This window comes from Ranitomeya imitator, chromosome 9 (assembly GCF_032444005.1).
Source record: "Ranitomeya imitator isolate aRanImi1 chromosome 9, aRanImi1.pri, whole genome shotgun sequence".
Lineage (NCBI taxonomy): Eukaryota > Metazoa > Chordata > Amphibia > Anura > Dendrobatidae > Ranitomeya > Ranitomeya imitator.
In genome coordinates, this window is record NC_091290.1 from 156,776,870 (window position 1) to 156,919,710 (window position 142,841).

A 142,841-nucleotide genomic window follows, 5' to 3' on the forward strand; every position below is an offset into this window, starting at 1 on the left:
GTCGATCTGTGAACATGTAGCACATGCTGCAGCTCACCATGTAGGTTGTCACAGACTAGGTGATTTTCTGGATTTGTTTTCTCATAGTTGAGGTCTACCTATGATGTCAATTACAGGCCTCTCTCATCTTTTTAAGTGCAAGAACTTGCACAATTGGTGGCTGACTAAATACTTTGTCCCCCCACTGTAGATATAAACCTGTGATCCGTCACTGCCAGGATCCCCCAATAACACCAGGACGGTATGCTGCCACCAGTTTCTCATTAGATATAAGCCTGGTCCGTTAACCAGCTTCTATCGGGTCAGAAACCAGACCCAGGCAGCATATAAGTACTAGCCGGACTCACGGATGTGGGAAATCGGGTTTTGAGATAACAGAGCGGCCCAAAATTAATTGATATTTTAATTGGTTTATGCAATGTGAAGACTTTCTGTCAGGAATGCCTGTGACCACTCTTCCTAGGTAAAAGTACAGCCTAAGAATCTTTCCTGCCTTGTAACAGAAGGCAAAGATTTAGGCTGCGTGCACACGTTCAGGATTTTTCGCTTTTTTTGGCAGTTGTCTGTGCGGATAAAACGCTAATCAAAAAAACATAAGCATCTCATCATTTAATGCATTCTGCCATTCTTGTGCACATGCTGCATTTTTTCCGCAAAAAAAGCATCTCGGTAAAAAACGCAGCATGTTAATTAATTTTGCGGATTTTTTGCATTTTTGCCGCTATTTATTGCATTGGGAAGCTACGGGAAAACACAAAAAATCCGCGAAAAAACGCATGTTGATTTCCTGCAGAAAAAGTGGGGTTTTGTTCACGAAAATTCCACACACTTTCCTGAACGTGTGCACATAGCCTTAAGGTCAGTGAAATTAGTTATGGCTTCATATGCTCTAGAAATCCCTTTAGAAGAGTCCCAATTAATAGAAATTAGTATTCATAATCAGATCTTAAGCGTTCTGACCCATTTTTCCTCATAGTTTGTAGCTTGCGAGCAGCAGGGTCCTCATTCCTGTTGGTATCTGTTTTGAACTGTATTTCTGTTATGCTGTAATGTCTATTGTCTGTACAAGTCCCCTCTATAATTTGTAAAGCGCTGCGGAATATGTTGGCGCTATATAAATAAAAATTATTATTATTATTATTCTTCATACAGTTAATAAAATGTCTAATATGAAGATATTTGAAAAAGTCTCTTAGTAATGCTCTATTTATCCCCCAGTGAAGAAAATGGAGACAGAGCATTAGTGTGCATCAAGTTTCGCAGTCGAGTTATTCCTCTATCAACCATCTAGCTTAACCCCTTTCTGCCATGATAGCACGTCATAGGGGAGCGCGGCCGAGTGTCAGCTGATTATCACAGCTGGCATCCGGCACATTAACCACCGGAACACCGAGATTAAACATTATCGCAGCGTTCTGGCGGCATAGGGAAGAATCGCGCAGGGAGGGGGCACCCTGTAGGCTTCCCTGAGACCCTCAGAACAACGCGATGTGATCGAGTTGCTCCGAGCGTCTCCTCCGTCCTCCTGCCTGCAGGCCCGAAACCAAAATTGCCACGGAGGTCCTGCAGGGAGGTGGCTACCAAGTGCCTGCTCAGAGCAGGCACCGGGAATCTTCCCTGAAGTGTCTGTGTGATCACTGATCTGACACAGTGCACTGCAAAGTGTCAGATCAGCGATCTGTCACTATAATGTGATGTCCCACCCTAGAACAAAGTAAAAAAAAATAAATACGTGTAAAAAAATCTAAGGAAAAATAAATATATTGTTCCAATAAATACATTTCTTTATGTAAATAAAACAAGAAAAGTACACATTTAGTATTGCCACATCCGTAACAACCCGACCTATAAAACGGTCTCACTAGTTAACCCCTTCAGTGACCACAGTAAAAAAACAAACAAAAAAAAAAAACGCTAAACCAATCATACCACCGAACAAAAAGTGGAATAACACGCGATCAAAAAGGATATAAATAACCATGGTACCGCTGAAAACGAGCCACCACAGCGTCAACAAAAAAAAAATAAAAAAGTTATAGTCCTCAGAATAAAGCGATGCAAAAAATAAAAAAAGATATAAATGAGGTATCGCTGTAATCGTACTGACCCGAAGAATAAAACTGCTTTATCCATTTTACCAAACGCGGTACGGTATAAACGCCTCCCCAAAAGAAATTCATGAATAGCTGGTTTTTGGTCATTCTGCCTCACAAAAATCAGAATAAAAAGCGATCAAAAAATGATACCATTTTCAGGCACGTGACAATAAAAACGTTAATGTTTGGGATAGGGGTGTGGTTAGGGTTGGGGTTAGGGCTATGGTTGTGATTAGGGTTAGAGGTGTGTTGGAGTTAGGGATGTAGTTGGGATTTGGGGCATGTTCGGGTTAGGGGTGTGTTGGGGTTACGGTTTCAGTTATAATTGGGGGGTTTCCACTGTTTAGACACATCAGGGGCTCTCCAAACGCGACATGGCGTCCGATCTCAATTCCAGCCAATTCTGCGTTGAAAAAGTAAAACAGTGCTCCTTCCCTTCCGAGCTCTCCCGTGCGCCCAAACAGTGGTTCCCCCCACATATGGGGTATCAGCGTACTCAGGACAAACTGGACAACATTTGGGGTCCAATTTCTCGTTACCCTTGGGAAAATAAAAATTTGGTGGCTAAAAAAATCATTTTTGTGGGAAATCATTTTAGTGAAACACTTGGGGGTGCAAAGTTCTCAACACATCTAGATAAGTTCCTTGGGAGGTCTAGTTTCCAATATGGGATCAATTGTGGGGGGTTTCTACTGTTTAGGTACATTAGGGGCTCTGCAAATGCAATGTGATGCCTGCAGACCATTCCATCTAAGTCTCCATTCCAAACAGCGCTCCTTCCCTTCCGAGCTCTGCAATGCGCCCAAACGGTAGTTTACCCCCACACATATGGGGTATCAGCGTACTCGGGACAAATTGTACAACAAGTTTCGGGGTCCAATTTCTCCTGTTACCGTTGGGAAAATAAACCAAATTGGATCTGATGTAAATTGTTGTGATAAAGAAATTCGTTTTTTGTTTTTTTTTTTAACATTCCAAAAATTCCTGTGAAACACCTTAACTGTTGTGAATTCTGTGGCTGAGTTCACTTCTGTGGTCACAAGTGGTATTGCAGTCTCTGGGCTTCCTCCCTCAGGTGTTTTGGTGAGCTCGTTGGCTGCCTTGCTATTTAGCTCCACCTGAGTCTGTCTTCCTTGCTCCTAGTCAATGTTCCAGTGTTGGATCTGAGCTACTGCATCTTTCCTTGGGCCTGCTGCTCTGCTAGATAAGTGCTTCTAGTTTGTTTTCTGTTTTTTCTGTCCAGCTTGTTATTATCTTTTGCTGGAAGCTCTGAGAAGCAAAGGGGTGCACCGCCGTGCTGTTAGTTCGGCACGGTGGGTCTTTTTGCCCCTTTTGCGTGGTTTTCGTTTTAGGGTTTTTTGTAGACTGCATAGTTCTCTTTGCTATCCTCGCTCTGTCTAGAATATCGGGCCTCACTTTGCTGAATCTATTTCATTCCTACGTTTGTCTTTTCATCTTGCTAACAGTCATTATATGTGGGGGCTGCCTATTCCTTTGGGGTATTTCTCTGAGGTAAGTCAGGCTTGTATTTCTATCTTCAGGCTAGTCAGCTCCTCAGGCAGTGCCGAGTTGCATAGGTAGTTGATAGGCGCAATCCACTGCTGCTTCCAGTTGTGTGAGGATAGTTCAGGTACTGCAGTCTACAGAGATTCCACGTCTCAGAGCTCGTCCTATTGTTTTGGGTTATTGCCAGATCTCTGTATGTGCGCTGATTACTGCACGCTGTGTTGCCTGATTGCCAGCCATAACAGTACAAGGAGCCATTCAATGATTTCCAATAGAGGGAAAAAAGAAATCCTGACATTTTTTTTTCTTAGCTTTGTCTTCAGTCTTTTTTTTCCCCTAGACATTAGAGTGCTTCAGGACACAGCTGTGGACATGGATATTCAGGCTCTGTGCTCCTCAATGGATAATCTCGTTGTAAATGTACAAAAGATTCAAGATACTATTGATCAGAAATCGATGCTAGAACCAAGAATTCCGATTCCTGATTTGTTTTTTGGTGACAGAACTAAGTTCCTGAGCTTCAGAAATAATTGTAAGCTATTTTTGGCCTTGAAACCTCATTCTTCTGGTAATCCTATTCAACAGGTTTTGATTATTATTTCTTTTTTGCGCGGCGACCCACAGGACTGGGCGTTTTCTCTTGCACCAGGAGATTCTGCATTGAGTAATGTTGATGCATTTTTCCAGGCGCTGGGATTGCTTTACGATGAGCCTAATTCAGTGGATCAAGCTGAGAAAAATCTGCTGGCTTTATGCCAGGGTCAGGATGATGTAGAAGTATATTGTCAGAAATTTAGAAAATGGTCAGTACTCACTCTGTGGAATGAATCTGCACTAGCGGCTTTGTTCAGAAAGGGTCTCTCTGAAGCTCTTAAGGATGTAATGGTGGGATTTCCTATGCCTGCTGGTTTGAATGAGTCTATGTCCTTGGCCATTCAGATCGGTCGTCGCTTGCGCGAGCGTAAATCTGTGCACCATCTGGCGGTATTGTCTGAGAGTAAGCCTGAGCCTATGCAGTGCGACAGGACTATGACTAAAGTAGAACGGCACGAACACAGACGTCTGAACAGACTGTGTTTCTATTGTGGTGATTCTACTCATGCTATTTCTAATTGTCCTAAACGTACTAGGCGGTTCGATAGCTCTGCCGTTATTGGTACTGTACAGTCCAAATTCCTTTTGTCCATTACCTTAATGTGCTCTTTGTCATCATATTCTGTCATGGCGTTTGTGGATTCAGGCGCTGCCCTGAATCTGATGGATTTGGATTATGCTAAACGTTGTGGATTTTTCTTGGAGCCTTTGCGGTGTCCTATTCCGTTGAGAGGAATTGATGCTACACCTCTGGCCAAGAATAAGCCTCAGTACTGGGCCCAGCTGACCATGTGCATGGCTCCTGCACATCAGGAAGTTATTCGCTTTTTGGTACTGCATAATTTGCATGATGTGGTCGTGTTGGGGTTGCCATGGCTACAAACCCATAATCCAGTATTGGATTGGAACTCTATGTCGGTAACCAGCTGGGGTTGTCAGGGAGTACATGGTGATGTTCCATTTTTGTCTATTTCGTCATCCATTCCTTCTGACATCCCAGAGTTCTTGTCGGACTTTCAGGATGTATTTGAAGAGTCCAAGTCTGATGCCCTTCCTCCGCATAGGAATTGTGATTGTGCTATCGATTTGATTCCTGGTAGTAAATTCCCTAAGGGTCGTTTATTTAATTTGTCCGTACCTGAACACACCGCTATGCGCAGTTATGTGAAGGAGTCCCTGGAGAAGGGACATATTCGCCCATCGTCGTCACCATTGGGAGCAGGGTTCTTTTTTGTAGCCAAGAAGGATGGTTCGCTAAGACCGTGTACTGATTACCGCCTTCTTAATAAGATCACTGTTAAGTTTCAGTATCCCTTGCCATTGATTTCTGACTTGTTTGCTCGGATTAAGGGGGCTAGTTGGTTTACTAAGATTGATCTTCGTGGTGCGTATAATCTGGTGAGAATCAGGCAGGGAGATGAATGGAAAACGGCATTTAATACGCCCGAGGGTCATTTTGAGTATCTGGTGATGCCGTTCGGACTTGCCAATGCTCCATCTGTTTTTCAGTCTTTTATGCATGACATTTTCCGTGAGTATCTGGATAAATTCTTGATTGTTTACTTGGATGACATTTTGATCTTCTCAGATGATTGGGAGTCTCATGTGAAGCAAGTCAGAATGGTTTTCCAGGTACTGCGTGCTAATTCCTTGTTCGTGAAGGGATCAAAGTGTCTCTTCGGTGTGCAGAAAGTTTCATTTTTGGGGTTCATCTTTTCCCCTTCTACTATCGAGATGGATCCGGTTAAGGTTCAGGCCATCCAGGATTGGACTCAGCCGACATCTCTAAAAAGTTTGCAGAAATTCCTGGGCTTTGCTAATTTTTATCGTCGCTTCATCTGTAATTTTTCTAGCATTGCCAGACCATTGACCGATTTGACCAAGAAGGGTGCTGATTTGGTTAATTGGTCTTCTGCTGCCGTGGAAGCTTTTCAGGAGTTGAAGCGTCGTTTTTGCTGTGCCCCTGTGTTGTGTCAACCTGATGTTTCTCTTCCGTTCCAGGTCGAGGTTGATGCTTCTGAGATTGGTGCAGGGGCGGTTTTGTCACAGAGAGGTTCTGGTTGCTCAGTGTTCAAACCATGTGCTTTCTTTTCCAGGAAATTTTCTGCTGCTGAGCGTAATTATGATGTGGGCAACCGAGAGTTGCTGGCCATGAAGTGGGCATTCGAGGAGTGGCGTCATTGGCTTGAGGGTGCTAAGCATCGCGTGGTGGTTTTGACTGATCATAAGAACCTTACTTATCTTGAGTCTGCCAAGCGCTTGAATCCTAGACAGGCCCGTTGGTCGTTATTTTTTGCTCGTTTTGATTTTGTGATTTCATACCTTCCGGGCTCTAAAAATGTGAAGGCGGATGCTCTGTCTAGGAGTTTTGTGCCCGACTCTCCGGGGTTATCTGAGCCGGCGAGTATCCTCAAGGAAGGAGTCATTGTGTCTGCCATCTCCCCTGATTTGCGGAGAGTGTTGCAGAAATTTCAGGCTAATAAACCTGATCGTTGTCCGGCCGAGAAACTGTTCGTCCCTGATAGGTGGACTAGTAAAGTTATCTCTGAACTTCATTGTTCGGTGCTGGCCGGTCATCCAGGAATCTTTGGTACCAGGGAGTTGGTTGCTAGATCCTTCTGGTGGCCATCTCTGTCACGGGATGTGCGTGCTTTTGTGCAGTCCTGTGGGATTTGTGCTAGGGCTAAGCCCTGCTGTTCACGTGCCAGTGGGTTGCTTTTGCCCTTGCGGGTCCCGAAGAGGCCTTGGACACATATTTCGATGGATTTCATTTCTGACCTTCCCGTTTCTCAAAAGATGTCTGTCATTTGGGTGGTCTGTGATCGCTTTTCTAAAATGGTCCATCTGGTGCCCTTGGTTAAATTGCCTTCCTCCTCTGATTTGGTGCCTTTGTTCTTCCAGCATGTGGTTCGTTTACATGGCATTCCTGAGAATATTGTTTCTGACAGAGGTTCCCAGTTTGTCTCGAGGTTCTGGCGAGCCTTTTGTGGTAGGATGGGCATTGACCTATCTTTTTCCTCGGCCTTCCATCCTCAGACTAATGGCCAGACCGAACGAACCAATCAGACCTTGGAAACATATCTGAGATGTTTTGTTTCCGCTGACCAGGATGATTGGGTGTCATTTTTGCCGTTGGCTGAGTTCGCCCTTAATAATCGGGCCAGCTCGGCTACCTTGGTCTCTCCATTTTTCTGCAATTCTGGGTTCCATCCTCGTTTCTCTTCAGGACAGGTTGAGTCTTCGGACTGTCCTGGTGTGGATTATGTGGTGGACAGGTTGCAGCAGATCTGGACTCAGGTAGTGGACAATTTGACCTTGTCCCAGGAGAAGGCTCAGCTTTTCGCTAATCGCAGACGCCGTGTGGGACCCCGACTTCGTGTTGGGGATCTGGTTTGGTTATCTTCTCGTCATATACCTATGAAGGTTTCCTCTCCTAAATTTAAACCTCGTTTTATTGGTCCGTATAGGATTTCTGAGATTCTCAATCCGGTGTCTTTTCGTCTGACCCTCCCAGACTCCTTTTCCATACATAATGTATTCCATAGGTCGTTGTTGAGGAGATACGTGGCACCTATGGTTCCATCTGTGGAGCCTCCTGCCCCTGTTTTGGTGGAGGGGGAATTGGAGTATATTGTGGAGAAGATTTTGGATTCTCGTGTCTCTAGACGGAAACTCCAGTATCTGGTCAAATGGAAGGGTTATGCTCAGGAAGATAATTCCTGGGTTTTTGCCTCTGATGTCCATGCCCCAGATCTTGTTCGTGCCTTTCATGTGGCTCATCCTGGTCGGCCTGGGGGTTCTGGTGAGGGTTCGGTGACCCCTCCTCAAGGGGGGGGTACTGTTGTGAATTCTGTGGCTGAGTTCACTTCTGTGGTCACAAGTGGTATTGCAGTCTCTGGGCTTCCTCCCTCAGGTGTTTTGGTGAGCTCGTTGGCTGCCTTGCTATTTAGCTCCACCTGAGTCTGTCTTCCTTGCTCCTTGTCAATGTTCCAGTGTTGGATCTGAGCTACTGCATCTTTCCTTGGGCCTGCTGCTCTGCTAGATAAGTGCTTCTAGTTTGTTTTCTGTTTTTTCTGTCCAGCTTGTTATTATCTTTTGCTGGAAGCTCTGAGAAGCAAAGGGGTGCACCGCCGTGCTGTTAGTTCGGCACGGTGGGTCTTTTTGCCCCTTTGCGTGGTTTTCGTTTTAGGGTTTTTTGTAGACTGCATAGTTCTCTTTGCTATCCTCGCTCTGTCTAGAATATCGGGCCTCACTTTGCTGAATCTATTTCATTCCTACGTTTGTCTTTTCATCTTGCTAACAGTCATTATATGTGGGGGCTGCCTATTCCTTTGGGGTATTTCTCTGAGGTAAGTCAGGCTTGTATTTCTATCTTCAGGCTAGTCAGCTCCTCAGGCAGTGCCGAGTTGCATAGGTAGTTGATAGGCGCAATCCACTGCTGCTTCCAGTTGTGTGAGGATAGTTCAGGTACTGCAGTCTACAGAGATTCCACGTCTCAGAGCTCGTCCTATTGTTTTGGGTTATTGCCAGATCTCTGTATGTGCGCTGATTACTGCACGCTGTGTTGCCTGATTGCCAGCCATAACACTTAACCTAATAAACTCCTTGAATGTGGTTTTGAGCTTTTTGAGATGTGCAGCTTCCATAATGGTGTGACACTTGGGTATTTTCTATCATATAGACTCCTCAAAGTGACTTCAAATGTGATGTGGTCCCTAAAAAAAATGGTGTTGTAAAAATGAGAAATTGCTGATCAAATTTTAACCCTTATAACTCCCTAACAAAACTTATGTCCAAAATTGTGCTGATGTAAAGTAGACATGTGGGAAATGTTACTTCAGTATTTTGTGTGACATATCTGTGAATAAAGGGCATAAATTAAAAGTTGGAAAATTGCAAAATTTTCGCCAAATTTCCATTTTTTTCACAAATGAACTCAAGTAATATTAAAGAAATTTTAACCACTAACATGAAGTACAATATGTCACGAGAAAATGTCACAATCAGTGGGATCCGTTGAAGCGTTCCAGAGTTATAACCTCATAAAGGGACAGTGGTCAGAATTGTAAAAATTGGCCCGGTCATTAACGTGCAAATCACCCTTGGGGGGGTAAAGGAGTGGGATGGCCTACTGCAGTGTTTCGAGCAGAACATTATCCAATCTAAAGGGGACCAGTTTATATCATAGATTTTTATTCCTCCAAACGTTTAATCCAGCTACAATTGTAGGGGAAGTATTGGGAGAGAAATTCCGAGATAATCTTAGGTGCCATAGGAAGTAGGACATTTTCTCATGTTCTACTATACTGGATTCTAGATCCACCCAAAGCTTAGAAATGTTGTCATTCCACCAGCACCCAAGTTGGTCTAATAAAAGCCTGGTAGTACCTTTGTGTATTTGGACATCCCAAACCTCCCTTATTTAGTGGCAAATATAGAATGTTTGCTGAAATTCTGACCTTTTGAGCGTTCCAGATAAATCTCAATATCAAACTCTGCAACAACTTCAACATATGTGCTGGAACCAATATAGGCACGTTCCGGAAATTATATAGCATCTTAGGAAGCTACATCATTTTTACCACCAAAATTCTTCCAATCCAGGATGTTGGAAGTTTCCTGTATTTCTTGATTTCCACAGCTATAGTATGTATTAATGCATGAAAGTTTTTTATCTAGATTTTTGATTGGGAAAGTGAGCGAAATACCCAGATATGGGATAGCCCCTTCTGCCCAAGTATAGGGAAATATCTGCTTTAAATGAGTTTTTGAGGCTAGGCTGAACACCCATATCCAAAATCGTCAATTTAGAAGCATTAAGTTTATAGTAGCTAGCGTTTCCAAAGTCCTTAATAATTTGAGTTATGCCTCTTCATGACGCCAGTGGGTTTGCTATACTTAAGATCACGTCATCCGCAAACAGCCCTATTCGATGACCTGTTCTCCCCATCCTTATAGCTGTAATATTAGGAGCAGAACGAATGGCCTGGACAAAAGGTTCCATTACTAGGGTGAACATGTTACCGTTTCTTATCACGTGTGGATGAAGGGAAACTCTCTTATCCACAGGCACCTTCTTAGCTTCTGGTCCGTCTCAACATGTGACATGTTGTGGCTTCCATGGCAGAACAAAGAGCCACTGAAAGTGTGTGGCTAGCTTATAACACTTCATGCGCCCCCTCCCATATTTGCTACCGTCCCTCTGGGTTGGGCTTAATTCTCCCTTGACCTCCCAGCTGAAATAATTCCCAATATCTAGGATGGGTCATAACTTCCTAGCAGGAGGTCAAACGGGACGACTGACGTCTCAACGGGTTCGTTGGGGCTGAACCGATACGGAGAGTCCAAACTTGGGTTGGCTAAGTGGTTCTGGAGGGACGGTCTCGATAGCTCATAATCTGTGACAGCTAGAGAAATATGAGACGCATGGGTGCTTGCAGGGGGATCCCAGGTTTATGGTGGCACATTGGACTTATCCCTGAGATGAACGATGCTCTCATAATTCACCTCGAGATGTTGGTGACGCTGGGTCTGAAATTTTTCCTTGATGTAAGCAGACTTTAACAAAAAACAGCAGGGGGTCCCAGCTCTGCTCCTCCAGCCTTCATTAACACGGGCCTCTAATTCTCAGGCCAAATGGTAAAGTTCAGAGCTTTTGGGAATTGTGTACTTTTCCCCAAAGGTAGGGGCCACAATTCAGGAGTGGAGGAAGATCTCTGGATAGTCTATGGGACCTGAATTCATAAATCCATAATGGAGTCTCCCTCGCCCCTCCCCCATACCGGTACACACAGCTGCCCCTATACCACTGTACAGAGTGGCCTTCCCCTATACCGTAACAGCGTCGCCCCTCCATCCATACCGGCGCCAAGAGTCGCCCCTCCATCCATACCAGCGTCCAGAGTCGCCCTTCCCCCCCATGCTGGTGCCCAGAGTTGCCCCTCCCCCAAACCAGCGCCCAGTCACCCCTCCCCTAATCCGGCACCCAGTCACCCCCTTCCATACCGGCACACAGTCGCCCCCCTCCCCATACCAGCACAGAATCGCCCCCCACCCCAATACCGGCACACAGAGTCACCCCCTTCCCCATACCAGTGCAGAGTTGCCCCACCCATACCGGCTTCTCTTGCGATCTCTTCCTCCAGTACAAGGGCTGCAATATGGTGCCACTTAACGAGGCCAGGGCAATTTAACACATGACACATCCAAGACTGACAACCATTATATATCATTTATTACAATCAACAGCAAAAAACATGGAAGTGTAGATTCCACACTGGGAGAGAAAATGCCAGATATACAGAGTCCGGGCCAGGGGAGAACGCCGGCTCGTCCAGAGTCCGGGCCAGGGGAGAACGCCGGCTCGTCCAGAGTCCGGGCCAGGGGAGAACGCCGGCTCGTCCAGAGTCCGGGCCAGGGGAGAACGCCGGCTCGTCCAGAGTCCGGGCCAGGGGAGAACGCCGGCTCGTCCAGAGTCCGGGCCAGGGGAGAACGCCGGCTCGTCCAGAGTCCGGGCCAGGGGAGAACGCCGGCTCGTCCAGAGTCCGGGCCAGGGGAGAACGCCGGCTCGTCCAGAGTCCGGGCCAGGGGAGAACGCCGGCTCGTCCAGAGTCCGGGCCAGGGGAGAACGCCGGCTCGTCCAGAGTCCGGGCCAGGGGAGAACGCCGGCTCGTCCAGAGTCCGGGCCAGGGGAGAACGCCGGCTCGTCCAGAGTCCGAGCCAGGGGAGAACGCCGGCTCGTCCAGAGTCCGAGCCAAGGGAGAACGCCGGCTCGTCCAGAGTCCGGGCCAGGGAAAAACGCCAGCTCGTCCAGAGTCCGGGCCAGGGAAAAACGCCAGCTCGTACAGAGCCCAGGCCAGGGAAGAACGCCAGCTCGTACAGAGCCCAGGCCAGGGAAGAACGCCAGCTCGTACAGAGCCCAGGCCAGGGTAGAACGCCAGCTCGTCCAGAGTCCAGGCCAGGGAAGAACGCCAGCTCATACAGAGCCCAGGCCAGGGGAGAACGCCAGCTCGTCCAGAGTCCGGGCCAGGGTAGAACGCGAGCTCGTCCAGAGTCCGGGCCAGGGTAGAACGCCAGCTCGTCCATAGCCCAGGCCAGGGGAGAACGCCAGCTCGTCCAGAGTCCGGGCCAGGGTAGAACGCGAGCTCGTCCAGAGTCCGGGCCAGGGTAGAACGCCAGCTCGTCCAGAGTCCGGGCCAGGGAAGAACGCCAGCTCGTCCAGAGTCCGGGCCAGGGAAGAACGCCAGCTCGTCCAGAGTCCGGGCCAGGGAAGAACGCTAGCTCGTAGAGCCCAGGCCAGGGTAGAACGCCAGCTCGTCCAGAGTCCAGGCCAGGGTAGAACGCCAGCTCGTCCAGAGTCCAGGCCAGGGAAGAACGCCAGCTCATACAGAGCCCAGGCCAGGGGAGAACGCCAGCTCGTCCAGAGTCCGGGCCAGGGTAGAACGCCAGCTCGTCCAGAGTCTGGGCCAGGGTAGAACGCCAGCTCGTCCAGAGTCCGGGCCAGGGAAGAACGCCAGCTCGTCCAGAGTCCGGGCCAGGGAAGAACGCCAGCTCGTAGAGCCCAGGCCAGGGTAGAACGCCAGCTCGTCCAGAGTCCAGGCCAGGGTAGAACGCCAGCTCGTCCAGAGTCCAGGCCAGGGTAGAACGCCAGCTCGTCCAGAGTCCAGGCCAGGGAAGAACGCCAGCTCGTCCATAGCCCAGGCCAGGGAAGAACGCCAGCTCGTCCAGAGTCCGGGCCAGGGAAGAACGCCAGCTCGTCCAGAGTCCGGGCCAGGGAAGAACGCCAGCTCGTCCATAGCCCAGGCCAGGGAAGAACGCCAGCTCATACAGAGCCCGGGCCAGGGGAGAACGCCAGCTCGTCCAGAGTCCGGGCCAGGGGAGAATGCCAGCTCATACAGAGCCCAGGCCAGGGGAGAACGCCAGCTCGTCCAGAGTCCAGGCCAGGGTAGAACGCCAGCTCGTCCAGAGTCCAGGCCAGGGTAGAACGCCAGCTCGTCCAGAGTCCAGGCCAGGGAAGAACGCCAGCTCGTCCATAGCCCAGGCCAGGGAAGAACGCCAGCTCGTCCAGAGTCCGGGCCAGGGAAGAACGCCAGCTCGTCCAGAGTCCGGGCCAGGGAAGAACGCCAGCTCGTCCATAGCCCAGGCCAGGGAAGAACGCCAGCTCATACAGAGCCCGGGCCAGGGGAGAACGCCAGCTCGTCCAGAGTCCGGGCCAGGGGAGAATGCCAGCTCATACAGAGCCCAGGCCAGGGGAGAACGCCAGCTCATACAGGGCCTGGCACACAGAACCAACATACATATGTATACAGAATATACTCCCTTCACCCCAGAACACAAAGTTTAGACACCAATACATATATTAATGTGCATAAAATACACTGCCACCAGTGCCACATCAGCGGGCACAGGGCTGGGCACGTGGGAGCTGCTCCTGACCACTTGTGGTCACGTTCACAGGACTTGTTTTCCAGGTTCCGATGTCCAAGAGTGCTTGGTTCAGGGCATCCATCCATAAGCGTCCATCTTCCTTGGTATCTGCAGACAGCCAGCTCCTGGGAAGAGAGAAAAGTGATCGGCACACTGAAGGGTTAACAGACACAGTGGTTATTACACAGCAGCAAAGAGCCACCAGCAGAGGACGCCATTTACACCAGAAGCTCAGAGGGCTCCTTTAGGATCTTCTTGCTGATCGATACACCAATTTAAAATCGCTCCTCTGTACTACTGCGGGGATATTGTAATCCTATACTGTGCCCAGGATCCATACACCACCTTATATCGCTCCTCTGTACTCCTGCGGGGATGCTGTAATCCTCTATACTGTGCCCAGGATCCATACACCCAGTTATATCGCTCCCCTGTACTCCTGCGGGGAGGTTGTAATCCTCTATACTGTGCCTAGGATTCATACACCACCTTATATCGCTCCTCTGTACTCCTGCGGGGATGCTGTAATCCTCTATACTGTGCCCAGGATCCATACACCCAGTTATATCGCTCCCCTGTACTCCTGCGGGGAGGTTGTAATCCTCTATACTGTGCCTAGGATTCATACACCACCTTATATCGCTCCTCTGTACTCCTGCGGGGATGCTGTAATCCTCTATACTGTGCCCAGGATCCATACACCCAGTTATATCGCTCCCCTGTACTCCTGCGGGGAGGTTGTAATCCTCTATACTGTGCCCAGGATCCATACACCACCTTATATCGCTCCCCTGTACTCCTGCGGGGATGCTGTAATCCTCTATACTGTGCCCAGGTTCCATACACCCCCTTATATCGCTCCCCTGTATTCCTGGAGGGAGGTTGTAATCCTCTATACTGTGCCCAGGATCCATACACCACCTTATATCGCTCCCCTGTACTCCTGCGGGGAGGTTGTAATCCTCTATACTGTGCCCAGGATCCATACACCACCTTATATCGCTCCTCTGTACTCCTGCGGGGATGCTGTAATCCTCTATACTGTGCCCAGGATCCATACACCACCTTATATCGCTCCCCTGTACTCCTGCGGGGATGCTGTAATCCTCTATACTGTGCCCAGGTTCCATACACCCCCTTATATCGCTCCCCTGTACTCCTGCGGGGATACTGTAACAGTCATGTACTCACTTGGTGAAGCAGAGCATGTTGCGGCACTGTATTACAAGGGTGTCCACATCATCTTCTCGCTGTGGTCTCATTGTGACGAGCTCCAGGGTGTGGGGCCGGGCGCAGCTCTCCCTTTTCGCGGGCTCTACCTTGGTGCTGGTACAGTTCATGAGATTTATCCTCCCCAGAGGCTCCTGAAAGAAAGCTGAGTGGTCAGGGCACACCACTATACAACCTACTATCACGTGGAAGCGGCAGCCTCACCTTACAGCTCTCCTGGTCAGGATATGCCCAAAACGAGAGGCTGTTCCCAGACAGCATGCACCAACGCCTGTGCCAAGCCGCTAAGCCACCGACGTCCTCAAACATGGTCTGTAACGAGGGGAAGAAAAGTGTCGGGAATCAGTAATCAAAGGTGGAAATACAAGGAGGAGCGTGTGACTACGTACCAAGAACCCACTGCGCTGTACATGGGAGTGACTCTGACACTGTAGCTTCAGATACAGACTTCCCTCCAGAGGGGACAGAAACGGGACCTAAGGATAAAAAAAAAAAAATGTAGTCGATAGTGTCAAGACCGCAACATGGCCGGTGGTGTGGATAAGGAAGGGGAGAATACAGAGTCAGGACAGCAACAAAGGAGGAAGGGGGAGGGCAAAATCAGGACAGCAACAAGGGAGAAGGCAGCATTAGGGCAGCAACAAGAACAAAGAAAAGCAAGGGCAGCAACAACCAAAAAAAAAAGAAAAAAAAGAAAAAGAGGGGGTAGGGCAACGTCAGGCCAGCATCAAGGAAGAAGAGGGGGTAGGGCAACGTCAGGCCAGCAACAAGGAAGAAGAGGGGGTAGGGCAACGTCAGGCCAGCAACAAGGAAGAAGAGGGGGTAGGGCAACGTCAGGCCAGCAACAAGGAAGAAGAGGGGGTAGGGCAACGTCAGGCCAGCAACAAGGAAGAAGAGGGGGTAGGGCAACGTCAGGCCAGCAACAAGGAAGAAGAGGGGGTAGGGCAACGTCAGGCCAGCAACAAGGAAGAAGAGGGGGTAGGGCAACGTCAGGCCAGCAACAAGGAAGAAGAGGGGGTAGGGCAACGTCAGGCCAGCAACAAGGAAGAAGAGGGGGTAGGGCAACGTCAGGCCAGCAACAAGGAAGAAGAGGGGGTAGGGCAACGTCAGGCCAGCAACAAGGAAGAAGAGGGGGTAGGGCAACGTCAGGCCAGCAACAAGGAAGAAGAGGGGGTAGGGCAACGTCAGGCCAGCAACAAGGAAGAAGAGGGGGTAGGGCAACGTCAGGCCAGCAACAAGGAAGAAGAGGGGGTAGGGCAACGTCAGGCCAGCATCAAGGAAGAAGAGGGGGTAGGGCAACATCAGGCCAGCATCAAGGAAGAAGAGGGGGTAGGGCAACGTCAGGCCAGCATCAAGGAAGAAGAGGGGGTAGGGCAACGTCAGGCCAGCATCAAGGAAGAAGAGGGGGTAGGGCAACGTCAGGCCAGCAACAAGGAAGAAGAGGGGGTAGGGCAACGTCAGGCCAGCAACAAGGAAGAAGAGGGGGTAGGGCAACGTCAGGCCAGCAACAAGGAAGAAGAGGGGGTAGGGCAACGTCAGGCCAGCAACAAGGAAGAAGAGGGGGTAGGGCAACGTCAGGCCAGCATCAAGGAAGGAGGAGGAGGTAGGGCAACGTCAGGACAGCAACAAGAAAGAAGATGGGTTAGGGCAACGTCAGGACAGCAACAAGGAATAAGAGGGAGAGGGCAACGTCAGGACAGCAACAAGGAAGAAGAGGGAGTAGGGCAACGTCAGGCCAGCATCAAGGAAGAAGAGGGGGTAGGGCAACGTCAGGCCAGCAACAAGGAAGAAGAGGGGGTAGGGCAACGTCAGGCCAGCAACAAGGAAGAAGAGGGAGTAGGGCAACGTCAGGCCAGCAACAAGGAAGAAGAGGGGGTAGGGCAACGTCAGGCCAGCAACAAGGAAGAAGAGGGGGTAGGGCAACGTCAGGCCAGCATCAAGGAAGAAGAGGGGGTAGGGCAACCTCAGGCCAGCATCAAGGAAGAAGAGGGGGTAGGGTAACATCAGGCCAGCAACAAGGTAGAGGACGTAGGGCAACATCAGGCCAGCAACAAGGAAAGAGGAGGAGGTAGGGCAACGTCAGGACAGCAACAAGAAAGAAGAGGGGTTAGGGAAACGTCAGGCCAGCAACAAGGAATAAGAGGGAGAGGGCAACGTCAGGACAGCAACAAGACGAAAGATGGGCGAGGGCAACGTCAGGACAAAAGACGGGAGAGGGCAGTGTCAGGACTGCAACAAAGAATAAGAGGGAGAGGGAAGTCAGGAAAGCAACAAGATGAAAGATGGGCGAGGGCAGCGTCAGGACAGCAACAAGGGAGAAGATAGAGGTCAGCAACAAGACGAAAGATGGGTGAGCGCAATGACTAAAGGAGAAGGGGGTCAGTGTCAGGACAGCAACAAGGAAGAATTGTAGCGAGGGAAGCAACAAAACGAAAGATGGGTGAGGGCAACGTAAGGACAACAAGGTGGAGAGGGCAGCGTAAGGACAACAAGGTGGAAAGGGCAGCGTAAGGACAACAAGGTGGAGAGGGCAGCGTAAGGACCACAAGGTGGAGTGGGCAGCGCAAGGACAACAAGGTGGAGAGGGCAGCGTAAGGACAACAAGAAGGGGGAGGAGTGGGGGGCAACATCAGGTTAGCAACATAGCAGAAGAGGGGGTAGCCATGTTAAGACCATGCAGGAGAGCGATGACACTGGCAGTCACAGCAGGACAGTGACAGGTATTATTGTGAGGTTGGAACAATACTCTGAATACACTGTTGCCAAAATTGAAAAAAAAAATGAACACAGTTGAACTTAACTAATTTTGTGGGGCTGAAAATGAATCGTATAATCTCCGATTGGGTCTAATTTTCTATATCCAGGCGGTTGTAATGACTTCTGGCATCTTTTGTGCGGCTTATAGAAACATTACTGCATTGTTGGTAGCTCTTCTGTTACATCGCCTAGTTTGTCTATTGAGCCTTCAGTATTCTATCATCTTAGGACGATCTAACGCCAACTCCGCTCCGACGACGTCATCCTAAATACAGCCACATCACCTACTTTCATACATGCTCTTTGTGTAAGGTATAATGTTTTAAGACTTCTTAGTTTAGTTTCTTAACATATTGACAGGTTTCTATAGTTTTTTCAGGTATGCTTTATTCTTCCATTAAAGAAGTTAGTTTTTACAATATATGCGGAGAAGTCACTTTTGCATCACAAAGGCTAAACTTGGCTACCATGATCAGGAAAGCCTACAACCTGTATTTTGGCTGCAGAATAGGATGAGAGTAGGACAAGAGTTGGGCTCCACACATAGGCTGCAATAGAGGAGCATCACATCTTACCCACTGGTTGCAGGGGAAGAGGCAATCTATGCATTTTGTGGGCTAAAGGATCTGGAGAGCCAACCGATCAAACAACCAATTGCTATTTCTGGTGGTTTGCTCCATTTGAAAAGGCATTGCAAGAAGGAAGAAGAGGACTTCACAGTACCCAAACTTTCCATCTGCAATATGTCCATTATCACATACAGAAGAACTGCAGACTCCAAAACCACTAGAAACATTTCCAGTCGAGCCAAGTGAGGAAGATGAAGCTTTGTCTACGAAGCACTTTCCTCTCTGACCCAGACTTTCTCTCAGCAATCCCAACTGAACCATCTTGTTAGAGATTTGGATCTACCCAAGAGTAAAGGTACCGTCACACTCAGCAACTTTAGAACGAGGACAACGATCCGTGACGTTGCAGCGTCCTGGATAGCGATCTCGTTGTGTTTGACACGCAGCAGCGATCTGGATCCCGCTGTGCCATCGTTGGTCGTAGCTAGAAGTCCAGAACTTTATTTCGTCGTCAGGTCGGCGTGATTCGTCATGTTTGACATCAGAAGCAACGATGTTAGCAATGTTTTTTCATGGAGCGAACAACCAGCGAGAACGATAAGTACGTCACTGGATCGCTCCTGCATCGTTCTGGAGTTTCTGTGTTTGACGTCTCTACAGCGACCTAAACAGCGACGCTCCAGCGATCGGCTCGTTGTCTATATCGCTGCAGCGTCACTGAGTGTGACGGTACCTTAAGGCAGAGCTCCTAGGGTTCCGGCTACAGCAGAGGAATCTCAAGGGCAACGCTCAGATTTGTTTGTTCCATAAGCATGATAAAGATCTTGTCCAACACTTCTTCATGGAGAGCGATCTTGTGGCATGCAACAATGTCAACAGTTTAATGGAAGCTCTGAAGATAAGTCATAATCCTGATGAATGGAGGCTCTTCATCCAAAACAAGCCTAAAAGCCATCATGCTGCATAATGGCAATGTGACTTCTTCAATTCTATTTGGTTATGTAGCTCACATGCAGTAAACCTAGGACAACATGATACAGCTGTTCAGGTGCCTGAACTCTGCAGCACGTGTGGCTCTTCTGTGGTCTCCCTTGGTCTCCAGGGCGGGTGCACAAAGTCCTGCTGCATTCTGCGTGAGTGAGGTCGTCATGCAAGAGCATTCCACTACAGTAGAGAAACTGGCCTCCGATATTGGCTTCAGCCAGGAAAGAGTAGAAGTGTCCTACATCCATCCCTTGTTCACACACAAGATTTGGTAACCATCATTGCACATCAAGTTGGGCTTAATGATGAAGAACTAAAGGAAATGGATAAAAATGCAAACGTATCACATGTCTCATTGATAAATGCCTAGGGTTGAGATTAGGCCAAGGAAATCACCATTTTGAGCCATCAGGCTAGGAACCTTTGGATGCTCTCTGGCTTCTGCTGGGACCATGAAAGAACATAAATGGAGGTAGACTTTCAAACCTTTTGGTGATTCCATATACCAAGGTCCGGAGTGTGGCACTCGCTTTTTGTATCCATTGTGGTTTCAGCTTTATTTTCTACATCTGGCACCTGAGTTACCGCATGACAGAAAGCCATGATTTTCTACCTTGCAATCCTGCCAAGCACAAAATTGTGTCGTGTCCTCCTAAAGGCGAGCTAACGAACATTACCATTAGCAAACATGAAAGTGGCCATTAGTTGCTTAGATGTTACCTTGGGTCCCTTGTGGACTATCACATGCAGAGATCTTGGAGTGATCTGTTGGTTGACAACTCCTGAAGAGCGGGAGATGGGGGGTAATGTTCTTGAATTGTCCCCATTTGTGCACATCTGACTGAGGTGATGTAGTAATAACTATGGATATGGCTTCACATCCTTCTCCTGCCTGATGAGCATCAATGCTTCTGAGATCATGAGAAATTTACATTCTTCATGCCATATTATACATCCATAAAAATGTTATGAAAAAATCAGACTGTTAGATCCCTGTTTAGATGAAGCCAGTTGCCCACTCGCACCCATGTGTCATTCCATAGATTAAAAACATCAGAATTTAACCTTTAAATCATCGACTAACCCTAAAGAGCCAAATAATTTCCCACTCACACATGTCATATTGGACTATTTTTCCCATGTAAAAAAAAAAAATTAATAAGTTTGTAGAAAGATACACCCGGTAGCACTTCTGCACCAAACTGATTCATGCTGTCGTGGTTTAAAGGAGCATGAATCAGCTGACATGTTCCCTTTAACTGAGAGTCCAGGCGAGGAGACAGATTTTAGTCTGCACAGATTCACTGTAGCAAATCTGTTGAGCAAGTGTGAGGCGGTCAGGACAGCTTGTCTAAAAAAGGTCGAAGATGGGACGTTTCCGCAGATATGGAGATCAAAAATCACAATAAAATGAGTCATTGTCCTGCGCTGGAAGCCATTCATTCCCCAGAGGAAGCAAGTCTACCCCCAAATCCATGCAGAGTAACCACCTGATCCTGGAAATGATCCCCAAGAAGACGACCGACCTTCCCTTCAAACTTCATCTAAATGGAGAGACTGGGATGAGGCTCGACTCGAGGGCAGAGAGGAGGCTCGGCTCGACTCGAGGGCAGAGAGGAGGCTCGGCTCGACTCGAGGGCAGAGAGGAGGCTCGGCTCGACTCGAGGGCAGAGAGGAGGCTCGGCTCGACTCGAGGGCAGAGAGGAGGCTCGGCTCGACTCGAGGGCAGAGAGGAGGCTCGGCTCGACTCGAGGGCAGAGAGGAGGCTCGGCTCGACTCGAGGGCAGAGAGGAGGCTCGGCTCGACTCGAGGGCAGAGAGGAGGCTCGGCTCGACTCGAGGGCAGAGAGGAGGCTCGGCTCGACTCGAGGGCAGAGAGGAGGCTCGGCTCGACTCGAGGGCAGAGAGGAGGCTCGGCTCGACTCGAGGGCAGAGAGGAGGCTCGGCTCGACTCGAGGGCAGAGAGGAGGCTCGGCTCGACTCGAGGGCAGAGAGGAGGCTCGGCTCGACTCGAGGGCAGAGAGGAGGCTCGGCTCGACTCGAGGGCAGAGAGGAGGCTCGGCTCGACTCGAGGGCAGAGAGGAGGCTCGGCTCGACTCGAGGGCAGAGAGGAGGCTCGGCTCGACTCGAGGGCAGAGAGGAGGCTCGGCTCGACTCGAGGGCAGAGAGGAGGCTCGGCTCGACTCGAGGGCAGAGAGGAGGCTCGGCTCGACTCGAGGGCAGAGAGGAGGCTCGGCTCGACTCGAGGGCAGAGAGGAGGCTCGGCTCGACTCGAGGGCAGAGAGGAGGCTCGGCTCGACTCGAGGGCAGAGAGGAGGCTCGGCTCGACTCGAGGGCAGAGAGGAGGCTCGGCTCGACTCGAGGGCAGAGAGGAGGCTCGGCTCGACTCGAGGGCAGAGAGGAGGCTCGGCTCGACTCGAGGGCAGAGAGGAGGCTCGGCTCGACTCGAGGGCAGAGAGGAGGCGAGGCTCGACTCGAGGGCAGAGAGGAGGCGAGGCTCGACTCGAGGGCAGAGAGGAGGCGAGGCTCGACTCGAGGGCAGAGAGGAGGCGAGGCTCGACTCGAGGGCAGAGAGGAGGCGAGGCTCGACTCGAGGGCAGAGAGGAGGCGAGGCTCGACTCGAGGGCAGAGAGGAGGCGAGGCTCGACTCGAGGGCAGAGAGGAGGCGAGGCTCGACTCGAGGGCAGAGAGGAGGCGAGGCTCGACTCGAGGGCAGAGAGGAGGCGAGGCTCGACTCGAGGGCAGAGAGGAGGCGAGGCTCGACTCGAGGGCAGAGAGGAGGCGAGGCTCGACTCGAGGGCAGAGAGGAGGCGAGGCTCGACTCGAGGGCAGAGAGGAGGCGAGGCTCGACTCGAGGGCAGAGAGGAGGCGAGGCTCGACTCGAGGGCAGAGAGGAGGCGAGGCTCGACTCGAGGGCAGAGAGGAGGCGAGGCTCGACTCGAGGGCAGAGAGGAGGCGAGGCTCGACTCGAGGGCAGAGAGGAGGCGAGGCTCGACTCGAGGGCAGAGAGGAGGCGAGGCTCGACTCGAGGGCAGAGAGGAGGCGAGGCTCGACTCGAGGGCAGAGAGGAGGCGAGGCTCGACTCGAGGGCAGAGAGGAGGCGAGGCTCGACTCGAGGGCAGAGAGGAGGCGAGGCTCGACTCGAGGGCAGAGAGGAGGCGAGGCTCGACTCGAGGGCAGAGAGGAGGCGAGGCTCGACTCGAGGGCAGAGAGGAGGCGAGGCTCGACTCGAGGGCAGAGAGGAGGCGAGGCTCGACTCGAGGGCAGAGAGGAGGCGAGGCTCGACTCGAGGGCAGAGAGGAGGCGAGGCTCGACTCGAGGGCAGAGAGGAGGCGAGGCTCGACTCGAGGGCAGAGAGGAGGCGAGGCTCGACTCGAGGGCAGAGAGGAGGCGAGGCTCGACTCGAGGGCAGAGAGGAGGCGAGGCTCGACTCGAGGGCAGAGAGGAGGCGAGGCTCGACTCGAGGGCAGAGAGGAGGCGAGGCTCGACTCGAGGGCAGAGAGGAGGCGAGGCTCGACTCGAGGGCAGAGAGGAGGCGAGGCTCGACTCGAGGGCAGAGAGGAGGCGAGGCTCGACTCGAGGGCAGAGAGGAGGCGAGGCTCGACTCGAGGGCAGAGAGGAGGCGAGGCTCGACTCGAGGGCAGAGAGGCGAGGCTCGACTCGAGGGCAGAGAGGCGAGGCTCGACTCGAGGGCAGAGAGGAGGCGAGGCGAGACTCGAGGGCAGAGAGGAGGCGAGGCTCGACTCGAGGGCAGAGAGGAGGCGAGGCTCGACTCGAGGGCAGAGAGGAGGCGAGGCTCGACTCGAGGGCAGAGAGGAGGCGAGGCTCGACTCGAGGGCAGAGAGGAGGCGAGGCTCGACTCGAGGGCAGAGAGGAGGCGAGGCTCGACTCGAGGGCAGAGAGGAGGCGAGGCTCGACTCGAGGGCAGAGAGGAGGCGAGGCTCGACTCGAGGGCAGAGAGGCGAGGCTCGACTCGAGGGCAGAGAGGCGAGGCTCGACTCGAGGGCAGAGAGGAGGCGAGGCTCGACTCGAGGGCAGAGAGGAGGCGAGGCTCGAGGGCAGAGAGGAGGCGAGGCGAGACTCGAGGGCAGAGAGGAGGCGAGGCGAGACTCGAGGGCAGAGAGGAGGCGAGGCGAGACTCGAGGGCAGAGAGGAGGCGAGGCGAGACTCGAGGGCAGAGAGGAGGCGAGGCGAGACTCGAGGGCAGAGAGGAGGCGAGGCGAGACTCGAGGGCAGAGAGGAGGCGAGACTCGAGGGCAGAGAGGAGGCGAGGCGAGACTCGAGGGCAGAGAGGAGGCGAGGCGAGACTCGAGGGCAGAGAGGAGGCGAGGCGAGACTCGAGGGCAGAGAGGAGGCGAGGCGAGACTCGAGGGCAGAGAGGAGGCGAGGCGAGACTCGAGGGCAGAGAGGAGGCGAGGCGAGACTCGAGGGCAGAGAGGAGGCGAGGCGAGACTCGAGGGCAGAGAGGAGGCGAGGCGAGACTCGAGGGCAGAGAGGAGGCGAGGCGAGACTCGAGGGCAGAGAGGAGGCGAGGCGAGACTCGAGGGCAGAGAGGAGGCGAGGCGAGACTCGAGGGCAGAGAGGAGGCGAGGCGAGACTCGAGGGCAGAGAGGAGGCGAGGCGAGACTCGAGGGCAGAGAGGAGGCGAGGCGAGACTCGAGGGCAGAGAGGAGGCGAGGCGAGACTCGAGGGCAGAGAGGAGGCGAGGCGAGACTCGAGGGCAGAGAGGAGGCGAGGCGAGACTCGAGGGCAGAGAGGAGGCGAGGCGAGACTCGAGGGCAGAGAGGAGGCGAGGCGAGACTCGAGGGCAGAGAGGAGGCGAGGCGAGACTCGAGGGCAGAGAGGAGGCGAGGCGAGACTCGAGGGCAGAGAGGAGGCGAGGCGAGACTCGAGGGCAGAGAGGAGGCGAGGCGAGACTCGAGGGCAGAGAGGAGGCGAGGCGAGACTCGAGGGCAGAGAGGAGGCGAGGCGAGACTCGAGGGCAGAGAGGAGGCGAGGCGAGACTCGAGGGCAGAGAGGAGGCGAGGCGAGACTCGAGGGCAGAGAGGAGGCGAGGCGAGACTCGAGGGCAGAGAGGAGGCGAGGCGAGACTCGAGGGCAGAGAGGAGGCGAGGCGAGACTCGAGGGCAGAGAGGAGGCGAGGCGAGACTCGAGGGCAGAGAGGAGGCGAGGCGAGACTCGAGGGCAGAGAGGAGGCGAGGCGAGACTCGAGGGCAGAGAGGAGGCGAGGCGAGACTCGAGGGCAGAGAGGAGGCGAGGCGAGACTCGAGGGCAGAGAGGAGGCGAGGCGAGACTCGAGGGCAGAGAGGAGGCGAGGCGAGACTCGAGGGCAGAGAGGAGGCGAGGCGAGACTCGAGGGCAGAGAGGAGGCGAGGCGAGACTCGAGGGCAGAGAGGAGGCGAGGCGAGACTCGAGGGCAGAGAGGAGGCGAGGCGAGACTCGAGGGCAGAGAGGAGGCGAGGCGAGACTCGAGGGCAGAGAGGAGGCGAGGCGAGACTCGAGGGCAGAGAGGAGGCGAGGCGAGACTCGAGGGCAGAGAGGAGGCGAGGCGAGACTCGAGGGCAGAGAGGAGGCGAGGCGAGACTCGAGGGCAGAGAGGAGGCGAGGCGAGACTCGAGGGCAGAGAGGAGGCGAGGCGAGACTCGAGGGCAGAGAGGAGGCGAGGCGAGACTCGAGGGCAGAGAGGAGGCGAGGCGAGACTCGAGGGCAGAGAGGAGGCGAGGCGAGACTCGAGGGCAGAGAGGAGGCGAGGCGAGATTCGAGGGCAGAGAGGAGGCGAGGCGAGACTCGAGGGCAGAGATGAGACGAGACTCGAGGGCAGAGAGGAGACGAGACTCGAGGGCAGAGGAGGCGAGGCGAGACTCGAGGGCAGAGAGGAGGCGAGGCGAGACTCGAGGGCAGAGAGGAGGCGAGGCGAGACTCGAGGGCAGAGAGGAGGCGAGACGAGACTCGAGGGCAGAGAGGAGGCGAGACGAGACTCGAGGGCAGAGAGGAGGCGAGACGAGACTCGAGGGCAGAGAGGAGGCGAGGCGAGACTCGAGGGCAGAGAGGAGGCGAGACTCGAGGGCAGAGAGGAGGCGAGGCGAGACTCGAGGGCAGAGAGGAGGCGAGGCGAGACTCGAGGGCAGAGAGGAGGCGAGACGAGACTCGAGGGCAGAGAGGAGGCGAGACGAGACTCGAGGGCAGACAGGAGGCGAGACGAGACTCGAGGGCAGAGAGGAGGCGAGGCGAGACTCGAGGGCAGAGAGGAGGCGAGGCGAGACTCGAGGGCAGAGAGGAGACGAGACTCGAGGGCAGAGAGGAGGCGAGGCGAGACTCGAGGGCAGAGAGGAGGCGAGGCGAGACTCGAGGGCAGAGAGGAGGCGAGGCGAGACTCGAGGGCAGAGAGGAGACGAGACTCGAGGGCAGAGAGGAGACGAGACTCGAGGGCAGAGAGGAGACGAGACTCGAGGGCAGAGAGGAGACGAGACTCGAGGGCAGAGAGGAGACGAGACTCGAGGGCAGAGAGGAGACGAGACTCGAGGGCAGAGAGGAGACGAGACTCGAGGGCAGAGAGGAGACGAGACTCGAGGGCAGAGAGGAGACGAGACTCGAGGGCAGAGAGGAGACGAGACTCGAGGGCAGAGAGGAGACGAGACTCGAGGGCAGAGAGGAGACGAGACTCGAGGGCAGAGAGGAGGCGAGACTCGAGGGCAGAGAGGAGGCGAGACGAGACTCGAGGGCAGAGAGGAGGCGAGACTTGGGGCGTTATAAGACTACATGGCCGTGCTCGTACCTTATGTTCCAGTCTCTGAGGCTCTTAGACATGTGCGGATTGCCTGTTTTTTTACACCGTCCCCACGTGTTGGGGATGTCTAGCAGCCACGAATCCTGCAGCTGCTCGAACATAATTGTTGAGCATGGCCAGATACTCGGATAACACCAGAGCATGCTCTGACAAGACGTTATCACGGTCGCTCATCACTAGTCCTAACACATCAAACCAAAGAATTCAGAGATTGTGTACTCCGTTTTTATGAGGGTAAAAAGAATGATGTGATATATAGTATATACAGTACGTCACTGTGACAGATAGCCGCTGAGTAGAGGTCCAGTCCGTTAAGTATATAAAGAGCTCAGCACTGAAGGGTATACAGTGAAATAGTGAAAATTTAAAGGGGAATTCCCGTGACCAAGGCCCTATGCAAATATGTAGGTGTAATAAGATTAGCAAATACGGCCAATTAGAAATGTAGTTTTGTTTTTCAGATTTGCTATGTGTCCTTCCTCGTGTGCAGGCATTGCAGGACCTTATGTATCCATGGTTACAACCACTAGCAACTAGATAACTCACTATATCACTGGTCATAACCATGGATACCCAAGGACCTGCAATGCCTACACATGAGCAAAGGGACATGACAAATCAGAAGAACTATAAGACATTTCTAATTGGAGGTATCTGCTATTATTGCACCTACTACATACTTGGATAGAACCTTGGATAGAACCTTGGAGTCCTATGTTCTGGACCTTCAGCAGAGTAACAGGTCGCTCTGCGTGGAGCAGTTTAGGAAGACTAGCACAATGGTAAAGACCATAGTTGTGCGTGCAGAGGCCCTGTGACTACCCTAACTACTCCACTCACAGAGACCTGTTACTCTGATGAAGGCCTGGAACACAGGGCTGAAACGTTAGCATATGCCGTTGGTGGAATGCTACATGAAAGGTCACTATATCGCCTTAGTGCCGAGCTCTTCTCTGTGCACAGAGTGAGGACATCATCCAGGGAGGACATAATCCAGGGAGGATGCACACGTATATAAGAGGTCAGTGACGTCACATAGGAGAAATGGCCACTTACCTTTTCCAGAGGAAACTTGTACTTGCTGAAAGATTCCAGCGTGACAGTGAGTGATCCGACGAGAAGGAAACTACTGGATCGGAGCGGCGCATTCACTGCCGGACTGCAAGCTACAGGCAGAAGAGATCATGAGTGGCGCTCGCAGCAATAGAAGAGACCGGCCACCATGGGATAAGGAGGAAGTGAGCAGACATCACCCATCAGCTCGTCTAGTGACTACAGATTGAGCACTGAGAACAGACCCCAAACCCAAAGACCCCAGAGAAGCCGCGCAGCCAACAGGTGAGCTCTTACCTGGAGAGTTCACGGAGGTTTTCTGCAGAAGAAACAGGAGATAGGACGCTTACCTTAATGAAACCACGGAGGGGAAAAAACCAAGCATCAGACCTGGCAACACTTACCCGCGAGGACAGGAGCTTCTTGGGTGTGATCTGAGGAGGACAGGATTTATGAACGACGCATGGTGAGAACACAGTGATGGCGTGACTAACTAGTTCACAGTACCTTGGGCCTCAGAGATGTCCGCTTATCCAGGACATATCCAGATTGTGCCTGGAAAACAATGTAGGCCATCTTTCAGCGTCCCAGGCCCACGTCCCCTCGCCCAGCCCAGGTCTCCTCACATATGACCGTCAGACACATCCATAGACCGCAGCAGTCCACGTCGCCCCCCGCTGAACACTACTCACCAGGCTGTACACTTCAAACTCCACTCTGAAGTCTGCCGAGGTGTCTTTCCTGTGCAGGAGAGAGGAGACATAATGACTGCTGGGGCCCAGAGTGCAGATCCTGGCAGACCAGAGCGTCACTTACAGGGTAATGCTTGTAGGGAAGGTGATGGTGTCCCCTGTGTGTGCATCAGTAGTGCTGGCCAGAGGCGTAGCCACCACGTCGTAGGCCCCGTAACGGATCAGGAGGAGGAAGTAATGGCCAGCAGGCCCTGAGGAGATAAAGCCAGAGAGATGATGACACCATAAGGTGGGTACACCACCGTCAGTAGGTAAGGGGCAACCAGAATGGACCCAGGGGGAGGAAACAAGGAGCAGCAAGCAGTGTCCCCACTGCACTTGGCACGTCATCACAAGGGGCCCAAACATACAATTTGTCTGTAATATTATTGCAGGGAGGGGGAGGCAGCATGATCAGCTCCTAGAAGGGGAGAGCAAACATGGCCACGTGGTGCCTGCCGCCCTATGGTTTGCCACACCAAGACCTGGAAAGGCAGATGTGCTGCCAGAGGCAACGGCTGCTCTCTAAGTGGCCCCTAGGTGGAGAATTCTGGTTGGACCTGCAGGCTTACATAACTACACTGGTAAAGATGGAAGGCAAAGGAAAGACGAAGGAATCCCAGGTATGCGGACATCCATATATAATGGCAGATTCCAGCCGGAGGAGGTTTATTGATCGTAATCAGTCACGGAGGAGACGACCGAACAGGGGGAAGTTGCGGAGGAAAGGGAGGCGATCAGCGGACAAGGTGAGGGGAGGATCACGGAGGAAATGATCAAACAGGGTGGAGGTGCATCCAGGAGGAATAGAAGGAGACAACCACGGATTCCAGAGGAAGAGGAAGTGATGACCTAAAAGAGAGGGCAATCAATGGGGAAAAGGAGGCAACGACAGCCAAGAGAATATCCTGGAGGAAGAGGAGGAGGTGATGACGAAAATAGAGAGGGGAGGGGTATCTTGAACGAAAAAGGAGGCAACAACAGCCAATAAGAGGGTATCTCTAAGGAAGAGGAGACAGTGAACAAAGAGGGTGTAGTGAAGGAGAGGGGAGCCCTGCAGGAAGAGGAGGCGATGACACAACAGGGGATCCCGGGAGGAGGAGACAACTGGGCATCTGGAGGAAGGCGAGTTAGTGACCTATGACCAAACAAGGCGAGATGACTGAACAAGTTGGGGGAGGAGACAACCGAACAGGTGGGAGTGTATACAGGAAAGAGGAGGAGACAATCAGGGATTCTGGAGGAAGAGGAGGCGATAAAGAGGAGAATCCCTGAGGAAACAGTGGCAACAAAGGCCAATAAGAGGGTATCCCTACCAGAAGGGGAGGCGATGACAGACAAAGGAACCCTGGAGAAAGAGGCGGCGACGACCAAAACAAAGGGGTGGGGGGGGGGGGGGGGGGGAGTCCCAGAGGAAAATGAGGCAACAAAAAACTAGGGGATCCCGGGAGGAGGCGGCTGTCTTCATCAGAGGATGTAGCCTCCAACTTGCTCACACTGGTGACCGGTCTATAAGAAATGCAGAGAATTCCCAGAACTGTACATTTCCTGGCAGGGGAGGTTGTGACGGCTGCCTTTACCAACATTATACTTTTTTAAACAAGAATATCCAGGAATTCTGACTCCGTGTTGTTTTTCAGTCAGACCGTCTGCCATGACAGGTTGGCGTTATCCTATGGGTCGGTACAATTACAGCTTTACAAACAGATAGAGCCTTCATTATGGGCAGAGCGTTGGCTGGTGCGGTTATTCAGTATAATCTCCAGACTAGCAGCATCAGGGGATGAATATTGGGGCCGCTGGTGCCAGGTGTTGTCCTATTCTGCCAGTATCTATCAGCACCCAGGCGCTATACACTAGATAAATTAGAGACAGATCAGGGACAGAACCTTTTATATCCTTTGTATAGTCTTTATTTTAATAGAAATAAGTTTTATTTTCTGGTCTCCTCCTGAGGGATTATTTGGGGTTCTCCCCAATTAGGAATAAATATATAAATCTCCCTCCGCAGACCGTCATGGTTCCTCTACTAGTTTTGGTTATATAGTGTGTATTACAGCTCGTTATGGCGGTGATTATTATTAACAGTAGTTTGCATTTTTCTTAGTCTGCAAAAATTCTTATCAAAAGTATTCTAACGTCTATTACCGAGTGTCAGGCCTGCGAGTGGCCCCCGGAGGGGCTTTATTACAATGTCCGGCACTGCTATTGATTGCAGCATTTAAAGGGTAACACGGGATTAAAGTCATCTCAGATCCATGGCGTTACCACCGTAGGTCTACAGAGACAGTCTACAGTCATGGCCAAAATTTTTGAGAATGACACCAAAATGATATTTTCACATGATCTGCTGCCCTCTGGTTTTTATTAGTGTTTGTCTGATGTTTATATCACATACAGAAATATAATTGCAATCATATTATGAGTACCAATAGGTTATATTGGCAGTTAGAATGAGTTAATGCAGCAAGTCAATATTTGCAGTGTTGACCCTTCTTCAACACCTCTGAAGTTGCTCTTGGAGGACATTCTGGTACCATTCTTTATTCATGGCTGTGTTTTTAGGCCGATTCCCTTGGCTGAGAAGCAACCCCACACATGAATGGTTTCAGGATGCTTTACCGTTGGCATGAGACAAGACTGGTGGTAGCGCTCACCTTCTCTTCTCCGAATAAGCTGTTTTCCAGATATCCCAAACAATCGAAAAGGGGATTCATCAGAGAAAATGACTTTGCCCCAGTCCTCAGCAGTCCACTCCCTGTACCTTTTGCAGAATATCAGTCGGTCCCTGATGTTTTTTCTGGAGAGAAGTGGCTTCTTTGCTGCCCTCCTTGAAACCAGGCCTTGGTCAGAGAGTCTCCGCCTCACAGTGCGTGCAGAAGCACTCACACCAGCCTGCTGCCATTCCTGAGCAAGCTCGGCACTGCTGGTAGTCCGATCCCGCAGCTGAAGCAGTTTGAAGATACGGTCCTGGCGCTTGCTGGTCTTTCTTGGGCGCCCTGGAGCCTTTTTGATAACAATGGAAGCTCTCTCCTTGAAGTTCTTGATGATGCGATAGATTGTTGACTGAGGTGCAATCTTTGTAGCTGCGATACTCCTCCCTGTTAGGCCATTTTTGTGCAGTGCAATGATGGCTGCACGAGTTTCTTTAGAGATAACCATGGTTAATTGAAGAGAAACAATGATACCAAGCACCAGCCTCCTTTTAAAGTGTCCAGTGATGTCATTCTTACTTAATCATGACTGATTGATCGCCAGCCCTGTCCTCATCAACACCCACACCTGTGTTACTGGATCAATCACTAAAACAATGTTAGCTGCTCCTTTTAAGGCAGGACTGCAATGATGTTGAAACGTGTTTTGGGGGTTAAAGTTCATTTTCTGGGCAAATATTGACTTTGCAAGTACAGTAATTGCTGTTAAGCTGATCACTCTGACATTCAGGAGTATATGCAAATTGCCATAAGAAAAAATGAAGCAGTAGAATTTGGAAAAATTAATATTTGTCTCATTCTCAAAACTTTTGGCCATGACTGTACATCAGCCCGGGATGGATCATGTCACCTGCCCATTGGACACATGTGGTCAGAGTCTAGACTAAGTGCCAGGAGGAGATACCGGTTTCCAGGATGGTGGAGCAGACATAATCCACTTTAAGAGGCAGCCGGATGTCAGATATGGTAACGGAGCCACTGCACGGTGTCAGGTCACATTCAGGACTTGATGGCGGCTCTTCTGATCTCCCATCACGGAGCCGATCCAGCTCCTTCAGAAGAGCGGCCTTCTTCTCACCTAGCCAGGAGAATGGATTAGTGAACAGTGAACGGTAGATTTCTGCACACGGCCTTACTGAAGCGTGGACTCACAGGACAGCAGCAGCAGACGCTCGGCTTCAGCCTCCTGCCGCGTGCCCTTCCCGTGCTCTGCATCCACGCAGTAGCTCAGGGCGCAGCAGGACTGCTCGATGATGCGCTGCAGAGACGACACCTCCTTACTCAGGATCTATCACAGAAGAATACACTCCCGTTAGGGCCTAGCCTGTCTCTGGGAAGAGCCCCAACCAGCCACACCCTCTCACCTTGATCTTCTCCTTCACATCCACGGGTGCACGGTCCACACGCTGCCTCTTGGGTGCAGGCTTCTGGATGGCTGGCGCTTCATGAACGTTCCTCCGTAGAGTGCGGTAAGCGTCAACGCTGTAATGAGAGCAGGAGAGGCAACACTGGACTCAGACCCCGGCATCACAGGACTCGGCATACATCAATCTTAGCTCTGTCATACCTGTAGGGAAGGTGGTCCTCACAGCCCGACACCTCTGGTGACACCTCTGGTGTCTCCTCTAGCAGCTCTGGCAGACTGGAGACAACTGAAAAGGCAGTCGGGGCTGGACTCACTAGGGGGCCGAGAGCAGCCTGAAGATCCAATGACTTTGTAAGAGGAGAGAGTACAGATATTGGAAGGAGCTCCTCATCTGGTGCCTCCAAGTCTTCGGCAGCTGCACTTCCATTCAGCACCCCCTCAAATATTCGGTCAATGAGCTCTGAGCTGTTCAGCGTCACATGGTGCCCATCAGCCATGACTCCTGCAGGGAGGACAAATGGACAACATGACTACAATGATGTGCATCCAATAACTCGTGTCACAGTGATTAAACACTGATGAGCGGAGACGCTTCACATTTCTATCCACGTGCCCCCGGAGTCCCTACTGACCATATATTTCAGAGGGAACTTTTCTTTCATTTGTGACAATACTTAGTAGCTTGTATGAGCTAATAAAGCAGAAATCCTGAGTGCACCATACAAGGCTGTGCTGTATGGATGTCCGGAGCACTCAGAAATCTTACTAATGTGGCATTAAAAAGGCACAGAAGAGTGGCCATGGTTCCCAAATAACTGGTGCCAGATACACATTACACCAGCCGTATGCCAAGTGAGGATGAACCCTCCAGAAAGCGTAACGCTGCAGCGTACCAACAACCGTACTCTTACATTCTTGCTTTACTCCTACTCCACACGGGGAGTAATTTTGCACTAAATTGTCTGTTCCAAGAACTGGCGACACCTCTGCCTTTGTGAGTGATGGGAGGAGTATACGAGGGCGAAATGTAGTGGTACTCATGTGAAGGGTTAAACCAAGATCAAAACTAAAGGGCTTCATTTGGGGCTTGTGACTCCATCTTGTTGTTTACGAGATACATTCTGTTACTAGGTAAAGTTCAGAGTTATTATGAAAGCCAGATTGTTCTAGTCTGAATAAGATAGGAGACTGAGGGTGTATTGTTGTGCAGAGACCTTCACGTACAAGCCGTTTTTCCTACGCCATGTAGACACGGCCATATATGTAGTTTCCGGTTTCTCTGCAGTCTTACAGGTTAAGAACTGTGAGCGTGTTTTTATACTATTGGTTGAAGTATAACTTGCTAAGATTATGAAAAGTGAGACACAATAAATGGGATTAGGGATTTTCTTTTGATCCTCCCAGAGACACACGTCTCCGTCTGGTCATTCTCAGTTGCCGGCAACGCCCTAGGGATCAATTTGAAAATCACTGAGACAACGGTGAAGGGTCACTTCAGATCCTCCCCAAACACTCCTACTTGGAGGATTGCTACTGTGAAGGTGACCTATTGGGTTGTTGAAAAGGATCAACTCAACAAGAAGTCTAGTAGTCAGTTCACTCGTTTTATGTAGGATTTTATCGTCGCAGGCAGTCACCAAGGCACGGTGCAGGATTTTAGGCGTCTTGGTGACGGACTACTTACAAAAGAAATGTGGCAGCACTGATGCAAACTTTAAGGGTGCTTTACCTTAGGGAGGAGAAGGAAAGCTCCCCATAGTACACAAAGGAAGCAAAGCGTTCAGATAAGGTGACCGGAAGGGAGGCCGTAACAGATGGTAATCGGGACTGTGAAAGGCTGGATTTCCCTCGAGGTGGGAGTTGCATGAACGTTTCCACAAGGGACTGGATGGAGAGCAGCAGACACAGATGCTGACTATATGTAGTGTACAAAATCGGAGGTGGAGACATCGTTGTTTAAGATGTGGGGCACCCAGACCTAATCCCGGGGTCCAGAATGCTCTAATAATCCATAGAGTACCAGGACAAGACCTCACCTCCCCCATATCGGTCACCATGGAGTGGGGAAGGAGGGATGGACACAAGACACTAGTTGGGGTCCGAGAGCACCTCCAACTGACTGAAGGGGCCATAAACTAGTCCTCGTCAGACCCGAGTGACTGCCCCTGCTAAAAGCCTGGCTGAGCACTAAATAGTCTGTTACCTACGCTCAACCAGCGGCAAGCCCTGACGAGAAGCCATTGCTCCATCACACCCCCAATGAGCGCAGGTCAGGTGTCACTGTACAGATACAGCACCGGGAGGAACCGGTAAAGAAAGACGTGACTGCACAATAGCCATAACTGTCTGATTAGTAGTGTTTGCAGAGGTGGACTCCGCTGAGACCACTGAAGTCCTGCAGCATTGGGGTCTGAAAGCAGGGGGCTCGATCCATAAACCTTATTTGACATGCCTCTATGGCGGATCTGAACGGAAACTCGCGCTGTGAACGGCTTGTGTGTGAAATAAAGGAGCTACATAGGGAGAAACTTGTCCTAGATACGGAAAGACTTAAAAGTCCTTCTGCAATCAACTAAAGGGGAGAAGAGAACATGGCAGCCGCCATTACTCACAACACAGCTGGGAATGACTTGTCCTCGCCTTACGACATTCGCTAACTATTTTGTGCCATAGTTTAATTCTACGGGTCCTACCCCAATGCCTAAATTACTGGAGTACTAAAGTACTAGAGCAGCCAAGTCTTGTGTATGCAATAAACCGTTTATATAGACAGTGGTACCACAAGGTGCCCAAGAGTCACCGACAAGGTCTACTGCTGCCATAGCCTCAATTGTGCACAAATGGACTCCTCCATATGCGGAGGTTACAGGATGTGGATGCTTTATGGCTTGCTGAACTGATCAAATCTCAGGAGTCATCCATCATCCTTTTGGCTTTCTTAGCAGTACATGGATATACGGCCTCAGCAGGGTGTAGTCTTCTCAGGAGACTCCACAAGGCCCCAACCAAAGTCCTAGAATGATAATGTTGGAAGGGACCGCCATGGCCCTCGTGCCCAACCCCCTGTGCTCAATGCAGGAGTCACCAAATCATCCCAGATGTCTGACCAGCCTCTGAAGACTTCCATTGAAGGCGAACTCACCACTTCTCGTGGCCGCCTGTTCTCCTCTGATCACCCGCACTGTCAAAAAGTTTCAGAGGGCAAAAGTCACAATACAGCAGCTCAAGATGAGACCAGTGGCTTATTATTCAGCCAGCCTGACCCCATTTTCTGGGGTGCACCTATGTGGCAGACATTTATGCCGCTCAAGTTTGAAACGGCCACAGAAGAAGTAGTTTATTACAAAAGGTCACAATGACTGAGAACGCCATGGAGATCGTACAGGAACAATCTAGAAACATTTCATTGTGTCCTTCTCGCTCCACAAAATATATAAAAATCAAAAAGCCGTCACCTGGACTCACAAGACTAGCAGATAAATATAAATAAAAAATATATACATATAGTATATATTATAAAAAGCCACAAAACAAAATGGGTCTAATATAAAATAAGCCTTTATTATATCAATATGGCAACAGCGGCACAACAGTGCACGTACTTGGGGAATATATACGCGGATAGACAGGATAAAATACGATATAGGCAAAAAAACAAAGGACAATCCCACAATCTTATAGCAAAAAAACAGTCTGACGAAGGAATCACCAAAACGCGCGTCGGGGTGCTCTGTACTTGGGTACGCAGGACCGACAGGTATCTATACGATCTTATTGTGTAATTCCCATACATCTTTTAAATCATTAGTGTGCATATGCAATATTGCGGTGCATGAGAGGACACATTTGTGCACTGGAGTTCTCCCTCCCTTATTGTTTTTTGCGTAGTTTTGCACATATTACTTGGCACTTTATTTGTATATTGTTAAGTAGTACACGCATATACACTTTAGTTATTTCCAATTTAATATTTGCACTTTTCCTACTCACTAGTTGTATAACCTTTTTTATGCACACCATTATATATGTTTTTTGCTATAAGATTGTGGGATTGTCCATTTTTTTGCCTATATCGTATTTTATCCTGTCTATCCACGTATATATTCCCCAAGTACGTGCACTGTTGTGCCGCTGTTGCCATATTGATATAATAAAGGCTTATTTTATATTAGACCCATTTCGTTTTGTGGCTTTTTATAATATATATATATATATTTATTATTTATCTGCTAGTCTTGTGAGTCCAGGTGACGGCTTTTTGATTTTTGTACAAGTTCCGAGTGGTCTGCCACTTTTTCCTTTCTCCTTTTAGCAACGGGATTTCGGTCTATTTATAATATTCAGCTTTTATATTGGTCTTTTATAGAATATCGCTATCTCTACATCAAACTGTTGCCATTACGTTCTTTTTCGCTCCACAAAATGTAGAAGTCAAGAAATGCACAAGGGCTTAAGTCCAGCTTCTGACACAGGACTCAAGGGTGAAAGGCGCAGAACGTGACCCATTAGTCTCATAGAGGGGGACACCACAGACCTAGTGACCTGACCCTCAGGCTCCATACCTCACCAACCACTGCTGCTTCTGACGTCAGACCACCATCATCTCAGAGGGGGGACACCACAGACCTAGTGACCTGACCCTCAGGCTCCATACCTCACCAACCACTGCTGCTTCTGACATCAGACCACCACCATCTTATAGAGGGGGACACCACAGACCTAGTGACCTGACCCTCAGGCTCCATACCTCACCAACCACTGCTGCTTCTGACATCAGACCACCACCATCTTATAGAGGGGGACACCACAGACCTAGTGACCTGACCCTCAGGCTCCATACCTCACCAACCACTGCTGCTTCTGACGTCAGACCACCATCATCTCAGAGGGGGGACACCACAGACCTAGTGACCTGACCCTCAGGCTCCATACCTCACCAACCACTGCTGCTTCTGACATCAGACCACCATCATCTCATAGAGGGGGACACCACAGACCTAGTGACCTGACCCTCAGGCTCCATACCTCACCATCCACTGCTGCTTCTGACATCAGACCACCACCATCTCATAGAGGAGGACACCACAGACCTAGTGACCTGACCCTCAGGCTCCATACCTCACCAACCACTGCTGCTTCTGACGTCAGACCACCATCATCTCAGAGGGGGGACACCACAGACCTAGTGACCTGACCCTCAGGCTCCATACCTCACCAACCACTGCTGCTTCTGACGTCAGACCACCATCATCTCAGAGGGGGGACACCACAGACCTAGTGACCTGACCCTCAGGCTCCATACCTCACCAACCACTGCTGCTTCTGACATCAGACCACCACCATCTTATAGAGGGGGACACCACAGACCTAGTGACCTGACCCTCAGGCTCCATACCTCACCAACCACTGCTGCTTCTGACATCAGACCACCACCATCTTATAGAGGGGGACACCACAGACCTAGTGACCTGACCCTCAGGCTCCATACCTCACCAACCACTGCTGCTTCTGACGTCAGACCACCATCATCTCAGAGGGGGGACACCACAGACCTAGTGACCTGACCCTCAGGCTCCATACCTCACCAACCACTGCTGCTTCTGACATCAGACCACCATCATCTCATAGAGGGGGACACCACAGACCTAGTGACCTGACCCTCAGGCTCCATACCTCACCATCCACTGCTGCTTCTGACATCAGACCACCACCATCTCATAGAGGAGGACACCACAGACCTAGTGACCTGACCCTCAGGCTCCATACCTCACCAACCACTGCTGCTTCTGACGTCAGACCACCATCATCTCAGAGGGGGGACACCACAGACCTAGTGACCTGACCCTCAGGCTCCATACCTCACCAACCACTGCTGCTTCTGACGTCAGACCACCATCATCTCAGAGGGGGGACACCACAGACCTAGTGACCTGACCCTCAGGCTCCATACCTCACCAACCACTGCTGCTTCTGACATCAGACCACCACCATCTTATAGAGGGGGACACCACAGACCTAGTGACCTGACCCTCAGGCTCCATACCTCACCAACCACTGCTGCTTCTGACATCAGACCACCACCATCTTATAGAGGGGGACACCACAGACCTAGTGACCTGACCCTCAGGCTCCATATCTCACCATCCACTGCTGCTTCTGACATCAGACCACCACCATCTCATAGAGGGGGACACCACAGACCTAGTGACCTGACCCTCAGGCTCCATATCTCACCAACCACTGCTGCTTCTGACATCAGACCACCACCATCTCATAGAGGGGGACACCACAGACCTAGTGACCTGACCCTCAGGCTCCATACCTCACCATCCACTGCTGCTTCTGACATCAGACCACCACCATCTCATAGAGGGGGACACCACAGACCTAGTGACCTGACCCTCTGGCTCCATACCTCACCATCCACTGCTGCTTCTGACATCAGACCACCACCATCTCATAGAGGGGGACACCACAGACCTAGTGACCGGACCCTCAGGCTCCATATCTCACCATCCACTGCTGCTTCTGACATCAGACCACCACCATCTCATAGAGGGGGACACCACAGACCTAGTGACCTGACCCTCAGGCTCCATATCTCACCAACCACTGCTGCTTCTGACATCAGACCACCACCATCTCATAGAGGAGGACACCACAGACCTAGTGACCGGACCCTCAGGCTCCATACCTCACTAACCACTGCTGCTTCTGACATCAGACCACCATCATCTCATAGAGGAGGACACCACAGACCTAGTGACCTGACCCTCAGGCTCCATATCTCACCAACTACTGCTGCTTCTGACATCAGACCACCACCATCTCAGAGGAGGACACCACAGACCTAGTGACCTGACCCTCAGGCTCCATATCTCACCATCCACTGCTGCTTCTGACTTCAGACCACCACCATCTTATAGAGGAGGACACCACAGACCTAGTGACCTGACCCTCAGGCTCCATACCTCACCATCCACTGCTGCTTCTGACATCAGACCACCACCATCTCATAGAGGGGGACACCACAGACCTAGTGACCTGACCATCAGGCTCCATACCTCACCAACCACTGCTGCTTCTGACATCAGACCACCACCATCTTATAGAGGGGGACACCACAGACCTAGTGACCTGACCCTCAGGCTCCATACCTCACCATCCACTGCTGCTTCTGACATCAGACCACCACCATCTCATAGAGGGGGACACCACAGACCTAGTGACCTGACCCTCAGGCTCCATATCTCACCATCCACTGCTGCTTCTGACGTCAGACCACCACCATCTCATAGAGGGGGACACCACAGACCTAGTGACCTGACCCTCAGGCTCCATACCTCACTAACCACTGCTGCTTCTGACATCAGACCACCATCATCTCATAGAGGGGGACACCACAGACCTAGTGACCTGACCCTCAGGCTCCATATCTCACCATCCACTGCTGCTTCTGACGTCAGACCACCACCATCTCATAGAGGGGGACACCACAGACCTAGTGACCTGACCCTCAGGCTCCATACCTCACCAACCACTGCTGCTTCTGACATCAGACCACCATCATCTTATAGAGGGGGACACCACAGACCTAGTGACCTGACCCTCAGGCTCCATATCTCACCAACCACTGCTGCTTCTGACGTCAGACCACCATCATCTCAGAGGGGGGACACCACAGACCTAGTGACCTGACCCTCAGGCTCCATACCTCACTAACCACTGCTGCTTCTGACATCAGACCACCACCATCTCATAGAGGAGGACACCACAGACCTAGTGACCTGACCCTCAGGCTCCATACCTCACCAACCACTGCTGCTTCTGACATCAGACCACCATCATCTTATAGAGGGGGACACCACAGACCTAGTGACCTGACCCTCAGGCTCCATACCTCACCATCCACTGCTGCTTCTGACGTCAGACCACCACCATCTCATAGAGGGGGACACCACAGACCTAGTGACCTGACCCTCAGGCTCCATACCTCACCAACCACTGCTGCTTCTGACGTCAGACCACCATCATCTCAGAGGAGGACACCACAGACCTAGTGACCTGACCCTCAGGCTCCATACCACACCATCCACTGCTGCTTCTGACGTCAGACCACCACCATCTCATAGAGGGGGACACCACAGACCTAGTGACCTGACCCTCAGGCTCCATACCTCACCATCCACTGCTGCTTCTGACATCAGACCACCACCATCTCATAGAGGGGGACACCACAGACCTAGTGACCTGACCCTCAGGCTCCATACCTCACCAACCACTGCTGCTTCTGACATCAGACCACCACCATCTCATAGAGGAGGACACCACAGACCTAGTGACCTGACCCTCAGGCTCCATACCTCACCATCCACAGCTGCTTCTGACATCAGACCACCACCATCTCATAGAGGGGGACACCACAGACCTAGTGACCTGACCCTCAGGCTCCATACCTCACCAACCACTGCTGCTTCTGACATCAGACCACCACCATCTCATAGAGGGGGACACCACAGACCTAGTGACCTGACCCTCTGGCTCCATACCTCACCATCCACTGCTGCTTCTGACGTCAGACCACCACCATCTCATAGAGGGGGACACCACAGACCTAGTGACCTGACCCTCAGGCTCCATACCTCACCATCCACTGCTGCTTCTGACATCAGACCACCACCATCTCATAGAGGGGGACACCACAGACCTAGTGACCTGACCCTCAGGCTCCATACCTCACCAACCACTGCTGCTTCTGACGTCAGACCACCACCATCTCATAGAGGGGGACACCACAGACCTAGTGACCTGACCCTCAGGCTCCATACCTCACCAACCACTGCTGCTTCTGACGTCAGACCACCATCATCTCATAGAGGGGGACACCACAGACCTAGTGACCTGACCCTCAGGCTCCATATCTCACCAACTACTGCTGCTTCTGACATCAGACCACCACCATCTCAGAGGGGGGACACCACAGACCTAGTGACCTGACCCTCAGGCTCCATACCTCACCATCCACTGCTGCTTCTGACATCAGACCACCACCATCTCATAGAGGGGGACACCACAGACCTAGTGACCTGACCCTCAGGCTCCATATCTCACCATCCACTGCTGCTTCTGACGTCAGACCACCACCATCTCAGAGGAGGACACCACAGACCTAGTGACCGGACCCTCAGGCTCCATATCTCACCATCCACTGCCGCTTCTGATGTCAGACCACCATCATCTCATAGAGGGGGACACCACAGACCTAGTGACCTGACCCTCAGGCTCCATACCTCACCAACCACTGCTGCTTCTGACATCAGACCACCATCATCTTATAGAGGAGGACACCACAGACCTAGTGACCTGACCCTCAGGCTCCATATCTCACCAACCACTGCTGCTTCTGACATCAGACCACCATCATCTCATAGAGGGGGACACCACAGACCTAGTGACCTGACCCTCAGGCTCCATACCTCACAATCCACTGCTGCTTCTGACGTCAGACCACCACCATCTCATAGAGGGGGACACCACAGACCTAGTGACCTGACCCTCAGGCTCCATACCTCACCAACCACTGCTGCATCTGACATCAGACCACCACCATCTCATAGAGGGGGACACCACAGACCTAGTGACCTGACCCTCAGGCTCCATATCTCACCATCCACTGCTGCTTCTGACATCAGACCACCATCATCTTATAGAGGGGGACACCACAGACCTAGTGACCTGACCCTCAGGCTCCATACCTCACCAACCACTGCTGCTTCTGACATCAGACCACCATCATCTCATAGAGGGGGACACCACAGACCTAGTGACCTGACCCTCAGGCTCCATACCTCACCAACCACTGCTGCTTCTGACGTCAGACCACCATTATCTTATAGAGGAGGACACCACAGACCTAGTGACCTGACCCTCAGGCTCCATACCTCACCAACCACTGCTGCTTCTGACATCAGACCACCATCATCTTATAGAGGGGGACACCACAGACCTAGTGACCTGACCCTCAGGCTCCATACCTCACCATCCACTGCTGCTTCTGACGTCAGACCACAATCATCTTATAGAGGAGGACACCACAGACCTAGTGACCTGACCCTCAGGCTCCATACCTCACCAACCACTGCTGCTTCTGACATCAGACCACCACCATCTCATAGAGGGGGACACCACAGACCTAGTGACCTGACCCTCAGGCTCCATACCTCACCATCCACAGCTCTCTGGCACCCCCTTTACCCTCAGGTCAGTCAGGGTACTGCACCTAGGGTAATTAAGTTGCCTGAAAGACTACCTTACTTTGTACTGGCTAAGGGGCACACTGCAGCGAGGGCGAGATAAGTACTACCACTCAGGTGGGAACAATAATTATCAACGCTGCTGTCGTTCCCAAACGCACAGAACAAATCTGCTGCCACCACCTTCGATTTCCTACGTAGTAACAGGTCCGGAGCCCACCCAAATTAGTAGCGCAATTCACTTCAGAGGACGTGACAGTTCGTTATAGAGCAAGGAGAGAGACAAGCTAGTAATTTTATTTCCAGGACGTCCCTTTTAACACCACATCAGGAGGTTGTCCTTCATATCCTTGATAGGGACAGGAAACACTAAAGGGGTTAAATAGCCCCTCCCCACTTCAGTGTTTTTCCTGTCCCTATCAGGAACAGACTCCGGAGAGGAGCACGAATGTGCGAAGATCAATTACCTGACTTGAAGCTCCATTCCTCCATTGGGGGCTCTGGTGCAGTGGTCGATGAAATAAGCCCACAATACCGCGAGAGATCCCTCAGAGGTCGGTTGAGCTGGGCGCTCCCGACGTCGGCCGCATTCCCTGGAGGTGCGTTATGACCGTGTGGTAGAGGCCATGACACCGCAAGTTGCACGGGTGACGACATCCGGTGGCGGCGCAGGGAAATGCAGGCCGTTCTGCGCTCCAGGAAGGGGCGTGGCTTCTACAAGACAGCAGGTCTGGCCAGCGTGCGTTCCATGGGGTGCATGCAATGTCTGAAGGGACGCATGCAAGTTTGTGATGGGCAGCAGCTGAGATCAGAAGAAGGAGGACGAATCAGATGTCTTGAAGCCGGGTAAGACGGACTACTTAAGACAGACAGCTGACAGCACACACACTGACTTAGTAAGATGGAGAGTGCTAGCCGTCCTGAAGTCCAGTCCTTAGAATCATCCCTGGATCTCGTGAGTGGGCTATAATAAGGCCTTCCTAGCCAGGCTACATACAGATAGCTATAGGACCTTCATATCCGTATTGCCCCTAGGACAAGGAGACGAATACGCAATCCACGACAGTAGTCAAGAGGAAATCTAATAAATGTCCGTTATGCGCCACAAGATTTCCCGAGGCATACAACAAGAAATTGTGCGAGACATGGATCGCCAAACTGCTCAAACAGGAACAAACGTCCTTATTGGCCAATATACGGACCATGATCAGAGAGGAGGTCCAGGCTAGTGTCGCTACTGATGAACCGCCCCAATCCCTCCCCTCTAAAAGACCCAGAGGGAACCTGGACCTAAGCTCCGAGGAATGGGAAGTCTCGGGCTACTCTGACCCAGACTCAGGGGAAGGAGAGACCTCCTCAATATTTCTTTCTGGAGATCGGAAAAGATACTTATTTTCTTCCGAGGACACAGACACCCTGCTACAAGCAGTCCGGAACACCATGAAAGTTGAGGAATCTACGGAGTCATTGACAGTCCAAGATGAGATGTTTGGCGGCCTGAGAGCCTGTAGAATAGGGTAGTTACTATGAATAACCACATAACGGCGATGATACTAGAAGAATGGGAAGACGTGGGAAAGAAGCTCGTTGTCTTAAAGGACTTCAAATACCGCCTTCCCTTTAATCCAGAGGATACTAAGACGTGGGAATCAGCTCCGAAAATTGATATACCGGTAGCCAGAGTATCAAGAAAATTAGCCATTCCATTCGAAGATTCTTCAGGCCTTAAGGACCCGATTGACAAGAGCAGAGGACCTCCTAAAAAAAGGTGGGAAGCATCAGCAGCAATTATGAAAGCTAACGTAGCTGCGACTTCAGTAGCCAGATCAATGAGTATCTGGGTAGAGGCGCTGGAAGCTCAGATCAAAAACAGAACCCCCAGAGAAGAGATTGTAAAATCCTTACCATTATTGAAGATGGCAACTGACTTCATGGCGGATGCCTCAGCGGAGTCAGTCCGTTTTGCAGCCAGAAGCAACGCATTATCTAATGCAGCCAGGCGTGCAGAGTGGCCAAGAACGTGGTCAGGGGATACTTAATCTAAAATATAAACTTTGTTTAATTCCATTCTCTGGCCTCCATGTATTCGCTCCAGTGTTAGACGATTTACTGGTCAAGAAAAAGGGCTTCCCAGAACAAAAACAAAAGGAAAAAGCCATCCTTTCAGAGGCCCGATTTCATCCAAGACAGGATTATAGTGGCAAAGGTAAAGCCGGAAGGTGAAGCTTCCCTAAAGAGGGGGCAGGGGTAGTGGATCCTTTCGTGACCAAGGGACAGGGTCAGGCAGACAATGACGCCAAGCACATTGGGGGAAGACTTCAACGCTTCTCAAAAGGACGGCGAAACATCACCCAGAACCATTGGATACTCCCAACACTTGCTTACGGTTACAGATTAGAGTTTACTCAGATGCCCCCCAGAAGATACTGCCTGACCCGCAGCCAGTCTCCAGCGGTCCATCAGAGATTCCTAGAGGACATACAGGAGCTCATACAAGCAGAAGCCATAATCCCGGTACCTTTTTTCGGACACTTCCACGCCCACTACTCAAGTCTCTTCCATAAAAAAGCCAGGAGAGTACCAGACCATAAAACTTAAAACCACTGAACCAGTGGGTAATTTACAGGTGTGCCAAGATGAAGACCATCAAATCCATCATACCGTTAATAAGGAAAGATTCAGTAATGTGTACAATAGATCTCAAAAGCGCATATTACTATGTGCCCATCCATCCATCACATCAGAAGTACCTCAGGTTCGCAATAAAAGACCGAGGGAAGACACCATTTCCAATTTCTACCATACAGGCTTTCTTCCAGACCAAGAATCTTCACAAAGCTCATGGCAGAAGCGATGGTCTTCCTACGGATAAAGGACGTTCTCATAGTTCCGTACTTGGATGACCGGTTGCTGGTGGCAGATTCACGACAGCAGATGGAACAGTGTCTAAGAGACTGTCGCTTCTAGAGAGCCTGGGATGGGTGATCAATAGTGATGAGCGAATATACTCCTTACTTGAGATTTCCCGAGCACTACCGGGGGTCCTCAGAGTATTTTTCAGTGCTCGGAGTTTTAGCTTTTAGTGCTGCAGCTGAATGATTTACATCTGTTAGCCAGCATAAGCACATGTGGGGGTTGCTAGGGAATCCCCACATGTACTCAGCCTGGGTAGTAGCTGTAAGTCATTCAGCAGCAGCACTAAAACTCCGAGAACTAAAAAAAAATACTCGGAGGACCCCCGAGCGTGCTCGGGAAATCTCAAGTATCTAGTATAATCACATCACTTAAGATAAACCTAAAAGAGTCAAGTCTCGAGCCAAATTAGAGAAAAACCTTCTTGGGGGTCCTTCCAGACTCAGGGAAAGAATATTCATTCCTTCCATCCCACAAACTACTGGCAGTCAGACAAAAAGCTCAGATGTTGGGAAAAGAGTACACCACTATCAGAGAAGCCATGAGAGTGCTACGCCTGATCACCTCCTGCATCTCAAGCGTTCAGTGGAGCCAATTTCACTCGATGGTGTTACAGTGAGATCCTTTCCAAATGGTACGGAAGAGAAGAGTCATAATTTGGACAACAAAATCACTAACCAGAGAAGTATAACGTCCCCTGTCTTGGTGGATCAACATCTATCTACAGCAGGGCAAACCCTGGAGAATGTCGCCATGCATAAACATAACTACGGACGCAAGCCTCAGTGGTTGGGGAGCTCACAGACGGTCGTTACCTTCAGGGAACATGGTCCTCATGGGTGCGCAACAACTCAAACTTCAGAGAACTCAGCAGATAGGGAAGCGCTGAGCAGAACTCCGCAGCAGCTCATCAACCTTCATGTCAGAATATTCTCCGACAATTCAACTACACTACCCTTCCTACTACATCAGGGGGGTCCGAGGCACCGTCCTCTACAAGACCTAACAAACAATATTCTCCTGGGCAGAACTCAACCTAAGATCCGTAACGGAGGTACATCTGAGAGGCGAAAAGAACCAAGTGGAAGATATTCTCAGCAGGAAGAAAATACAACCCGCAGAGTGGGCCTTAAATCAAGAGGTATTCACACATCTTACAGACATCTGGGGTTTCCCAGAGATAGACTTGATCGCTTCAGGAATAAACTCAAAAACAAAACACTTCTCGTTGAACCCAGGAGACAACCCGACGGCAGTAGATGCCTTAGCACAGGACTGGGATATGGAGCTGGCACACGCCTTCCCTCCTCTGCCCTTAATTCCGAGAGGTCTGCGGAAGATCCAAGAGTCAGACAACAGTTATTCTAATAGTGCAGTACAGGCCCAAGAGCAGCTGGATCCCAGTTTTAACGGAATCTACCAAGCTGGGGTACCTCTTTCAGTACCACCCCGTGTTTCCGGAGGTCCACTCTGCTTTGGCTGGAATCTGAATGAAAGACGCTGGCAGGAATTGCTTGATTACATGGGCACATATAAAATCTCACTGCTTCTCCACGTGTTTCCAGTCTGACAACACTTTACTCACAGGACACAGAATATATCACACAGATACAGAGGGCAGGCCAATAGAAAAGCGGCAGGCCAGACATACATTACAATAGCCGCAGGTGGCCGGAGCCTGCCGATATTTACTGTGGGAATTACAAAGGTGGGGGGAGGACAAAAGGGGAACATCTTGTCCCCTCTGCCCAGGGGCACAGCCTGTGGGCCGATGCATTAGGGGCATGCATCTCACATGGAACCTATTATACATACATATAGCTGCACAACATATTCTGGGTGCTGAGTGGTTCCGTAACACGGGTATTGAGATAGATGGCGTTAGAGGATCCAATTTTCCTACCATTACAACAGAACCTCCTGACACAGGGCCATCTTATTCATCAGAATCTAGAGTTCCTCCAGCTTTCAGCCTGGATCCTGAGAAGGAGATCCTGAAATGTAGAGGCCTGTCAGAGTCAGTCATATCTACCTTACAAAAAAGTAGAAAGTCAGTCACGTCAGCCATATATCTTAAAGTCTGGAAATTTTTTTTGCTCACATTGGGCCTGCACAATACCCTTTAAACAGGAACCTAATATTCCTCAAGTTCTATATTTTCTTCAAGCTGGCTTCGACAAAGGTCTAAAACCCAATACACTGAAAGCACAAATCTCAGCTCTGGGCTCCTCTGATTACCCTCTGGATGAACACCCCTGGGTGGCAAGGTTCATTACAGCCACTCAACATACTAGACCTCCAAGACGCAGTTCCGTCCCCCCCTTGGGACCTAAACTTTGTCTTGAATAATTTACGGGAAAATCCTTATGAACAGTTCAAAGATTAACGGCACCAAGACTCAACAATGCAGGGAGCGCTGAATGAAATACACCTCTTTAGACCCACAGCGTGCGGTGTCCATGCAGTACTGGAGTGTGCTGCTCAGCATCAATAGCCATAACAGTACAGTAAAACTTTGCAGAAGAAAGTAGAAGAATGCTGCACTCACCCAGGATTATCTTTAATCTGTCTTTAATCCATGTACAGACTTTGCATAAAAGACAAGCGGAGACGACGAGGGTGCGGGGAGAGTGAGCTGACGACGGCCGTTTCGCACAATTAGTGCTTCCATGGGTCCATGTGACAAGACTAAAGATATTCACTTCGCAACCTGGGTGAGTGCCGCATTCTTCTACTTTCTTGTGCAAATCCTTATGAACCTCTACACCAAGCAGATCTCCGATCAGTAACACTTAAAGCGGTTATTCTGGCGGCAATAACCTCAGCCCGACGTATAGGAGAGATCCAAGCCCTTTCCATAAGAGACCCATATCTGAGGATCCAGGACTGTATCATCTTTAAACTGTATCCGGCCTTCCTTCCCAAAGTGGTAACTGACTTTCATAGAAGCCAGGAAATAGTATTGCCCACCTTCTGTGAGGACCATAAAAATGACAAAGAGCGCTCTCCATTCTTTGGACGTTAAAACAACAGTCCTACAGTACCTAAAGCTCACAGAACGCTGGAGACTAGACTCAAATCTCTTCGATCAGGTGGCAGGGAAAAAGAGGAAAGAAGGCATCAAAAGCCACCTTAGCTAGGTGGATAAAACTAGCCATTTCCAAAGCATATACCTCGGCAGGAAAGATTCCACTGAAAGGCCTTAAGGCCCATTCGCTGAGAGCAGTCTTCATGGGCAGAGAGTGCAGGGGCTTCCATGGATCAAATTTGCAGGGCCGCAACTTAATCCAGAATTAATACTTTCTGTAAACATTACAAACTGGACGTTCTGTCATACCAACAGACAGCCTTTGGGAGGAAAGTCCTCCAAGCAGTAATCCCACCCTAATAGGAGGAGTTATTTGGTACTTCTGGTGGTGCTGTCAGGAGGGGCCTCCTGAAAAAGTAGGAATTAGTCCTACCGTAATGTACCGTGCCGACCCGAGGATAAGCCGACCCGAGGATAAGCCGACCAGAGTATAAGCCGACCAGAGTATAAGCCGACCAGAGTATAAGCCGACCAGAGTATAAGCCGACCAGAGTATAAGCCGACCAGAGTATAAGCCGACCAGAGTATAAGCCGACCAGAGTATAAGCCGACCAGAGTATAAGCCGACCAGAGTATAAGCCGACCAGAGTATAAGCCGACCAGAGTATAAGCCGACCAGAGTATAAGCCGACCCGAGTATAAGCCGACCCGAGTATAAGCCGACCCGAGTATAAGCCGACCAGAGTATAAGCCGACCAGAGTATAAGCCGACCAGAGTATAAGCCGACCAGAGTATAAGCCGACCAGAGTATAAGCCGACCAGAGTATAAGCCGACCAGAGTATAAGCCGACCAGAGTATAAGCCGACCAGAGTATAAGCCGACCAGAGTATAAGCCGACCCGAGTAAAAGCCGACCAGAGTAAAAGCCGACCAGAGTAAAAGCCGACCCGAGTATAAGCCGACCAGAGTATAAGCCGACCCGAGTATAAGCCGACCCGAGTATAAGCCGACCCGAGTAAAAGCCGACCCGAGTAAAAGCCGACCCGAGTAAAAGCCGACCCGAGTAAAAGCCGACCCGAGTAAAAGCCGACCCGAGTAAAAGCCGACCCGAGTAAAAGCCGACCCGAGTAAAAGCCGACCCAAGTATAAGCCGACCCAAGTATAAGCCGAACCCCCTAATTTTGCAACAAGAAAACTGGGAAAACATATTGACTCGAGTATAAGCCTAGGGTGGAAAATGCAGCAGCTACTGGTAAATGTCAAAAGTAAAAATAGATACCAATAAAAGTAAAATTAATTGAGACATCAGTAGGTTACGTGTTTTTGATTATCCATATTGAAATCAGGAGCCCCATATAAAGCTCCATGCAGTTCATTATAGCCCCATATAATGTTCCATGCAGTTATGGCCCTATATAATGCTCCATGCAGTTATGGCCCCATAGATGCCCCGTATAATGCTCCATGCCGTTATGGCCCCATATAATGCTCCATGCAGTTATGGCCCCATAGATGCCCCGTATAATGCTCCATGCCGTTATGGCCCCATATAATGCTCCATGCAGTTATGGCCCCATAGATGCCCCGTATAATGCTCCATGCAGTTATGGCCCCATAGATGCCCCGTATAATGCTCCATGCCGTTATGGCCCCATATAATGCTCCATGCAGTTATGGCCCCATATAATGCTCCATGCAGTTATGGCCCCATATAATGCTCCTTATAATACTCCATGCCATTATGGCCCCATAGATGCTCCGTATAATACTCCATGCCATTTTGGCCCCATAGATGCCCCATATAATGCTCCATACCGTTATGGCCCCATAGATGCCCCATATAATGCTCCATGCCATTATGGCCCCATATAATGCTCCATGCAGTTATGGCCCCATATAATGCTCCTTATAATACTCCATGCCATTATGGCCCCATATAATGCTCCATGCCGTTATGGCCCCATATAATGCTCCTTATAATACTCCATGCCATTATGGCCCCATAGATGCCCCACATAATGCTCCATGCCGTTATGGCCCCATATAATGCTCCATATACTACTCCATGCCATTATGGCCCCATAGATGCCCCATATAATGCTCCATGCCATTATGGCCCCATATAATGCTCCTTATAATACTCCATGCCATTATGGCCCCATATAATGCTCCTTATAATACTCCATGCCATTATGGCCCCATATAATGCTCCTTATAATACTCCATGCCATTATGGCCCCATATAATGCTTCATGCAGTTATGGCCCCATATAATGCTCCTTATAATACTCCATGCCATTATGGCCCCATAGATGCCCCACATAATGCTCCATGCCGTTATGGCCCCATATAATGCTCCATGCCATTATGGCCCCATATAATGCTCCATGCCATTATGGCCCCATATAATGCTCCATGCCATTATGGCCCCATATAATGCTCCATGCACTTATGGCCCCATATAATGCTCCATGCACTTATGGCCCCATATAATGCTCCTTATAATACTCCATGCCATTATGGCCCCATATAATGCTCCTTACAATACTCCATGCCATTATGGCCCCATATAATGCTCCGTGCCGTTATGGCCCCATATAATGCTCCTTATAATACTCCATGCCATTATGGCCCCATAGATGCCCCATATAATGCTCCTTATACTACTCCATGCCATTATGGCCCCATAGATGCCCCATATAATGCTCCATGCCATTATGGCCCCATATAATGCTCCATGCAGTTATGGCCCCATATAATGCTCCTTATAATACTCCATGCCATTATGGCCCCATATAATGCTCCTTATAATACTCCATGCCATTATGGCCCCATATAATGCTCCTTATAATACTCCATGCCATTATGGCCCCATAGATGCCCCATATAATGCTCCATATAATGCTCCATGCAGTTATGGCCCCATATAATGCTCCTTATAATACTCCATGCCATTATGGCCCCATATAATGCTCCTCATAATACTCCATGCCAGTATGGCCCCATAGATGCCCCATATAATGCTCCATGCCATTATGGCCCCATATAATGCTCCATGCAGTTATGGCCCCATATAATGCTCCTTATAATACTCCATGCCATTATGGCCCCATATAATACTCCATGCCATTATGGCCCCATATAATGCTCCTTATAATACTCCATGCCATTATGGCCCCATAGATGCCCCATATAATGCTCCATGCCATTATGGCCCCATATAATGCTCCTTATAATACTCCATGCCATTATGGCTCCATAGATGCCCCACATAATGCTCCATGCCGTTATGGCCCCATATAATGCTCCATGCCATTATGGCCCCATATAATGCTCCATGCAGTTATGGCCCCATATAATGCTCCTTATAATACTCCATGCCATTATGGCCCCATATAATGCTCCTTATAATACTCCATGCCATTATGGCCCCATATAATGCTCCTTATAATACTCCATGCCATTGTGGCCCCATAGATGCCCCATATAATGCTCCATGCCATTATGGCCCCATTTAATGCTCCATGCAGTTATGGCCCCATATAATGCTCCTTTTAATACTCCATGCCATTATGGCCCCATATAATACTCCATGCCATTATGGCCCCATAGATGCCCCATATAATGCTCCATGCCATTATGGCCCCATATAATGCTCCATGCAGTTATGGCCCCATATAATGCTCCTTATAATATTCCATGCCATTATGGCCCCATATAATGCTCCTTATAATACTCCATGCCATTATGGCCCCATATAATGCTCCATGCAGTTATGGCCCCATATAATGCTCCTTATAATACTCCATGCCATTATGGCCCCATAGATGCCCCATATAATGCTCCATGCCATTATGGCCCCATATAATGCTCCATGCAGTTATGGCCCCATATAATGCTCCATATAATACTCCATGCAGTTATGGCCCCATATAATGCTCCTTATAATACTCCATGCCATTATGGCCCCATATAATGCTCCTTATAATACTCCATGCCATTATGGCCCCATATAATGCTCCTTATAATGCTCCATGCCATTATGGCCCCATATAATGCTCCATGCAGTTATGGCCCCATATAATGCTCCATATAATACTCCATGCAGTTATGGCCCCATATAATGCTCCTTATAATACTCCATGCCATTATGGCCCCATATAATGCTCCTTATAATACTCCATGCTATTATGGCTTCATATAATGCTCCATGCCATTATGGCCCCATATAATGCTCCTCATAATACTCCATGCCATTATGGCCCCATAGATGCCCCATATAATGCTCCATGCCATTATGGCCCCATATAATGCTCCTTATAATACTCCATGCCATTATGGCCCCATAGATGCCCCATATAATGCTCCATATAATGCTCCATGCAGTTATGGCCCCATATAATGCTCCTTATAATACTCCATGCCATTATGGCCCCATATAATGCTCCTCATAATACTCCATGCCAGTATGGCCCCATAGATGCCCCATATAATGCTCCATGCCATTATGGCCCCATATAATGCTCCATGCAGTTATGGCCCCATATAATGCTCCTTATAATACTCCATGCCATTATGGCCCCATATAATGCTCCTTATAATACTCCATGCCATTATGGCCCCATATAATGCTCCTTATAATACTCCATGCCATTATGGCCCCATATAATGCTCCTTATAATACTCCATGCCATTATGGCCCCATATAATGCTCCTTATAATACTCCATGCCATTATGGCCCCATATAATGCTCCATGCCGTTATGGCCCCATATAATGCTCCATGCCATTATGGCCCTATAGATGCCCCATGCCGTTATGGCCCCATAGATGCCCCATATAATGCTCCATGCAGTTCTTAAAGCCCCATAGATGCTCCATATAGCATTGTGCCACATGTAAGGCTGCTGCTGCCCTTAAAAAATAAATAATATATATAATAAAAAAAATGACATACTCACCTCTCGTTGCTCCTCAGCGTCCCGTCTCTCCGCACTGACTGTTCAGGCAGAGGAAAAAGGAAGCATATGCCTATAATAAAATTTCAAACAACTTTATTAAAGATTAACCAGATAAGATGAAGATACAAATACAAAAGAACTACCACCAGAACAGGTTGTATACCCCAAACTATGAGATCAATGTCTCCATAAATAACCACTGAAATACTATGTAAGTTACATGTGTAGACCCAATGGAAAACCCCCCTGGAAGAACCTGCATGCGAAACGCGCGTCGGGGACCCACACTACCAGACTAGGTCGTATACCCTATTCATACTCTTACTAATGTGAACTGATCTCCTACTTTCACTTGTGATGACCTTTACTAATATTATATTAAGAGCTGCTTCTGCCCTATGAATTTGTTTTGACTGCGATTAATGTGCAATGTATATGTTGTGGTGGCCCCTGGATGAGCACCATGCACTTTATTTGATCATTGTACTGTATAGGGCAATCATAGGCATGGGGATGCACTGTGTTTCTCCCCACACTATTGGGTCTACACATGTAACTTACATACATAGTATTTCAGTGGTTATTTATGGAGACATTGATCTCATATTTTGGGGTATACAACCTGTTCTGGTGGTAGTTCTTTTGTATTTGTATTTTCATCTTTTTAAAAAAGAAACCTTTACATATTATTTGGTTAATCTTTAATAAAGTTTTTTGAAATTTTATTATAGGCATATGCTTCCTCTGTTTGCATTCAATATTGGTTTGGGAAGCGTCATTGTTTAAGCCTTGTATATGTTCAGCCAGAGGGCGGCGCGCACACTAACACGTCATTGCTCCCTCTGACCTGGACAGTCACTGCAGAGGACGCAGAAGACGGAGCGTCGGTGGAACGTGGAAAGGTGAATATGACATACTCACCTGTCGTCGCTGCCCGCTGCTCCTCAGCGTCCCGTCTCTCCGCACTGACTGTTCAGGCAGAGGGCGGCGCGCACACTAACACGTCATCGCTCCCTCTGACCTGGACAGTCACTGCAGAGGACGGAGCGTCGGTGGGACGTGGAAAGGTGAATATGACATACTCACCTGTCGTCGCTGCTCCTCAGCGTCCCTTCTCTCCGCACTGACTGTTCAGGCAGAGGGCGGCGCGCACACTAACACGTCATCGCTCCCTCTGACCTGGACAGTCACTGCAGAGGACGGAGCGTCGGTGGGACGTGGAAAGGTGAATATGACATACTCACCTGTCGTCGCTGCTCCTCAGCGTCCCTTCTCTCCGCACTGACTGTTCAGCCAGAGGGCGGCGCGCACATTAACACGTCATCGCTCTCTCTGACCTGGACAGTCACTGCAGAGGACGCAGAAGAAGGAGCGTCGGTGGAACGTGGAAAGGTGAATATGACATACTCACCTGTCGTCGCTGCCCGCTGCTCCTCAGCGTCCCGTCTCTCCGCACTGACTGTTCAGGCAGAGGGCGGCGCGCACACTAACACGTCATCGCTCCCTCTGACCTGGACAGTCACTGCAGAGGACGGAGCGTCGGTGGGACGTGGAAAGGTGAATATGACATACTCACCTGTCGTCGCTGCTCCTCAGCGTCCCTTCTCTCCGCACTGACTGTTCAGGCAGAGGGCGGCGCGCACACTAACACGTCATCGCTCCCTCTGACCTGGACAGTCACTGCAGAGGACGGAGCGTCGGTGGGACGTGGAAAGGTGAATATGACATACTCACCTGTCGTCGCTGCTCCTCAGCGTCCCTTCTCTCCGCACTGACTGTTCAGCCAGAGGGCGGCGCGCACATTAACACGTCATCGCTCTCTCTGACCTGGACAGTCACTGCAGAGGACGCAGAAGAAGGAGCGTCGGTGGAACGCGGAAAGGTGAATATGACATACTCACCTGCTCCCAGCACGGTCCCCGCATGTCCCACATCTCCGGGAGCGGCAGCTTCTTCCTTTAGTGAGTGGTCACGTGGCACCGCTCATTACAGTAATGAATATGCGGCTCCACCCCTGTAGGAGGTGGAGCCGCATATTCATTACAGTAATGAGCGGTAACGGCGACCACTTAACAGGGGAAGAAGCTGCTGCTCCCGAAGACTGTGGGACATGCGGGGACCGCGTCAGGAGCAGGAAAGTATTTGACAAGCGTCACTCCCCCTCACCCGCCGACCCCCCCGCCTTCCATGACTCGATTATAAGCCAAGAGGGGCACTTTCAGACCATTTTTTTGGGCTGAAAATCTCGGCTTATACTCGGAGTATATACGGTAGTTTCCAGGAGTCCATCCTGACAGCACTCCTTTTATTCTCTCCCGTATATTTCCCATCTATCTGATGTGGTGTAAACATTTGTAATGGAAATTTAATAAAATAGCATTGCATCCATCCTGCTGTGGTACTTAGAGAAGACACTGAAGGGTAGAGGTGGGGAGGGGCTATTTAACCTCTTCCCTGTCCCTAATCAAGGATATGAAGGACAACCTCCTGGTGGTGCTGTCATGATGGACTCCTGGAAACTACATTACCAGTAGAACTAATTCCTACTTATTTTACTCCAAAAAAAAGGTAGGCAGTGTTTACAAAGTATAAAAAGATATTATAAGGAAGACATCATATGTACAATGCAATCACAAATAAAGAAAACTTACGGTACATTTCTCTCATATTTCAGATCATGGCAAACCGTGTGCTATGGAGGATGCACACATCTAGATGCATAAGGGCAGCTGGCAGAGCTGCTGATAACTCTTCCTGGGTCAAGACTGACTCACAACTCACCAAGGTTAAGATATGCCCTCTCGTCGGGACATCACTGAGTGAGCCGAGTTATGAAATGCACCCCTCTTCTCAGAAATATGAAAACTATTTTCATGCCTAACTCACTGTGTGAATCTCGTATACGAAAGATACAATGTTCAGAAATGTGCCCCACATCATGGGGATTCTTTTAAGTGTAAAGACGGAGTGATTACCTAAATGGCTTACTGAGAAATCCGCACTTTGACCTTAATGCGTTTAGCTGCTAGCACTTTCAGTGAGAGATCTATCAATCGATGGACATCCAGAATATATAATTCTTATATCTCTAGCCCGGATCGGTGCCCCGATCTCTCCCGTTAATAGAACAAAAATGCCTGCAGTTTGGAAGTGGCTATACCAGTTTTGGCTGGTAATGGTTGGGAGGAGGGAATGAGCAGTTTTCAGAGTCTGGTATTTGCAGCTAAAAGCCATAAAACTTCAATGATTCTAGTGAGGGTTTTGAAGCACACACACAGGCAGAGTGAGAAGATGGGGGTGGGAATGGCACGCAGCGTGTCTGTTCTCCGCTCTCGGATGCAGCAGAGCTCAGTGTGCGTGACAATATGCACTCAGATACCCCATGTTCCGGATACCTATTATACTTTACAACACATTAGGCCTTCGGGTACATTAGGGTCAGCCTCCGCAGAGTGGGGTGGCATACCATAGAAACTAGAGTGCCACCCTACACTGCACGGTCGGGCATCCACCAGGATTTTTAGGGCCTGATGCGCTGTACCCAAGGTAATGGAGCCCAGTTGTAATGGAAACCTTGTCAGACCCCTGTTTGTATATTATGGACCCCAGCCTAGAAGATATCCAGTGTAGTCAGGAGCTCGGGTGAAGCAGGTAGTAAACTCCTGAGAACACCAGTAAAGCGCTCCTAAATAACTGAGGACAGACCATTATAGGCCTGTGGTCGCCATCTTGTCTAACTTCTTTAGTGATTTGGGAGGGGTGTGGGTGTAGTCTCACAGCTGTCCATGCCCCTGCACTGAGGAGGGAACTTTCCTTTGTCTGATACTTCAGTAGCTTGTATGTGATAATGAAGCAGAAGCCCTGAGTACACCATACAAGGCTGGGCTGGATTGACTTCCCAAGTGCTCCTACAAGTCTTATTAATTTGGAGCTAAAAAGGCACAGAAGTGTGGATTTTGCTCACACCATCATTTCATATACCAGGGGTGAGGAACCTCAGGCCCCCGGGCCATTTACAGGCCTTGATGACCTTGTATCAGGCCCTGGAGCAGATTCTCAGGGACCGCATCCTTGGGCAGAGCTGTATTTTGATGGCCACTAGCTCAGTAATTTCTTCTTGCTCTGTTAGCACACACGGTGCTCACTACTGAACACTGAAGGGCATGCAATGAAAGATTACGTCCTGACACCAGTGCCAGGGTGGACTTTGTGGGCGCAGTTTGTACGGCCCCTGAAGGATGGTAGAAATATCCAAATTCCCCCCGTCATGTACCTTGCATCTTCACTAAAGTGATGAGCGGCCTGTATGATGGACAGGAGCACACACAGCCCGTATAGCTGTACAGAAGACCACCACACACAGCACATACCTGCTGGAGACCCGCTATCTGCAGCTTCACAGATAAAGGATGGAGGATCTTCTGGGGTAAGAGAGTCTGGAAAAAAACATCTCATGTAGTGGGCGTACTGAGGGTAACAGCATCACACGTCCATTACCTGCCCCCATCACCATACATTACCCCCCAGGGGACAGGAGCAGACCTCACCAGAATCACACGATCTACGGAGGCGCACTTCAAGAGAGGAGACATATCTATCATCGGACAGCTCTCCGGATCCATCGTTGCCCTCCAGAGACAGCTCCACGCACTCCGATCCCTACACATGGAGGACACGAGAGGCGTGAGCGGAGCAAGTACTGTGCACGGCGTGTATGTTTGTGGCCTCTGCTCGAACACCCTCCATATGACAACATCACTTACACTGGAATCTGAATCCAACACGGGGCCCATTTTCACGCTCCCGCGCCCGACTCTGACCCGCCGTCTTCGCTTCCCTCCGCTGAGGTCCTGGAGACCAGTGAGGGACGATTCAGGTCCATGAAATGGGCAGCATTTCACAAGTAGTGCCCCTTACACCACACAGGAGGCGCAATCTCACCCATGTGACCCCCACCCACTATCTTACCTGACTGGCCGGGTCCAGGGTCCTCTTCTGTGGCCGCCTCATGGATGCCGCTCTCCAGGGGTTGCTGCGGTCAATCACAGTGCACAGCATGGCCAACTCTTCCTGACGCTCCTGGAGACAATAGATTAGTGGTGTGAGCGGAGAACCATGGCCGCAGCAGGCCCCACAGCTCTCACCTGCCGGAGGCGGCTGGCCGTCTCTGTACTTGGAGGCTCAACCTCTTCGTGTGAAGAACGGAGGGTGCTGTGGGTCACAGCCAGGACACGCTCTTCCAATGCCCAGTCACATGGAGACAGCCCTGGAAAAGGAGAACAAGAAGTGTGAGGTCCGGGCCCCAGTGGGCGCAGCCCCGTCCAGCAGAGCACACAGCCTCCGCCAGCATTGCCTCCCTCCCAATGGTTACCGGCCAAAGGCTCCGCGGCTTCCTCTGCTGCCGGATCCAACATCCCCGAGACACTCTGAGGAGGAAGAGCAGGATCATCACACAGCAGAACAGTACAAGGGCGGCATCCACAGTGTACACGGGGCCAAATGCCAGGGGGTCGGGTAAGGACAAGGCACAGGAAAGTGGAGGGGGCACAAGTACAGCCAGGTGAGAGCAGGAAGGGGGGAGCACAGGACCGGGGCACAGCAATGGAAGGCGCAGCACCGGGGGCACACAGCAATGGAAGGCGCAGCGCCGGGGGCACACAGCAATGGAAGGCGCAGCGCCGGGGGCACACAGCAATGGAAGGCGCAGCGCCGGGGGCACACAGCAATGGAAGGCGCAGCGCCGGGGGCACACAGCAATGGAAGGCGCAGCGCCGGGGGCACACAGCAATGGAAGGCGCAGCGCCGGGGGCACACAGCAATGGAAGGCGCAGCGCCGGGGGCACACAGCAATGGAAGGCGCAGCGCCGGGGGCACACAGCAATGGAAGGCGCAGCACCGGGGGCACACAGCAATGGAAGGCGCAGCGCCGGGGGCACACAGCAATGGAAGGCGCAGCACCGGGGGCACACAGCAATGGAAGGCGCAGCACCGGGGGCACACAGCAATGGAAGGCGCAGCACCGGGGGCGCAGAGCAATGGAAGGCGCAGAGCAATGGAAGGCGCAGCGCCGGGGGCACACAGCAATGGAAGGCGCAGCGCCGGGGGCACACAGCAATGAAAGGCGCAGCGCCGGGGGCACACAGCAATGGAAGGCGCAGCGCCGGGGGCACACAGCAATGGAAGGCGCAGCGCCGGGGGCACACAGCAATGGAAGGCGCAGCGCCGGGGGCACACAGCAATGGAAGGCGCAGCACCGGGGGCACACAGCAATGGAAGGCGCAGCGCCGGGGGCACACAGCAATGGAAGGCGCAGCACCGGGGGCACACAGCAATGGAAGGCGCAGCACCGGGGGCACACAGCAATGGAAGGCGCAGCACCGGGGGCACACAGCAATGGAAGGCGCAGCACCGGGGGCACACAGCAATGGAAGGCGCAGCACCGGGGGCACACAGCAATGGAAGGCGCAGCACCGGGGGCACACAGCAATGGAAGGCGCAGCACCGGGGGCACACAGCAATGGAAGGCGCAGCACCGGGGGCACACAGCAATGGAAGGCGCAGCACCGGGGGCACACAGCAATGGAAGGCGCAGCACCGGGGGCACACAGCAATGGAAGGCGCAGGACCGTGGGCACACAGCAATGGAAGGCACAGCCGGGGGCACACAGCAATGGAAGGCGCAGGACCGGGGGCACACAGCAATGGAAGGCGCAGGACCGGGGGCACACAGCAATGGAAGGCGCAGCCGTGGGCACTCACCTTCTCGCCCTCTATATAGGACAACGATTCTTCTCGGACACCCTGAGCGCCGTCTGCATAAAGAAAGGAAGACGTAGGAACAGAAGAAGCCACCAAAGAGCGATGAACAGGTGAGATGATGGGAGTAGTAATTCAGGTGATGTGGGGCCTCGTACCTGTCCTGCTCGTCCCCTCCATCATCTGGATGCGGCTCCGCACTGACGGGATAATGGGGGTGTCCGGCTTCACCTCCAGCTCAGTCAGACGCAGCAGTGATGTCCGGCCCCCATTGGACGAGGCCTCAGGGTCCACGTTTTCGGCTTCAACTTTAACTGTAGCGAGGCGAGTTCTCCTTGGTGACTCATTGCCCGAATCTGGAGGGGTCAAAAGATAAAGTCAGATGCCAGCAGACCCCTCCGCCAGGCCCACCAGCCAGACCCCTCCGTCAGGCCCACCAGCCAGACCCCTCCGCCAGGCCCACCAACAAGACCCCTCCGCCAGGCCCACCAACAAGACCCCTCCGCCAGGCCCACCAGCCAGACCCCTCCGCCAGGCCCACCAGCCAGACCCCTCCGCCAGGCCCACCAGCCAGACGCCTCCGCCAGGCCCACCAACAAGACCCCTCCGCCAGGCCCACCAGCCAGACCCCTCCGTCAGGCCCACCAGCCAGACCCCTCCGCCAGGCCCACCAGCCAGACGCCTCCGCCAGGCCCACCAACAAGACCCCTCCGCCAGGCCCACCAGCCAGACCCCTCCGTCAGGCCCACCAGCCAGACCCCTCCGCCAGGCCCACCAACAAGACCCCTCCGCCAGGCCCACCAACAAGACCCCTCCGCCAGGCCCACCAACAAGACCCCTCCGCCAGGCCCACCAGCCAGACCCCTCCGCCAGGCCCACCAGCCAGACCCCTCCGCCAGGCCCACCAGCCAGACGCCTCCGCCAGGCCCACCAGCCAGACCCCTCCGCCAGGCCCACCAGCCAGACCCCTCCGCCAGGCCGCCCAGCCAGACCCCTCCGCCAGGCCGCCCAGCCAGACCCCTCCGCCAGGCCGCCCAGCCAGACCCCTCCGCCAGGCCGCCCAGCCAGACCCCTCCGCCAGGCCCACCAGCCAGACCCCTCCGCCAGGCCCACCAGCCAGACCCCTCCACACCCCTAGATCAGGTCGCCCACCCCAGACCCTTCCTCGAGGCCGCCCCCCAGGCCCCTCTGCCGGCCGCCCCGTCAGACCCCACCATCACCCACAACTCACACAGAAGCTTCAGAGGCGCACGCTTCATCTCCATCCTCCGATGTCAGCAACGTCCTGAAAAGATCGGGAGAGTAGATTTTCACTCTTGTGTAAGGGAGGAGGACGGCACAGCGCGCACACAGGAGCGGGGGAGGAGGACGGCAGAGCGCGCACACAGGAGCGGGGGAGGAGGACGGCAGAGCGCGCACACAGGAGCGGGGGAGGAGGACGGCAGAGCGCGCACACAGGAGCGGGGGAGGAGGACGGCACAGCGCGCACACAGGAGCGGGGGAGGAGGACGGCACAGCGCGCACACAGGAGCGGGGGAGGAGGACGGCACAGCGCGCACACAGGAGCGGGGGAGGAGGACGGCACAGCGCGCACACAGGAGCGGGGGAGGAGGACGGCACAGCGCGCACACAGGAGCGGGGGAGGAGGACGGCACAGCGCGCACACAGGAGCGGGGGAGGAGGACGGCACAGCGCGCACACAGGAGCGGGGGAGGAGGACGGCACAGCGCGCACACAGGAGCGGGGGAGGAGGACGGCACAGCGCGCACACAGGAGCGGGGGAGGAGGACGGCACAGCGCGCACACAGGAGCGGGGGAGGAGGACGGCACAGCGCGCACACAGGAGCGGGGGAGGAGGACGGCACAGCGCGCACACAGGAGCGGGGGAGGAGGACGGCACAGCGCGCACACAGGAGCGGGGGAGGAGGACGGCACAGCGCGCACACAGGAGCGGGGGAGGAGGACGGCACAGCGCGCACACAGGAGCGGGGGAGGAGGACGGCACAGCGCGCACACAGGAGCGGGGGAGGAGGACGGCACAGCGCGCACACAGGAGCGGGGGAGGAGGACGGCACAGCGCGCACACAGGAGCGGGGGAGGAGGACGGCAGAGCGCGCACACAGGAGCGGGGGAGGAGGACGGCACAGCGCGCACACAGGAGCGGGGGAGGAGGACGGCACAGCGCGCACACAGGAGCGGGGGAGGAGGACGGCACAGCGCGCACACAGGAGCGGGGGAGGAGGACGGCACAGCGCGCACACAGGAGCGGGGGAGGAGGACGGCACAGCGCGCACACAGGAGCGGGGGAGGAGGACGGCACAGCGCGCACACAGGAGCGGGGGAGGAGGACGGCACAGCGCGCACACAGGAGCGGGGGAGGAGGACGGCACAGCGCGCACACAGGAGCGGGGGAGGAGGACAGCACAGCGCGCACACAGGAGCGGGGGAGGAGGACAGCACAGCGCGCACACAGGAGCGGGGAGGAGGACAGCACAGCGCGCACACAGGAGCGGGGGAGGAGGACAGCACAGCGCGCACACAGGAGCGGGGGAGGAGGACAGCACAGCGCGCACACAGGAGCGGGGGAGGAGGACAGCACACACACAGGAGCGGGGGAGGAGGACAGCACACACACAGGAGCGGGGGAGGAGGACAGCACAGCGCGCACACAGGAGCGGGGGAGGAGGACAGCACAGCGCGCACACAGGAGCGGGGGAGGAGGACAGCACAGCGCGCACACAGGAGCGGGGGAGGACAGCACAGCGCGCACACAGGAGCGGGGGAGGAGGACAGCACAGCGCGCACACAGGAGCGGGGGAGGAGGACAGCACAGCGCGCACACAGGAGCGGGGGAGGAGGACAGCACAGTGTACACACAGGACAGAGGGAGGAAGACAGTACAGTGTACACAGGACAGAGGGAGGAAGACAGTACAGTGTACACAGGACAGAGGAAGGAGGACAGCACAGTGTACACACAGGACAGAGGGAGGAGGACAGCACAGTGTACACACAGGACCGGGAGAGGAGGACAGCACAGTGTACACACAGGACAGAGGGAGGAGGACAGCACAGTGTACACACAGGACAGAGGGAGGAGGACAGCACAGTGTACACAGGACAGAGGGAGGAGGACAGCACAGTGTACACACAGGACCGGGAGAGGAGGACAGTACAGTGTACACACAGGACAGAGGGAGGAGGACAGCACAGTGTACACAGGACAGAGGGAGGAGGACAGCACAGTGTACACAGGACAGAGGGAGGAGGACAGCACAGTGTGCACACAGGACAGAGGGAGGAGGACAGCACAGTGTGCACACAGGACAGAGGGAGGAGGACAGCACAGAGTGCACACAGGAGCGGGGGAGGAGGACAGCACAGCGCGCACACAGGAGCGGGGGAGGAGGACAGCACAGTGTACACACAGGACAGAGGGAGGAAGACAGTACAGTGTACACAGGACAGAGGGAGGAAGACAGTACAGTGTACACAGGACAGAGGAAGGAGGACAGCACAGTGTACACACAGGACAGAGGGAGGAGGACAGCACAGTGTACACACAGGACCGGGAGAGGAGGACAGCACAGTGTACACACAGGACAGAGGGAGGAGGACAGCACAGTGTACACACAGGACAGAGGGAGGAGGACAGCACAGTGTACACAGGACAGAGGGAGGAGGACAGCACAGTGTACACACAGGACCGGGAGAGGAGGACAGTACAGTGTACACACAGGACAGAGGGAGGAGGACAGCACAGTGTACACAGGACAGAGGGAGGAGGACAGCACAGTGTACACAGGACAGAGGGAGGAGGACAGCACAGTGTGCACACAGGACAGAGGGAGGAGGACAGCACAGTGTGCACACAGGACAGAGGGAGGAGGACAGCACAGTGTGCACACAGGACAGAGGGAGGAGGACAGCACAGTGTACACACAGGACAGAGGGAGGAGGACAGCACAGTGTACACACAGGACAGAGGGAGGAGGACAGCACAGTGTACACACAGGACCGGGAGAGGAGGACAGTACAGTGTACACACAGGACCGGGGGAGGAGGACAGCACAGTGTACACACAGGACCGGGAGAGGAGGACAGTACAGTGTACACACAGGACAGAGGGAGGAGGACAGCACAGTGTACACACAGGACAGAGGGAGGAGGACAGCACAGTGTACACACAGGACAGAGGGAGGAGGACAGCACAGTGTACACACAGGACCGGGAGAGGAGGACAGTACAGTGTACACACAGGACCGGGGGAGGAGGACAGCACAGTGTACACACAGGACCGGGAGAGGAGGACAGTACAGTGTACACACAGGACAGAGGGAGGAGGACAGCACAGTGTACACACAGGACAGAGGGAGGAGGACAGTACAAAGTACACACAGGACAGAGGGAGGAGGACAGCACAGCGTACACACAGGACTGGGGGAGGACAGTACAGTGTACACAGGACCGGGGGAGGAGGACAGCACGGCGTACACACAGGACAGAGGGAGGACAGCACAGTGTACACACAGGACCGGGGGAGGAGGACAGTACAGTGTACACACAGGACAGAGGGAGGAGGACAGCACAGCGTACACACAGTACAGAGGGAGGAGGACAGTACAGTGTACACACAGGACAGAGGGAGGAGGACAGCACAGCGTACACACAGGACAGAGGGAGGAGGACAGTACAGTGTACACACAGGACCGGGGGAGGAGGACAGTACAGTGTACACACAGGACAGAGGGAGGAGGACAGTACAGCGTACACACAGGACCGGGGAAGGAGGACAGCACAGCGTACACACAGTACAGAGGGAGGAGGACAGCACAGTGTGCACACAGGACCGGGGGAGGAGGACAGTACAGTGTACACACAGGACAGAGGGAGGAGGACAGCACGGCGTACACACAGTACAGAGGGAGGAGGACAGTACAGTGTACAAACAGGACCGGGGGAGGAGGACAGCACAGTGTACACACAGGACAGAGGGAGGAGGACAGCACAGTGTACACACAGTACAGAGGGAGGAGGACAGTACAGCGTACACACAGGACCGGGGAAGGAGGACAGCACAGCGTACACACAGTACAGAGGGAGGAGGACAGCACAGTGTGCACACAGGACCGGGGGAGGAGGACAGTACAGTGTACACACAGGACAGACGGAGGAGGACAGCACGGCGTACACACAGTACAGAGGGAGGAGGACAGTACAGTGTACAAACAGGACCGGGGGAGGAGGACAGTACAGTGTACACACAGGACAGAGGGAGGAGGACAGCACAGTGTGCACACAGGACCGGGGGAGGAGGACAGCACAGCGTACACACAGTACAGAGGGAGGAGGACAGTACAGTGTACAAACAGGACCGGGGGAGGAGGACAGTACAGCGTACACACAGTACAGAGGGAGGAGGACAGTACAGTGTACACACAGGACCGGGGGAGGAGGACAGCACAGCGTACACACAGGACAGAGGGAGGAGGACAGCACAGTGTGCACACAGGACCGGGGGAGGAGGACAGCACAGCGTACACACAGTACAGAGGGAGGAGGACAGTACAGTGTACAAACAGGACCGGGGGAGGAGGACAGTACAGCGTACACACAGTACAGAGGGAGGAGGACAGTACAGTGTACACACAGGACCGGGGGAGGAGGACAGCACAGCGTACACACAGTACAGAGAGAGGAAGACAGCACAGTGTACACACAGGACCGGGGGAGGAGGACAGCACAGCGTACACACAGTACAGAGGGAGGAGGACAGTACAGTGTACACACAGGACCGGGGGAGGAGGACAGCACGGCGTACACACAGGACGCCCCCGGTCTCTCACCTCCCCACCGGCGTTCTCTCACCTCAGCTGGATTGGATTCCCGGCGTTCAATCTTGGCGCCAATTTCCAGGCCTCTGACTTCCGGCGCCTCTGACTTCCGGCACTAGAGGCTGCACTTTTTCCTCAGCTATCATTGATTACAACACAATCCCACCCAAAATGTCTGCCGCCGCGCACCCTCTAGTGGAGAGAGAACACCACGTGACCCGACCACATCCAACCAGTGACCGGGAGCCACAGTGGGCGGAGCTACCCGGGCCGGCCCGCACTGTGCGCTGTGACTGACTGAACGCATCCGGAACCAGAGTTCTCAGCTCTTGTGTCTTAGGGTACGAGGCAGCAGCGGAGCCGGGTGCAGCCGCCATAGACTTCCCCGGTATTACTGTTCCCTGCAGGCTACATCCGCGTCGATCATGCTGACGTCATCCCCATGTGAGGGGGCCACAGACTTTACACTGAGGGTCTACAGGCTGATTGTGTATGTGTGGGGGAGAGAGGGGGTCCTGCTTGTATGCTGGGGGGCTGTGTGTGGTGGGGGCTGTACAGGGAAGGGGGAGGTGCTGGGGGTCTGTGTGTGGTGGCGGTGTACAGGGAAGGGGGAGATGCTGGGGGTCTGTGTGTGGTGGGGGCTGTACAGGGAAGGGGGAGGTGCTGGGGGTCTGTGTGTGGTGGGGGCTGTACAGGGAAGGGGGAGATGCTGGGGTCTGTGTGTGGTGGGAGCTGTACAGGGAAGGGGGAGATGCTGGGGGTCTGTGTGTGGTGGGAGCTGTACAGGGAAGGGGGAGATGCTGGAGGTCTGTGTGTGGTGGGGGCTGTACAGGGAAGGGGGAGATGCTGGGGGTCTGTGTGGTGGGGGCTGTACAGGGAAGGGGGAGATGCTGGAGGTCTGTGTGTGGTGGGGGCTGTACAGGGAAGGGGGAGATGCTGGGGGTCTGTGTGTGGTGGGGGCTGTACAGGGAAGGGGGAGATGCTGGGGGTCTGTGTGTGGTGGGGGCTGTACAGGGAAGGGGGAGATGCTGGGGTCTGTGTGTGGTGGGGGCTGTACAGGGAAGGGGGAGATGCTGGGGGTCTGTGTGTGGTGGGGGCTGTACAGGGAAGGGGGAGATGCTGGGGGTCTGTGTGTGGTGGGGGCTGTACAGGGAAGGGGGAGATGCTGGGGTCTGTGTGTGGTGGGGGCTGTACAGGGAAGGGGGAGATGCTGGAGGTCTGTGTGGTGGGGGCTGTACAGGGAAGGGGGAGATGCTGGAGGTCTGTGTGTGGTGGGGGCTGTACAGGGAAGGGGGAGATGCTGGGGTCTGTGTGTGGTGGGAGCTGTACAGGGAAGGGGGAGATGCTGGGGGTCTGTGTGTGGTGAGGGCTGTACAGGGAAGGGGGAGATGCTGGGGGGCTGTGTGTGGTGGGGGCTGTACAGGGAAGGGGGAGATGCTGGGGATCTGTGTGTGGTGAAGGTTGTACAGGGAAGGGGGAGATGCTGGGGGTCTGTGTGTGGTGGGGGCTGTACAGGGAAGGGGGAGATGCTGGAGGTCTGTGTGTGGTGGGGGCTGTACAGGGAAGGGGGAGATGCTGGGGTCTGTGTGTGGTGGGAGCTGTACAGGGAAGGGGGAGATGCTGGGGGTCTGTGTGTGGTGAGGGCTGTACAGGGAAGGGGGAGATGCTGGGGGCTGTGTGTGGTGGGGGCTGTACAGGGAAGGGGGAGATGCTGGGGATCTGTGTGTGGTGAAGGTTGTACAGGGAAGGGGGAGATGCTGGGGGTCTGTGTGTGGTGGGGGCTGTACAGGGAAGGGGGAGATGCTGGGGGTCTGTGTGTGGTGGGGGCTGTACAGGGAAGGGCGAGATGCTGGGGGTCTGTGTGTGGTGGGGGCTGTACAGGGAAGGGGGAGGTGCTGGGGGTCTGTGTGTGGTGGGGGCTGTACAGGGAAGGGGGAGGTGCTGGGGGTCTGTGTGTGGTGGGGGCTGTACAGGGAAGGGGGAGATGCTGGGGGTCTGTGTGTGGTGAGGGTTGTACAGGGAAGGGGGAGATGCTGGGGGTCTGTGTGTGGTGAGGGTTGTACAGGGAAGGGGGAGATGCTGGGGGGCTGTGTGTGGTGGGGGCTGTACAGGGAAGGGGGAGATGCTGGGGGGCTGTGTGTGGTGGGGGCTGTACAGGGAAGGGGGAGATGCTGGGGGGCTGTGTGTGGTGGGGGCTGTACAGGGAAGGGGGAGATGCTGGGGGTCTGTGTGGTGGGGGCTGTACAGGGAAGGGGGAGATGCTGGGGGTCTGTGTGTGGGGGAGAGAGGGGGTCCTGCTTGTATGCTGGGGGGCTGTGTGTGGTGGGGGCTGTACAGGGAAGGGGGAGATGCTGGGGTCTGTGTGTGGTGGGGGCTGTACAGGGAAGGGGGAGATGCTGGGGGTCTGTGTGGTGAGGGCTGTACAGGGAAGGGGGAGATGCTGGGGGTCTGTGTGTGGTGGGGGCTGTACAGGGAAGGGGGAGATGCTGGAGGTCTGTGTGTGGTGGGGGCTGTACAGGGAAGGGGGAGATGCTGGGGGTCTGTGTGTGGTGGGGGCTGTACAGGGAAGGGGGAGGTGCTGGGGGTCTGTGTGTGGTGGGGGCTGTACAGGGAAGGGGGAGGTGCTGGGGGTCTGTGTGTGGTGAGGGCTGTACAGGGAAGGGGGAGATGCTGGGGGTCTGTGTGTGGTGGGGGCTGTACAGGGAAGGGGGAGGTGCTGGGGGTCTGTGTGTGGTGGGGGCTGTACAGGGAAGGGGGAGATGCTGGAGGTCTGTGTGTGATGGGGGCTGTACAGGGAAGGGGGAGATGCTGGGGGTCTGTGTGTGATGGGGGCTGTACAGGGAAGGGGGAGATGCTGGGGTCTGTGTGGTGGGGGCTGTACAGGGAAGGGGGAGATGCTGGGGTCTGTGTGTGGTGAGGGCTGTACAGGGAAGGGGGAGATGCTGGGGTCTGTGTGTGGTGGGGGGCTGTACAGGGAAGGGGGAGATGCTGGGGGTCTGTGTGTGGTGGGGGCTGTACAGGGAAGGGGGAGATGCTGGGGGTCTGTGTGTGGTGAGGGCTGTACAGGGAAGGGGGAGGTGCTGGGGGTCTGTGTGTGGTGGGGGCTGTACAGGGAAGGGGGAGGTGCTGGGGGTCTGTGTGTGGTGGGGGCTGTACAGGGAAGGGGGAGATGCTGGGGGTCTGTGTGTGGTGAGGGTTGTACAGGGAAGGGGGAGATGCTGGGGGTCTGTGTGTGGTGAGGGTTGTACAGGGAAGGGGGAGATGCTGGGGGGCTGTGTGTGGTGGGGGCTGTACAGGGAAGGGGGAGATGCTGGGGGGCTGTGTGTGGTGGGGGCTGTACAGGGAAGGGGGAGATGCTGGGGGGCTGTGTGTGGTGGGGGCTGTACAGGGAAGGGGGAGATGCTGGGGGTCTGTGTGGTGGGGGCTGTACAGGGAAGAGGGAGATGCTGGGGGTCTGTGTGTGGGGGAGAGAGGGGGTCCTGCTTGTATGCTGGGGGGCTGTGTGTGGTGGGGGCTGTACAGGGAAGGGGGAGATGCTGGGGTCTGTGTGTGGTGGGGGCTGTACAGGGAAGGGGGAGATGCTGGGGGTCTGTGTGTGGTGAGGGCTGTACAGGGAAGGGGGAGATGCTGGGGGTCTGTGTGTGGTGGGGGCTGTACAGGGAAGGGGGAGATGCTGGGGGGCTGTGTGGTGAGAGCTGTACAGGGAAGGGGGAGATGCTGGGGGTCTGTGTGTGGTGGGGGCTGTACAGGGAAGGGGGAGATGCTGGGGGTCTGTGTGTGGTGGGGGCTGTACAGGGAAGGGGGAGATGCTGGGGGTCTGTGTGTGGTGGGGGCTGTACAGGGAAGGGGGAGATGCTGGAGGTCTGTGTGTGGTGAGAGCTGTACAGGGAAGGGGGAGATGCTGGGGGTCTGTGTGTGGTGGGGGCTGTACAGGGAAGGGGGAGATGCTGGGGGTCTGTGTGGTGAGGGCTGTACAGGGAAGGGGGAGATGCTGGGGGTCTGTGTGTGGTGGGGGCTGTACAGGGAAGGGGGAGATGCTGGGGGTCTGTGTGTGGTGGGGGCTGTACAGGGAAGGGGGAGATGCTGGGGGTCTGTGTGTGGTGGGGGCTGTACAGGGAAGGGGGAGATGCTGGGGGTCTGTGTGTGGTGGGAGCTGTACAGGGAAGGGGGAGATGCTGGGGGTCTGTGTGTGGTGGGGGCTGTACAGGGAAGGGGGAGATGCTGGGGGGCTGTGTGGTGAGAGCTGTACAGGGAAGGGGGAGATGCTGGGGGTCTGTGTGTGGTGGGGGCTGTACAGGGAAGGGGGAGATGCTGGGGGTCTGTGTGTGGTGGGGGCTGTACAGGGAAGGGGGAGATGCTGGAGGTCTGTGTGTGGTGAGAGCTGTACAGGGAAGGGGGAGATGCTGGGGGTCTGTGTGTGGTGGGGGCTGTACAGGGAAGGGGGAGATGCTGGGGGTCTGTGTGTGGTGGGGGCTGTACAGGGAAGGGGGAGGTGCTGGGGGTCTGTGTGTGGTGGGGGCTGTACAGGGAAGGGGGAGATGCTGGGGGTCTGTGTGTGGTGGCGGTGTACAGGGAAGGGGGAGATGCTGGGGGTCTGTGTGTGGTGGGGGTGTACAGGGAAGGGGGAGATGCTGGGGTCTGTGTGTGGTGGCGGTGTACAGGGAAGGGGGAGATGCTGGGGTCTGTGTGTGGTGGGGGCTGTACAGGGAAGGGGGAGATGCTGGGGGTCTGTGTGGTGAGGGCTGTACAGGGAAGGGGGAGATGCTGGGGGTCTGTGTGTGGTGGGGGCTGTACAGGGAAGGGGGAGATGCTGGGGGTCTGTGTGTGGTGGGGGCTGTACAGGGAAGGGGGAGATGCTGGGGGGCTGTGTGTGGTGAGGGTTGTACAGGGAAGGGGGAGATGCTGGGGGTCTGTGTGTGGTGAGGGTTGTACAGGGAAGGGGGAGATGCTGGGGGCTGTGTGTGGTGGGGGCTGTACAGGGAAGGGGGAGGTGCTGGGGGTCTGTGTGTGGTGGGGGCTGTACAGGGAAGGGGGAGGTGCTGGGGGTCTGTGTGTGGTGAGGGCTGTACAGGGAAGGGGGAGATGCTGGGGGTCTGTGTGTGGTGAGGGTTGTACAGGGAAGGGGGAGATGCTGGGGGTCTGTGTGTGGTGAGGGTTGTACAGGGAAGGGGGAGATGCTGGGGGGCTGTGTGTGGTGGGGGCTGTACAGGGAAGGGGGAGATGCTGGGGGGCTGTGTGTGGTGGGGGCTGTACAGGGAAGGGGGAGATGCTGGGGGGCTGTGTGTGGTGGGGGCTGTACAGGGAAGGGGGAGATGCTGGGGGTCTGTGTGGTGGGGGCTGTACAGGGAAGAGGGAGATGCTGGGGGTCTGTGTGTGGGGGAGAGAGGGGGTCCTGCTTGTATGCTGGGGGGCTGTGTGTGGTGGGGGCTGTACAGGGAAGGGGGAGATGCTGGGGTCTGTGTGTGGTGGGGGCTGTACAGGGAAGGGGGAGATGCTGGGGTCTGTGTGTGGTGGGGGCTGTACAGGGAAGGGGGAGATGCTGGGGGGCTGTGTGTGGTGGGGGCTGTACAGGGAAGGGGGAGATGCTGGGGTCTGTGTGTGGTGGGGGCTGTACAGGGAAGGGGGAGATGCTGGGGGTCTGTGTGTGGTGAGGGCTGTACAGGGAAGGGGGAGATGCTGGGGGTCTGTGTGTGGTGGGGGCTGTACAGGGAAGGGGGAGATGCTGGGGGGCTGTGTGGTGAGAGCTGTACAGGGAAGGGGGAGATGCTGGGGGTCTGTGTGTGGTGGGGGCTGTACAGGGAAGGGGGAGATGCTGGGGGTCTGTGTGTGGTGGGGGCTGTACAGGGAAGGGGGAGATGCTGGGGGTCTGTGTGTGGTGGGGGCTGTACAGGGAAGGGGGAGATGCTGGAGGTCTGTGTGTGGTGAGAGCTGTACAGGGAAGGGGGAGATGCTGGGGGTCTGTGTGTGGTGGGGGCTGTACAGGGAAGGTGGAGATGCTGGGTGTCTGTGTGGTGAGGGCTGTACAGGGAAGGGGGAGATGCTGGGGGTCTGTGTGTGGTGGGGGCTGTACAGGGAAGGGGGAGATGCTGGGGGTCTGTGTGTGGTGGGGGCTGTACAGGGAAGGGGGAGATGCTGGGGGTCTGTGTGTGGTGGGGGCTGTACAGGGAAGGGGGAGATGCTGGGGGTCTGTGTGTGGTGGGAGCTGTACAGGGAAGGGGGAGATGCTGGGGGTCTGTGTGTGGTGGGGGCTGTACAGGGAAGGGGGAGATGCTGGGGGGCTGTGTGGTGAGAGCTGTACAGGGAAGGGGGAGATGCTGGGGGGCTGTGTGTGGTGGGGGCTGTACAGGGAAGGGGGAGATGCTGGGGGTCTGTGTGTGGTGGGGGCTGTACAGGGAAGGGGGAGATGCTGGAGGTCTGTGTGTGGTGAGAGCTGTACAGGGAAGGGGGAGATGCTGGGGGTCTGTGTGTGGTGGGGGCTGTACAGGGAAGGGGGAGATGCTGGGGGTCTGTGTGTGGTGGGGGCTGTACAGGGAAGGGGGAGGTGCTGGGGGTCTGTGTGTGGTGGGGGCTGTACAGGGAAGGGGGAGATGCTGGGGGTCTGTGTGTGGTGGCGGTGTACAGGGAAGGGGGAGATGCTGGGGGTCTGTGTGTGGTGGGGGTGTACAGGGAAGGGGGAGATGCTGGGGTCTGTGTGTGGTGGCGGTGTACAGGGAAGGGGGAGATGCTGGGGTCTGTGTGTGGTGGGGGCTGTACAGGGAAGGGGGAGGTGCTTGGGGGTCTGTGTGTGGTGGGAGCTGTACAGGGAAGGGGGAGATGCTGGGGGTCTGTGTGTGGTGGGAGCTGTACAGGGAAGGGGGAGATGCTGGGGTCTGTGTGTGGTGGGGGCTGTACAGGGAAGGGGGAGATGCTGGGGGGCTGTGTGGTGGGGGCTGTACAGGGAAGGGGGAGATGCTGGGGGTCTGTGTGTGGTGGGGGCTGTACAGGGAAGGGGGAGATGCTGGAGGTCTGTGTGTGGTGGGGGCTGTACAGGGAAGGGGGAGGTGCTGGGGGTCTGTGTGTGGTGGGGGTGTACAGGGAAGGGGGAGATGCTGGGGGTCTGTTTGTGGTGGGGGCTGTACAGGGAAGGGGGAGGTGCTGGGGGTCTGTGTGGTGGGGGCTGTACAGGGAAGGGGGAGATGCTGGGGGGCTGTGTGGTGAGGGCTGTACAGGGAAGGGGGAGATGCTGGGGTCTGTGTGTGGTGGGGGCTGTACAGGGAAGGGGGAGATGCTGGGGGTCTGTGTGTGGTGGGGGCTGTACAGGGAAGGGGGAGATGCTGGGGGGCTGTGTGGTGAGGGCTGTACAGGGAAGGGGGAGATGCTGGGGGTCTGTGTGTGGTGGGAGCTGTACAGGGAAGGGGGAGATGCTGGGGGTCTGTGTGTGGTGGGGGCTGTACAGGGAAGGGGGAGATGCTGGGGGTCTGTGTGTGGTGGGGGCTGTACAGGGAAGGGGGAGATGCTGGGGGTCTGTGTGTGGTGGCGGTGTACAGGGAAGGGGGAGATGCTGGGGGTCTGTGTGTGGTGGGGGTGTACAGGGAAGGGGGAGGTGCTTGGGGGTCTGTGTGTGGTGGGGGCTGTACAGGGAAGGGGGAGATGCTGGGGGTCTGTGTGTGGTGGGGGCTGTACAGGGAAGGGGGAGATGCTGGAGGTCTGTGTGTGGTGGGGGCTGTACAGGGAAGGGGGAGGTGCTGGGGTCTGTGTGTGGTGGGGGCTGTACAGGGAAAGGGGAGGTGCTGGGGGGTCTGTGTGTGGTGGGGGCTGTACAGGGAAGGGGGAGATGCTGGAGGTCTGTGTGTGGTGGGGGCTGTACAGGGAAGGGGGAGGTGCTGGGGGTCTGTGTGTGGTGGGGGTGTACAGGGAAGGGGGAGATGCTGGGGGTCTGTGTGGTGGGGGCTGTACAGGGAAGGGGGAGGTGCTGGGGGTCTGTGTGGTGGGGGCTGTACAGGGAAGGGGGAGGTGCTGGGGGTCTGTGTGGTGGGGGTGTACAGGGAAGGGGGAGATGCTGGGGTCTGTGTGTGGTGGGGGTGTACAGGGAAGGGGGAGATGCTGGGGTCTGTGTGTGGTGGGGGCTGTACAGGGAAGGGGGAGGTGCTGGGGGTCTGTGTGGTGGGGGCTGTACAGGGAAGGGGGAGGTGCTGGGGGTCTGTGTGTGGTGGCGGTGTACAGGGAAGGGGGAGATGCTGGAGGTCTGTGTGTGGTGGGGGCTGTACAGGGAACGGGGAGGTGCTGGGGGTCTGTGGTGGGGGCTGTACAGGGAAGGGGGAGGTGCTGGGGGTCTGTGTGGTGGGGGCTGTACAGGGAAGGGGGAGATGCTGGGGGTCTGTGTGGTGGGGGCTGTACAGGGAAGTGGGAGATGCTGGGGGTCTGTGTGGTGGGGGCTGTACAGGGAAGGGGGAGATGCTGAGGTCTGTGTGTGGTGGGGGCTGTACAGGGAAGGGGGAGATGCTGGGGATCTGTGGTGGGAGCTGTACAGGGAAGGGGGAGATGCTGGAGGTCTGTGTGTGGTGGGGGCTGTACAGGGAAGGGGGAGATGCTGGAGGTCTGTGTGTGGTGGGGGCTGTACAGGGAAGGGGGAGATGCTGAGGTCTGTGTGTGGTGGGGGCTGTACAGGGAAGGGGGAGATGCTGGGGGTCTGTGTGGTGGGGGCTGTACAGGGAAGGGAGAGATGCTGGAGGTCTGTGTGTGGTGGGGGCTGTACAGGGAAGGGGGAGATGCTGGGGATCTGTGGTGGGGGCTGTACAGGGAAGGGGGAGATGCTGGAGGTCTGTGTGTGGTGGGGGCTGTACAGGGAAGGGGGAGATGCTGGAGGTCTGTGTGTGGTGGGGGCTGTACAGGGAAGGGGGAGGTGCTGGGGGTCTGTGTGTGGTGGGGGCTGTACAGGGAAGGGGGAGATGCTGAGGTCTGTGTGTGGTGGGGGCTGTACAGGGAAGGGGGAGATGCTGGGGGTCTGTGTGTGGTGGGGGCTGTACAGGGAAGGGGGAGATGCTGGGGGTGTGTGTGTGGTGGGGGCTGTACAGGGAAGGGGGAGATGCTGGGGATCTGTGGTGGGGGCTGTACAGGGAAGGGGGAGATGCTGGAGGTCTGTGTGTGGTGGGGGCTGTACAGGGAAGGGGGAGATGCTGGGGATCTGTGGTGGGGGCTGTACAGGGAAGGGGGAGATGCTGGGGGTCTGTGTGTGGTGGGGGCTGTACAGGGAAGGGGGAGATGCTGGGGGTCTGTGTGGTGAGGGCTGTACAGGGAAGGGGGAGATGCTGGGGGTCTGTGTGTGGTGAGGGCTGTACAGGGAAGGGGGAGATGCTGGGGGGCTGTGTGGTGAGGGCTGTACAGGGAAGGGGGAGATGCTGGGGTCTGTGTGTGGTGAGGGCTGTACAGGGAAGGGGGAGATGCTGGGGGTCTGTGTGGTGAGGGCTGTACAGGGAAGGGGGAGGTGCTGGGGGTCTGTGTGGTGGGGGCTGTACAGGGAAGGGGGAGATGCTGGGGGTCTGTGTGGTGGGGGCTGTACAGGGAAGTGGGAGATGCTGGGGGTCTGTGTGTGGTGGGGGCTGTACAGGGAAGGGGGAGATGCTGGGGGCTGTGTGTGGTGAGGGCTGTACAGGGAAGGGGGAGATGCTGGGGGTCTGTGTGGTGAGGGCTGTACAGGGAAGGGGGAGGTGCTGGGGGTCTGTGTGGTGGGGGCTGTACAGGGAAGGGGGAGATGCTGGGGGTCTGTGTGGTGGGGGCTGTACAGGGAAGTGGGAGATGCTGGGGGTCTGTGTGTGGTGGGGGCTGTACAGGGAAGGGGGAGATGCTGGAGGTCTGTGTGTGGTGGGAGCTGTACAGGGAAGGGGGAGATGCTGGGGGGCTGTGTGTGGTGGGGGCTGTACAGGGAAGGGGGAGATGCTGGGGACTGTGTGTGGTGGGAGCTGTACAGGGAAGGGGGAGATGCTGGGGGGCTGTGTGTGGTGGGGGCTGTACAGGGAAGGGGGAGATGCTGAGGGGCTGTGTGGTGAGGGCTGTACAGGGAAGGGGGAGATGCTGGGGTCTGTGTGTGGTGGGGGCTGTACAGGGAAGGGGGAGATGCTGGGGGTCTGTGTGTGGTGGGGGCTGTACAGGGAAGGGAGAGATGCTGGGGGTCTGTGTGTGGTGGCGGTGTACAGGGAAGGGGGAGATGCTGGGGGTCTGTGTGTGGTGGGGGTGTACAGGGAAGGGGGAGATGCTGGGGTCTGTGTGTGGTGGCGGTGTACAGGGAAGGGGGAGATGCTGGGGTCTGTGTGTGGTGGGGGCTGTACAGGGAAGGGGGAGGTGCTTGGGGGTCTGTGTGTGGTGGGGGTGTACAGGGAAGGGGGAGATGCTGGGGGTCTGTGTGTGGTGGGGGTGTACAGGGAAGGGGGAGATGCTGGGGGTCTGTGTGGTGGGGGCTGTACAGGGAAGGGGGAGGTGCTGGGGGTCTGTGTGGTGGGGGTGTACAGGGAAGGGGGAGATGCTGGGGTCTGTGTGTGGTGGGGGTGTACAGGGAAGGGGGAGATGCTGGGGTCTGTGTGTGGTGGGGGCTGTACAGGGAAGGGGGAGGTGCTGGGGGTCTGTGTGGTGGGGGCTGTACAGGGAAGGGGGAGGTGCTGGGGGTCTGTGTGTGGTGGCGGTGTACAGGGAAGGGGGAGATGCTGGAGGTCTGTGTGTGGTGGGGGCTGTACAGGGAAGGGGGAGGTGCTGGGGGTCTGTGTGATGGGGGCTGTACAGGGAAGGGGGAGGTGCTGGGGGTCTGTGTGGTGGGGGCTGTACAGGGAAGGGGGAGATGCTGGGGGTCTGTGTGGTGGGGGCTGTACAGGGAAGTGGGAGATGCTGGGGGTCTGTGTGGTGGGGGCTGTACAGGGAAGGGGGAGATGCTGAGGTCTGTGTGTGGTGGGGGCTGTACAGGGAAGGGGGAGATGCTGGGGATCTGTGGTGGGGGCTGTACAGGGAAGGGGGAGATGCTGGAGGTCTGTGTGTGGTGGGGGCTGTACAGGGAAGGGGGAGATGCTGGAGGTCTGTGTGTGGTGGGGGCTGTACAGGGAAGGGGGAGATGCTGAGGTCTGTGTGTGGTGGGGGCTGTACAGGGAAGGGGGAGATGCTGGGGGTCTGTGTGTGGTGGGGGCTGTACAGGGAAGGGGGAGATGCTGGGGGTGTGTGTGTGGTGGGGGCTGTACAGGGAAGGGGGAGATGCTGGGGATCTGTGGTGGGGGCTGTACAGGGAAGGGGGAGATGCTGGGGGTCTGTGTGTGGTGGGGGCTGTACAGGGAAGGGGGAGATGCTGGGGGTCTGTGTGGTGAGGGCTGTACAGGGAAGGGGGAGGTGCTGGGGGTCTGTGTGGTGGGGGCTGTACAGGGAAGGGGGAGATGCTGGGGGTCTGTGTGGTGGGGGCTGTACAGGGAAGTGGGAGATGCTGGGGGTCTGTGTGTGGTGGGGGCTGTACAGGGAAGGGGGAGATGCTGGAGGTCTGTGTGTGGTGGGAGCTGTACAGGGAAGGGGGAGATGCTGGGGGGCTGTGTGTGGTGGGGGCTGTACAGGGAAGGGGGAGATGCTGGGGGCTGTGTGTGGTGGGAGCTGTACAGGGAAGGGGGAGATGCTGGGGGGCTGTGTGTGGTGGGGGCTGTACAGGGAAGGGGGAGATGCTGGGGGGCTGTGTGGTGAGGGCTGTACAGGGAAGGGGGAGATGCTGGGGTCTGTGTGTGGTGGGGGCTGTACAGGGAAGGGGGAGATGCTGGGGGTCTGTGTGTGGTGGGGGCTGTACAGGGAAGGGGGAGATGCTGGGGGTCTGTGTGTGGTGGCGGTGTACAGGGAAGGGGGAGATGCTGGGGTCTGTGTGTGGTGGGGGCTGTACAGGGAAGGGGGAGGTGCTTGGGGGTCTGTGTGTGGTGGGGGTGTACAGGGAAGGGGGAGATGCTGGGGGTCTGTGTGTGGTGGGGGTGTACAGGGAAGGGGGAGATGCTGGGGGTCTGTGTGGTGGGGGCTGTACAGGGAAGGGGGAGGTGCTGGGGGTCTGTGTGGTGGGGGCTGTACAGGGAAGGGGGAGGTGCTGGGGGTCTGTGTGGTGGGGGTGTACAGGGAAGGGGGAGATGCTGGGGTCTGTGTGTGGTGGGGGCTGTACAGGGAAGGGGGAGGTGCTTGGGGGTCTGTGTGTGGTGGGGGTGTACAGGGAAGGGGGAGATGCTGGGGGTCTGTGTGTGGTGGGGGTGTACCGGGAAGGGGGAGATGCTGGGGGTCTGTGTGGTGGGGGCTGTACAGGGAAGGGGGAGGTGCTGGGGGTCTGTGGTGGCGGTGTACAGGGAAGGGGGAGATGCTGGGGTCTGTGTGTGGTGGCGGTGTACAGGGAAGGGGGAGATGCTGGGGGTCTGTGTGTGGTGGCGGTGTACAGGGAAGGGGGAGATGCTGGGGTCTGTGTGTGGTGGGGGCTGTACAGGGAAGGGGGAGGTGCTTGGGGGTCTGTGTGTGGTGGGGGTGTACAGGGAAGGGGGAGATGCTGGGGGTCTGTGTGTGGTGGGGGTGTACAGGGAAGGGGGAGATGCTGGGGGTCTGTGTGGTGGGGGCTGTACAGGGAAGGGGGAGGTGCTGGGGGTCTGTGTGGTGGGGGCTGTACAGGGAAGGGGGAGGTGCTGGGGGTCTGTGTGGTGGGGGTGTACAGGGAAGGGGGAGATGCTGGGGTCTGTGTGTGGTGGGGGTGTACAGGGAAGGGGGAGATGCTGGGGTCTGTGTGTGGTGGGGGCTGTACAGGGAAGGGGGAGGTGCTGGGGGTCTGTGTGGTGGGGGCTGTACAGGGAAGGGGGAGGTGCTGGGGGTCTGTGTGTGGTGGCGGTGTACAGGGAAGGGGGAGATGCTGGAGGTCTGTGTGTGGTGGGGGCTGTACAGGGAAGGGGGAGGTGCTGGGGGTCTGTGTGGTGGGGGCTGTACAGGGAAGGGGGAGGTGCTGGGGGTCTGTGTGGTGGGGGCTGTACAGGGAAGGGGGAGATGCTGGGGGTCTGTGTGGTGGGGGCTGTACAGGGAAGTGGGAGATGCTGGGGGTCTGTGTGGTGGGGGCTGTACAGGGAAGGGGGAGATGCTGAGGTCTGTGTGTGGTGGGGGCTGTACAGGGAAGGGGGAGATGCTGGGGATCTGTGGTGGGGGCTGTACAGGGAAGGGGGAGATGCTGGAGGTCTGTGTGTGGTGGGGGCTGTACAGGGAAGGGGGAGATGCTGGAGGTCTGTGTGTGGTGGGGGCTGTACAGGGAAGGGGGAGATGCTGAGGTCTGTGTGTGGTGGGGGCTGTACAGGGAAGGGGGAGATGCTGGGGGTCTGTGTGTGGTGGGGGCTGTACAGGGAAGGGGGAGATGCTGGGGGTGTGTGTGTGGTGGGGGCTGTACAGGGAAGGGGGAGATGCTGGGGATCTGTGGTGGGGGCTGTACAGGGAAGGGGGAGATGCTGGAGGTCTGTGTGTGGTGGGGGCTGTACAGGGAAGGGGGAGATGCTGGGGATCTGTGGTGGGGGCTGTACAGGGAAGGGGGAGATGCTGGGGGTCTGTGTGTGGTGGGGGCTGTACAGGGAAGGGGGAGATGCTGGGGGTCTGTGTGGTGAGGGCTGTACAGGGAAGGGGGAGATGCTGGGGGTCTGTGTGTGGTGAGGGCTGTACAGGGAAGGGGGAGATGCTGGGGGGCTGTGTGGTGAGGGCTGTACAGGGAAGGGGGAGATGCTGGGGTCTGTGTGTGGTGAGGGCTGTACAGGGAAGGGGGAGATGCTGGGGGCTGTGTGTGGTGAGGGCTGTACAGGGAAGGGGGAGATGCTGGGGGGCTGTGTGGTGAGGGCTGTACAGGGAAGGGGGAGATGCTGGGGTCTGTGTGTGGTGGGGCTGTACAGGGAAGGGGGAGATGCTGGGGGTCTGTGTGTGGTGGCGGTGTACAGGGAAGGGGGAGGTGCTGGGGGTCTGTGTGGTGGGGGCTGTACAGGGAAGGGGGAGATGCTGGGGGTCTGTGTGGTGGGGGCTGTACAGGGAAGTGGGAGATGCTGGGGGTCTGTGTGTGGTGGGGGCTGTACAGGGAAGGGGGAGATGCTGGAGGTCTGTGTGTGGTGGGGGTGTACAGGGAAGGGGGAGGTGCTGGGGGTCTGTGTGTGGTGGGGGCTGTACAGGGAAGGGGGAGATGCTGGGGGTCTGTGTGGTGGCGGTGTACAGGGAAGGGGGAGATGCTGGGGGTCTGTGTGTGGTGGGGGTGTACAGGGAAGGGGGAGATGCTGGGGTCTGTGTGTGGTGGGGGCTGTACAGGGAAGGGGGAGGTGCTTGGGGGTCTGTGTGTGGTGGCGGTGTACAGGGAAGGGGGAGATGCTGGGGGTCTGTGTGTGGTGGGGGTGTACAGGGAAGGGGGAGATGCTGGGGGTCTGTGTGTGGTGGCGGTGTACAGGGAAGGGGGAGATGCTGGGGGTCTGTGTGTGGTGGGGGTGTACAGGGAAGGGGGAGATGCTGGGGTCTGTGTGTGGTGGCGGTGTACAGGGAAGGGGGAGATGCTGGGGGTCTGTGTGTGGTGAGGGCTGTACAGGGAAGGGGGAGATGCTGGGGGTCTGTGTGTGGTGGGGGCTGTACAGGGAAGGGGGAGATGCTGGGGGTCTGTGTGGTGAGGGCTGTACAGGGAAGGGGGAGATGCTGGGGGTCTGTGTGTGGTGGGGGCTGTACAGGGAAGGGGGAGATGCTGGGGGTCTGTGTGTGGTGGGGGCTGTACAGGGAAGGGGGAGATGCTGGGGGGCTGTGTGTGGTGAGGGGTGTACAGGGAAGGGGGAGATGCTGGGGGTCTGTGTGTGGTGAGGGTTGTACAGGGAAGGGGGAGATGCTGGGGGCTGTGTGTGGTGGGGGCTGTACAGGGAAGGGGGAGGTGCTGGGGGTCTGTGTGTGGTGGGGGCTGTACAGGGAAGGGGGAGGTGCTGGGGGTCTGTGTGTGGTGAGGGCTGTACAGGGAAGGGGGAGATGCTGGGGGTCTGTGTGTGGTGAGGGTTGTACAGGGAAGGGGGAGATGCTGGGGGTCTGTGTGTGGTGAGGGTTGTACAGGGAAGGGGGAGATGCTGGGGGGCTGTGTGTGGTGGGGGCTGTACAGGGAAGGGGGAGATGCTGGGGGGCTGTGTGTGGTGGGGGCTGTACAGGGAAGGGGGAGATGCTGGGGGGCTGTGTGTGGTGGGGGCTGTACAGGGAAGGGGGAGATGCTGGGGGTCTGTGTGGTGGGGGCTGTACAGGGAAGAGGGAGATGCTGGGGGTCTGTGTGTGGGGGAGAGAGGGGGTCCTGCTTGTATGCTGGGGGGCTGTGTGTGGTGGGGGCTGTACAGGGAAGGGGGAGATGCTGGGGTCTGTGTGTGGTGGGGGCTGTACAGGGAAGGGGGAGATGCTGGGGGGCTGTGTGTGGTGGGGGCTGTACAGGGAAGGGGGAGATGCTGGGGTCTGTGTGTGGTGGGGGCTGTACAGGGAAGGGGGAGATGCTGGGGGTCTGTGTGTGGTGAGGGCTGTACAGGGAAGGGGGAGATGCTGGGGGTCTGTGTGTGGTGGGGGCTGTACAGGGAAGGGGGAGATGCTGGGGGGCTGTGTGGTGAGAGCTGTACAGGGAAGGGGGAGATGCTGGGGGTCTGTGTGTGGTGGGGGCTGTACAGGGAAGGGGGAGATGCTGGGGGTCTGTGTGTGGTGGGGGCTGTACAGGGAAGGGGGAGATGCTGGGGGTCTGTGTGTGGTGGGGGCTGTACAGGGAAGGGGGAGATGCTGGAGGTCTGTGTGTGGTGAGAGCTGTACAGGGAAGGGGGAGATGCTGGGGGTCTGTGTGTGGTGGGGGCTGTACAGGGAAGGGGGAGATGCTGGGTGTCTGTGTGGTGAGGGCTGTACAGGGAAGGGGGAGATGCTGGGGGTCTGTGTGTGGTGGGGGCTGTACAGGGAAGGGGGAGATGCTGGGGGTCTGTGTGTGGTGGGGGCTGTACAGGGAAGGGGGAGATGCTGGGGGTCTGTGTGTGGTGGGGGCTGTACAGGGAAGGGGGAGATGCTGGGGGTCTGTGTGTGGTGGGAGCTGTACAGGGAAGGGGGAGATGCTGGGGGTCTGTGTGTGGTGGGGGCTGTACAGGGAAGGGGGAGATGCTGGGGGGCTGTGTGGTGAGAGCTGTACAGGGAAGGGGGAGATGCTGGGGGTCTGTGTGTGGTGGGGGCTGTACAGGGAAGGGGGAGATGCTGGGGGTCTGTGTGTGGTGGGGGCTGTACAGGGAAGGGGGAGATGCTGGAGGTCTGTGTGTGGTGAGAGCTGTACAGGGAAGGGGGAGATGCTGGGGGTCTGTGTGTGGTGGGGGCTGTACAGGGAAGGGGGAGATGCTGGGGGTCTGTGTGTGGTGGGGGCTGTACAGGGAAGGGGGAGGTGCTGGGGGTCTGTGTGTGGTGGGGGCTGTACAGGGAAGGGGGAGATGCTGGGGGTCTGTGTGTGGTGGCGGTGTACAGGGAAGGGGGAGATGCTGGGGGTCTGTGTGTGGTGGGGGTGTACAGGGAAGGGGGAGATGCTGGGGTCTGTGTGTGGTGGCGGTGTACAGGGAAGGGGGAGATGCTGGGGTCTGTGTGTGGTGGGGGCTGTACAGGGAAGGGGGAGGTGCTTGGGGGTCTGTGTGTGGTGGGAGCTGTACAGGGAAGGGGGAGATGCTGGGGGTCTGTGTGTGGTGGGAGCTGTACAGGGAAGGGGGAGATGCTGGGGTCTGTGTGTGGTGGGGGCTGTACAGGGAAGGGGGAGATGCTGGGGGGCTGTGTGGTGGGGGCTGTACAGGGAAGGGGGAGATGCTGGGGGTCTGTGTGTGGTGGGGGCTGTACAGGGAAGGGGGAGATGCTGGAGGTCTGTGTGTGGTGGGGGCTGTACAGGGAAGGGGGAGGTGCTGGGGGTCTGTGTGTGGTGGGGGTGTACAGGGAAGGGGGAGATGCTGGGGGTCTGTTTGTGGTGGGGGCTGTACAGGGAAGGGGGAGGTGCTGGGGGTCTGTGTGGTGGGGGCTGTACAGGGAAGGGGGAGATGCTGGGGGGCTGTGTGGTGAGGGCTGTACAGGGAAGGGGGAGATGCTGGGGTCTGTGTGTGGTGGGGGCTGTACAGGGAAGGGGGAGATGCTGGGGGTCTGTGTGTGGTGGGGGCTGTACAGGGAAGGGGGAGATGCTGGGGGGCTGTGTGGTGAGGGCTGTACAGGGAAGGGGGAGATGCTGGGGGTCTGTGTGTGGTGGGAGCTGTACAGGGAAGGGGGAGATGCTGGGGGTCTGTGTGTGGTGGGGGCTGTACAGGGAAGGGGGAGATGCTGGGGGTCTGTGTGTGGTGGGGGCTGTACAGGGAAGGGGGAGATGCTGGGGGTCTGTGTGTGGTGGCGGTGTACAGGGAAGGGGGAGATGCTGGGGGTCTGTGTGTGGTGGGGGTGTACAGGGAAGGGGGAGGTGCTTGGGGGTCTGTGTGTGGTGGGGGCTGTACAGGGAAGGGGGAGATGCTGGGGGTCTGTGTGTGGTGGGGGCTGTACAGGGAAGGGGGAGATGCTGGAGGTCTGTGTGTGGTGGGGGCTGTACAGGGAAGGGGGAGGTGCTGGGGTCTGTGTGTGGTGGGGGCTGTACAGGGAAAGGGGAGGTGCTGGGGGGTCTGTGTGTGGTGGGGGCTGTACAGGGAAGGGGGAGATGCTGGAGGTCTGTGTGTGGTGGGGGCTGTACAGGGAAGGGGGAGGTGCTGGGGGTCTGTGTGTGGTGGGGGTGTACAGGGAAGGGGGAGATGCTGGGGGTCTGTGTGGTGGGGGCTGTACAGGGAAGGGGGAGGTGCTGGGGGTCTGTGTGGTGGGGGCTGTACAGGGAAGGGGGAGGTGCTGGGGGTCTGTGTGGTGGGGGTGTACAGGGAAGGGGGAGATGCTGGGGTCTGTGTGTGGTGGGGGTGTACAGGGAAGGGGGAGATGCTGGGGTCTGTGTGTGGTGGGGGCTGTACAGGGAAGGGGGAGGTGCTGGGGGTCTGTGTGGTGGGGGCTGTACAGGGAAGGGGGAGGTGCTGGGGGTCTGTGTGTGGTGGCGGTGTACAGGGAAGGGGGAGATGCTGGAGGTCTGTGTGTGGTGGGGGCTGTACAAGGAACGGGGAGGTGCTGGGGGTCTGTGGTGGGGGCTGTACAGGGAAGGGGGAGGTGCTGGGGGTCTGTGTGGTGGGGGCTGTACAGGGAAGGGGGAGATGCTGGGGGTCTGTGTGGTGGGGGCTGTACAGGGAAGTGGGAGATGCTGGGGGTCTGTGTGGTGGGGGCTGTACAGGGAAGGGGGAGATGCTGAGGTCTGTGTGTGGTGGGGGCTGTACAGGGAAGGGGGAGATGCTGGGGATCTGTGGTGGGAGCTGTACAGGGAAGGGGGAGATGCTGGAGGTCTGTGTGTGGTGGGGGCTGTACAGGGAAGGGGGAGATGCTGGAGGTCTGTGTGTGGTGGGGGCTGTACAGGGAAGGGGGAGATGCTGAGGTCTGTGTGTGGTGGGGGCTGTACAGGGAAGGGGGAGATGCTGGGGGTCTGTGTGGTGGGGGCTGTACAGGGAAGGGAGAGATGCTGGAGGTCTGTGTGTGGTGGGGGCTGTACAGGGAAGGGGGAGATGCTGGGGATCTGTGGTGGGGGCTGTACAGGGAAGGGGGAGATGCTGGAGGTCTGTGTGTGGTGGGGGCTGTACAGGGAAGGGGGAGATGCTGGAGGTCTGTGTGTGGTGGGGGCTGTACAGGGAAGGGGGAGGTGCTGGGGGTCTGTGTGTGGTGGGGGCTGTACAGGGAAGGGGGAGATGCTGAGGTCTGTGTGTGGTGGGGGCTGTACAGGGAAGGGGGAGATGCTGGGGGTCTGTGTGTGGTGGGGGCTGTACAGGGAAGGGGGAGATGCTGGGGGTGTGTGTGTGGTGGGGGCTGTACAGGGAAGGGGGAGATGCTGGGGATCTGTGGTGGGGGCTGTACAGGGAAGGGGGAGATGCTGGAGGTCTGTGTGTGGTGGGGGCTGTACAGGGAAGGGGGAGATGCTGGGGATCTGTGGTGGGGGCTGTACAGGGAAGGGGGAGATGCTGGGGGTCTGTGTGTGGTGGGGGCTGTACAGGGAAGGGGGAGATGCTGGGGGTCTGTGTGGTGAGGGCTGTACAGGGAAGGGGGAGATGCTGGGGGTCTGTGTGTGGTGAGGGCTGTACAGGGAAGGGGGAGATGCTGGGGGGCTGTGTGGTGAGGGCTGTACAGGGAAGGGGGAGATGCTGGGGTCTGTGTGTGGTGAGGGCTGTACAGGGAAGGGGGAGATGCTGGGGGCTGTGTGTGGTGAGGGCTGTACAGGGAAGGGGGAGATGCTGGGGGGCTGTGTGGTGAGGGCTGTACAGGGAAGGGGGAGATGCTGGGGTCTGTGTGTGGTGGGGCTGTACAGGGAAGGGGGAGATGCTGGGGGTCTGTGTGTGGTGGCGGTGTACAGGGAAGGGGGAGGTGCTGGGGGTCTGTGTGGTGGGGGCTGTACAGGGAAGGGGGAGATGCTGGGGGTCTGTGTGGTGGGGGCTGTACAGGGAAGTGGGAGATGCTGGGGGTCTGTGTGTGGTGGGGGCTGTACAGGGAAGGGGGAGATGCTGGAGGTCTGTGTGTGGTGGGAGCTGTACAGGGAAGGGGGAGATGCTGGGGGGCTGTGTGTGGTGGGGGCTGTACAGGGAAGGGGGAGATGCTGGGGACTGTGTGTGGTGGGAGCTGTACAGGGAAGGGGGAGATGCTGGGGGGCTGTGTGTGGTGGGGGCTGTACAGGGAAGGGGGAGATGCTGAGGGGCTGTGTGGTGAGGGCTGTACAGGGAAGGGGGAGATGCTGGGGTCTGTGTGTGGTGGGGGCTGTACAGGGAAGGGGGAGATGCTGGGGGTCTGTGTGTGGTGGGGGCTGTACAGGGAAGGGGGAGATGCTGGGGGTCTGTGTGTGGTGGCGGTGTACAGGGAAGGGGGAGATGCTGGGGTCTGTGTGTGGTGGCGGTGTACAGGGAAGGGGGAGATGCTGGGGGTCTGTGTGTGGTGGGGGTGTACAGGGAAGGGGGAGATGCTGGGGTCTGTGTGTGGTGGCGGTGTACAGGGAAGGGGGAGATGCTGGGGTCTGTGTGTGGTGGGGGCTGTACAGGGAAGGGGGAGGTGCTTGGGGGTCTGTGTGTGGTGGGGGTGTACAGGGAAGGGGGAGATGCTGGGGGTCTGTGTGTGGTGGGGGTGTACAGGGAAGGGGGAGATGCTGGGGGTCTGTGTGGTGGGGGCTGTACAGGGAAGGGGGAGGTGCTGGGGGTCTGTGTGGTGGGGGCTGTACAGGGAAGGGGGAGGTGCTGGGGGTCTGTGTGGTGGGGGTGTACAGGGAAGGGGGAGATGCTGGGGTCTGTGTGTGGTGGGGGTGTACAGGGAAGGGGGAGATGCTGGGGTCTGTGTGTGGTGGGGGCTGTACAGGGAAGGGGGAGGTGCTGGGGGTCTGTGTGGTGGGGGCTGTACAGGGAAGGGGGAGGTGCTGGGGGTCTGTGTGTGGTGGCGGTGTACAGGGAAGGGGGAGATGCTGGAGGTCTGTGTGTGGTGGGGGCTGTACAGGGAAGGGGGAGGTGCTGGGGGTCTGTGTGGTGGGGGCTGTACAGGGAAGGGGGAGGTGCTGGGGGTCTGTGTGGTGGGGGCTGTACAGGGAAGGGGGAGATGCTGGGGGTCTGTGGTGGGGGCTGTACAGGGAAGTGGGAGATGCTGGGGGTCTGTGTGGTGGGGGCTGTACAGGGAAGGGGGAGATGCTGAGGTCTGTGTGTGGTGGGGGCTGTACAGGGAAGGGGGAGATGCTGGGGATCTGTGGTGGGGGCTGTACAGGGAAGGGGGAGATGCTGGAGGTCTGTGTGTGGTGGGGGCTGTACAGGGAAGGGGGAGATGCTGGAGGTCTGTGTGTGGTGGGGGCTGTACAGGGAAGGGGGAGATGCTGAGGTCTGTGTGTGGTGGGGGCTGTACAGGGAAGGGGGAGATGCTGGGGGTCTGTGTGTGGTGGGGGCTGTACAGGGAAGGGGGAGATGCTGGGGGTGTGTGTGTGGTGGGGGCTGTACAGGGAAGGGGGAGATGCTGGGGATCTGTGGTGGGGGCTGTACAGGGAAGGGGGAGATGCTGGGGGTCTGTGTGTGGTGGGGGCTGTACAGGGAAGGGGGAGATGCTGGGGGTCTGTGTGGTGAGGGCTGTACAGGGAAGGGGGAGGTGCTGGGGGTCTGTGTGGTGGGGGCTGTACAGGGAAGGGGGAGATGCTGGGGGTCTGTGTGGTGGGGGCTGTACAGGGAAGTGGGAGATGCTGGGGGTCTGTGTGTGGTGGGGGCTGTACAGGGAAGGGGGAGATGCTGGAGGTCTGTGTGTGGTGGGAGCTGTACAGGGAAGGGGGAGATGCTGGGGGGCTGTGTGTGGTGGGGGCTGTACAGGGAAGGGGGAGATGCTGGGGGCTGTGTGTGGTGGGAGCTGTACAGGGAAGGGGGAGATGCTGGGGGGCTGTGTGTGGTGGGGGCTGTACAGGGAAGGGGGAGATGCTGGGGGGCTGTGTGGTGAGGGCTGTACAGGGAAGGGGGAGATGCTGGGGTCTGTGTGTGGTGGGGGCTGTACAGGGAAGGGGGAGATGCTGGGGGTCTGTGTGTGGTGGGGGCTGTACAGGGAAGGGGGAGATGCTGGGGGTCTGTGTGTGGTGGCGGTGTACAGGGAAGGGGGAGATGCTGGGGTCTGTGTGTGGTGGGGGCTGTACAGGGAAGGGGGAGGTGCTTGGGGGTCTGTGTGTGGTGGGGGTGTACAGGGAAGGGGGAGATGCTGGGGGTCTGTGTGTGGTGGGGGTGTACAGGGAAGGGGGAGATGCTGGGGGTCTGTGTGGTGGGGGCTGTACAGGGAAGGGGGAGGTGCTGGGGGTCTGTGGTGGCGGTGTACAGGGAAGGGGGAGATGCTGGGGTCTGTGTGTGGTGGCGGTGTACAGGGAAGGGGGAGATGCTGGGGGTCTGTGTGTGGTGGCGGTGTACAGGGAAGGGGGAGATGCTGGGGTCTGTGTGTGGTGGGGGCTGTACAGGGAAGGGGGAGGTGCTTGGGGGTCTGTGTGTGGTGGGGGTGTACAGGGAAGGGGGAGATGCTGGGGGTCTGTGTGTGGTGGGGGTGTACAGGGAAGGGGGAGATGCTGGGGGTCTGTGTGGTGGGGGCTGTACAGGGAAGGGGGAGGTGCTGGGGGTCTGTGTGGTGGGGGCTGTACAGGGAAGGGGGAGGTGCTGGGGGTCTGTGTGGTGGGGGTGTACAGGGAAGGGGGAGATGCTGGGGTCTGTGTGTGGTGGGGGTGTACAGGGAAGGGGGAGATGCTGGGGTCTGTGTGTGGTGGGGGCTGTACAGGGAAGGGGGAGGTGCTGGGGGTCTGTGTGGTGGGGGCTGTACAGGGAAGGGGGAGGTGCTGGGGGTCTGTGTGTGGTGGCGGTGTACAGGGAAGGGGGAGATGCTGGAGGTCTGTGTGTGGTGGGGGCTGTACAGGGAAGGGGGAGGTGCTGGGGGTCTGTGTGGTGGGGGCTGTACAGGGAAGGGGGAGGTGCTGGGGGTCTGTGTGGTGGGGGCTGTACAGGGAAGGGGGAGATGCTGGGGGTCTGTGTGGTGGGGGCTGTACAGGGAAGTGGGAGATGCTGGGGGTCTGTGTGGTGGGGGCTGTACAGGGAAGGGGGAGATGCTGAGGTCTGTGTGTGGTGGGGGCTGTACAGGGAAGGGGGAGATGCTGGGGATCTGTGGTGGGGGCTGTACAGGGAAGGGGGAGATGCTGGAGGTCTGTGTGTGGTGGGGGCTGTACAGGGAAGGGGGAGATGCTGGAGGTCTGTGTGTGGTGGGGGCTGTACAGGGAAGGGGGAGATGCTGAGGTCTGTGTGTGGTGGGGGCTGTACAGGGAAGGGGGAGATGCTGGGGGTCTGTGTGTGGTGGGGGCTGTACAGGGAAGGGGGAGATGCTGGGGGTGTGTGTGTGGTGGGGGCTGTACAGGGAAGGGGGAGATGCTGGGGATCTGTGGTGGGGGCTGTACAGGGAAGGGGGAGATGCTGGAGGTCTGTGTGTGGTGGGGGCTGTACAGGGAAGGGGGAGATGCTGGGGATCTGTGGTGGGGGCTGTACAGGGAAGGGGGAGATGCTGGGGGTCTGTGTGTGGTGGGGGCTGTACAGGGAAGGGGGAGATGCTGGGGGTCTGTGTGGTGAGGGCTGTACAGGGAAGGGGGAGATGCTGGGGGTCTGTGTGTGGTGAGGGCTGTACAGGGAAGGGGGAGATGCTGGGGGGCTGTGTGGTGAGGGCTGTACAGGGAAGGGGGAGATGCTGGGGTCTGTGTGTGGTGAGGGCTGTACAGGGAAGGGGGAGATGCTGGGGGCTGTGTGTGGTGAGGGCTGTACAGGGAAGGGGGAGATGCTGGGGGGCTGTGTGGTGAGGGCTGTACAGGGAAGGGGGAGATGCTGGGGTCTGTGTGTGGTGGGGCTGTACAGGGAAGGGGGAGATGCTGGGGGTCTGTGTGTGGTGGCGGTGTACAGGGAAGGGGGAGGTGCTGGGGGTCTGTGTGGTGGGGGCTGTACAGGGAAGGGGGAGATGCTGGGGGTCTGTGTGGTGGGGGCTGTACAGGGAAGTGGGAGATGCTGGGGGTCTGTGTGTGGTGGGGGCTGTACAGGGAAGGGGGAGATGCTGGAGGTCTGTGTGTGGTGGGGGTGTACAGGGAAGGGGGAGGTGCTGGGGGTCTGTGTGTGGTGGGGGCTGTACAGGGAAGGGGGAGATGCTGGGGGTCTGTGTGGTGGCGGTGTACAGGGAAGGGGGAGATGCTGGGGGTCTGTGTGTGGTGGGGGTGTACAGGGAAGGGGGAGATGCTGGGGTCTGTGTGTGGTGGGGGCTGTACAGGGAAGGGGGAGGTGCTTGGGGGTCTGTGTGTGGTGGCGGTGTACAGGGAAGGGGGAGATGCTGGGGGTCTGTGTGTGGTGGGGGTGTACAGGGAAGGGGGAGATGCTGGGGGTCTGTGTGGTGGGGGCTGTACAGGGAAGGGGGAGGTGCTGGGGGTCTGTGTGGTGGGGGCTGTACAGGGAAGGGGGAGGTGCTGGGGGTCTGTGTGGTGGGGGTGTACAGGGAAGGGGGAGATGCTGGGGTCTGTGTGTGGTGGGGGTGTACAGGGAAGGGGGAGATGCTGGGGTCTGTGTGTGGTGGGGGCTGTACAGGGAAGGGGGAGGTGCTGGGGGTCTGTGTGGTGGGGGCTGTACAGGGAAGGGGGAGGTGCTGGGGGTCTGTGTGTGGTGGCGGTGTACAGGGAAGGGGGAGATGCTGGAGGTCTGTGTGTGGTGGGGGCTGTACAGGGAAGGGGGAGGTGCTGGGGGTCTGTGTGGTGGGGGCTGTACAGGGAAGGGGGAGGTGCTGGGGGTCTGTGTGGTGGGGGCTGTACAGGGAAGGGGGAGATGCTGGGGGTCTGTGTGGTGGGGGCTGTACAGGGAAGTGGGAGATGCTGGGGGTCTGTGTGGTGGGGGCTGTACAGGGAAGGGGGAGATGCTGAGGTCTGTGTGTGGTGGGGGCTGTACAGGGAAGGGGGAGATGCTGGGGATCTGTGGTGGGGGCTGTACAGGGAAGGGGGAGATGCTGGAGGTCTGTGTGTGGTGGGGGCTGTACAGGGAAGGGGGAGATGCTGGAGGTCTGTGTGTGGTGGGGGCTGTACAGGGAAGGGGGAGATGCTGAGGTCTGTGTGTGGTGGGGGCTGTACAGGGAAGGGGGAGATGCTGGGGGTCTGTGTGTGGTGGGGGCTGTACAGGGAAGGGGGAGATGCTGGGGGTGTGTGTGTGGTGGGGGCTGTACAGGGAAGGGGGAGATGCTGGGGATCTGTGGTGGGGGCTGTACAGGGAAGGGGGAGATGCTGGAGGTCTGTGTGTGGTGGGGGCTGTACAGGGAAGGGGGAGATGCTGGGGATCTGTGGTGGGGGCTGTACAGGGAAGGGGGAGATGCTGGGGGTCTGTGTGTGGTGGGGGCTGTACAGGGAAGGGGGAGATGCTGGGGGTCTGTGTGGTGAGGGCTGTACAGGGAAGGGGGAGATGCTGGGGGTCTGTGTGTGGTGAGGGCTGTACAGGGAAGGGGGAGATGCTGGGGGGCTGTGTGGTGAGGGCTGTACAGGGAAGGGGGAGATGCTGGGGTCTGTGTGTGGTGAGGGCTGTACAGGGAAGGGGGAGATGCTGGGGGCTGTGTGTGGTGAGGGCTGTACAGGGAAGGGGGAGATGCTGGGGGGCTGTGTGGTGAGGGCTGTACAGGGAAGGGGGAGATGCTGGGGTCTGTGTGTGGTGGGGCTGTACAGGGAAGGGGGAGATGCTGGGGGTCTGTGTGTGGTGGCGGTGTACAGGGAAGGGGGAGGTGCTGGGGGTCTGTGTGGTGGGGGCTGTACAGGGAAGGGGGAGATGCTGGGGGTCTGTGTGGTGGGGGCTGTACAGGGAAGTGGGAGATGCTGGGGGTCTGTGTGTGGTGGGGGCTGTACAGGCAAGGGGGAGATGCTGGAGGTCTGTGTGTGGTGGGGGTGTACAGGGAAGGGGGAGGTGCTGGGGGTCTGTGTGTGGTGGGGGCTGTACAGGGAAGGGGGAGATGCTGGGGGTCTGTGTGTGGTGGGGGCTGTACAGGGAAGGGGGAGATGCTGGGGATCTGTGGTGGGGGCTGTACAGGGAAGGGGGAGATGCTGGAGGTCTGTGTGTGGTGGGGGCTGTACAGGGAAGGGGGAGATGCTGGAGGTCTGTGTGTGGTGGGGGCTGTACAGGGAAGGGGGAGATGCTGAGGTCTGTGTGTGGTGGGGGCTGTACAGGGAAGGGGGAGATGCTGGGGGTCTGTGTGTGGTGGGGGCTGTACAGGGAAGGGGGAGATGCTGGGGGTGTGTGGTGGGGGCTGTACAGGGAAGGGGGAGATGCTGGGGATCTGTGGTGGGGGCTGTACAGGGAAGGGGGAGATGCTGGAGGTCTGTGTGTGGTGGGGGCTGTACAGGGAAGGGGGAGATGCTGGGGATCTGTGGTGGGGGCTGTACAGGGAAGGGGGAGATGCTGGGGGTCTGTGTGTGGTGGGGGCTGTACAGGGAAGGGGGAGATGCTGGGGGTCTGTGTGGTGAGGGCTGTACAGGGAAGGGGGAGATGCTGGGGGTGTGTGTGTGGTGGGGGCTGTACAGGGAAGGGGGAGATGCTGGGGATCTGTGGTGGGGGCTGTACAGGGAAGGGGGAGATGCTGGAGGTCTGTGTGTGGTGGGGGCTGTACAGGGAAGGGGGAGGTGCTGGGGGTCTGTGTGTGGTGGGGGCTGTACAGGGGAGGTGCTGGGGGTCTGTGTGTGGTGGGGGCTGTACAGGGAAGGGGGAGGTGCTGGGGGTCTGTGTGTGGTGGGGGCTGTACAGGGAAGGGGGAGGTGCTGGGGGTCTGTGTGTGGTGGGGGCTGTACAGGGAAGGGGGAGATGCTGGAGGTCTGTGTGTGGTGGGGGCTGTACAGGGAAGGGGGAGGTGCTGGGGGTCTGTGTGTGGTGGGGGCTGTACAGGGAAGGGGGAGGTGCTGGGGGTCTGTGTGTGGTGGGGGCTGTACAGGGAAGGGGGAGATGCTGGGGGGCTGTGTGTGGTGGGGGCTGTACAGGGAAGGGGGAGGTGCTGGGGGTCTGTGTGTGGTGGGGGCTGTACAGGGAAGGGGGAGATGCTGGGGGTCTGTGTGTGGTGGGGGCTGTACAGGGAAGGGGGAGATGCTGGGGGTCTGTGTGTGGTGGGGGCTGTACAGGGAAGGGGGAGATGCTGGGGGTCTGTGTGTGGTGGGGGCTGTACAGGGAAGGGGGAGATGCTGGGGGTGTGTGTGTGGTGGGGGCTGTACAGGGAAGGGGGAGATGCTAGGGATCTGTGGTGGGGGCTGTACAGGGAAGGGGGAGATGCTGGAGGTCTGTGTGTGGTGGGGGCTGTACAGGGAAGGGGGAGATGCTGGGGATCTGTGGTGGGGGCTGTACAGGGAAGGGGGAGATGCTGGGGGTCTGTGTGTGGTGGGGGCTGTACAGGGAAGGGGGAGATGCTGGGGGTCTGTGTGGTGAGGGCTGTACAGGGAAGGGGGAGATGCTGGGGGTGTGTGTGTGGTGGGGGCTGTACAGGGAAGGGGGAGATGCTGGGGATCTGTGGTGGGGGCTGTACAGGGAAGGGGGAGGTGCTGGGGTCTGTGTGTGGTGGGGGCTGTACAGGGAAGGGGGAGATGCTGGGGATCTGTGGTGGGGGCTGTACAGGGAAGGGGGAGATGCTGGGGATCTGTGGTGGGGGCTGTACAGGGAAGGGGGAGGTGCTGGGGGTCTGTGTGGTGGGAGCTGTACAGGGGAGGGGGAGGTGCTGGGGGTCTGTGTGTGGTGGGGGCTGTACAGGGAAGGGGGAGGTGCTGGGGGTCTGTGTGTGGTGGGGGCTGTACAGGGAAGGGGGAGATGCTGGGGGGCTGTGTGTGGTGGGGGCTGTGTGTGGTAAGGGCTGTACAGGGAAGGGGGAGATGCTGGGGGTCTGTGTGGTGGGAGCTGTACAGGGAAGGGGGAGATGCTGGGGATCTGTGGTGGGGGCTGTACAGGGAAGGGGGAGATGCTGGGGTCTGTGTGTGGTGGGGGCTGTACAGGGAAGGGGGAGATGCTGGGGGTCTGTGTGTGGTGGGGGCTGTACAGGGAAGGGGGAGATGCTGGGGGCTGTGTGTGGTGGGGGCTGTACAGGGAAGGGGGAGATGCTGGGGGTCTGTGTGGTGGGAGCTGTACAGGGAAGGGGGAGATGCTGGGGATCTGTGGTGGGGGCTGTACAGGGAAGGGGGAGATGCTGGGGTCTGTGTGGTGGGGGCTGTACAGGGAAGGGGGAGATGCTGGGGGTCTGTGTGGTGGGGGCTGTACAGGGAAGGGGGAGATGCTGAGGTCTGTGTGTGGTGGGGGCTGTACAGGGAAGGGGGAGATGCTGGGGATCTGTGGTGGGGGCTGTACAGGGAAGGGGGAGATGCTGGAGGTCTGTGTGTGGTGGGGGCTGTACAGGGAAGGGGGAGATGCTGGAGGTCTGTGTGTGGTGGGGGCTGTACAGGGAAGGGGGAGATGCTGAGGTCTGTGTGTGGTGGGGGCTGTACAGGGAAGGGGGAGATGCTGGGGGTCTGTGTGTGGTGGGGGCTGTACAGGGAAGGGGGAGATGCTGGGGGTGTGTGTGTGGTGGGGGCTGTACAGGGAAGGGGGAGATGCTGGGGATCTGTGGTGGGGGCTGTACAGGGAAGGGGGAGATGCTGGAGGTCTGTGTGTGGTGGGGGCTGTACAGGGAAGGGGGAGATGCTGGGGATCTGTGGTGGGGGCTGTACAGGGAAGGGGGAGATGCTGGGGGTCTGTGTGTGGTGGGGGCTGTACAGGGAAGGGGGAGATGCTGGGGGTCTGTGTGGTGAGGGCTGTACAGGGAAGGGGGAGATGCTGGGGGTCTGTGTGTGGTGAGGGCTGTACAGGGAAGGGGGAGATGCTGGGGGGCTGTGTGGTGAGGGCTGTACAGGGAAGGGGGAGATGCTGGGGTCTGTGTGTGGTGAGGGCTGTACAGGGAAGGGGGAGATGCTGGGGGCTGTGTGTGGTGAGGGCTGTACAGGGAAGGGGGAGATGCTGGGGGGCTGTGTGGTGAGGGCTGTACAGGGAAGGGGGAGATGCTGGGGTCTGTGTGTGGTGGGGCTGTACAGGGAAGGGGGAGATGCTGGGGGTCTGTGTGTGGTGGCGGTGTACAGGGAAGGGGGAGGTGCTGGGGGTCTGTGTGGTGGGGGCTGTACAGGGAAGGGGGAGATGCTGGGGGTCTGTGTGGTGGGGGCTGTACAGGGAAGTGGGAGATGCTGGGGGTCTGTGTGTGGTGGGGGCTGTACAGGCAAGGGGGAGATGCTGGAGGTCTGTGTGTGGTGGGGGTGTACAGGGAAGGGGGAGGTGCTGGGGGTCTGTGTGTGGTGGGGGCTGTACAGGGAAGGGGGAGATGCTGGGGGTCTGTGTGTGGTGGGGGCTGTACAGGGAAGGGGGAGATGCTGGGGATCTGTGGTGGGGGCTGTACAGGGAAGGGGGAGATGCTGGAGGTCTGTGTGTGGTGGGGGCTGTACAGGGAAGGGGGAGATGCTGGAGGTCTGTGTGTGGTGGGGGCTGTACAGGGAAGGGGGAGATGCTGAGGTCTGTGTGTGGTGGGGGCTGTACAGGGAAGGGGGAGATGCTGGGGGTCTGTGTGTGGTGGGGGCTGTACAGGGAAGGGGGAGATGCTGGGGGTGTGTGTGTGGTGGGGGCTGTACAGGGAAGGGGGAGATGCTGGGGATCTGTGGTGGGGGCTGTACAGGGAAGGGGGAGATGCTGGAGGTCTGTGTGTGGTGGGGGCTGTACAGGGAAGGGGGAGATGCTGGGGATCTGTGGTGGGGGCTGTACAGGGAAGGGGGAGATGCTGGGGGTCTGTGTGTGGTGGGGGCTGTACAGGGAAGGGGGAGATGCTGGGGGTCTGTGTGGTGAGGGCTGTACAGGGAAGGGGGAGATGCTGGGGGTGTGTGTGTGGTGGGGGCTGTACAGGGAAGGGGGAGATGCTGGGGATCTGTGGTGGGGGCTGTACAGGGAAGGGGGAGATGCTGGAGGTCTGTGTGTGGTGGGGGCTGTACAGGGAAGGGGGAGGTGCTGGGGGTCTGTGTGTGGTGGGGGCTGTACAGGGGAGGTGCTGGGGGTCTGTGTGTGGTGGGGGCTGTACAGGGAAGGGGGAGGTGCTGGGGGTCTGTGTGTGGTGGGGGCTGTACAGGGAAGGGGGAGATGCTGGGGGGCTGTGTGTGGTGGGGGCTGTACAGGGAAGGGGGAGATGCTGGGGGTCTGTGTGTGGTGGGGGCTGTACAGGGAAGGGGGAGGTGCTGGGGGTCTGTGTGTGGTGGGGGCTGTACAGGGAAGGGGGAGATGCTGGAGGTCTGTGTGTGGTGGGGGCTGTACAGGGAAGGGGGAGGTGCTGGGGGTCTGTGTGTGGTGGGGGCTGTACAGGGAAGGGGGAGGTGCTGGGGGTCTGTGTGTGGTGGGGGCTGTACAGGGAAGGGGGAGATGCTGGGGGGCTGTGTGTGGTGGGGGCTGTACAGGGAAGGGGGAGGTGCTGGGGGTCTGTGTGTGGTGGGGGCTGTACAGGGAAGGGGGAGATGCTGGGGGTCTGTGTGTGGTGGGGGCTGTACAGGGAAGGGGGAGATGCTGGGGGTCTGTGTGTGGTGGGGGCTGTACAGGGAAGGGGGAGATGCTGGGGGTCTGTGTGTGGTGGGGGCTGTACAGCGAAGGGGGAGATGCTGGGGGTGTGTGTGTGGTGGGGGCTGTACAGGGAAGGGGGAGATGCTAGGGATCTGTGGTGGGGGCTGTACAGGGAAGGGGGAGATGCTGGAGGTCTGTGTGTGGTGGGGGCTGTACAGGGAAGGGGGAGATGCTGGGGATCTGTGGTGGGGGCTGTACAGGGAAGGGGGAGATGCTGGGGGTCTGTGTGTGGTGGGGGCTGTACAGGGAAGGGGGAGATGCTGGGGGTCTGTGTGGTGAGGGCTGTACAGGGAAGGGGGAGATGCTGGGGGTGTGTGTGTGGTGGGGGCTGTACAGGGAAGGGGGAGATGCTGGGGATCTGTGGTGGGGGCTGTACAGGGAAGGGGGAGGTGCTGGGGTCTGTGTGTGGTGGGGGCTGTACAGGGAAGGGGGAGATGCTGGGGATCTGTGGTGGGGGCTGTACAGGGAAGGGGGAGATGCTGGGGATCTGTGGTGGGGGCTGTACAGGGAAGGGGGAGGTGCTGGGGGTCTGTGTGGTGGGAGCTGTACAGGGGAGGGGGAGGTGCTGGGGGTCTGTGTGTGGTGGGGGCTGTACAGGGAAGGGGGAGGTGCTGGGGGTCTGTGTGTGGTGGGGGCTGTACAGGGAAGGGGGAGATGCTGGGGGGCTGTGTGTGGTGGGGGCTGTGTGTGGTGGGGGCTGTACAGGGAAGGGGGAGATGCTGGGGGTCTGTGTGGTGGGAGCTGTACAGGGAAGGGGGAGATGCTGGGGATCTGTGGTGGGGGCTGTACAGGGAAGGGGGAGATGCTGGGGTCTGTGTGTGGTGGGGGCTGTACAGGGAAGGGGGAGATGCTGGGGGTCTGTGTGTGGTGGGGGCTGTACAGGGAAGGGGGAGATGCTGGGGGCTGTGTGTGGTGGGGGCTGTACAGGGAAGGGGGAGATGCTGGGGGTCTGTGTGGTGGGAGCTGTACAGGGAAGGGGGAGATGCTGGGGATCTGTGGTGGGGGCTGTACAGGGAAGTGGGAGATGCTGGGGGTCTGTGTGTGGTGGGGGCTGTACAGGCAAGGGGGAGATGCTGGAGGTCTGTGTGTGGTGGGGGTGTACAGGGAAGGGGGAGGTGCTGGGGGTCTGTGTGTGGTGGGGGCTGTACAGGGAAGGGGGAGATGCTGGGGGTCTGTGTGTGGTGGGGGCTGTACAGGGAAGGGGGAGATGCTGGGGATCTGTGGTGGGGGCTGTACAGGGAAGGGGGAGATGCTGGAGGTCTGTGTGTGGTGGGGGCTGTACAGGGAAGGGGGAGATGCTGGAGGTCTGTGTGTGGTGGGGGCTGTACAGGGAAGGGGGAGATGCTGAGGTCTGTGTGTGGTGGGGGCTGTACAGGGAAGGGGGAGATGCTGGGGGTCTGTGTGTGGTGGGGGCTGTACAGGGAAGGGGGAGATGCTGGGGGTGTGTGTGTGGTGGGGGCTGTACAGGGAAGGGGGAGATGCTGGGGATCTGTGGTGGGGGCTGTACAGGGAAGGGGGAGATGCTGGAGGTCTGTGTGTGGTGGGGGCTGTACAGGGAAGGGGGAGATGCTGGGGATCTGTGGTGGGGGCTGTACAGGGAAGGGGGAGATGCTGGGGGTCTGTGTGTGGTGGGGGCTGTACAGGGAAGGGGGAGATGCTGGGGGTCTGTGTGGTGAGGGCTGTACAGGGAAGGGGGAGATGCTGGGGGTGTGTGTGTGGTGGGGGCTGTACAGGGAAGGGGGAGATGCTGGGGATCTGTGGTGGGGGCTGTACAGGGAAGGGGGAGATGCTGGAGGTCTGTGTGTGGTGGGGGCTGTACAGGGAAGGGGGAGGTGCTGGGGGTCTGTGTGTGGTGGGGGCTGTACAGGGGAGGTGCTGGGGGTCTGTGTGTGGTGGGGGCTGTACAGGGAAGGGGGAGGTGCTGGGGGTCTGTGTGTGGTGGGGGCTGTACAGGGAAGGGGGAGATGCTGGGGGGCTGTGTGTGGTGGGGGCTGTACAGGGAAGGGGGAGATGCTGGGGGTCTGTGTGTGGTGGGGGCTGTACAGGGAAGGGGGAGGTGCTGGGGGTCTGTGTGTGGTGGGGGCTGTACAGGGAAGGGGGAGATGCTGGAGGTCTGTGTGTGGTGGGGGCTGTACAGGGAAGGGGGAGGTGCTGGGGGTCTGTGTGTGGTGGGGGCTGTACAGGGAAGGGGGAGGTGCTGGGGGTCTGTGTGTGGTGGGGGCTGTACAGGGAAGGGGGAGATGCTGGGGGGCTGTGTGTGGTGGGGGCTGTACAGGGAAGGGGGAGGTGCTGGGGGTCTGTGTGTGGTGGGGGCTGTACAGGGAAGGGGGAGATGCTGGGGGTCTGTGTGTGGTGGGGGCTGTACAGGGAAGGGGGAGATGCTGGGGGTCTGTGTGTGGTGGGGGCTGTACAGGGAAGGGGGAGATGCTGGGGGTCTGTGTGTGGTGGGGGCTGTACAGCGAAGGGGGAGATGCTGGGGGTGTGTGTGTGGTGGGGGCTGTACAGGGAAGGGGGAGATGCTAGGGATCTGTGGTGGGGGCTGTACAGGGAAGGGGGAGATGCTGGAGGTCTGTGTGTGGTGGGGGCTGTACAGGGAAGGGGGAGATGCTGGGGATCTGTGGTGGGGGCTGTACAGGGAAGGGGGAGATGCTGGGGGTCTGTGTGTGGTGGGGGCTGTACAGGGAAGGGGGAGATGCTGGGGGTCTGTGTGGTGAGGGCTGTACAGGGAAGGGGGAGATGCTGGGGGTGTGTGTGTGGTGGGGGCTGTACAGGGAAGGGGGAGATGCTGGGGATCTGTGGTGGGGGCTGTACAGGGAAGGGGGAGGTGCTGGGGTCTGTGTGTGGTGGGGGCTGTACAGGGAAGGGGGAGATGCTGGGGATCTGTGGTGGGGGCTGTACAGGGAAGGGGGAGATGCTGGGGATCTGTGGTGGGGGCTGTACAGGGAAGGGGGAGGTGCTGGGGGTCTGTGTGGTGGGAGCTGTACAGGGGAGGGGGAGGTGCTGGGGGTCTGTGTGTGGTGGGGGCTGTACAGGGAAGGGGGAGGTGCTGGGGGTCTGTGTGTGGTGGGGGCTGTACAGGGAAGGGGGAGATGCTGGGGGGCTGTGTGTGGTGGGGGCTGTGTGTGGTGGGGGCTGTACAGGGAAGGGGGAGATGCTGGGGGTCTGTGTGGTGGGAGCTGTACAGGGAAGGGGGAGATGCTGGGGATCTGTGGTGGGGGCTGTACAGGGAAGGGGGAGATGCTGGGGTCTGTGTGTGGTGGGGGCTGTACAGGGAAGGGGGAGATGCTGGGGGTCTGTGTGTGGTGGGGGCTGTACAGGGAAGGGGGAGATGCTGGGGGCTGTGTGTGGTGGGGGCTGTACAGGGAAGGGGGAGATGCTGGGGGTCTGTGTGGTGGGAGCTGTACAGGGAAGGGGGAGATGCTGGGGATCTGTGGTGGGGGCTGTACAGGGAAGGGGGAGATGCTGGGGTCTGTGTGTGGTGGGGGCTGTACAGGGAAGGGGGAGATGCTGGGGGTCTGTGTGTTTTGGGGGCTGTACAGGGAAGGGGGAGATGCTGGGGGTCTGTGTGGTGGGGGCTGTACAGGGAAGGGGGAGATGTTGGGGGTCTGTGTGGTGGGGGCTGTACAGGGAAGGGGGAGATGCTGGGGTCTGTGTGTGGTGGGGGCTGTACAGGGAAGGGGGAGATGCTGGGGTCTGTGTGTGGTGGGGGCTGTACAGGGAAGGGGGAGATGCTGGGGGTCTGTGTGTGTTGGGGGCTGTCACGCTATGGTATGAAATATATAAGTAGTTTCTCTTGCAGCAGGCTGGGGGCTAAAAAGCCCCCCCCCCTTCCCTTTCACTCAGCCAAGAGCTGCTTTGCCAATGTACTGGGGGGAGTTTTATGGCCGAGATTTATTTACGACTAGGCTCAAATTTTCTTCTAGCAGAGAACTGTTTAGAAGTGTCTAGAAGTTTCCAGGATCCATGAAGGATTCTTTGTTTGGTTTTTGTACGATATTATGCACAATGTTTACGTTAAGAACACGAAAATATATATTCGTATTCTCACTCGGTGGACCTACCCATCCCCCGAAACACGGGCTTCTAACTCCGTCTGGTAAAGAAGTAGGGTTTTCTCTGTAAATATGTATCCCAGATAGGACATATTTGATCTCATTAGCATGCTCACGTTAATCCGAGATGAATGATGGGTTTGTTAGGACTATGACATGTTTTGTAGCGGAGTTATCGAAATTAGATATAGATTAGAATAAAATGAGTTAACTGAAGAGGTAGGAGGGACGAGGTGATCCAACCCCTTTCTGGGATGTTACAGGCTTAGCTATAACTGTCTGCACACATCCCCAGCTTTCTTCTTGTCGTATTTTCCTGGAAGAGCTGAGCACATCCCATGAGCTGGGACGTATGGAAAAATGCACTAGCCTGGGTGCCTGCCATGCTTTGAACATGTGAGTGTTATCTTTTCTCCTTTATTCCCTTTATGTTATAATTACCCGTGTACATATTTGCAATTGTCTCATTTGTAACATCTTTATAAAATATTTTTGATAGAGCACTGCCTAATTTTTATGGAATATAATATTTAATATTAGTTCGTTCTACTGTTCTAAACCGTACCCTAAGTCTTCTGAAGGGAAATACGCTACTGTTGTGTTGGGTTAGCTTCGGACCCGTTTAATCGAAGCTGGTGGCAGCGAGAGTGTGCTGACTTTTGGGTTATGCTGAAGCGACTGCGGCGTTGATAATTATTGTTCCTGCCTGAGTGGGAGTAGTTTATCGCGTCACTGCAGCGTGCCCAATAGCCAGTACATAGCAGGCAGCCTTTCTGGCGACCAATTACCCAGGGTACAGTACCTAATCTGACCTGAGAGTAAGGGGGGCGCCAGAGAGCTGCAAGTGTTAAGTGGAACTGTAAGCGGGATATACATAAATCCCTGCAGTTTGTGGTATATTGAAAGCAGTGGGATACCTAGAATAAGCCCCTGCTGTAAGCTAAGAGGTCAATAGCCTTGTGTGTGTTGTTTCATCACATTGTTAGCAGTGGAGGGATAACTAAGATAAGCCCCCCTGCACTTGTGATAGCTGTCTGTTGGTCCAAAGCCACCCCGACCCGTGACGTAGGGGTGACGGTAACGGTGTGAATTGTGACAAATTGGTGGCAGCGGTCAGGGGATTCCTGACATTTGGTGGCAAGGCGGTGGGATATCTTAGAGCATTAGTGAATTGGTTTGAGTAATCATTCCTCTCACTAAAAACTTGCAGAAAGTTCTTGCGAGGACTCTGCGCAAATAAGTTTGGAGAACGAACTCGGTGTTTTATTAGTCTTGAGACAATTGCGTACTGGTATTTATCCCCTCCCTTTCTCTTCGTTTTTCTATCCTATCTTTTATTTGGCAACCATGGCTGCAAAAGGGGAAGCCTGGTACAACCAGCAGAAGAAGGACATTCTTGCTGGGATATGCATGTACCACGGCCTGAACCCCCAGGACAAGTCCAAGGCTCAAATGGTCGCTGACCTGGTGCAATTTGAAGCCGACCAAGCCAGGTCACGGAGGCCGCAGAAGCCAGCACCAGCGAACATGGTGCTGCAGCAGAGGTCCAACCACTGAATGCTGGCCCTGTTAGCGATCCGGGCGAATTGGACCCCCACCTGCAGGCGGCCTTGAAAGAATTCCCCATTGACGACCATGAGGGACGTCGGCAGCTGATTCAGCAATACCGGCAGGAGGCCCAGCAAGCCGAGAGAGAGGCCCGAGCTGAGAGAGAGGCCCAGCGAGCCGAGCGGCAAGCGGAGCGGGAGTACCAGCTGCAGTTAGCCCAACTGCGAATGCAGGGGTCGTCCCAGACCAACCGTGAGCCCAGCAGCGCTCAGATACCTAAGTCCCGGCCCGATCACTTCCCTGTTATGGAGAAGGACGGAGACTTGGACACGTTTCTGCGGGCCTTTGAGAAAGCCTGCAGACAGTATCGGCTGCCTACAGATGAATGGGCACGATACCTGACACCAGGGCTGAGAGGCAAAGCTCTGGAGGCGTTTGCTGCCCTCCCTCAAGAACAAGATGGTGACTATGAGGCCATCTAGCAGGCTCTGATAGCCAAGTACCAGCTTACACCCGAGGTGTACCGTAGAAAGTTCCGGACCCTCCTCCGTCATCACTGTGACTGAACCAGAGGTGGACCCAGAGCAGGTCCAAGAGGGTTCCCGTGGGGAAGGGACCCTGACATCGCTGCTGGCTTCCCCTAGCCAGGAGTTTCAGGCCGCTCTGCACACAGATGCGAGCCTAGAGAGTTTGAGACAACTTGCCGGGACACTGTTCTCCGAGACTGATAAGGAGAAGGTGTTCTGGGAACGAGGAAGGTTGTACCGGGAGACAGTACCCGGAGAATCACAAAAGGAGTGGTTGAGGGAAAGACAGCTGGTCGTCCCGCAGCAATTCCGGGGTGAGTTGTTGCGCATTGCCCATGAGATCCCGCTAGCTGGACACTTGGGGATCAGCAAAACTAAGGCCCGGCTGTCTCAACACTTCTATTGGCCTAAGATGGGGACAAATGTGTCAAACTACTGCCGCTCCTGTGTCACCTGTCAAAGAGTGGGGAAGGCGGGGCCTGCTATTAAGGCTCCCCTGATCCCTTTGCCAGTGATAGAGGAGCCTTTCCAGAGGATCGCGGTGGACATTGTGGGCCCGCTGGCCGTCCCCAGCAGCTCTGGAAAGCAATACATCCTTACTGTGGGAGACTACGCTACCCGGTACCCAGAGGCAGTAGCTCTGTCGTCAACTAGGGCAGATAAGGTGGCGGATGCCCTGTTGGCCATCTTTTCACGTGTAGGGTTTCCCAGGGAAATGCTTACTGATCAAGGGACCCAATATATGTCTCGCCTAATGGAGGCTCTCTGTAAGAGAATGCAGGTGAAGCACCTGGTATCGAGTGCGTATCACCCACAGACCAATGGCTTGTGTGAACGCTTCAATGGTACCCTCAAACAGATGCTACGCATGCTGGTTGAGACTCAAGGGCGCGACTGGGAGCGGTACCTCCCACACCTGCTGTTCGCTTACCGAGAGGTTCCGCAGGCCTCGACGGGGTTCTCCCCCGTCGAGCTCCTGTACGGCAGGCGAGTCCGGGGACCCCTTGGGTTGGTAAGAGAATCCTGGGAAGAGGAGCCGAACCCTTCTGAAGTGTCCATAGTGGAGTATGTCATGCGCTTCCGTGACAAGATGCAGACCTTGACGCAGTTGGTGCATGACAACATGACGCAGGGTCAGGCTGATCAGAAGCACTGGTACGCCCAGAACGCCCGGGAGCGGACCTACCACGTGGGTCAAAAGTTGTGGGTGCTGGTCCCCGTACCAACGAATAAGCTTCAGGCAGCCTGGGAGGGCCCGTACGTCGTCCACCAACAGCTCAACCCGGTCACTTACGTGGTCATGCTTGACCACGCTTGGGGTAGGCGAAAGGCCTTTCATGTCAAAATGATGAAGGCTCATCACGAACGTGAACCTTTCGTCCTACTGGTCTGCAGCTTGCCCGAAGACGGTGAGGAAGACCCCCTCCTGGACATGCTGGCCCAAGCCAAGGCCAATGGGTCCATCGAGGACGTGGAGGTAAGCGCCTCGTTAACTGAACCCCAGCGGTTGCAGTTGCAAACCACACTGGAACCCTTCCGGGTCGTGTTCTCCAACCGACCAGGGAGGACTCAGCCGTCCACGAGGTGGACACCGGGAATCACGCTCCACTACGGCGAACACCCTATCAAATCTCTGACCAGGTGCAGCAGATTATGCGCCAAGAGATCGATGAGATGTTACAGCTGGGGGTGATTCGACAGTCAAAGAGTGCATGGGCATCACCTGTAGTTCTCGTGCCAAAGAAGGACCGGACCACCCGGTTCTGCGTGGACTACAGGGGGCTCAACGCCATCACAGCCTCTGACGCGCACCCAATGCCGCACATCGAGGAGCTGCTGGATAGGTTAGCTGGTGCAAAATACCTGACAATAATGGATCTGAGTCGAGGATTGTCATGATTCCCCTGACCGCTGTCACCACTGGGTCAGGATTCACACCGTGACCGTCACCCCTACGTCACGGATCAGGGTGACTTTAGGCCAACAGACGGCTATCACATGTGCATGGGGGCTTATCTTAGTTATCCCTCCACTGCTAACAATGTGATGAAAAACCACACACAAGGCTATTGACCTCTTAGTTTACCGCAGGGGCTTATTCTAGGTATCCCACTGCTTTTCTATATACCACGAACTGCAGGGATTTATGTATATCCCGCTTACAGTTCCACTTAACACTTGCAGCTCTCTGGCGCCCCCTTACTCTCAGGTCAGATTAGGTACTGCACCCTGGGTAATTAGTCGCCAGAAAGGCTGCCTGCTATGTACTGGCTATTGGGCACGCTGCAGCGACGCGATAACTACTCCCACACAGGCAGGAACAATAATTATCAAACCCGCAGTTGCTTCAGCATAATCCAACCGTCAGCACACTTTCGCTGCCACCAGCTTCGATTAAACGGGTCCGAAGCTAACCCAACACAACAGTAACAGTAGCGTATTTTCCCTTCAAGAGACTTAGGGTACGGTTTAGAGCGGGAGAACGAACTAATATATAATAGTATATCCCATTCAAAATAACTAGGCAGTGCGTTATTAAAAATAGTTTATAAAGATGTTATACATGAGACAATTGCAAATATGTACAAGGGTAATTATAACATAAAGGGAATAAATGAGAAAAGATAACACTCACATATTAAAAGCATTGCAGGCATCCAGGCTAGTGCAGTTTCCATACATCCCAGTCCATGGGATGTACCAGCTCTTCCAGGACAATAGGACAAAGCAGTCCAGAGGGAGAAATCAGCAAAAAGTGACTCCTCAGAGCCTGCCAGACACTTAAAACATTAAGGCTGTGACATCACAGAAAGGCTGGCTTATCCAGACCCTCCTCTCTCTACATTCTGCCTAAACTTTAAACTATTCTCTCTAATTTCTATAACTTCACTACAAAACATGTCAGAGTCATACCAAACCCATAATTCATCTCGGATTAACGTGAGCATTCTAATGAGATCAAATATGTCCTATCTGGGATACATATTTACAGAGAAAACCCTACTTCTTTATCAGATGGAGTTAGAAACCCGAGTGTCATGAGATGTGTAGCTACACCGAGTGGGACTACGAATATATATTTTCGTATTTCTAGCTTAAATCGTTTGCCTAATATCTAACAAAAACTAAACAAAGAATCTTTCATGGATTTTTGGAGCCATTTTTCCTGTTCTAGCTGGACAAGAGCTTACACAGGAAATGCCAGTCGTAAATTCCGTTCGGCCATAAAACTTCTAACCCCCACACTCTCTGAGAAGGAAAGCCAGGAATTTGCAGCTACAACTGTTACTCCAAGAAGGGGGGCTTAGCCCACTCAGGCTAGCAAAAGAACTACTTATGATATTTCATACCATATCGTGACAAGGATACTGGCAGATTCCCCTGAGCCCCGAGGCGCAGGAGAAGTCTGCCTTTATCACGCCCTTCGGACTGTACGAGTCCACGGTCATGCCCTTCGGCATGAAGAATGCCCCTGCCACTTTCCAGCAGATGGTCAACCTCCTGCTTCAGGGACTGGAGAAGTGCGCCGTGGCGTACTTGGATCACATATACAAAAAACAGCCGCACTCCAGTCTTGGTTTCAACGTAGAAAGTTTTTTAGTTTTTATTCAAGTGCACAGGCACCACCAAATAATTTTTAAAGTGAGCAAAACAAGTGATTGCGGACAATACGATAACACGGTAACGTTTCGACCTGGCACGGTCTTTTTCAAAACCTCACTTAAATGGGAGGAGTGGTAAGGAAGAGAAGGTAAGTGCAGAGAGTCCCCAAGGACAGTTCCAAGTAGAATCCAGGAGTAAGATGTCCGTATCATTGGTGGAACTGTCCTTGGGGACTCTCTGCACTTACCTTCTCTTCCTTACCACTCCTCCCATTTAAGTGAGGTTTTTAAAAAGACCGTGCCAGGTCGAAACGTTACCGTGTTATCGTATTGTCCGCAATCACTTCTTTTGCTCTCTTTAAAAATTATTTGGTGGTGCCTGTGCACTTGAATAAAAACTAAAAAACTTTCTACGTTGAAACCAAGACTGGAGTGCGGCTGTTTTTTGTATATGTGACGTTAGATGTCCAGCCAGCACCTCTCCTACTGAACTATACAGTGTGCCCATCCTACTCTCTGGTGGCGTACTTGGATGACATTGCTATCTTCAGTCCCTCCTGGAAGGAACACCTGCAGCATCTCGAGGAGGTGCTCAGGCGAATTCACAAAGCAGGACTGACTATCAAGCCGGGAAAGTGCCAGATGGGCATGAGTGAGGTTCACTACCTGGGGCATCGGGTAGGCGGGAACACCCTGAAGCCAGAGCCGGATAAAGTGGGCGCGTGTTGTGAATTCTGTGGTCAAGCTCCCTCCTGTGGTCATGAGTGGTACTTCGGCTGGTTCTGTCCATGGGCTTCCTCTGGTGGATGTGAGTGGGGCTGCGGCTTCTGAGTTTCCTTCCTCAGGTGACGAGGTTAAGTCGTTAGGTGCTGCTCTATTTAACTCCACCTAGTTCTTTGTTCCTTGCCTCCAGTCAATGTTCCAGTATTGGTCTTGCTCTCTCCTGGATCGTTCTTGTGGCCTGTCTTCCCTGCATAAGCTAAGTTCTGCTTGTGTTTCTTTTGTTTGCTATTTTTTCTGTCCAGCTTGCTATTTTGGTTCGTCTTGCCTGCTGGAAGCTCTGGGACGCCGAGGGAGCACCTCCGTACCGTTAGTCGGTGCGGAGGGTCTTTTTGCGCCCTCTGCGTGGTTGTTTGTAGGTTTTTGTGCTGACCGCAAAGCTATCTTTCCTATCCTCGGTCTATTCAGTAAGTCGGGCCTCACTTTGCTAAAATCTATTTAATCTCTGTGTTTGTATTTTCATCTTTACTCACAGTCATTATATGTGGGGGGCTGCCTTTTCCTTTGGGGAATTTCTCTGAGGCAAGGTAGGCTTATTTTTCTATCTTCAGGGCTAGCTTGTTTCTTAGGCTGTGCCGAGGCGCCTAGGTCTGGTCAGGAGCGCTCCACGGCTGCTTCTAGTGTGGTGTGATAGGATTAGGGATTGCGGTCAGCAGAGTTCCCACGTCTCAGAGCTCGTGCTATGTTATTAGTAACTATCAGGTCATTTTGTGTGTTCCTAGCCACCTGGTCCATTGTGGTTCTAAACCACCAGTTCATCACAGTACTGGAGGCCCAAAGTACTAATGCTTCTCAATAGAGGGAAAAGAGAAGTTCTGAGACCATTTTTTTTTCTTTGCACTGTGTTTTGTCTTTCTTTTCCCCTTTACATCAGGGTGGTTCAGAACACAGGTGTAGACATGGACATTCAAGGTCTGTCCTCTTTGATGGATAATCTCACTATAAGTGTACAGAACATTCAAGATTTAGTGGTTCAGAATCCTATGTTAGAACCTAAATTTCCTATTCCTGAGTTATTTTCTGGAGATAGAGCTAAGTTTCTGAATTTCAATAATAATTGTAAACTGTTTCTGGCTTTGAAACCCCGCTCCTCTGGTGACCCAGTTCAACAAGTAAAGATCATTATTTCTTTATTACGTGGCGACCCTCAAGACTGGGCATTTTCCCTTGCGCCAGGAGATCCTGCATTATGTGATATTGATGCGTTTTTTCTGGAGCTCGGATTGCTTTATGATGAACCTAATTCAGTGGATCAGGCAGAGAAAATCTTGCTGGCTCTGTGTCAGGGCCAGGATGAGGTAGAGATTTATTGTCAGAAATTTAGGAAGTGGTCTGTACTCACGCAATGGAATGAAGGTGCGCTGGCAGCAATTTTCAGAAAGGGTCTCTCTGAAGCCCTTAAGGATGTCATGGTGGGATTTCCTATGACTGCTGGTCTGAATGAGTCTGTCTTTGGCCATTCAGTTCGATCGACGCTTACGTGAGCGTAAAACTGTGCACCATTTGGCGGTATTATCTGAGCATAAACCTGAGCCTATGCAATGTGATAGGACTTTGACCAGAGCTGAACGGCAAGAACACAGACGTCGGAATGGGCTGTGTTTTTACTGTGGTGATTCCACTCATGCTATCTCCGATTGTCCTAACCGCACCAGGCGTTTCGCTAGGTCTGCCACCATTGGTACGGTACAGTCGAAATTTCTTTTGTCCGTTACCTTTATCTGCTCTTTGTCATTATATTCTGTCATGGCATTTGTGGATTCAGGCGCTGCCCTGAATTTGATGGACTTGGAGTTTGCTTGGCGCTGTGGGTTTTTCTTGGAGCCCTTGCAGTATCCTATTCCATTGAGAGGAATTGCTGCTACGCCTTTGGCCAAGAATAAGCCTCAGTACTGGACCCAACTGACCATGTGCATGGCTCCTGCGCATCAGGAGGATATTCGCTTTTTGGTGTTGCATAATCTGCATGATGTGGTCGTGTTGGGGTTGCCATGGCTACAGGTCCATAACCCAGTATTGGATTGGAAATCTATGTCTGTGTCCAGCTGGGGTTGTCAGGGGGTACATGGTGATGTTCCATTTCTGTCTATCTCATCATCCACCCCTTCTGAGGTCCCAGAGTTCTTGTCGGATTACCGGGATGTATTTGATGAGCCCAAATCCAGTGCCCTACCTCCGCATAGGGATTGCGATTGTGCTATCGATTTGATTCCTGGTAGTAAGTTTCCTAAAGGTCGACTGTTTAATTTGTCTGTGCCTGAGCACGCCGCTATGCGGAGTTATGTAAAGGAATCCTTGGAGAAGGGTCATATTCGCCCGTCGTCGTCGCCATTGGGAGCAGGGTTCTTTTTTGTGGCCAAGAAGGATGGTTCTTTGAGACCTTGTATTGATTACCGCCTTCTTAATAAATTCACAGTCAAATTTCAGTACCCCTTGCCGCTGCTGTCTGATTTGTTTGCTCGGATTAAGGGAGCTAGTTGGTTCACCAAGATAGATCTTCGTGGTGCGTATAATCTTGTGCGTATTGAACAGGGCGATGAATGGAAAACTGCATTTAATACGCCCGAGGGCCATTTTGAGTACCTGGTTATGCCATTCGGGCTTTCCAATGCTCCATCAGTATTTCAGTCCTTTATGCATGACATCTTCCGAGAGTACCTGGACAAATTCCTGATTGTATACGTGGATGATATTTTGGTCTTCTCGGATGATTGGGAGTCTCACGTGAAGCAGGTTAGAATGGTGTTCCAGGTCCTGCGTGCGAATTCTTTGTTTGTGAAGGGGTCAAAGTGTCTCTTTGGTGTTCAGAAGGTTTCATTTTTGGGTTTCATTTTTTCCCCTTCTACTATCGAGATGGACCCTGTTAAAGTTCAGGCCATTTATGATTGGACTCAGCCGACATCTCTGAAGAGTCTGCAAAAGTTCCTGGGCTTTGCTAATTTTTATCGTCGCTTCATCAATAATTTTTCTAGTATTGCTAAACCGTTGACTGATTTGACCAAGAGGGGTGCTGATGTGGTCAATTGGTCTTCTGCTGCTGTGGAGGCTTTTCAGGAGTTGAAGCGTCGTTTTTCTTCTGCCCCTGTGTTGTGCCAGCCAGATGTTTCGCTCCCGTTCCAGGTCGAGGTTGATGCTTCTGAGATTGGAGCAGGGGCTGTGTTGTGAATTCTGTGGCAGAGTTCACTCCTGTGGTCACAAGTGGTACTTCGGCTGATTCTCTCTGGGAGCTTCCGTTTGTGGAGGAAAGTGGTACTGCAGCTTCTGAGTTTCCTCCCTCAGGTGATCTGGTGAGCTGTTAGCTGCTTCTCTACTTAACTCCACCTAATGCTTTGATCCATGCTTCCTGTCAATGTTCCAGTGTTGGACTTGTGTATCTCTGGATCATTCCTGTGGCCTGCTGCTCTGCATAGCTAAGTGCTTCTTTGCTATTTGTTGCTATTTTTTCTGTCCAGCTTGTCTATTTGTTTTGCTGGAAGCTCTGGGACGCAAAGGGTGTACCTCCGTGCCGTTAGTTCGGTACGGAGGGTCTTTTTGCCCCCTTTGCGTGGTTTTCTTTAGGGTTTTGTGTAGACCGCAAAGTTATCTTTCCTATCCTCGTTCTGTCTAGAATATCGGGCCTCACTTTGCTGAATCTATTTCATCCCTACGTTTGTCTCTTCATCTTACTCACAGTCATTATATGTGGGGGGCTGCCTTTTCCTTTGGGGTATTTCTCTGAGGCAAGGTAGGCTTATTTTTCTATCTTCAGGCTAGTTAGTTTCTCAGGCTGTGCCGAGTTGCATAGGTAGCGTTAGGCGCAATCCACGGCTGCCTCTAGTTGTGTTTGGAGAGGATCAGGGATTGCGGTCTGCAAAGTTCCCACGTCTCAGAGCTCGTTCTATTATTTTGGGTTATTGTCAGATCACTGTATGTGCTCTGATCGCTATATACATTGTGTTACTGAATTGCCTATCACAACAGTACAGGAAGCCCAAAGTACTAATGATTCTCAATAGAGGGAAAAAAGAAGTTCTGAGACCATTTTTTTTCCTTTGCACTGTGATTTGTCTTTTTTTTCCCCTAGACATTTGGGTGCTTCAGGACACAGGTGTTACAATGGACATTAAAGGTCTGTCTTCATGTGTAGATCAGCTCACGGCAAGAGTTCAAGATATTCAAAATTTTGTGGTTCAGAATTCTTTGTTAGAACCGAGAATTCCTATTCCAGATTTGTTTTTTGGAGATAGAACTAAATTTCTGAGTTTCAAGAATAATTGTAAACTGTTTCTGGCTTTGAAACCTCGCTCTTCTGGTGACCCAGCGCAACAGGTTAGGATCGTCATTTCTTTTTTGCGTTGCGACCCTCAGGACTGGGCATTTTCTCTTGCGTCAGGAGATCCTGCATTAAGTAATATCGATGCGTTTTTCCTGGCGCTTGGATTGCTGTACGATGAGCCTAATTCAGTAGATCAGGCAGAAAAGAATTTGCTTGCTCTTTGTCAGGCTCAGGATGAGATAGAGCTATATTGCCAGAAATTTAGAAAATGGTCCGTGCTCACTCAATGGAATGAATCTGCGCTTGCAGCCATTTTCAGAAGGGGTCTCTCTGAAGCCATTAAGGATGTCATGGTGGGATTTCCTATGCCCGCTGGTTTGAATGAGTCTATGTCTTTGGCCATTCAGATCGGTCGACGCTTGCGTGAGCGTAAATCTGTGCACCATTTGGCGGTATTACCTGAGATTAAACCTGAGCCTATGCAGTGCGATAGGACTTTGACCAGAGTTGAACGGCAAGAACACAGACGTCTGAATGGGCTGTGTTTCTACTGTGGTGATTCCACTCATGCTATCTCTGATTGTCCTAAGCGCACTAAGCGGTTCGCTAGGTCTGCCGCCATTGGTACTGTACAGTCAAAATTTCTTCTGTCCGTTACCTTGATATGCTCCTTGTCGTCGTATTCTGTCATGGCGTTTGTGGATTCAGGCGCTGCCCTGAATTTGATGGACTTGGATTATGCTAAACGTTGTGGGTTTTTCTTGGAGCCCTTGCAGTGTCCTATTCCATTGAGAGGAATTGATGCTACACCTTTGGCCAAGAATAAGCCTCAATACTGGACCCAGCTGACCATGTGCATGGCTCCTGCACATCAGGAGGTTATTCGCTTTCTGGTGTTGCATAATCTGCATGATGTGGTCGTGTTGGGGTTGCCATGGCTACAAGCCCATAATCCAGTATTGGATTGGAATTCCATGTTGGTGTCCAGCTGGGGTTGTCAGGGGGTACATGGTGATGTTCCATTTCTGTCAATTTCGTCATCCACCCCTTCTGAGGTTCCAGAGTTCTTGTCTGATTGCCGGGATGTATTTGATGAACCCAAGTCCGATGCCCTACCTCCGCATAGGGATTGTGATTGTGCTATCAATTTGATTCCTGGTAGTAAATTCCCAATAGGTCGACTGTTTAATTTATCCGTGCCTGAGCACACCGCTATGCGCAGTTATGTGAAGGGATCCCTGGAGAAGGGGCATATTCGCCCGTCATCGTCGCCATTAGGAGCAGGGTTCTTTTTTGTAGCCAAGAAGGATGGTTCGCTGAGACCGTGTATAGATTATCGCCTTCTTAATAAGGTCACTGTTAAATTTCAGTACCCCTTGCCATTGTTATCTGATTTGTTTGCTCGGATTAAGGGGGCTAGTTGGTTCACTAAGATAGATCTTCGTGGTGCGTATAATCTGGTGAGAATCAGGCAAGGCGATGAATGGAAAACTGCATTTAATACGCCCGAGGGTCATTTTGAGTATCTAGTGATGCCGTTCGGACTTGCCAATGCTCCATCAGTGTTTCAATCCTTTATGCATGACATCTTCCGAGAGTACCTGGATAAATTCCTGATTGTGTACTTGGATGACATTTTGATCTTCTCGGATGATTGGGAGTCTCATGTGAAGCCGGTCAGAACGGTTTTTCAGGTCCTGCGTGCTAATTCTTTGTTTGTGAAGGGATCAAAGTGTCTCTTTGGTGTGCAGAAGGTTTCATTTTTGGGGTTCATCTTTTCCCCTTCTACTATCGAGATGGATCCGGTTAAGGTCCAAGCCATCCATGATTGGACTCAGCCGACATCTCTGAAAAGTCTGCAAAAGTTCCTGGGCTTTGCTAATTTTTATCGTCGCTTCATCTGCAATTTTTCTAGTGTTGCCAAACCATTGACCGATTTGACCAAGAAGGGTGCTGATTTGGTCAATTGGTCTTCTGCTGCTGTGGAGGCTTTTCAGGAGTTGAAGCGTCGTTTTTCTTCTGCCCCTGTGTTGTGTCAACCAGATGTTTCTCTTCCGTTCCAGGTCGAGGTTGATGCTTCTGAGATTGGAGCAGGGGCTGTTTTGTCACAGAGAGGTCCTGGTTGCTCAGTGATGAAACCATGCGCTTTCTTTTCCAGGAAGTTTTCGCCTGCTGAGCGAAATTATGATGTGGGCAACCGAGAGTTGCTGGCCATGAAGTGGGCATTCGAGGAGTGGCGTCATTGGCTTGAAGGAGCTAAGCATCGCGTGGTGGCATTGACTGATCATAAGAACTTGACTTATCTTGAGTCTGCCAAGCGCTTGAATCCTAGACAGGCTCGTTGGTCGTTGTTTTTTGCCCGTTTTGACTTTGTGATTTCGTACCTTCCGGGCTCTAAAAATGTTAAGGCGGATGCTCTGTCTAGGAGTTTTGTGCCCGACTCTCCGGGTTTATCTGAGCCGGCGGGTATCCTCAAGGAAGGAGTAATTGTGTCTGCCATCTCCCCTGATTTGCGGCGGGTGCTGCAAAAATTTCAGGCTAATAAACCTGATCGTTGCCCAGCGGAGAAACTGTTTGTCCCTGATAGGTGGACGAATAGAGTTATCTCTGAACTTCATTGTTCGGTGTTGGCTGGTCATCCTGGAATCTTTGGTACCAGAGATTTGGTGGCTAGATCCTTTTGGTGGCCGTCTGTCACGGGATGTGCGTTCTTTTGTGCAGTCCTGTGGGACTTGTGCTCGGGCTAAGCCCTGCTGTTCTCGTGCCAGTGGGTTGCTTTTGCTCTTGCCAGTCCCGAAGAGGCCCTGGACACATATCTCTATGGATATTATTTTGGATCTCCCTGTCTCTCAAAAGATGTCGGTCATTTGGGTGGTTTGTGATCGCTTCTCTAAGATGGTCCATTTGGTACCCTTGTCTAAATTGCCTTCCTCCTCTGATTTGGTGCCATTGTTTTTCCAGCATGTGGTTCGTTTACATGGCATTCCGGAGAACATCGTTTCTGACAGAGGTTCCCAGTTTGTTTCGAGGTTTTGGCGAGCCTTTTGTGCTAGGATGGGCATTGATTTCTTTTTCCTCGGCTTTCCATCCTCAGACAAATGGCCAAACTGAACGAACCAATCTGACCTTGGAAACATATCTGAGATGCTTTGTTTCTGCTGATCAGGATGATTGGGTGTCCTTTTTGCCTTTGGCTGAGTTCGCCCTTAATAATCGGGCCAGCTCGGCTACTTTGGTTTCGCCGTTTTTCTGCAATTCTGGTTTCCATCCTCGTTTCTCTTCAGGGCAGGTTGAGTCTTCGGACTGTCCTGGTGTGGATACTGTGGTGGATAGGTTGCAGCAGATTTGGACTTATGTAGTGGACAATTTGACACTGTCCCAGGAGAAGGCTCAACGTTTCGCTAACCGCAGGCGCTGTGTGGGTCCCCGACTTTGTGTTGGGGATTTGGTTTGGTTCTCATCTCGTCATATTCCTATGAAAGTTTCCTCTCCTAAGTTCAAGCCTCGTTTCATTGGTCCGTATAGGATTTCTGAGGTTCTTAATCCTGTGTCTTTTCGTTTGACCCTTCCAGCTTCTTTTTCCATCCATAATGTATTCCATAGGTCATTGTTGTGGAGATACGTGGCACCTGTGGTTCCATCTGTTGATCCTCCTGCCCCGGTTTTGGTTGAGGGGGAGTTGGAGTATGTGGTGGAGAAGATTTTGGATTCTCGTATTTCGAGACGGAAACTCCAGTACCTGGTTAAGTGGAAGGGTTATGGTCAGGAAGATAATTCCTGGGTCTTTGCCTCTGATGTTCATGCTGTCGATCTGGTTCGTGCCTTTCATTTGGCTCATCCTGGTCGGCCTGGGGGCTCTGGTGAGGGTTCGGTGACCCCTCCTCAAGGGGGGGTACTGTTGTGAATTCTGTGGTCAAGCTCCCTCCTGTGGTCATGAGTGGTACTTCGGCTGGTTCTGTCCATGGGCTTCCTCTGGTGGATGTGAGTGGGGCTGCGGCTTCTGAGTTTCCTTCCTCAGGTGACGAGGTTAAGTCGTTAGGTGCTGCTCTATTTAACTCCACCTAGTTCTTTGTTCCTTGCCTGCAGTCAATGTTCCAGTATTGGTCTTGCTCTCTCCTGGAACCTTCTTGTGGCTTGTCTTCCCTGCATAAGCTAAGTTCTGCTTATGTTTCTTTTGTTTGCTATTTTTTCTGTCCAGCTTGCTATTTTGGTTCGTCTTGCTTGCTGGAAGCTCTGGGATGCAGAGGGAGCACCTCCGTACCGTTAGTCGGTGCGGAGGGTCTTTTTGCGCCCTCTGCGTGGTTGTTTGTAGGTTTTTGTGCTGACCGCAAAGCTATCTTTCCTATCCTCGGTCTATTCAGTAAGTCGGGCCTCACTTTGCTAAAATCTATTTCATCTCTGTGTTTGTATTTTCATCTTTACTCACAGTCATTATATGTGGGGGGCTGCCTTTTCCTTTGGGGAATTTCTCTGAGGCAAGGTAGGCTTATTTTTCTATCTTCAGGGCTAGCTAGTTTCTTAGGCTGTGCCGAGGCGCCTAGGTCTGGTCAGGAGCGCTCCACGGCTGCTTCTAGTGTGGTGTGATAGGATTAGGGATTGCGGTCAGCAGAGTTCCCACGTCTCAGAGCTCGTGCTATGTTATTAGTAACTATCAGGTCATTTTGTGTGCTCCTAACCACCTGGTCCATTGTGGTTCTAAACCACCAGTTCATAACAGGCGCGATCGTGAACTGGCCCACTCCCGTGAGCAAGAAACAGGTGATGTCCTTCCTGGGCACTGCAGGGTACTATAGGCGCTTCGTACAGCACTATAGTAGCCTGGCTAAACCTTTGACGGACCTTACCAGGAAGAAGCTACCCCACATTGTCAACTGGACAGATGGCTGTGAGGGGGCCTTCCAGGCGTTGAAAACCACACTGTGCAACGCCCCTGTGTTGAAAGCAGTCGACCGTTCTTGGTGCAAACCGACGCCAGCGAGTTTGGCCTTGGTGCTGTTCTCAGCCAGGTTGACTCGGAGGACCAAGAGCACCCCGTGTTATACCTGAGCTGGAAACTTGCCGAGGGAAGTGGCCTACTCCACCATTGAGAAGGAGTGCCTGGCCATAGTCTGGGCCCAGCAGCGCTTGCAGCCCTACTTGTACGGTCGCACCTTCAGTGTGGTGACCGACCACGACCCTCTGCGCTGGCTAAACGCCATGTGTGGAACCAACGGCAGGTTGCTACGCTGGAGCCTTGCCCTTCAGCAGTTTGACTTCACCATTGAACACAAAACGGGCAAAGAGCATGGGAATGCAGATGGACTGTCCCGCCAGGGTGAACCTACTGAGGTGCTCATGGAGGCATACCGTGGGGTTCTGCCTCCTTAGTGCAGACCAAAAGGGGGAGGTGTGAGGACAATGTATAATATCGGTAGTAGTTTCTCTGCCTTTTAGCACCATGGCTGAGGGAATTCTGCATTCCTAACCATGGTGCTGAGAAACACATGGTCGCTGTAAAACCCCTCTCTTTTTCCCCTTCCTGAATACAACCAACCAGCCCTAGGACAAACACTGGGTAACCTGAAGCTGTGTGTGAGCAGGGTGTGGCTTTACACTGCAGGTGACCAATCATGCAAAGCCACCTGTGGTCCCTCCCTTCTTAGTCAGGAATGTCTTTGTCCGGAGAGTCTCAAAACGTAAATATCTCGGAGACCTCAGTGAATATCATTAGTGATGTCCCAAGGCTGGAGTATATAAGCCCCCACACTTAACCCAGCCGGCAGTTGGAGTTTGGTTGCCTGAGGACTTGATCTGTACTATGCATTGGGACATCTGAGGTCTGCCTGCAGCATGGTTTTGCCTGACATGAACTGAGAACATGTGAGTGTTACCTTTTCTTATTTACTCCCTGTTTACTTCATAATTACCATGTACATATTTGCAATTGTCTCATTTGTAACATCTTTGTAAAATATTTTGATAAAACACTGCCTGAAACTTTTGATGGGGTATATTATTTAATACTAGTTCTTTCTCCTGTTCTAAACCGTACCCTAAGTCTCTTGAAGGGAAAATACGCTACTGTTGTGTTGGGTTAGCTTCGGACCCGTTTAATCGATGCTGGTTGCGGCGATACCGTGTGCACGCTTTTGGGGTGCTGCTGTAGCGACTGCGGCGTTGATAATTATTGTTCCTGCCTGAGTGGGAGTAGTTTATTGCGTCGCTGCAGCGTGCCCAATAGCCAGTACATAGCAGGCAGCCTGTCTGGCGACTAATTACCCTAGGTGCAGTATCTAATCAGACCTGAGAGTAAGGGGGCGCTAGAGAGCTGCAAGTGTTAAGTGGAACTGTAAGCGGGATATACATAAATCCCTGCAGTTCGTGGTATATAGAAAAGCAGTGGGATACCTAAAATAAGCCCCTGCTGTGAACTAAGAGGTCAATAGCCTTGTGTATGGTTTTTTAATCACATCGTGGAGTGGAGGGATAACTAAGATAAGCCCCCCCTGCACATGTGAAAGCCGTCTATTGGCCTAAAGTCACCTCGACCCGTGACGTAGGGGTGACGGTCACGGTGTGAATCGTGACAAATTGGTGACAGCGGTCAGGGGAATCCTGACAGGGGCTGTACAAGGAAGAAGGCAATGCTGGAAGTCTGTGTGTGGTGAGGGGCTGTACAGGGAAGGGGGTGATGCTCTTGGGCTGTGTGTGGTGGGGGGCTGTACAGGGAAGGGGGTGATGCTGGTGGTTTGTGTCAGGAAATAGGAAGAAGTTCTGACTACTTCAGTGTCACGATATGGTATGAAATATCATATAAGTAGCTCTCTTGCTCAAGGCTGTGGGCTAACAAGCCCCCTTCCCTTTCCCTCAGCCAAGAGCTGCTTTGCCAATGTACTAGGGGGAGTTTTATGGCCGAAAGGTATTTACAACCGGCATTTCCTGCCGTGTAAGCTCTTGTCCAGCTATAAGTGAACTAGAAACTTCTAGGATTCATGAAAGTTCTTTGTTTTGTTTTTGTAAGATATTATGCACAATGTTTACGTTACGAACACGAAAATATATATCCTTGGTCGCACTCGGTGGACCTACCCATCCCGCGAAACACGGGCTTCTAACTCCATCTGGTAAAGAAGTAGGGATTTCTCTGTAAATATGTATCCCAGATAGGACATATTTGATCTCATTAGAATGCCCACGTTAATCCGAGATGAATGATGGGTTTGTTATGACTATGATATGTTTTGTAGCGAAGTTATAGAAATTGGAGAGAATAGTTTAAAGTTTAGTCAGAATGTAGAGAGAGGAGGGTCTGGATAAGCCAGCCTTTCTGTGATGTCACTAGCTGCAGGTCTTAAGTTTGTGGCAGGCTCTCAGCTCAGTCTTTTCTTCTTCCTGCTTGCTTGCTTGTTTCTTCTCCTGGAAGAGCCCTGCGCACATCCAATGAGCTGGGACGTATGGTTGCCTGCCAAGCTTTGAACATGTGAGTGTTACCTTTTCTCATTTAATCCCTGTTTATTTCATAATTACCCTTGTACATATTTGCAATTGTCTCATTTGTAACATCTTTATAAAAATTATTTTTGATAAAGCACTGCCTAATTTTTATGGGATATAATATTTAATATTCGTTCATTCTCCATGCTCTAAACGTACCCTAAGTCTCCTTAAGAGAATTACGCTACTGTGTTGGGTTAGCTTCGGACCCGTTTAATCGAAGCTGGTGGCAGCGATAGTGTGCTGACTTTTGGATTATGTTGTAGCGACTGCGGCGTTGATAATTATTGTTCCTGCCTGAGTGGGAGTAGTTTATCGCGTCGCTGCAGCGTGCCCAATAGCCAGTACATAGCAGGCAGCCTGTCGGGCGACCAATTACCCAGGGTGCAGTACCTAATCTGACCTGAGAGTAAGGGGGGCGCCAGAGAGCTGCAAGTTTTAAGTGGAACTGTAAGCGGGATATACATAAATCCCTGCAGTTTGTGGTATATTGAAAAGCAGTGGGATAACTAAAATAAGCCCCTGCTGGAAACTAAGAGGTCAATAGCCTTGTGGGTGTTTTTTCATCACATTGTTAGCAGTGGAGGGATAACTAAGATAAGCCCCCCTGCACATGTGATAGCCGTCTGTTGGCCTAAAGTCACCCCGACCCGTGACGTAGGGGTGACGGTCACGGTGTGAATCGTGACAAATTGGGGGCAGCGGTCAGGGGAATCCTGACTTTCAGCTACACATACAGGGCTCTCAGCTGTAGTGTTTTGTGCCTGCCAGCAGAAGGCTGGAATCCTAAACCTCTCATTTCCCCCCTCCTTCAAGAATTTTCATGGCTTTGAGCTGCGAAAGCAGGTCTCCTTAAACCCCTCATCCCCCCCCCCCCTTCCCACCTGATACTGGCTAAATCTGATACAGAAAGCATGGGATTCTATTGTTCTTTTAAGGTTAGGTACAGTCATGGCCAAAAGTATTGACACCCCTGCAATTCTGTCAGATAATACTCATTTTCTTCATGAAAATGATTGCAATCACAAATTCTTTGTTATTATCTTCATTTAATTTGTCTTAAAGGGAACCTGTCACCCCGTTTTTTGAGATTGAGCTATAAATACTGTTAAATAGGGCCTGCGCTGTGTGTTCCTATAGTGTATGTAGTGTACCCCGATTCCCCACCTATGCTGAGATATAACTTACCAAAGTCGCCGTTTTCGCCTGTCAATCAGGCTGGTCAGGTCGGGAGGGCGTGGTGACATCGCTGGTTCTTCCTCAGCTTTACGTTGGTGGCGTAGTGGCGTAGTGGTGAAGACACAGCGCGCGATCTGCGCTGTAATCCCTTGCATCGGTGGGGGCGGCCATCTTCCTGGGGCCGCGCGTGCGCAGCTCGAGTGCTCTGCTGCACGGGGCTTCAGGAAAATGGCCGCGGGATGCCGCGCGTGCGCATTAGAGATCGCGGCGGCCATTTTCCCAAAGCCGAGATGCAAACTAAGGCGAAAACGGCGACTTTGGTAAGTTATATCTCAGCATAGGTGGGGAATCGGGGTACACTACATACACTATAGGAACACACAGCGCAGGCCCTATTTAACAGTATTTATAGCTCAATCTCAAAAAACGGGGGTGACAGGTTCCCTTTAAATGAAAAACACAAAAGAATTGTCCTAAAGCCAAATTGGATTTAATTCCACACCTAACATAAAAAGGAGGTGGACAAAACTATTGGCACTGTTTGAAAAATCATGTGATGCTTCTGTAATTAGTGTAATTAACAGCACCTGAAACTTACCTGTGGCACCTAACAGGTGTCGGCAATAACTAAATCACCCTTGCAGCCAGTTGACATGGATTAAAGTTGACCCAACCTCTGTCCTGTGTCCTTGGGTGTACCACATTGAGCATTGAGAAAAGAAAGAAGACCAAAGAACTGTCTGAGGACTTGAGAAACCAAATTGTGAGGAAGCATAAGCAATCTCAAGGCTACAAGTCCATCTCCAAAGACCTGAATGTTCCTGTGTTTACCGTGCGCAGTGTCGTCAAGAAGTTTAAAGCCCATGGCACTGTGGCTAACCTCCCTAGGTGTGGACAGAAAAGAAAAATTGACAAGAGAATTCAACGCAAGATTGTGCGGATGTTGGATAAAGAACCTCGACTAACATCCAAACAAGTTCAAGCTGCCCTGCAGTCCGAGGGTACAACAGTGTCAACCCGTACTATCCTTCAGCGTCTGAATGAAAAGGGACTGTGTCAGATATCCCACCGCTGCCACCAATTTGTCAGGAATCCCTGACCGCTTCCACCAATTTGTCACGATTCACACCGTGACCGTCGCCCCTACGTCACGGATCGGGGTGACTTTAAGCCAACAGACGGCTATCACATGTGCAGGGGGGCTTATCTTAGTTATCCCTCCACTGCTAACAATGTGATGAAAAAACACACACAAGGCTATTGACCTCTTAGTTTACAGCAGGGGCTTATTCTAGGTATCCCACTGCTCTGCAATATACCACGAACTGCAGGGATTTATGTATATCCCGCTTACAGTTCCACTTAAAACTTGCAGCTCTCTGGCGCCCCCTTACTCTCAGGTCAGATTAGGTACTGCACCCTGGGTAATTGGTCGCCCGACAGGCTGCCTGCAATGTACTGGCTATTGGGCACGCTGCAGCGACGCGATAAACTACTCCCACTCAGGCAGGAACAATAATTATCAACACCGCAGTCGCTACAGCCTCACCCAAAAGTCTGCACACGGTCGCTGCCACCAGCTTCGATTAAATGGGTCCGAAGCTAACCCAACACAGTAGCGTAATTCCCTTCAGAATACTTAGGGTACTGTCACGAATCCCCTGACCGCTGTCACCAATGGGTCAGGATTCACACCGTGACCGTCACCCCTACGTCACGGATTGAGGTGACTTTAGGCCAACAGACGGCTATCACATGTGCAGGGGGGCTTATCTTAGTTATCCCTCCACTCCACGATGTGATGAAAAACCACACACAAGGCTATTGACCTCTTGCTTACAGCAGGGGCTTATTCTAGGTATCCCACTGCTTTCAATATACCACAAACTGCAGGGATTTATGTATATCCCGCTTACAGTTCCACTTACCACTTGCAGCTCTCTGGCGCCCCCTTACTTTCAGGTCAGATTAGGTGCTGCACCCTGGGTAATTAGTCGCCAGGAAGGCTGCCTGCTATGTACTGGCTATTGGGCACGCTGCAGCGACGCGATAACTACTCCCACTCAGGCAGGAACAATAATTATCAAACCCGCAGTTGCTTCAGCATAATCCAACAGTCAGCGCACTTTCGCTGCCACCAGCTTCGATTAAACGGGTCCGAAGCTAACCCAACACAACAGTAACAGTAGCGTTTTCCCTCAAGGTCTGCATCTTGTCACGGAAGCGCATGACATACTCCACTATGGACACTTCAGAAGGGTTCAGCTCCTCTTCCCAGGATTCTCTTACCAACCCAAGGTGTCCCCGGACTCGCCTGCCGTACAGGAGCTCGAGGGGGGAGAACCCCGTCGAGGCCTGCGGAACTTCTCGGTAAGCGAACAGCAGGTGTGGGAGGTACCGCTCCCAGTCGTGCCCTTGAGTCTCAACCAGCATGCGTAGCATCTGTTTGAGGGTACCATTGAAGCGTTCACACAAGCCATTGGTCTGTGGGTGATACGCACTCGATACCAGGTGCTTCACCTGCATTCTCTTACAGAGAGCCTCCATTAGGCGAGACATAAATTGGGTCCCTTGATCAGTAAGCATTTCCCTGGGAAATCCTACACGTGAAAAGATGGCCAACAGGGCATCCGCCACCTTATCTGCCCTAGTTGACGACAGAGCTACTGCCTCTGGGTACCGGGTAGCATAGTCTACCACAGTAAGGATGTATTGCTTTCCAGAGCTGCTGGGGACGGCCAGCGGGCCCACAATGTCCACCGCGATCCTCTGGAAAGGCTCCTCTATCACTGGCAAAGGGATCAGGGGAGCCTTAAGAGCAGGCCCCGCTTTCCCCACCCTTTGACAGGTGACACAGGAGCGGCAGTAGTTTGACACATCTGTCCCCATCTTAGGCCAATAGAAGTGTTGAGACAGCCGGGCCTTAGTTTTGCTGATCCCCAAGTGTCCAGCTAGCGGGATCTCATGGGCAATCCGCAACAACTCACCCCGGAATTGCTGTGGGACGATCAGCTGTCTTTCCCTCAACCACTCCTTTTGTGATTCTCCGGGTACTGTCTCCCGGTACAACCTACCTTGTTCCCAGAACACCTTCTCCTTATCGGTCTCGGAGAAGCGCGTCCCGGCGAGTTGTCTCAAACTCTATAGGCTCGCATCTGTGTGCAGAGCGGCCTGAAACTCCTGGCTAGGGGAAGCCAAAAGCGACGTCAGGGTCCCTTCCCCACGGGAACCCTCTTGGACCTGCTCTGGGTCCACCTCTGGTTCAGTCACAGTGATGACTGAGGAGGGTCCGGAAGGCTGACAGTTATCTGCGTTCCGGGCACTCTGACTGCGGGTGACAGCAGCTACGTAGGCTGTCTCCCCGGGGGTTTCTACAGGCCCATCAGCCGGCGCTGCTATGGGCTCTACCTCCCCATCCACCCCCAACACTCCAGGGGCAGTGCTACTTATGGGCCAGTTACCTTCCTCGGTGGCACTGGTCACTTTCATGGCGTCACCTTCCTCACGGTTCCCATGCATCTCCCCATTTCCTGTAGCACCGACACTTGCCCCTGTTAGGGGTTCCTCAGCCGTCTCACTCCGCAGAGCGACGTGGCTGGGCACGCTTGTACCTATGGACACATTAACCTTCACAGAAAAATCATTATCAGGTTCAGCTGGCACAGGTACAACATTTTCACCATCAATCCTAGGGAAAAAATGGTTATTAGATGCATCATTACAAGATAAAGCATGGTCAGGTAACACATGCGATTTCCCATCATCATCATCATCAGGGTTAACTTTACCCTTATTAGTAGATTGGGGAGGGGTGTCAGGGACGTAGTATGCAACTATCCTCCCCAAATCAGTCCCCTACAAAACATCAGTGGGCAAATTATCAGACAGCCCCACTTCCTTCACCCCGCTCCCAGCACCCCAATCAATAAAAACCCGGTCCATTGGTAAGGGACAGCTGATGCCCCCAATCCCAGTGACAGTTAGGGTTTTCCCCGGAATGATTTCTTCAGGGGCCGCCAGTTCGGGTCGGATGAGGGTTCGTTCAGCCCCGGTGTCCTTGAGGCCTGTAGCAACATGGCCTCCCACAGTGACGTGCTGTACGTTGTCACACACCCTTCCCACCACACCACCCACCAAAAGAACTGCTGCATTAGGCCCTGGGGCCTTGGCTTGGGTGTTCTCCTGCTTGGTTGGGCAGGAGAGACTGATATGACCAGTCTGATGGCAGGTGTAACACGTGCGAGGTTCGGTGGTCGGTCTGGTGCTGTTGGCCACGGGGCCAGGACCTCTGGTGTGTTGGCTGGCAGGGGTACTGGCGTTGGTTGCAGGCTTACCCCCTCTCCAGCTGGTGGTGACTGGCTTCCGCGCTTCCGATCTACGGTTGGCCTCATAGGCATCGGCAATCTGCGCTGCTTTCGTCACGTCTTTGGGTTCTCTGTCCATCACGAACTGTCGCACCTCAGCTGGGCAAAGATGAAAGAACTGGTCTTTGATCATCAGGTCTCGCAGCTGTGCAAAGGTGGTCACTAACAGTCCTTGGGTCCACTGGTCAAAGTGGGTCCCCAGTCCATGCACCACATCACTGTAACTGTCGTGTGGGCCACGTTGGAGGGTCCGGAACTTTCTACGGTACACCTCGGGTGTAAGCTGGTACTTGGCTATCAAAGCCTTTTTGATGGCCTCATAGTCACCATCTTGTTCTTGAGGGAGGGCAGCAAACGCCTCCAGAGCTTTACCTCTCAGCCCTGGTGTCAGGTATCGGGCCCATTCATCTGTAGGCAGCTGGTACTGCCTGCAGGCTTTCTCAAAGGCCCGCAGAAAAGTGTCCAAGTCCCCGTCCTTCTCCATAACAGGGAAGTGATCGGGCCGGGGCTTAGGTATCTGAGCGCTGCTGGGCTCACGTCTCTGGGCGGTGGAGGGCATCCCCCCCTGCCGGAGCATCTCCAGTTCATGAGCTCGCTGGGCTTGGCGCTCGGCTCTCTCTGCCTCCCGCTCGGCTCGGGCCTCTCTCTCGGCTCGCTCCTGGTATTGCTGGATCAGCTGCAGACGTCTCTCTAGGTCATCTGCGGAGCATTGTTGCAGAGCCAGCTGCAGGAGGAGGTCTGCACCCCCCTGGTTGCCAGTAGGGCCTGTATTCAGTGGTTGGACCTCTGCTGCAGCACCATGTTCGCTTGTGCTGGCTTCTGCGGCCTCTGGGCTCTGTGACCTGGCTTGGTCTGCTTCAAATTGCACCAGTTCAGCGGCCATTTGAGTCTTGGTCTTACCCTGGGGGTTCAGGCCATGGTACGTGCATATCCCAGCAAGAATGTCCTTCTTCTGCTGGTTGTACCAGGCTTCCCCTTTCGCAGCCATGGTTGCCAAATAAAAGATAGGATAGAAAAACAAAGAGAAAGGGAGGGGATAATTACCCGTACACAATTGTCTCACAACTAAAAAGCACTGAGTTCGTTCTCCAAACTTATTTGCGCAGAGTCCTCGCAAAACTTTCTGCAAGTTTTTAGTGAGAGGAATGATTACTCAAACCAAATCACTAATGCTCTAAGATATCTCACCGCCTTGCCACCAATTGTCACAATTCCCCTGACCGCTGTCACCAATGGGTCAGGATTCACACCGTGACCGTCACCCCTACGTCACGGATTGAGGTGACTTTAGGCCAACAGACGGCTATCACATGTGCAGGGGGGCTTATCTTGGTTATCCCTCCACTCCACGACGTGATGAAAAACCACACACAAGGCTAGTGACCTCTTGCTTACAGCAGGGGCTTATTCGAGGTATCCCACTGCTTTCAATATACCACAAACTGCAGGGATTTATGTATATCCCGCTTACAGTTCCACTTAGCACTTGCAGCTCTCTGGCGCCCCCTTACTCTCAGGTCAGATTAGGTACTGCACCCTGGGTAATTAGTCGCCAGGAAGGCTGCCTGCTATGTACTGGCTATTGGGCACGCTGCAGCGAGGCGATAACTACTCCCACACAGGCAGGAACAATAATTATCAAACCCGCAGTTGCTTCAGCATAATCCAACAGTCAGCGCACTTTCGCTGCCACCAGCTTCGATTAAACGGGTCCGAAGCTAACCCAACACAACAGTAACAGTAGCGTATTTCCCTTCAGAGACTTAGGGTACGGTTTAGAACAGGAGAACGAACTAATATATAATAGTATATCCCATTAAAAATAATTAGGCAGTGCTTTATCAAAAATAGTTTATCAAGATGTTACACATGAGACAATTGCAAATATGTACAAGGGTAATTATGAAATAAACAGGGTTTAAATGAGAAAAGTAACACTCACATGTTCAACGCATTGCAGGCAACCAGGCTAGTGGAGTTTTTCCCATACGTCCCAGCTCATTTGGACGTGAGCAGGGCTCTTCCAGGAGAAGACAAGAAATCAAGCAGAGCAGACAGCTGGGGAGCCTGCCACAACCTTAATACCTTAAGGCTGTGACATCACAGAAAGGCTGGCTTATCCAGACCCTCCTCTCTCTACATTCTGCCTAAACTTTAAACTATTTTCTCTGATTTCTATAACTTCACTACAAAACCAGGGATTCAAGCTTCAGGAGGCTAATTTGCATATTCCAGGTGCCTTCTGGGAGAAGCGAAGTCTCCCTAAGCTAGAAGATCGTTGGGTACAGCCGGGACCAGCTGCTTCGAAAGCATCACCAAACCAGGGATTCAAGCTTCAGGAGGCTAATTTGCATATTCCAGGTGCCTTCTGGGAGAAGCGAAGTCTCCCTAAGCTAGAAGATCGTTGGGTACAGCCGGGACCAGCTGCTTCGAAAGCATCACCAAACCAGGGATTCAAGCTTCAGGAGGCTAATTTGCATATTCCAGGTGCCTTCTGGGAGAAGCGAAGTCTCCCTAAGCTAGAAGATCGTTGGGTACAGCCGGGACCAGCTGCTTCGAAAGCATCACCAAACCAGGGATTCAAGCTTCAGGAGGCTAATTTGCATATTCCAGGTGCCTTCTGGGAGAAGCGAAGTCTCCCTAAGCTAGAAGATCGTTGGGTACAGCCGGGACCAGCTGCTTCGAAAGCATCACCAAACCAGGGATTCAAGCTTCAGGAGGCTAATTTGCATATTCCAGGTGCCTTCTGGGAGAAGCGAAGTCTCCCTAAGCTAGAAGATCGTTGGGTACAGCCGGGACCAGCTGCTTCGAAAGCATCACCAAACCAGGGATTCAAGCTTCAGGAGGCTAATTTGCATATTCCAGGTGCCTTCTGGGAGAAGCGAAGTCTCCCTAAGCTAGAAGATCTTTTTTGCCTGTAGGACATTATTGCAAGAGAGCTTGGCTGAGTAGATTACACAAGAAGGAAAACACACAGCAAGTCAGCAGGATCTAGGAGCAACATGGCAGATGTGACAACCTACATGGTGAGCTGCAGCATGTGCTACATGTTCACAGATCGACCAGAAGAAGAATCCAATTTCACCTGTCAGAAGTGTAGACTAGTGGCCCTTTTAGAAGAAAAGGTGCGGGGTCTGGAAGAAAGAATAGCAACTTTGAAACTCATCAAAGAGAATGAAGACTTTCTAGACAGAACAGAAGCATCTCTACTGGTCACAGAAGGTGCAAAAAGTGTCAGAGAACCTCCAAAAGCAGATGAGTGGAAGCATGTGACCAAAAGAAGCAAGAAGACCATGGAGAAATCACCAACCACACAACTGAAGAACCGATATCAAATCTTTGTAGAGGATGAAGATGGCACACCTAAGAATGAAGCAATACCAGCAAGCAAAAAAGAAAAGGGCACACAGCAACAAGTGACAGCAAAAAGTACAGCCAAGAAGCAACGAAGAGTGGTGGTGGTGGGAGACTCACTACTGAGAGGCACCGAAGCAGCCATCTGCAGACCGGACATAACTGCAAGAGAAGTATGCTGCCTTCCAGGTGCGATGATCAAGGATGTGACCGATAGGATACCAAAGCTCTTCAGCTCCAAGGACGTCCACCCATTTCTTCTGATACATGTTGGCACCAATGACACGGCAAGGAAGGACCTACCGACAATCTGCAAGGACTTTGAAGAGTTGGGGAAGAAAGTAAAGGAACTGGATGCACAGGTAGTTTTTTCTTCTATCCTTCCAGTAGACGGGCATGGCACCAGGAGATGGAACAGGATCCTTGATGCAAACAACTGGCTAAGACGATGGTGCAGACAACAAGGATTTGGATTCCTGGACCACGGTGTGAATTACTGGTATGATGGACTCCTCGCCAGAGACGGACTACACCTCAACAAACCTGTTAAACACACATTCGCCAGAAGACTCGCAACACTCATCAGGAGGGCGTTAAACTAGAAGAAGAGGGGACGGGAAGAAAAACATTAGACTCGAACAAAGACGACCCAGGAAAACATACTCAGAAGGGAGGTAAGAACATTTCTAAAACAATCCACAGTGAGGAGATTGGAACAAAACAAAATCCTCTAAACTGCATGCTCGCAAACGCCAGAAGCCTGACAAACAAGATGGAAGAACTAGAAGCAGAAATATCTACAGGTAACTTTGACATAGTGGGAATAACCGAGACATGGTTAGATGAAAGCTATGACTGGGCAGTTAACTTACAGGGTTACAGTCTGTTTAGAAAGGATCGTAAAAATCGGAGAGGAGGAGGGGTTTGTCTCTATGTAAAGTCTTGTCTAAAGTCCACTTTAAGGGAGGATATTAGCGAAGGGAATGAGGATGTCGAGTCCATATGGGTTGAAATTCATGGAGGGAAAAATGGTAACAAAATTCTCATTGGGGTCTGTTACAAACCCCCAAATATAACAGAAAGCATGGAAAGTCTACTTCTAAAGCAGATAGATGAAGCTGCAACCCATAATGAGGTCCTGGTTATGGGGGACTTTAACTACCCGGATATTAACTGGGAAAGTGAAACCTGTGAAACCCATAAAGGCAACAGGTTTCTGCTAATAACCAAGAAAAATTATCTTTCACAATTGGTGCAGAATCCAACCAGAGGAGCAGCACTTTTAGACCTAATACTATCTAATAGACCTGACAGAATAACAAATCTGCAGGTGGTTGGGCATTTAGGAAATAGCGACCACAATATTGTGCAGTTTCACCTGTCTTTCACTAGGGGGACTTGTCAGGGAGTCACAAAAACATTGAACTTTAGGAAGGCAAAGTTTGAACAGCTTAGAGATGCCCTTAATCTGGTAGACTGGGACAATATCCTCAGAAATGAGAATACAGATAATAAATGGGAAATGTTTAAGAACATCCTAAATAGGCAGTGTAAGCGGTTTATACCTTGTGGGAATAAAAGGACTAGAAATAGGAAAAACCCAATGTGGCTAAACAAAGAAGTAAGACAGGCAATTAACAGTAAAAAGAAAGCATTTGCACTACTAAAGCAGGATGGCACCATTGAAGCTCTAAAAAACTATAGGGAGAAAAATACTTTATCTAAAAAACTAATTAAAGCTGCCAAAAAGGAAACAGAGAAGCACATTGCTAAGGAGAGTAAAACTAATCCCAAACTGTTCTTCAACTATATCAATAGTAAAAGAATAAAAACTGAAAATGTAGGCCCCTTAAAAAATAGTGAGGAAAGAATGGTTGTAGATGACGAGGAAAAAGCTAACATATTAAACACCTTCTTCTCCACGGTATTCACGGTGGAAAATGAAATGCTAGGTGAAATCCCAAGAAACAATGAAAACCCTATATTAAGGGTCACCAATCTAACCCAAGAAGAGGTGCGAAACCGGCTAAATAAGATTAAAATAGATAAATCTCCGGGTCCGGATGGCATACACCCACGAGTACTAAGAGAACTAAGTAATGTAATAGATAAACCATTATTTCTTATTTTTAGTGACTCTATAGCGACAGGGTCTGTTCCGCAGGACTGGCGCATAGCAAATGTGGTGCCAATATTCAAAAAGGGCTCTAAAAGTGAACCTGGAAATTATAGGCCAGTAAGTCTAACCTCTATTGTTGGTAAAATATTTGAAGGGTTTCTGAGGGATGTTATTCTGGATTATCTCAATGAGAATAACTGTTTAACTCCATATCAGCATGGGTTTATGAGAAATCGCTCCTGTCAAACCAATCTAATCAGTTTTTATGAAGAGGTAAGCTATAGACTGGACCACGGTGAGTCATTGGACGTGGTATATCTCGATTTTTCCAAAGCGTTTGATACCGTGCCGCACAAGAGGTTGGTACACAAAATGAGAATGCTTGGTCTGGGGGAAAATGTGTGTAAATGGGTTAGTAACTGGCTTAGTGATAGAAAGCAGAGGGTGGTTATAAATGGTATAGTCTCTAACTGGGTCGCTGTGACCAGTGGGGTACCGCAGGGGTCAGTATTGGGACCTGTTCTCTTCAACATATTCATTAATGATCTGGTAGAAGGTTTACACAGTAAAATATCGATATTTGCAGATGATACAAAACTATGTAAAGCAGTTAATACAAGAGAAGATAGTATTCTGCTACAGATGGATCTGGATAAGTTGGAAACTTGGGCTGAAAGGTGGCAGATGAGGTTTAACAATGATAAATGTAAGGTTATACACATGGGAAGAGGGAATCAATATCACCATTACACACTGAACGGGAAACCACTGGGTAAATCTGACAGGGAGAAGGACTTGGGGATCCTAGTTAATGATAAACTTACCTGGAGCAGCCAGTGCCAGGCAGCAGCTGCCAAGGCAAACAGGATCATGGGGTGCATTAAAAGAGGTCTGGATACACATGATGAGAGCATTATACTGCCTCTGTACAAATCCCTAGTTAGACCGCACATGGAGTACTGCGTCCAGTTTTGGGCACCGGTGCTCAGGAAGGATATAATGGAACTAGAGAGAGTACAAAGGAGGGCAACAAAATTAATAAAGGGGATGGGAGAACTACAATACCCAGATAGATTAGCGAAATTAGGATTATTTAGTCTAGAAAAAAGACGACTGAGGGGCGATCTAATAACCATGTATAAGTATATAAGGGGACAATACAAATATCTCGCTGAGGATCTGTTTATACCAAGGAAGGTGACGGGCACAAGGGGGCATTCTTTGCGTCTGGAGGAGAGAAGGTTTTTCCACCAACATAGAAGAGGATTCTTTACTGTTAGGGCAGTGAGAATCTGGAATTGCTTGCCTGAGGAGGTGGTGATGGCGAACTCAGTCGAGGGGTTCAAGAGAGGCCTGGATGTCTTCCTGGAGCAGAACAATATTGTATCATACAATTATTAGGTTCTGTAGAAGGACGTAGATCTGGGTATTTATTATGATGGAATATAGGCTGAACTGGATGGACAAATGTCTTTTTTCGGCCTTACTAACTATGTTACTATGTTACTATGTTAAAACATGTCAGAGTCCTAACATACTCATAATTCATCTCGGATTAACGTGAGCATTCTAATGAGATCAAATATGTCCTATCTGGGATACATATTTACAGAGAAAACCCTACTTCTTTACCAGACGGAGTTAGAAGCCCGAGATTCATGGGATGTGTAGATACACCGAGTGAGACTACGAATATATATTTTCATGTTCCTAGCTTAAATCGTTTGCCTAATATCTAACAAAAACTAAACAAAGAATCTTTCATGGATTCTTGAAGTTTCTACTTCCCTTATAGCTGAACAAGAGCTTACACAGGAAATGCTAGTCGTAAATTCCATTCGGCAATAAATCCTCTCTTCCCCCATACTCTCAGAGAAGGAAAGCCAGGAATTTGCAGCTCAAACTGTGCTCCAAGAAGGGAGGCTTAGCCCACGCAGGCTAGCAAGAGAACTACTTATGATATTTCATACCATATCGTGACAGGATCTTATTATGTATCTCTGTATATAGGGATCTCCCCCTAGTGGTGACTGCAGACAGGATCTTATCATGTATCTCTGTATACAGGGAGCTCCCCCTAGTGGTGACTGCAGGCAGGGTCTTATCATGTATCTCTGTATACAGGGAGCTCCCCCTAGTGGTGACTTCAGACAGGATCTTATCATGTATCTCTGTATACAGGGAGCTCCCCCTAGTGGTGACTTCAGACAGGATCTTATCATGTATCTCTGTATACTGGGAGCTCCCCCTAGTGGTGACTGCAGACAGGATCTTATCGTGTATCTCTGTATACAGGGAGCTCCCCCTAGTGGTGGCTGCAGACAGGATCTTATCATGTATCTCTGTATACAGGGAGCTCCCTCTAGTGGTGGCTGCAGACAGGATCTTATCATGTATCTTTGTATACAGGGAGCTCCCCCTAGTGGTGGCTGCAGACAGAATCTTATCATGTATCTCTGTATACAGGGAGCTCCCCCTAGTGGTGGCTGCAGACAGGATCTTACCATGTATCTCTGTATACAGGGAGCTCCCCCTAGTGGTGGCTGCAGACAGGATCTTACCATGTATCTCTGTATACAGGTGGTGGCTGCAGACAGGATCTTATCATGTATCTCTGTATACAGGGAGCTCCCCCTAGTGGTGGCTGCAGACAGGATCTTATCATGTATCTCTGTATACAGGGAGCTCCCCCTAGTGGTGGCTGCAGACAGGATCTTATCATGTATCTCTGTATACAGGGAGCTCCCCCTAGTGGTGGCTGCAGACAGGATCTTATTATGTATCTCTGTATACAGGGAGCTCCCCCTAGTGGTGACTGCAGACAGGATCTTATCATGTATCGCTGTATACAGGGAGCTCCCCCTAGTGGTGACTGCAGACAGGATCTTATCATATATCTCTGTATACAGGGAGCTCCCCCTAGTGGTGACTGCAGACAGGATCTTATGTATCTCTGTATACAGGGAGCTCCCCCTAGTGGTGGCTGCAGACAGGATCTTATCATGTATCTCTGTATACAGGGAGCTCCCCCTAGTGGTGGCTGCAGACAGGATCTTATCATGTATCTCTGTATACAGGGAGCTTCCCCTAGTGGTGGCTGCAGACAGGATCTTATCATGTATCTCTGTATACAGGGAGCTCCCCCTAGTGGTGGCTGCAGACAGGATCTTATCATATATCTCTATATACAGGGAGCTCCCCCTAGTGGTGGCTGCAGACATGATCTTATCATGTATCTCTGTATACAGGGAGCTCCCCCTAGTGGTGGCTGCAGACAGGATCTTACCATGTATCTCTGTATACAGGGAGCTCCCCCTAGTGGTGGCTGCAGACAGGATCTTATCATGTATCTCTGTATACAGGGAGTTCCCCCTAGTGGTGGCTGCAGACAGGATCTTATCATGTATCTCTGTATACAGGGAGCTCCCCCTAGTGGTGGCTGCAGACAGGATCTTACCATGTATCTCTGTATACAGGTGGTGGCTGCAGACAGGATCTTATCATGTATCTCTGTATACAGGGAGCTCCCCCTAGTGGTGGCTGCAGACAGGATCTTATCATGTATCTCTGTATACAGGGAGCTCCCCCTAGTGGTGGCTGCAGACAGGATCTTATTATGTATCTCTGTATACAGGGAGCTCCCCCTAGTGGTGGCTGCAGACAGGATCTTATCATGTATCTCTGTATACAGGGAGCTCCCCCTAGTGGTGGCTGCAGACATGATCTTATCATGTATCTGTGTATACAGGGAGCTCCCCCTAGTGGTGACTGCAGACAGGATCTTATCATGTATCTCTGTATACAGGGAGCTCCCCCTAGTGGTGAGTGCAGACAGGATCTTATCATGTATCTCTGTATACAGGGAGCTCCCCCTAGTGGTGACTGCAGACAGGATCTTATGTATCTCTGTATACAGGGAGCTCCCCCTAGTGGTGGCTGCAGACAGGATCTTATCATGTATCTCTGTATACAGGGAGCTCCCCCTAGTGGTGGCTGCAGACAGAATCTTATCATATATCTCTATATACAGGGAGCTCCCCCTAGTGGTGGCTGCAGACAGGATCTCATCATGTATCTTTGTATACAGGGAGCTCCCCCTAGTGGTGGCTGCAGACAGGATCTTATCATGTATCTCTGTATACAGGGAGCTCCCCTAGTGGTGACTGCAGACAGGATCTTATCATATATCTCTGTATACAGGGAGCTCCTCCTAGTGGTGGCTGCAGACAGGATCTTATCATGTATCTCTGTATACAGGGAGCTCCCCCTAGTGGTGACTGCAGACAGGATCTTATCATGTATCTCTGTATACAGGGAGCTCCCCCTAGTGGTGGCTGCAGACAGGATCTTATCATGTATCTCTATATACAGGGAGCTCCCCCTAGTGGTGACTGCAGACAGGATCTTATCATGTTTCTCTGTATACAGGGAGCTCCCCCTAGTGGTGACTGCAGACAGGATCTTATCATGTATCTCTGTATACAGGGAGCTCCCCCTAGTGGTGACTGCAGACAGGGTCTTATCATGTATCTCTGTATACAGGGAGCTCCCCCTCGTGGTGACTGCAGACAGGATCTTATCATGTATCTCTGTATACAGGGAGCTCCCCCTAGTGGTGACTGCAGACAGGATCTTATCATGTATCTCTGTATACAGGGAGCTCCCCCTAGTGGTGACTGCAGACAGGGTCTTATCATGTATCTCTGTATACAGGGAGCTCCCCCTAGTGGTGACTGCAGACAGGGTCTTATCATGTATCTCTGTATACAGGGAGCTCCCCCTAGTGGTGGCTGCAGACAGGATCTTATCATGTATCTCTGTATACAGGGAGCTCCCCCTAGTGGTGACTGCAGACAGGGTCTTATCATGTATCTCTGTATACAGGGAGCTCCCCCTAGTGGTGACTGCAGACAGGATCTTATCATGTATCTCTGTATACAGGGAGCTCCCCCTAGTGGTGGCTGCAGACAGGATCTTATCATGTATCTCTGTATACAGGGAGCTCCCCCTAGTGGTGACTGCAGACAGGGTCTTATCATGTATCTCTGAATACAGGGTGCTCCCCCTAGTGGTGACTGCAGACAGGATCTTATCAAGTATCTCTGTATACAGGGAGCTCCCCCTAGTGGTGGCTGCAGACAGGATCTTATCATGTATCTCTGTATACAGGGAGCTCCCCCTAGTGGTGAGTGCAGACAGGATCTTATCATGTATACAGGGAGCTCCCCCTAGTGGTGACTGCAGACAGGATCTTATCATGTATCTCTGTATACGGGGAGCTCCCCCTAGTGATGACTGCAGACAGGATCTTATCATGTATCTCTGTATACAGGGAGCTCCCCCTAGTGGTGACTGCAGACAGGGTCTTATCATGTATCTCTGTATACAGTGAGCTCCCCCTAGTGGTGGCTGCAGACAGGATCTTATCATGTATCTCTGTATACAGGGAGCTCCCCCTAGTGGTGGCTGCAGACAGGATCTTATCATGTATCTCTGTATACAGGGAGCTCCCCCTAGTGGTGACTGCAGACAGGATCTTACCATGTATCTCTGTATTCAGGGAGCTCCCCCTAGTGGTGGCTGCAGACAGGATCTTATCATGTATCTCTGTATACAGGGAGCTGCCCCTAGTGGTGGCTGCAGACAGGATCTTATCATGTATCTCTGTATACAGGGAGCTCCCCCTAGTGGTGACTGCAGACAGGATCTTACCATGTATCTCTGTATTCAGGGAGCTCCCCCTAGTGGTGGCTGCAGACAGGATCTTATCATGTATCTCTGTATACAGGGAGCTCCCCCTAGTGGTGGCTGCAGACAGGATCTTATCATGTATCTCTGTATATAGGGAGCTCCCCCTAGTGGTGACTGCAGACAGGATCTTATCATGTATCTCTGTATACAGGGAGCTCCCCCTAGTGGTGACTGCAGACAGGATCTTATCATGTATCTCTGTATACAGGGAGCTCCCCCTAGTGGTGACTGCAGACAGGATCTTACCATGTATCTCTGTATACAGGGAGCTCCCCCTAGTGGTGGCTGCAGACAGGATCTTATCATGTATCTCTGTATACAGGGAGCTCCCCCTAGTGGTGACTGCAGACAGGATCTTATCATGTATCTCTGTATACAGGGAGCTCCCCCTAGTGGTGGCTGCAGACAGGATCTTATCATGTATCTCTGTATATAGGGAGCTCCCCCTAGTGGTGACTGCAGACAGGATCTTTTCATGTATCTCTGTATACAGGGAGCTCCCCCTAGTGGTGGCTGCAGACAGGATCTTATCATGTATCTCTGTATACAGGGAGCTCCCCCTAGTGGTGACTGCAGACAGGATCTTATCATGTATCTCTGTATATAGGGAGCTCCCCCTAGTGGTAGCTGCAGACAGGATCTTATCATGTATCTCTGTATACAGGGAGCTCCCCCTAGTGGTGACTGCAGACAGGATCTTATCATGTATCTCTGTATACAGGGAGCTCCCCCTAGTGGTGGCTGCAGACAGAATCTTATCATGTATCTCTGTATACAGGGAGCTCCCCCTAGTAGTGGCCGCAGACAGGATCTTATCATGTATCTCTGTGTACAGGGAGCTCCCCCTAGTGGTGGCTGCAGACAGGATCTTATCATGTATCTCTGTATACAGGGAGCTCCCCCTAGTGGTGGCTGCAGACAGGATCTTATCATGTATCTCTGTATACAGGGAGCTCCCCCTAGTGGTGACTGCAGACAGAATCTTATCATGTATCTCTGTGTACAGGGAGCTCCCCCTAGTGGTGACTGCAGACAGGATCTTATCATGTATCTCTGTATACAGGGAGCTCCCCCTAGTGGTGGCTGCAGACAGGATCTTATCATGTATCTCTGTATACAGGGAGCTCCCCCTAGTGGTGGCTGCAGACAGGGTCTTATCATGTATCTCTGTATACAGGGAGCTCACCCCAAGTGGTGACTGCAGACAGGATCTTATCATGTATCTCTGTATACAGGGAGCTCCCCCTAGTGGTGGCTGCAGACAGGATCTTATCATGTATCTCTGTATACAGGGAGCTCCCTCTAGTGGTGACTGCAGACAGGATCTTATCATGTATCTCTGTATACAGGGAGCTCCCCCTAGTGGTGACTGCAGACAGGATCTTATGTATCTCTGTATACAGGGAGCACCCCCTAGTGATGACTGCAGACAGGATCTTATCATGTATCTCTGTATACAGGGAGCTCCCTCTAGTGGTGACTGCAGACAGGATCTTATCATGTATCTCTGTATACAGGGAGCTCCCCCTAGTGGTGACTGCAGACAGGATCTTATCATATATCTCTGTATACAGGGAGCTCCCCCTAGTGGTGGCTGCAGACAGGATCTTATCATGTATCTCTGTATACAGGGAGCTCCCCCTAGTGGTGGCTGCAGACAGGATCTTACCATGTATCTCTGTATACAGGGAGCTCACCCCAAGTGGTGACTGCAGACAGGATCTTATCATGTATCTCTGTATACAGGGAGCTCCCCCTAGTGGTGGCTGCAGACAGGATCTTATCATGTATCTCTGTATACAGGGAGCTCCCTCTAGTGGTGACTGCAGACAGGATCTTATCATGTATCTCTGTATACAGGGAGCTCCCCCTAGTGGTGGCTGCAGACAGGATCTTATCATGTATCTCTGTATACAGGGAGCTCCCCCTAGTGGTGACTGCAGACAGGATCTTATCATGTATCTCTGTATACAGGGAGCTCCCCCTAGTGGTGACTGCAGACAGGATCTTATCATGTATCTCTGTGTACAGGGAGCTCCCCCTAGTGGTGGCTGCAGACAGGATCTTATCATGTATCTCTGTATACAGGGAGCTCCCTCTAGTGGTGGCTGCAGACAGGATCTTATCATGTATCTCTGTATACAGGGAGCTCCCCCTAGTGGTGGCTGCAGACAGGATCTTATCATATATCTCTGTATACAGGGAGCTCCCCCTAGTGGTGGCTGCAGACAGGATCTTATCATGTATCTCTGTATACAGGGAGCTCCCCCTAGTGGTGGCTGCAGACAGGATCTTATCATGTATCTCTATATACAGGGAGCTCTCCCTAGTGGTGGCTGTAGACAGGATCTTATCATGTTTCTCTGTATACAGGGAGCTCCCCCTAGTGGTGACTGCAGACAGGATCTTATCGTGTATCTCTGTATACAGGGAGCTCCCCCTAGTGGTGGCTGCAGACAGGATCTTATCATGTATCTCTGTATACAGGGAGCTCCCCCTAGTGGTGACTGCAGACAGGATCTTATCATATATCTCTGTATACAGGGAGCTCCCCCTAGTGGTGGCTGCAGACAGGATCTTATCATGTATCTCTGTATACAGGGAGCTTCCCCTAGTGGTGACTGCAGACAGGATCTTATAATATATCTCTGTATACAGGGAGCTCCCCCTAGTGGTGACTGCAGACAGGATCTTATCATGTATCTCTGTATACAGGGAGCTCCCCCTAGTGGTGACTGCAGACAGGATCTTATCATGTATCTCTGTATACAGGGAGCTCCCCCTAGTGGTGACTGCAGACAGGATCTTATGTATCTCTGTATACAGGGAGCACCCCCTAGTGATGACTGCAGACAGGATCTTATCATATATCTCTGTATACAGGGAGCTCCCCCTAGTGGTGACTGCAGACAGGATCTTATCATGTATCTCTGTATACAGGAAGCTCCCCCTAGTGGTGGCTGCAGACAGGATCTTACCATGTATCTCTGTATACAGGGAGCTCCCCCTAGTGGTGACTGCAGACAGGATCTTATCATATATCTCTGTATACAGGGAGCTCCCCCTAGTGGTGACTGCAGACAGGATCTTATCATGTATCTCTGTATACAGAGAGCTCCCCCTAGTGGTGGCTGCAGACAGGATCTTACCATGTATCTCTGTATACAGGGAGCTCCCCCTAGTGGTGACTGCAGACAGGATCTTATCATGTATCTATGTATACAGGGAGCTCCCCCTAGTGGTGACTGCAGACAGGATCTTATCATGTATATCTGTATACAGGGAGCTCCCCCTAGTGGTGGCTGCAGACAGGATCTTATCATGTATCTCTGTATACAGGGAGCTCCCCCTAGTGGTGGCTGCAGACAGGATCTTATCATGTATCTCTGTATACAGGGAGCTCCCCTAGTGGTGGCTGCAGACAGGTTCTTATCACGTATCTCTGTATACAGGGAGCTCCCCCTAGTGGTGGCTGCAGACAGGATCTTATCATGTATCTCTGTATACAGGGAGCTCCCCCTAGTGGTGGCTGCAGACAGAATCTTATCATGTATCTCTGTATACAGGGAGCTCCCCCTAGTGGTGACTGCAGACAGGATCTTATCATGTATCTATGTATACAGGGAGCTCCCCCTAGTGGTGACTGCAGACAGGATCTTATCATGTATCTATGTATACAGGGAGCTCCCCCTAGTGGTGACTGCAGACAGGATCTTATCATGTATATCTGTATACAGGGAGCTCCCCCTAGTGGTGGCTGCAGACAGGATCTTATCATGTATCTCTGTATACAGGGAGCTCCCCCTAGTGGTGGCTGCAGACAGAATCTTATCATGTATCTCTGTATACAGGGAGCTCCCCCTAGTGGTGATTGCTGACAGGATCTTATCACGTATCTCTGTATACAGGGAGCTGCCCCTAGTGGTGACTGCAGACAGGATCTTGTGTATCTCTGTATACAGGGAGCTCCCCCTAGTGGTGACTGCAGACAGGATCTTATCATGTATCTCTGTATACAGGGAGCTCCCCCTAGTGGTGACTGCAGACAGGATCTTATCATGTATCTCTGTACACAGGGAGCTCCCACTAGTGGTGACTGCAGACAGGTTCTTATCATGTATCTCTGTATACAGGGAGCTCCCCCTAGTGGTGGCTGCAGACAGGATCTTATCATATATCTCTATATACAGGGAGCTCCCCCTAGTGGTGACTGCAGACAGGATCTTATCATGTATCTCTGTATACAGGGAGCTCCCCCTAGTGGTGACTGCAGACAGGATCTTATCATGTATCTCTGTATACAGGGAGCTCCCCCTAGTGGTGACTGCAGACAGGATCTTATCATGTATCTCTGTACACAGGGAGCTCCCCCTAGTGGTGACTTTAGACAGGTTCTTATCATGTATCTCTGTATACAGGGAGCTCCCCCTAGTGGTGACTGCAGACAGGATCTTATCATGTATCTCTGTACACAGGGAGCTCCCACTAGTGGTGACTGCAGACAGGTTCTTATCATGTATCTCTGTATACAGGGAGCTCCCCCTAGTGGTGACTGCAGACAGGATCTTATCATGTATCTCTGTATACAGGGAGCTCCCCCTAGTGGTGACTGCAGACAGGATCTTACCATGTATCTCTGTATACAGGGAGCTCCCCCTAGTGGTGGCTGCAGACAGGATCTTATCATGTATCTCTATATACAGGGAGCTCCCCCTAGTGGTGGCTGCAGACAGGATCTTATCATGTATCTCTGTATACAGGGAGCTCCCACTAGTGGTGACTGCAGACAGGATCTTATCTTATGTATCTCTGTATACAGGGAGCTCCCCCTAGTGGTGACTGCAGACAGGATCTTATCATGTATCTCTGTGTACAGGGAGCTCCCCCTAGTGGTGGCTGCAGACAGGATCTTATCATGTATCTCTGTATACAGGGAGCTCCCCCTAGTGGTGGCTGCAGACAGGATCTTATCACGTATCTCTGTATACAGGGAGCTGCCCCTAGTGGTGGCTGCAGACAGGATCTTATCACGTATCTCTGTATACAGGGAGCTCCCCCTAGTGGTGGCTGCAGACAGGATCTTATCATGTATCTCTGTATACAGGGAGCTCCCCCTAGTGGTGACTGCAGACAGGATCTTATCATGTATCTCTGTATACAGGGAGCTCCCCCTAGTGGTGACTGCAGACAGGATCTTATCATGTATCTCTGTATACAGGGAGCTCCCCCTAGTGGTGGCTGCAGACAGGATCTTATCTTGTATCTCTGTATACAGGGAGCTCCCCCTAGTGGTGACTGCAGACAGGATCTTATCATGTATCTCTGTATACAGGGAGCTCCCCCTAGTGGTGGCTGCAGACAGGATCTTATCATGTATCTCTGTATACAGGGAGCTCCCCCTAGTGGTGACTGCAGACAGGATCTTATCATGTATCTCTGTATACAGGGAGCTCTCCCTAGTGGTGGCTGCAGACAGGATCTTATCTTATGTATCTCTGTATACAGGGAGCTCCCCCTAGTGGTGGCTGCAGACAGGATCTTATCATGTATCTCTGTATACAGGGAACTCCCCCTAGTGGTGGCTGCAGACAGGGTCTTATCATGTATCTCTGTATACAGGGAGCTCCCCCTAGTGGTGGCTGCAGACAGGATCTTATCATGTATCTCTGTATACAGGGAGCTCCCCCTAGTGGTGACTGCAGACAGGATCTTATCATGTATCTCTGTATACAGGGAGCTTCCACTAGTGGTGGCTGCAGACAGAATCTTATCATGTATCTCTGTATACGGGGAGCTCCCCCTAGTGGTGACTGCAGACAGGATCTTATCATGTATCTCTGTATACGGGGAGCTCCCCCTAGTGGTGACTGCAGACAGGATCTTATCATGTATCTCTGTATACGGGGAGCTCCCCCTAGTGGTGACTGCAGACAGGATCTTATCATGTATCTCTGTATACGGGGAGCTCCCCCTAGTGGTGGCTGCAGACAGGTTCTTATCATGTATCTCTGTATACATGGAGCTCCCCCTAGTGGTGGCTGCAGACAGGATCTTATCATGTATCTCTGTATACAGGGAGCTCCCCCTAGTGGTGACTGCAGACAGGATCTTATCATGTATCTCTGTATACAGGGAGCTGCCCCCTAGTGGTGGCTGCAGACAGGATCTTATCATGTATCTCTATATACAGGGAGCTCCCCCTAGTGGTGACTGCAGACAGGATCTTATCATGTTTCTCTGTATACAGGGAGCTCCCCCTAGTGGTGACTGCAGACAGGATCTTATAATATATCTCTGTATACAGGGAGCTCCCCCTAGTGGTGACTGCAGACAGGATCTTATCATGTATCTCTGTATACAGGGAGCTCCCCCTAGTGGTGACTGCAGACAGGATCTTATCATGTATCTCTGTATACAGGGAGCTCCCCCTAGTGGTGACTGCAGACAGGATCTTATGTATCTCTGTATACAGGGAGCACCCCCTAGTGATGACTGCAGACAGGATCTTATCATATATCTCTGTATACAGGGAGCTCCCCCTAGTGGTGACTGCAGACAGGATCTTATCATGTATCTCTGTATACAGGAAGCTCCCCCTAGTGGTGGCTGCAGACAGGATCTTACCATGTATCTCTGTATACAGGGAGCTCCCCCTAGTGGTGACTGCAGACAGGATCTTATCATATATCTCTGTATACAGGGAGCTCCCCCTAGTGGTGACTGCAGACAGGATCTTATCATGTATCTCTGTATACAGAGAGCTCCCCCTAGTGGTGGCTGCAGACAGGATCTTACCATGTATCTCTGTATACAGGGAGCTCCCCCTAGTGGTGACTGCAGACAGGATCTTATCATGTATCTATGTATACAGGGAGCTCCCCCTAGTGGTGACTGCAGACAGGATCTTATCATGTATATCTGTATACAGGGAGCTCCCCCTAGTGGTGGCTGCAGACAGGATCTTATCATGTATCTCTGTATACAGGGAGCTCCCCCTAGTGGTGGCTGCAGACAGAATCTTATCATGTATCTCTGTATACAGGGAGCTCCCCCTAGTGGTGACTGCAGACAGGATCTTATCATGTATCTATGTATACAGGGAGCTCCCCCTAGTGGTGACTGCAGACAGGATCTTATCATGTATCTATGTATACAGGGAGCTCCCCCTAGTGGTGACTGCAGACAGGATCTTATCATGTATATCTGTATACAGGGAGCTCCCCCTAGTGGTGGCTGCAGACAGGATCTTATCATGTATCTCTGTATACAGGGAGCTCCCCCTAGTGGTGGCTGCAGACAGAATCTTATCATGTATCTCTGTATACAGGGAGCTCCCCCTAGTGGTGATTGCTGACAGGATCTTATCACGTATCTCTGTATACAGGGAGCTGCCCCTAGTGGTGACTGCAGACAGGATCTTGTGTATCTCTGTATACAGGGAGCTCCCCCTAGTGGTGACTGCAGACAGGATCTTATCATGTATCTCTGTATACAGGGAGCTCCCCCTAGTGGTGACTGCAGACAGGATCTTATCATGTATCTCTGTACACAGGGAGCTCCCACTAGTGGTGACTGCAGACAGGTTCTTATCATGTATCTCTGTATACAGGGAGCTCCCCCTAGTGGTGGCTGCAGACAGGATCTTATCATATATCTCTATATACAGGGAGCTCCCCCTAGTGGTGACTGCAGACAGGATCTTATCATGTATCTCTGTATACAGGGAGCTCCCCCTAGTGGTGACTGCAGACAGGATCTTATCATGTATCTCTGTACACAGGGAGCTCCCCCTAGTGGTGACTTTAGACAGGTTCTTATCATGTATCTCTGTATACAGGGAGCTCCCCCTAGTGGTGACTGCAGACAGGATCTTATCATGTATCTCTGTACACAGGGAGCTCCCACTAGTGGTGACTGCAGACAGGTTCTTATCATGTATCTCTGTATACAGGGAGCTCCCCCTAGTGGTGACTGCAGACAGGATCTTATCATGTATCTCTGTATACAGGGAGCTCCCCCTAGTGGTGACTGCAGACAGGATCTTACCATGTATCTCTGTATACAGGGAGCTCCCCCTAGT

At 53.9% G+C, this 142,841-nt stretch overlaps 1 protein-coding gene across 4 annotated transcripts; it reads right to left on the reverse strand.

Annotated features, from left to right (window-relative positions):
* Positions 1 to 13,458: 13,458 nt before the first annotated feature.
* On the reverse strand, positions 13,459 to 65,660 carry LOC138649336 (anillin-like). 4 transcript variants are annotated; one of them, XM_069739642.1, is made up of 25 exons: positions 65,592 to 65,651; positions 60,956 to 61,009; positions 59,883 to 60,080; positions 59,728 to 59,780; positions 58,340 to 58,394; positions 58,113 to 58,234; positions 57,937 to 58,047; positions 57,732 to 57,818; positions 57,516 to 57,627; positions 57,339 to 57,404; positions 32,014 to 32,314; positions 31,811 to 31,928; positions 31,599 to 31,734; positions 31,351 to 31,524; positions 27,818 to 27,944; positions 27,694 to 27,742; positions 27,509 to 27,556; positions 27,406 to 27,435; positions 27,299 to 27,320; positions 27,005 to 27,114; positions 20,653 to 20,706; positions 15,242 to 15,328; positions 15,057 to 15,164; positions 14,814 to 14,986; positions 13,459 to 13,747 (listed from the first exon to the last, which is right to left on the reverse strand). In XM_069739642.1, the coding sequence occupies exons 2-25, from the start codon at positions 60,987 to 60,989 to the stop codon at positions 13,591 to 13,593; spliced, it is 2,532 nt and encodes an 843-aa protein (XP_069595743.1). In that variant the 5' UTR covers positions 60,990 to 61,009; positions 65,592 to 65,651; the 3' UTR covers positions 13,459 to 13,590. The 4 variants fall into 4 exon arrangements, with proteins under 4 accessions (XP_069595743.1, XP_069595744.1, XP_069595745.1 ...); XM_069739643.1 differs by having other exon boundaries at positions 65,570 to 65,611; XM_069739644.1 differs by lacking the exon at positions 20,653 to 20,706 and having other exon boundaries at positions 65,592 to 65,660.
* Positions 65,661 to 142,841: the final 77,181 nt, after the last annotated feature.

Coding starts and splice junctions, on each gene's coding strand:
- LOC138649336 (XM_069739642.1), bottom strand. CDS start 60,989: ATGGAGATGAAGCGTGCGCCTCTGAAGCTTCTGT. Junction 58,048..58,112: donor CGGCCAGCCGCCTCCGGCAG/GTGAGAGCTGTG, acceptor TATTGTCTCCAG/GAGCGTCAGGAAGAGTTGGC. Junction 27,945..31,350: donor CTCCACCATCCTGGAAACCG/GTATCTCCTCCT, acceptor TTATCTCCTCAG/GGCCTGCTGGCCATTACTTC.